Below are 127,570 nucleotides of genomic sequence, written 5' to 3' on the forward strand. Positions count from 1 at the left end.
TATAAATATAGTTTTGGATTTATTTGGTATAACATTCCTTGTTTTTTCCCCTTGATCTATTAAAGTATTATGATTGAGAAAGTGACTAGAAGCATGATGGGTACAACTTTCAGATGCGCAATGTATAACCAATCAAAATTTCCATATATGTATAAAGATATGAAAATTCTCGTTGAGTGGGGCCCGAAAGTCCAAATTAATCCGCTTGTCATTGAAACCGATCGCCAGGGGCAAGTAAATATTATTTGAAACATTCTAAATGATTTATTAAAAATTATGTTAGATTGATATCTCGTGCTATGCTGACGCTTTTCCTGCGCCTCTCATAAAATGGTATTTTGACCTTTCCCAAACATCTGCAACAGATGAATTAGTTTATGAATCGACTGGTTTATATAAAATATTCTATATTATAAACACAAAAGGCGATATTGTCAAGTTATTTTGGACACAATTTTCTGTTTAAAAAAAGACTTTTGAAACCATTTTTAAAATAAATAAATTTAAATTGCGTTATTTTATTAATGATAAAACAATCATTTTATATTAGGATTATATTTGAACATAACCACTAACGATTTGGAGAATTGCAGATTCCACAATCGGAATCTAACATGTTCAGCCAGTAATACACTAAAAAACTTAGCAAAGCCTGGCAGCCTCCCTGAAAGAACGGATAAAAGAATACTATCCATTAATATACAGGTTCCTTAAATTGTTATTATATCAATTTATAGGCAAAATTCTCCTTCCTCTCCCTCCCTCACATATTTAAACGTTGATATCGGAACTAAGAATTATTTTTAAAAAAATATATTTTAAAAAAAATTTATAGTAAAAATTCTCCTAACTCCCCCCCCCCTTCCATATATAAACGCTGTATATAAATTTTAGAAAAAACTATGCAGCAACCTGTTTACAAACATTACCATTTCCTATTTTCTCATTTTTTTTACAAATTCAAATTTCGTGCCTCATGACGAATTAAAAGAAAACATATTTTTGATAAGATAGCAAAAGATTTGAAAAGATTTTTGTACTAAATATTTAGAGATTTTATTTGTTCTTTGTGGTCCAGACACGTTGGATATAATGGAATTATATTTATATGCCTGATGGATCAGCCATTGAAGGAATGACAATCTAAACTATGTCTTCCCTTCATGTCTAAGGATATTTACAATCTGAGCACATGTGGGGTAGGTGATAGAGCAGTTAAGACAAATACCGATGGTCTGGGTAAATTCTTTGGAAAATTAAAGTTGTAGATTAACAGAAGGAATGGCTTTGAGAAACTCATACCCAATAAGGATAATAGGGTGGTCAGTAGATTGCAGGCTAGATATGGGCAAGGAAGCGAGATACTACAGATGCATCCCAATCCTTCTTCCTGTTGGGTGTGGGAGGATGAGAATCAGCTATCATACGTGTTCCCGCGAATTATGGTCTCTATTAATGAAGATTCATTTTAGATGCATATGGGCATTGGTTATTTGCTTTGAAAAGCTGCTAGGTATATAAAATCTTAATGCTATGTCGAAAAAATCTTATGCCAAATAAATCAAAATTGGGAAGGTTCATTAAATCGGAAATTAACTATTTTCAGTTAAGTCCTTTATTCCATCTTTATATATCTTGAGTGGAAAAGGATGTTTGAAAATCCGAGGGCATGGAAATACTAGGAATAAAAAAATATTTTTTTAAAGATTTATGCGATGAAAAAAGAGAGAAGTTGTCTTCCAATTTAAGGATGATGTCATGGGTGAAATGAAGGAAGTTGCATTTAACTTATATCTTCCTAAAGGGGATATAGGGGTGTTCGTTTATTTTGAGCCGTGAATTTGATATAGGGTGGTAGGAGCATTTGAATTTAATTAGATAAATATGGATTTGATAGGGTTAAGCGAGAATTTAATGGAAGGGTTCATTTCGCGAATTACGTTAACTACTTTGTAGGTTTCAAAGCTAGAACCCCTCAAGATTCCGTCATCATAGATTTTATTATGTCGTTAATCCCAAGACTAAAGAGTAAAGATCCGAGGTGGTCACCCTGTTGTATGCTTTCAATTAAAAGTATTTTTTTAGAGTTGAATTGTAGGATTGAAGGAAATTAATAGTCAGCAAAAGGGAATTTAGTATGTGCTGGGAAAATGTTACGCGGAATGTAAGAAAGTATTGTGAGAAAGAGTGTTGTATTTGTATGTATAAGAGAATTCAATTTTCATTAGAGTTTTATTTGGTGATTTTTTTCAAGATGAATTTTTGAAAGGTGTACTGATGCTTCACAACCACCAGGCACTCATACAACTAATTGATAAGGGCTGATGTTGTGTATTCATATTTGATTCTTGATAAATTAATTTTTCTACCAATTGGATATGTAGAACCAATGGTGATTGGCCGAATGTCCTTATTAAGTTTTTGTAGTGGGATGAGCCTAGCACCAAAGAGTAGGGAGATAACAAAACTGGGCACTTCTCTATTTAAGATTTTATTGCATAAATTGGTAATTTTAATGAGGATAAAAGTATGTATATTTATCAAAAAAGAGGTTATATCTTATTGGTCAGGTCCCATCAAGTCCGTGAGCTGAGTCGCGATCTTTCCTTACTTCTTCCTGTTTGAAATCTGAATCACAATGCGTTTAAGATTGAGGAGTTATAGGAGTTAGGGTAGAAGTAGGTAGTGTGGTTAAACGGCTCGCTTTGAGCCGGTTTTTAAAAAGGATAACTCGATATTTTCGCCAGAAAAATATTGCCTAAGCCTCGAAATTTTGCTAATAGATGTCCGAACCTTTGTTCTTCTACAAACAAAATATTAGGCTTGGGTTATATTATTCTGAAGTAATGAGTTAGTCGTTTTTAGAAATCGGCTCAAAACAAGCCGTTTAACAACATTAGAAGTAGGGTATTTGAGTTCATATATTGTGACCATTATTATAATGTCATGACATGAATAAAGCATAAAGCAAAGGCTAAATATGAAGGATATGAAATAGAGAATAAGGCAATAAATATAAATTGTGAAAAGGTGCGATAATGAGTGAATCGAAGACTGATGCAAAAAAATATCCATACCCCGTGAATGATTAACAAATAATCAATTTTTCGTGAATGAATTAAGCAAAATTTATGAATCACTAATCCAATAGGCAAAATAGAATAAAAAATAAATAAAATCACGCTATAATTAACTATGAAGGAATAATGAAATCGATTTAATAGTATGCGAATGAGCCAAGCAGAAATCATGATTAAGGTAAATGAACTACAAATGCAATTCGGCGCGATAGAATTGGTTCCGTATCTGGGTTCAGTCTTTGCAACTTCGATTTGATTCAAGCCAATATTAACATTTACATTTTCTTTTTATAATTATCGAATTAAATATATAACAATTTAATCATTTACAATTTCTACCTAGATAGTTGTGAACAATTATTTTCCAAAGCAGAGGCAACTTAATTTTGTAACAAGAAAAATAAATATTATCAAAAATAATTCATTACAAACTATCATGTGTACGTATATTAGTTTATTTTTTGGCTAAGTCTCGAAAATATCTTATAGAAATTTTCACTCTAATCGTAATCTAGATTATTTTGTTATTCTATTAATATATATATAATAAATACATATACTATATTTATTGTTTCTTGTATTAATTATCTTATATTATCTCGACATTATCTAATAAAAAAAAATTTTTCATTTTTAAAATAATAATGATAATTTGTTTTATATAGGTAAACAAAAGCGAAATAAAAAACTGTCCTGACTTCTGTCCGGTCCAATTTTTATAGTAAGGTTCGATTTGATAAAAATCGGCTACAAACTGAACCGGTGTCATTCATTATTCGCAACATATTTATATGCAAATGTAAAAAATAATTTAAAGGTCATTCATTTTACACTGGTGTTCTAATATAATGTACATTAAGAGTCTAAAATTAAAATTTTCGGGCTAGAGTTGACCCTAAAAAAATTTCTACTTGTTACTATACCCGGCCTGTATAGATAAAGAATGTACATTAATATAAAACGATTTTGAAAAAATTTAAATATTCTAGTTAGTGTACTAATTAAAGCATGGTTTTGTTTCTTGAACCATATAGATGGCAAGCAGATAGATATTATGAATATTTTTCAATGATATTCTTTCTCTATATTGAGCAAAATTACCGTGTAATACACCCCCTCCCCCTTCTATGTAATATATAAAAGGAAATGGAACAATTTAAAAGGAAATGTTTAGAGAGTAGAAAGAAGGGAAGAAAAGGAAAAAATTAAATATAAAAAATCATTTTAAAAAAATAGGCAAAAAAATAAGAATAGTTTAATGAAAAAAGATATTTATAAAACACAATGATTAAAGAATGCATTTATTTCAGTCTTTTTAATAATGTTAGCCAAATTATTCATTTCTATTTTAAAATAAAAAAAATAATATAGGTAAGATAGAATATAATTCGGAATTTAAACTGAAATTTTTACTTTTCTATAGGAATTCTTTTTTATAAGGGAACCTTAAATACATACAAAATGTATGTATACCCGACCCGATTTCAAACAATTTTTTTTTCATTTGTCCCCAAAAGCCCGACCAATGAGATAAAAATTATGTTTCCGCCCGGGCAGGCCCTAATTTATTTAAATATAATTGAACATAATGTTCATTTGGGCTGACCCTAATTTCGCATATCTCTAATGTATCTTAGAGATTATCATGCACCATCCATAGGCCCAGGTCGGATATGGGCCTAATATCATATTTTCTAACTGGCCTGGGTTTAAAAAGATTCTTTAATAGGTTTGAGCTGGGTTTGGGCCCAAAATTATTAAATTTATATTTAGCCTATTTAAAACAGTTGATAAATTTAAATATTGCCATTTTTTTCTTCTGATGACAAGTGGGCCGGGCTTGGGAAATTTTTTTGAAACTTATTATGGGTTTGGGAATTTTTTTAATATAAGATATGGGCTGGGCCTGGATAATTATTCAAAAATAAAAATAATTATTTGTAATTTTTAAATTAAAAATTTTTTTTACTGCGGGCCAGGGCCGAGATTAGTTAAAAAATTATGGCCCATGAATCTCTGATGTATATACAATCCACTAAATTTTATTGACAAGTTTTATTTAAACTTATTAATACAAATATAACCTTATTTTACAGGGTTGCGAGAACATTCTATATGTTGTAACAAAACAAGAAAATGATAAACCGATTCCCTGGTTCATATTATTATTAATATTGATAGTGCTCTTAATCATATTGATTTTATTGCTTTCCTGTTTACTATATGCGAAGAGGAATAAGAGGAATCGATATCTACCACAAGAAAGCACATCAACTGTAATTAATTTAAAATGTTTTTTTTTAATTTATTCATTTATTTTAAAGGACCCAAATGTTAAAGACAAACCGAAAAAGGGTAAATTTAAAAATATATATAATTCTTTAGCTTATGTCATCGCCTACATTTAAATTGCTCAAATAAAAGAAATTTTAATATCTGTGAAAACATAGCCTTATACCATAATATATTCTTAAGTTAAGTAAAATAATTTTTAAAACAATCATTAACACATTACATTTTTTTATTTTTTGCTTAGACCTTTTAATATTATTTTATTATCTAAAAATGATATAGGAGGGGCAACATTTCTTGGCTCAAAAGATCTATCATCTGCTACAGCTAAAATTATTCCCCCAAAAAATGTGAGTAGCATGACTCTTGATAGTGTTTCTATGGGAGAAACTGCCCGTAGAAAGGATTCAAAAGATTTAAAGGGTCAAATGAAAGATAATTTAAAAGATGACAAAAATAAATCTAAAAAAGAGACCAAAGACGGCAAATATTCTCCTCCCAACTCTTCCTCTGATGACACCGCCAGTGGAAGCGAAAGATCCAATAAACATCCGGTTCCTAAACAGGCGGCTCGATCCTCTCTCTTGGGTGTGCTATTATTTAAATAATTCTACCCGGTTTTACCATTAATTTTTTGGCGGGGAATAGAGGAAATTTATTTGGGGAAAGGAATTTAGTTTTATTGGTTAAAATTATCTCCATATAGAAACTCTTAAGACTAATAGTATTCGTCTGATGGATCAATTTTTAAATGTATTAGATAAATTAAAATTTTAGTTTGCATTTAAAGCAACTTAGAAAAATTTTATTTATGGGAGTTTTCTATCTTTTTTTCTTCCTTGAAAGATTTCTTTCTAATTTTATTAATTATAATTACGTATCTTCTCAACCTCTAGATTCTGAATTAATAATAACATGAAGCATACTTAAACACAGGAGGTGTACAGACACCCTTAATAACCCCCTCCCCCGCTCAGGTTCCTTGCAGATACCATTGCAGTAAGAGGCCTCTAAGAGGAGGAACACATTTAGTTTTTTTGAGGACCAAGATTTTTGTGGTACCTCTAACTATCTAAAATTTATCTTTATTTATGTTGCCACTCATCACAAATCTAGGTATGTTAGGTCTTGCTGGACACAAAGTGCCTCTCCGACCTAAGATAGACCAAACTGAACCAACTTTTATGCCAGTTCAAATGGATGCGCCACGAGTACATAATATATCTTCCGACACGCGACGTGGCCCCAAAACATCTCTTCGTAGATCGAGTTCACCATTCGGTAGAGTTATAACAGGTGTGTTTAGGGAAAATATCTTTTATTATTTGTGTGGATTTTTTTAATTAATGGTTAGGTAATTGATTTATAATATGTTAGAAAATTTTTATTTATGCTAATTCAAAAATTATACGTATATTGATTCGATTCGAATACATGTACAAATAATCATTTATGGGCATTATTTTTATTGTCAAAAAATTATTTTAGGCAATATTTATAAAATTTTGGGTTTTAAATTAATCAAAATATGCAATATTTTTATTACCAAAAATTAATGTTTAGGGCAGTATTTACAAAATAGTGAGCAAGTAAAAATATGGTTAGTTAATTAAAATTTTCCAACCAGTTTTTATTAAAAATTATATACGAAAAAAAAATCAATCTCAAATAATCAAAAACTAAAAAGTTCTTCATTTGAAATTTTTTATAGATATTTAATTTCTTTTTTATAAATAGATAAAAATAAAATCGAAGGTTAATAAGTTACTTAGAAACGCGAATCCATAAAAAATTTGAACGGCAAATTTTTAAACTTATGTTCTGATGTAGACGTTTTTAAGGATCGCCAGTGAGTTGGTTAATTTTTCTTCCTATCCTATTCAGAAAATAAACTGTCTGTTGTCGAAGTTTTCAAGAGTTGATATAACGACAGGAATGAATTTCATGTTATTAACTGTGAATATTTGTTTATGTTGATTTCAGGAGCCAAAAGATAGTTTTCGTGGGTGTTGGATTTTGCAAATATGTCTAAGTGTAATCCCAAGCAATATAAATCAAGGTTAAATTATCATTTCTCTTACTACCTGAAGTGGGACCTGGGGGCTCTAGAGACTTGGATGTTGGCTCTTCTTAAGGCTTTGAGTAATATATTGTTAACTGCGCAATGTCTAGGATGACTGCCGTAAAAAATCGGCAGTGTAATGGATGATGTCTATTTTCGTCCACTCTGATGTTTCAATGAGAACAGGTGAACGGGGAAACTATATTGCAAACAGTGCAAAGTCCAATCAATAATTTTTCGGAATATAGATTAAGACTGAGGTTTTGGCTAGGAATAGTTTCAATCCATTTATTATCACTGTCAAGTTGTCAAATCTAAATAATTAAACTATCTTTGTGAAATTGCAAATAAAACTTCAAATGCTGTAGGTATTATTTACATACGCTATTAATTAAGTTCAGATATCCCTTTTTATAATATAGCAAGTCTTTATAAATAAATTACTGGTTATATTTAATAATAAAACAATATAATCAATAATTATATTTCATTATACTAATAAGAGATTATTTACAACATTTAATATTATTATATTCAACAAATTAAAATAGGTAATTATAACATTTTATAACTTAATCTACAAGATGGCAGTGCTGATTACTTCTTCTTTCTATAGTCTATCAATATTAAATATACCTAAAACGATTTATTCGTTAATCGATATATAATCCGTATTTTAGTAATAATCGAATCGAATATAAATAGGAAAAAATATTTCAAATAATTTTTTATATCTAATTATTCGTACATTAAATTTTTCGTATTATTCGAAATATTTGAAACTACGTAAATATTGTAATTTATTCATGAATATTTTAAATTATTTGTAAGTATTTAACATGTTTCTTAGGGAATATTTTATTTTTTTTATCTTTATTTCCACATTTATGAATCACACATTTATAAATCCATTTAAAATTTTAATAATCTAATTTTTCGAGAGTTTGAAAAAATCTTTGAATTATTTTTGAAAAAGAAAGATTTTTGATTAAATTTTACTTAAAATTCCATATCTGTTTAGTAAAAAAAAATTTCATAAGCAAATCTTTTGTAATATTTTATTTATGCATAATAAATTATTCAAGATGAAATCACAATTTCATTTTACAAAAATGTTTAAAGATTTATTCGAAAAAGTTTTGAGGATTTTTTCACACTCTGATATTTTCATTTTTGAAAAATATTTTAATGAATTTAAATCTCAAATCGAATATTCGATTAATCAAATAATGTTTTCTATTATTCGTACGATTTGTAAGAATACGAATAATATAATTATTCAATTCGAAAATACGAATCGAATACAAATAGTGCAAATATTGTTCTATTTATATTTTAACACATTTTTTATTGCTAAAATAAGGTTTCAAGCATTTTTATATAAATTTCTAATAAGCAGATTATCAGTTTAAATTTTTTGATCAAGCAAAATATGGCCACTTTAAATAGTTGAATGAAAATTTTAATTATATATCCTAACTAAATTTACAATGGTATGAAAGTTGAGGATTTTATTTTACAATACAAGTAATATGAAATATTTAATCAAAAATTTATTGAGATCTTTACCACTCTTGTGACAAATTTTCTTTCAAAACTTTACTCCATTTAGATTTATTTAATTTTTTCCTATTTTTTATTTTATAAAATTTGTGGTGAGCAAGTAGACTAATAGGAATATATCTCTTTAACTATAAACCAACATTACAGACATTGTTTTATTATATATATATAGATGATCCAACTTCGATGATTCAGATTAAAAAAGCAAAAATCACGCCACCTAATGATATGAAACTTGGTTAAATAATGTGATTAGTATGTAAATAATTTCATAAAATGTAAATATCTTATGTACCTATCATTTTTATTAGTCATTCATTATGCTTACTTATATATAATAAAATTGAAAATTAATAAATTCATTTAAAATCAAATGCTTTATTTTATAAATATAATTTCTTATTTTACCATGTTTATAATATAATAAATACTTATTATTATTGTCTACTCTTGCTTTTATAATATTTAGTATAAATGATGAATATAAATTTTGGTCTTATATAGCGTAACAACTTTGTTAATATAGCTCGCTACCTTTTCTGAGTAAAAGAAAGGTAACTTTCGCTTTTTGGGAATGTATATAAATAGTTGCGTCTAATTTTTATTTTATTTTATTATAGCTTAAAAAAAATGTATTACAATTTAATTTATGTAATTTTTAAAAAAATACTTTTATTTTAGAATTAAATTTATCGGTCAAACGTCTTCTATTGTTTGTAGATTAAATTACCGGACAATTTAAAAATAATATTAGAGAATAGATTATTGCAAAATAAAATATCCGTGTCAAAATTATATTTATAATAAAATATATCCTTTCATATTATGATTTCTATATAGGGAGTATAACAAATTTAGTTTTTAGTAACTTTAAAATTTATAGTATGTCTTTTTATAATTTGATATTCAAGAGTAGTTACTCTATATATGTTGGAAACTATTCTGGAAAAATCATGCCTTTAAATTAAAGAAATGCGCGATACAGTAGATTTAAGTTTAATGTGCTCAAACTCATGTCTATGAAGAAGAGCTCTTTTGCTAATCTTAACGACATATACAATAAATAATATTGTTTTTCTTCTTAAAGTTGCTTTTGCTTAATGTATTAACACTGGCGTAGATGTAACCTTCATACAAAAACATGAATAAGTAAAATTTTGTGTTTTCTTTATTGAAATCTACACGAAAATTTACTTTTATTTCTTTTAAATTGATACAATAGCATCCTTAATTTTTTTATTCCTATATCATCTTAGAAATTTTTTTTTCTATACGAATGTATTAATCAATTGTAATAATATTTATGTTTGTATTTAATTATCTTAGTATTTTAATTCTATTACTCTTTTATGTTCTGATTTAATTTTATATATCATAAAATTTTAATAAACATAAATATTTCACAACAGATGAGTATAAATATCATTTTTACAACTTGGTTGCTCACATTGAGATAAACCATAGTCATACCATCTGGTATTTTCAATTTTGTCAGGTATACAAAATAATAATTATGTTTATCATTTTTTTAAAAAATAACTTAAATTAATAAGGATTTATAAGAAAAACAAATTTCCTAAAAAATATTTAAATAAATTACAAAATTAAGTTTCATTAATATTGAATGGCATTTATATATAAAGAAATAATATTTTTTGTTTCTTAATGGATGGATATGCCCTCATATTAAATTATTTGATAAATAATTTTAAGGCCAAGTAAGATATATGTAGTAATGTGGAAATTATATGTATGATTACATGTATGATTACATTATAATACATGTATAGTTATTATAGATATAATGGAAATATATGTATGAATATATGGTATTATATCATTATATATTATGAATTAGTATATTCGTTAATTAGATATGTTTTATAATGATTATACATGTATGTATAATGTCGGGTGGTATTTAACTGCCTAAGATTATTATTAGAATGTAGAAACTTCTATTATAACCTTATATACGATTGATAGCTGAACTTAGGTCGCTTGATAGACGCGATGGTGCCCTTTGGACGACAATCCATAGACTCCTTAGGAGGGACAGAAGGATATACATAGCAAAGAAAGCTTTCGAGATTGACAGAGACATGAGAGAAAATAGAACTTTTGATGCCTATAAGAAGCTCAAGCTTTTCTGTAGTGCAAGAGTTTTCAAGCCTCTCCCATCAATCAGACTGGACAATAATAAATTGATTACCGACCCGGACAAACAGATGGCTCTATGGTTGGACTATTACATGGAAACCTTTGATTCAAGGAGACCAGTCGTATGTCCATCCTCTAGCCGTAGCGCAGTATCATCTGATGCTAACTTTTCTGTGGTGGAAATATCTAAGGCCATTAAAAAACTTAGGAAGAATAAATCTCCAGGTCCAGATAACATCTTAGGAGAACATCTGAAAGCTGCCCCCGGTTTCTCAGCTCTTGCTGGGGTTGTTCAATAGGATTTGGGTTATGGGAAGATGCCAGCTGACTGGAATATGACAATTTTTTATAACTTCCCCAAAACCCCAAATCCTGTTAAATTTAAGGATTACAGATCTATTGCTCTCACATCCATCGTGTCTAAGGTTTTCATGATTCTTTTAAAAAACCGCATTCTTTCGACCACGCCTAATCTTCTGTCCAAATACATCTGTGCCTACCGCCCAAACAGGAATATTAATGAACCTATATTGGCATTAAAGATACTAATACAGAAGTGTGACAAATATAAATTACCATTCTAGTTTCGTCGATTTTAAGCGAGCGTTTGACAGTGTTATTCATGATTCTTTGTGGGCAATCCTAGAAGGATGTGGCATTGACGGAAACATCATTAGGATTCTAAAGACACATTACAGTAATCTCTTCGCCTCGCTTAAAATTATTAATAAAGTTTCTCCCCCCTTTAGAACTAAAAAAGAAGTAAAACAAGGGTGTGTCGTCTCCCCGCTGTTGTTTAATATAGTTATGAATAAAATAATTATTGATACGCTGGGAGCTGCAAATCTTCTGGAACTTGGACTTAAGGAGCCATGGTTTTTGGAAAATAGGGTGATTTGCTATGCAGATGACTTAGTTATGATCGCCAAGAGCTTGGAGGAGGCCCACAATTTAGTCTTGATACTTAATTCTTTCAGCTTAGAGGTTGGATTGGATATAAACTTCGATAAGACGGTGATTATGCCTTCATCTCATGCGCCCCCATTGATTGATTGGATGGTTGGGGGAAAGTTGGTCAAGGTGGTGTCCTCCTATAAATATCTTGGGGTGAACATGGATAATAGAGGTAGCTGTCACGAAGAACTAAAAATAAGAATTCATAACGCAAGGGTTGCTTTTTACAAATATTTCAAACTGTGGAAATCCAGGGAGATATCGGTTCACACTAGGTTACGTATTTTCAATTCCACCATCATCCCAATTCTCCTTTACGGCGGTGATATATGGGAGATTACGAAAACAGAGATAAGGAGGTTACAGGTGTTCGTCAACAAATGTCTTAGGATAATAAACGGCATTTTTTACCCTAACATTATCTCTAATGTTAACCTTTGGCGGAGGTCACGTCACACTCTAGTGCAAGTGGCTTTGAAAAAGAAACGTCTGACCTTTTTTGCTCACATTCTGTGGAATCACACAAATAGTAGCCTGGTCCTGGAGGCGATCCATTGGTTATACTCATTCAACGGCAAAGTCTATGGGAATTATAAAACTTTATGGTTTTATAGGGCAGTGAAGGATATTTTGGATTTACCTCAACGCGAATCAGTTTTTAAGGTTGAATAAGGATAAGAAATCAATAAATAAACTGTTGAAGATCAAATCAAATTATATGAACCTCTCATAAACTGCTCCCTGACACAGGTTATTTTTATTTTTGTTTTATCTTCTTTATTTTACTTTTGCTCCCTTTTCTCTCTCCTTATTCTGTATTAAACTTTTCCTTTCATCTATTATTTGCTATCATTTTTCTCATCTTAAAGTCAGGTCCCCCTTTGCCTTTAAAATCTATTATGTATATAAGCATCTTATGGGTGTGGGCTGTGCTTATTTTGTCATTTCCACATCAGCCCATAGACGTTTAAGTAATAGTCCTTGGACTATTACGCGTACAAGTACGTGCGGCTTGCCCACAAACGTGTGAAGGGCTCCTCATTTTTATCCCCTTTTAATTTGCCCAGTCAGATGGATTATGAGGAAAACCTAACGTAGCTCTGTTGTATCCACAACTAGAGGGCGTAAACGTTCTATATCACGTATCACGTATTAATGATTGTTGCATATTTGTAAATAAATGACTTGAATGAAAATACTAAATTGATGAAAAACAACAATAAACCAATGGAATAAATAATAATTTTTTTTCTATATATAATTCTAATTGATCATAGCCAGCGTCTACATGGCAGTATATTCATTGGATGCAAACCCCCCTCAAAAAAATATATCTACCCCCCTAAAAATACTAAAATGTTATCCATAGATAATTTAAAGATGTAATGGAAAATTTTCTAGATTATTATAGCCTACCCCCCCCCCCAAATGCCTACCCCCTACCCCTTTATAGATATTGGGATGCAAATTGTTCCTACCCCCCCCCCCGCTCATGTAGACACTGATCATAGCAAAAAAGTATAAGAATCATCTCATCTTTTTAGATATAAAAACTTGAATAAAATAAATATATTACATATTAAATAGGGCTAGAAGTCAGTATCAATTATTTTTACAAGATAAAATATTACTATAATGATTATTTCATGGATAACAAAGAATGGGGGGGGGGGAGCATTAATTCAGCATTATAAGCATTGTTGCAGTAAACGATCAATTCATCTTTTCCTCCATACCATAATATTTTGGGTCATCTTCTATAAAACAAGATTAAGATTTGTAAAAAATATTAGGGCAGACCTGATTTTGTCAGGATTCTCCTTGTGATTTGTTGAGTCATAGTTACTGCACCTTTCATTAATTTTAAAATTGATGATTAAATTATTTAATATAGTGAATATAAAATATATGTTTTATTATGATGGAAGAAAAATGCCAAAGTAACTAATAAAATTATAGACTATTATTACCTAAAGAAACAATTACTAACTTCTAGAAATCTATATTATCTTGTTGGGATCACAAAGTTTTGACATTATTTGTAAAATATTTTTATCACACTCAATATTCTCATGAATGATGTTTGTTGGAAACATCAACTCATTCTAAAAGATATTAAAATATGTAGATTAAAAGAGTATACCATGAAATTTGATTTATTTTAAGAAATAGTATGATTATCCTAATTTCGAAGATATACGGGCTCATTTCTTGATTGAATAAAGATTTATATAATTCAAATTTCTTCCAAATTTTTAAAGGAATAATACAGATTTCCTTTCATTTCCAAAATTTTAGCTTATATTTTAAAATATAAATAATTATTACCTATGCTTGAATTAAGCCTGAAGATTACCAATTGTTTTTAATATATCTGATGATAATTGCAAAATAGTTTATGTTACATATATGTAACATTTCAATTTAAAGCTTTTATTTATTATAGTCTAAGTGTTTTTATATATTTCCCATTTAAATGATTACTATTTAAGGCATTATGTTATATTTGGACTTGTTATTATATTATAAATAACATTTTATTTCATTTTATAATAATGTTTATTTTATAAATCATGGTTAAAGGTTTTACTTTAATTGGGTATGTTATAATGAAATTCGTATATCTATATTATAATATTCTGATGTCCTCACTACGTCATCGCTACGTCATGTCATCGATACGTATTTTTTTTTATTTGTTGATTTTATTTATTTATTTTATACAAACAGATGAATGGAATTTTGAGAATTGATGGTGTACACATACCTAACATGGATTGAGAGATTTGAAAAATCGTCTTTGAATTGATAAAAATATTCCCTTATCTTTGTAAATATGAATGAAACTTTTTATTTCACTTAATCCTTTCTTTATACTTTAGATTACCTTATCAATTTTCATCTCATATTATCAATTACACATTAATGCAGTGGCCCCTACACTTTTTGAGCGAATGAAGCAGAATACCCCCATGAAAAGTACCCCCTTGAAAAGTATCCCCTCCCTTCGAAAAAATTATAATTATGAAACCCATAAATTTCAAAAATAATTTTTATTGCATCAATTTTTAATATATAATATAAATAAAATGCAAAAAATATAACTTTATAAATATTATTTTTTTAAATTAATAATTTAGATAAATTAGGGGAAGAGAAAGCGAAAGAATTTATAATTTCATCAGTATTTAATTGTTTAAATAAAAAATTTTTCATTGATAATATGGTTAAATTATTGAGAAAAGAATCTTTCATGGTACTGCGCAGTCTTGTTTTAATTAATTTAATTTTACTCATGACTCTTTCGGCAGTACATGAGGTTGTGGGGATGGTTAATAAATATTTATATAAAATTCTTAAATTAGGGAAAGCAGAAAAATTTAAAAGTAAACGATAAGGTAAAATAAATGAATAGTTTTTTTTTTCCAATGTAAATCGTAAGTCTCTGAATTATCATCATCATCAGAAGAAGCTAAATAATGTATTGGTAAATATTTTAATTAAATAAATTTACAATTCTCAGAATCTGACAAATCTTTAGATTCTTGAACCTCTAAGTCATGAGTAGTAATTACATTCCCCATTTTGGCCATCTTATAAATATTTCTAAACTTCAACATTTCTTCGAAAATTTGACTTGAATTTAAATTGTAAAATTCACAGATATCCTCGATATCTTCTTTAATAATTGATTTTTCTGCCATTCCCTTTGGCGTAAAAAATGTTGTTTGATGTAAAAATTTCATGGAATCATCATTAAATCTTTCGTTAAACTGCATAATAATTAAATAGAGTGCAGCATAAAACACACCTATTTTAAAGCTAAAAACAAATTATATTTAATGATGAAAGTATATATCATATACCTCTCCTTTTTGGTTTGTAATGTTTGAAGTCTAGAACTTTCAAAATCAAAATGTAGAATTCTCTCCTTCATAAAATCTTGCGCCTTTGAAAAAACATCCAAAAATTCAATGTTATTATCTATAAGATTTAAAAATAATTTAGACAATAATTTATATTATACTTCTCAAATTAATCAAGCAATCTTTTGTCAATTGAATTTGATTTATTGCATACCCTATATCCTTCGAAATTGCAATTTTGTACAAGCCAAACTTGTTATCAACAATATTTTATCCAAAACACAAAGTGATAAGATAAAATCAAATTTTTCTATTTTAAGATTATAGCACTAGCCATAGTGGAAGTGGCAGGATCTTCAGAATCCTTCTGCCCTCAAGGCATCATAAAGTAGAAAAAAATTTACAATAGCTTTATATGAGGATAACCAGCTTCTAAATAAAAAAACATTTTAAATCTAAATAAATAAGGTACTATTACCGAGTGGTATTATTGATGCGTAGAAATCGTTCGATTTTTTCAGATCATTACACTGAAATTTTTTGAGTACCTCATATCTTTTTACACCATTAAAATAGACATAAATCTCATCTAGTATTCCTAGAACATTTCGAAGTTCTTTAATTGATTGGCATAATTGAACAACGATTAAATTTAATCGATGACAATAACACCAAATAAAATCTGCCTTTGGCGCCTCTGCTCAATAAAGGCTTGCACACCATTGATTCTTCAACTCATGTTTGAGGCGCCATCATAACTTTGCCCAACTAGATATTCAAGGGGTAAATTCATCGAGCCAAGTTTGGATATTATATTATGCTTTATATCGAGACCTGTGGTATTTCCCGTACAATATATGTCAATCAGTCTTTAAACAGGCTTCGGCGTCTCACTATTTTCAACATATCTTACTATCATAGCTATTGCTTCTGATTTCGAAACATCGTATGTGCCATCAACTATGATTGAAAAGCACCTGTTAAATGTAATCTCATTTTGAATTTTTTTTATAACCATATTTTTCATGGTTCAATGAGAATGTTTATGTTATTATATGATAATAGGTATGAATATAATTTCGTTTTTAATCCCTTATTTTTTTTATCCTTTTTTCTTTCTTTATTTTGCTGTGTATACATTTTTAGTATAGGTTCATAATCTGCAATAAGCTTAATAAGGGCAATCATATTGCCTTCTTGTTGCCTGTTCCCCCACAAGGCTTGGTTACGAGATATTAAATAATCTAAACATCTTATTATAATTCTTATAATAGAACGGTTATTATCTACACATTCTTTCTGAGGTGTTATAAATTTTAATATCGAATTTTTATTATGAGAAAGCCTTCCATAATCGGCCATCATATGTGCCTGTGAAGATTCATGCAGAATAATATCACGATTAATAATTTGCCATTTATCTAGACCTTCACATGTCCATTTTGAATTTGCGTGTGGACCACTAAATAAGAGACATGTTAAGCAAAAAACTTTATACATTTTAATACTATAAGTAATCCAATTTCTAGGAATTTTGCTATTGTCAATATTGGTTAATATTTTAGACATATTTTAAAATTGGAAAAATAATTTATGACAAGAAATTTCGGATAACAAATTTACTAAACATCGACCAAAATTTCCGTCAATATATTAAATTAAATATTAAGTGGGGGGGGGGGGTCTTATTGTTACATTTATAAACCAGAAATCACATGATCATGATGGATGTTAAAAAAAAAGTACCCTCACTCAAATTTACTGAAGCAGTTGCTTCGGACCCCCCCCCCACCCCTTTCCTTGTAGGGGCCCCTGCATTAATAAAATCTCTACAAGATACTCAACTTGTATATTTATTTTGAACATACTCACAATTTTTGTCAGTACTTACATTACAATTTTTTATACTCACATTTTTCTTTCATAACAAATAATTAAGAAGATAACCAAGTATATTTAAATATTTTATCCTAACCTATTTATAATCTCCAATCCTTATAAATAACTCTTTCTTTATTTTTTTCCTCTCCCTTAATGAATTTATTTATCACTAAATTTTATTATCTCATTCTTTTCTTTCTATCTCTATTATCTATTAACCACTATTTCTCAAAACCTTATCAATTCTTTAATTTAATTTTTATAATAATATTTTATACCTTCTATTTCCCCCCTTTTTTTAATCTTTCGCATCAGGCCTATTATCTTATTACTACTTTTTTTATATACGAAAAATGTATTTCTGTTACAGGTCATTATCATTGGCATTCTTATTTTTTCCCGATCATTCAAGAGCACAGAATAAAAATAAAATCAATAATGGAGTATATTATTAATCTATGAATTGGTCAGAACTGGATAATTACTTTCTAAGTTCCAACCATGTCTGGAACATAAGCTTATATTCACCATTAACGCTGGTAATCATTCCATTTTTATCTAATTCCATATAAACAGATCTTATTTTTAAATTAATTAACTACCTAGCTGACCTCTAAATATAACAGATGGTACGAATTATCAAACGACTACTATAAAAGATTGGGATGTAGCTATTGTGTCATGCTTTATTGAGTATTCGAGCATATACCCTCGGTAGCTTACCAACCTCTATTCTCACAAGCAGATTAATTCTCTTCAGACGGGTAACGAATACAGATTCACACAAAACTAAAGGGAATGTCTCACTTTTACAGTTAGTTAAGGATGCGGGGACCCATTCCACTTTTAATGAGTTCAAATATATAAGGCATAAAGTTAATAAAATTACTCACCACAACTAGAACTGCGAGATTTGTTAATTATAATAGCTCGCACCGAAAGATATACCCTCATTTCATATGATAATGGTAGGCATATTTACTAGTATTTTATTTGTTTTAACATTTTCACATCCACTCATAGAAATTATGATCCACTTGATATTGTTGAGAGATAGAAAGCCAAAAAATATTCTCATATATTTATAAAATCAAACCACACATCTTACTCTTTCAAAAAGATACTAATTGATTCTCTAAACTTATTAGTCAAAGGGCCAAACTTTGAAATCTCTGAGAATTAAAAAATAAATTTTCAAATTCTTTTAATTTGTAATTATTCAAAGATACCTAACCATAGCCAATAGATGATGATTTTGTATATAACGGAAAAAATATATTTCATTTTTATAAATTAGAGATTTCACACGGATATATATTAATAAAATTGTGTCTATAAAAAATAAAATTTAATATATAATAAAATACTTTGGAAATTACTTAAATAAGGATAATCTTTTAATTTTGACGCCACAAAACCTAAAATTTTTATTTCCATTAAAATTTTTGTTGGACATATGCAATATTATATAAAAAAAAATTTAAGTGAATAGTAGAAAAAATATATTTTGAATTTAAATATAAAAAATTGAGTGTAAAAGTTTAAGTAAGAATATAAAAAAAAATAAAGGATATAAAAATAAAACTGTAAGGTAAAAAATAAAATGAGATATATATATGAAAAATATATAAGCTAAGAAATATAAGGATCGTAACAATGAAACACTTTTTTAAATTCAATATTTAATTGATACTAATATTATTAAAGGCTAAGCCGAGTCAACTTAGCACAAACTCGAGGTTTTTTTCAAAATATCTACTATATGAGCCGACTCGTTGATCTTGAGTTGGCTCACTATCTTAGATTCATGAGTAGACTTATTTTAATAGTATTATTTAATCTTAAGAATAAATACAATTTAAAGGAGTTTCATGATTAATGAACAAAAAAAGATATTTATTATATGATTATGAAACTATTACATCAATAATCTTTAAGGCAAATATAAAAAATTTTATTTTACTTTTGTGATTCTATTTTAGTTCATTTATATTTTGCCTAAGAAATCGAAGAGTTTGCCAAAAAAAATTTAACTTATAGTCTCAATAAAAAACATCACTTGCTGTTAGGAATTTTTTAGCAATTCAAACATCTGTCCCATGTGAATATACATTAAAAATACGAATCAAATATTTGCATTAATCGTATTTTCACTAATAATTATATTATTCCTATTAATAGGAATTAAATAATTCTTTATTCTTACGAACTATAAAAACATTATTCCATTTGATTCATCGAGTATTCGATTCGAAAATTAGATTCTTAGATTATTAAAATATATATTTGCCTTATTTGTATTTGATTCGAAGAATTTTTTTATTCGTATTAGTAAAATACTAATCGAATAATTCATTTAGGTATACCCAGGAATTCAGACAGAACTTGAACCGTTAAACTGATATTGAATGTTTTTATTTACCAAACCTAAGCCAGCCGTAAAAGAATTAGTCATTCGACCAAAAACGCCTGTGAACCTTTTGACATTTTAACTTCTTTAAAGATGATTAATAATTTATTTATGGTGCTAGCTATTAAATCGATTAAAGTTTAAAAAACGATAATGAATTTTATTTGTAATTCTTTTGGTATATATACATTTATATAATTATCCATTTTAATAATATGCAATTTGATTAACCTCGATAATATAATATTACATGTCGGAAAGTTATAATAATATACAAATAACGTCCTTTTAAAATATATAACGTGACCATTTAAAATATATCTTAACCTTTACAATAATAAATATTCAGATGTAACATATCTTCTTTCCCACACCTGAAATTTTACATCCACTACCATTAGAGTAATATAGTTTGTCAATATTCACGATACCATTATCATTATATTGTTGATCATGTTAATTTCTACATATGTTAGTAACGATGGCAAATTATATAATCCCTGGAAATCCAAATAGGCTGTGTCAAATTCTATAATCCCCGGAGATCCAAATAGGCTGTATCATCATTTTGATAGTGCCCTTTATCATTATCATAAATTCTATAATCCATGGAATCTAAATAGGCTGCATCTATCCTTTTGATAGTGCCCTTTATCATTATCATAAATTCTATAATTTTGTTTAAGTTTTAACGGTTGGCCTTCGTCTTTAGTAACTGGGTAGTAAACATAGTTCTTCGGCGATTAATTGATCGCGAATTCTTAGTTCTTTATTATGGATTCAGTAGGGCCGCGACTTAATCTAATGATATTCCTCCTCTAAATCGTCAATAAAAAATTTTGAGGATTTTTTATGTGTCTATAGTCGTCAATAGCCCATTTATCTCATTCATCTTTTATCCATAATTGCTAAATCAATTTATTTATTTTAAACAAAAAAAAATTATAATTCTATATAACATTTAACTTGACCGAAAACCGCGCGATTTTTACCTCGTCGCCAAATATTAAATCGATTAAAGTTTAAAAAACGATAATGAATTTTATTTGTAATTCTTTTGGTATATATACATTTATATAATTATCCAATTTAAATTCTAATAATATGCAATTTGATTAACCTCGATAATATAATATTACATGTCGGAAAGTTATATACAAATAACGTCCTTTTAAAATATATAACGTGACCTTTTAAAATATATCTTAACCTTTACAATAATAAATATTCAGATGTAACACTAGCTACCCAAGTTGGCATATGGAATTGATCCCAGCCCTAAAATTTACTTTTCCACCATATAGATATAATTTGACAGAAGAGCATTTGAAAATAAAATTTTAAACATAAATCTAATACGCTTGTATGTTAAATCTCTAAATCGGTTTTTAAGGCTCAAACTAAACCGAATCTGAACCATAAACTCTTATTTTTATCTGAATCTATACCCAAACCGATATTCATTACGGTTTTGATCCATTGGCGAACAAATATTTTCTAAAGCAAGGATTCTTGTCATAAAAAAAGGCACAGTCTTTTAAACAAAACAAATTTAATGTGTACAGGTTCTTGGTTCAATAATGAAATAGGAAAAGGGAATGGGCTTTCAAACAAAACAAATTTGATGAGTAGAGGCTCTTGGTTAAAAAATGAAAAAGATCTACCACCACCCTTAAATCCAACTTCTAATTCCTTCTAGTTCAGTTCAACAAACAAAGACATTAGCATTTATTTAAATTATTTATTAAATTATTCAAATTTGTTTGATTTCTTTAACAAAATATTTTTTAAAAAAATAAGAATTAATTAGGTAAAAAATTAAGATCAGCCCTGGACCAGTTTTTTTATTATATAGGATCATGGTCCAAGCTAGACTTTATGAGGACCATGGTTTTGGATCAAAGAGACCTTCACTATTATGTAATATAAATCAGAGACAGACCTTCAGAAATCAAAATCTTAGGCATGGTGTGGATTTAAAATTTTTCATTTTAATTTATTATTATTTTTTAGTTCCAAATTTTTAATAAATAATTTCGAATTTTGGCTGCACTTTGCAAATTATTTCAATTGGGAAATGAAAATATAAGTAGTAAATGCATTTTACTTGCTTTATTTATGATTTTTCATCTGATATAATTTAAATTAATTTTTTTAAAAGAAAACTTATCTAAATTTTTAAGCCTGAGTTAGCAGAGATTTTTAATTTTTTAAAAATCTTTAGACCTATCCCAGATTTTTAAGATCATATAATTTTTTGGCCCCTACTGCAGTCCTAGGAAGTACCATGCTAAGCAGAGGTGTATCCAGACTCTTGCTAGAAAGGGGGGGGGAAGCACTATTAAATGTTATCCCCAATAAATTTTATTGAAGGCCTTTGGGTTCACTTATTGATAACCTTTGGCTATATTATATTTTTATAAAAATTTTCTTGGGGTTTTACTTTTTTTATTATTATAAAAATGTGTTTATTCTAAATATTTTAAATTTTAATTATTATTTTGAAAATAAGTTATTATTTTTTGCTTTCTTTCAAAGTCTTACGTAATATATGGTAGTGGGTAGTGATCTGCATTGGGCCTAATTTTTAAGCCCAGCCCTAAATTTTTTTAAAAAAGTTGCCTGCCTGGCTCTTACCTAAATTTTTTTTTAAAAAATTTATTAGCCCGGCCTGAATTTATTTAAATATAGAAATTAATTTTAATTACTCAAAATAAAAGACATGTTATATGTCGCTTAGTTTCAATAAATAAAATCAAATATTTTTATTTTACATAAAAAATTCAATATAAAATTGATAAATTTAGATATATTTAAAAAAAATTCCAAGGTCCGACCCAACCCGGCCAGAATTTTTTTAAAAAATATTAGGCCTGGCCCGTACCCAATTATTTTAAATAAAATTAGGCCCAAGCCCAGCCTGAATGGACTCGGGCTGGGTATGGGCCTGGCCTAACTTTGCAGATCTCTAATATATGGTATACAATTTTTGCTAAGAGAGGGGTGTGCAGGGGGGAAATTTTTATTATTCTAAGATATTTATTGCAATGAAAGGGATTTCTCCTTCTCGGTTACATGCTTGTAGAATATTATGCACACTTTCACCTCTACTATATAAGTTATTACAACACAAAAATTATTTATCATTGCAACAATAATAAACAAAACAAGTACCTAAATTCAAATTTACAAATGGCTATATATAATAAATTAATGTATCTAAAAATTATTATGCTTTATTAACTATCATACTATTTAAATATTCTTTTTTATATAATAAGAAGTTATGATATGTTTAAAAATCTTGATAAAGGTGAATCACATGAATCATAACTAGAATTAAAAAAGCTTGATATATTATTTTTTAATATTTTTTGTAATGCTTTAGATTTTTTATTCTTATTATTGCTTAAATTTAGGTTACGAAGTTTTTTCATTGAAGATCTAGTAATATTCTTTGGTGTAGAAAACAAAGGGGGATTCTGGATATTATGATCAATATTTATAGCATTGTTAATTTTTTTGACACTATCTGATAATTTAAGCTTATCATCCAATATTGATTGATTTTTTCCTAAAATACAAATTTTAACCAACATATATTAATAAGTTACTCTTTATATTATGTAGTTCTTTATTTTGTTTTGCATATTTCTGGAAATTAGGTTTGGCATAATATAAAACAGATTTATTTAGACATTGAGCACATGAATAAATCTATTAAGAATGTATAAAAATAATGTTAAAAATTATTCTACCAATTGGTTGCAAAATTTTTGTTGCATTTTTATATCATGTTTATCTTTTGAATTTAGAAAATCTTTATTTTTAAATTGTTCACTTAATTTAGACAATTTTAAAGAATTTGAACATTTCTTTATACGTACTTTGGGTTCTTTTAAGGAACCACACCATGAGCATAAAAATCTTATATTATCCTGCTTGCCTAACTAAATTTAAAATTAATACAAAAATAAATCCTACTATTTTGGATTAATTCTTCAAAAATACGATTCCTCCTAAAATCCATAATCATATAAGTTGAATAAATTTATAATTACATATATGTACGCGAAAGTGGTGGACATATCTCATTATATATATTAGATATCTCTAACTGAAAACTTTTTGAAACTCTAATATCATTGGTAACCATATTGAAATATACCTAATTACGAAAAACTGATTGAACCTACCTGACACCCCACTTTTTGATAGTAAATATTTAGTTTTTTTTTAATCCATTCTTAATCAATATATTCTATGACCCATGGATTATACTAAAGATTATGTTTAGTTGATTACAATTTCCCATTTTCCAAAAGAGATTTTTAAATTCTTTAACAGTAGGATATTTGATAAGACAGCTGTAAATAGTATTTCCATCATTTATATTTCTATTCTAAGTATAACTATTTTATGAACACCAATCCACTCATCTCCTCAACCATGATACCTCCGTCACCTTTTGTAATATTTTAAAAGCTTCAAATATAAACCAATAATTCTAAATATAGCCATTACCACCTATGAATTCGCCTGGCTCACACTATGTGCCCGGAATTCCATTGCCAGGTTTCATTCAATCTCCATCAATGCTATTAAATCATCCAGGTGTTCCACGTAAACCAATATTATATCTTTAATATCTTATTACATTGATTTAGAATCGAATACATTGCCTCAATTGCCTTCCTTATCGGCAGATAATACTCCTTACTTTAAAATGGGATTTCAGTCATCAAGCCCAGGTTTTATGTTTATAATTAGAAATATCCTTATCGATACTTATTAAGATCAAATAGTTTTAGTAAAATATGTAAACATAATTGGAATACTATTAGCTATATTTGTATGAATTTTATGGTATTTTAATATATTAAGTGGTATTACCTAATTTTATTTCAAATATTTTTAAATTAAATATTTTAAAATTTGTTTAATCTTTATGAATATATTAACTAGAGATCTGCAAAGTTAGACCAGGCCTGAGCCTGACCCATATTTAAAATATTCGAACCGGACCTAATATTTTTAAAAAAAATCGGGCTGAGTTGGGTCGGACCTTGGAAATTTTTTTAAATATATCTAAATTTATCAATTTTATATTGAATTTTTTATGTAAAATAAAAAAATTTATTTGAAACGAAACACCATATAACATATGTCTTTTATTTTGAGTAATTATAAAAATTTATTTCTATATTTAAAAAAAAATTGGGGTTCGGGCTGGGCCGGCAAATCTTTTTATAAAAATATTGGGTTAAAAAAGTTTTGCCGGGCAGGGCTTGAAAAATTAGGCCCAATGCAGATCACTAATATAAACATCTTTTTTCTTGATTAAGCTTTGCCACCTTCACATGCAAATTTGATGATGCCACCACCTATGATGCTACCTCCTCCTTCTTTTATACCTAGTGGGATAATTCAAACACAATCATCTGAAAATAATGTATAATCTCTTTACTAAATTATATACCTTCATTAATCTATAAATCTATACATTTCTAATTTTGAGCAAAGTTAATGAATGCTTTAAGAAAATTTTCTTATATTCACCAAAATATTTATTTTCGGGTCATTTCATTAAGAATTTAAATAAAAAACAAACAATCATTGATATTCTTGAGCTTCTGTAATTCCTAATTTTCTCTTACCTAATATTGATAAAATTTAGACAATCGAGATAGTAGGATAAAAATATTCAATGATTTAAAGTATTTGGAAGAATTTCAGATGGTATCAATAAGATTATTTTAAAGATATCTAAAGGATTTAAGATTTTCAATTGGGGTTGTGCATGCTTGAAACTTAAAATGTCAAAAACAATCTTTTATAATCAGGTAGATAAAGGAAAGTCAAATACTGCCTGGACTAAACATAAAGCCCCAGATGGTCGGACATATTATTACAATCCCACCACCAAGGAATCTCGGTGGGACAAGCCTGTAGAATTAATGACACCTATTGAAGTAAATTATTAATTTAAACTAATTTTTTTTATTTCATTTTTTTTATCTCTCCATTTTTGCATGAAAATAATTATTTTAGCCATTTTATTTCATAATTACAGTGTATTCTTTTTTCTTCACCTATATAATTTCTTTATCAAATTAACAAACTTTAGAGACCAATATGATCAAATCTGATATTAATTTGATTTTAATAAAAACATGGTTATATCAATAAAATAAATATTGTTAATAAATCAAATGAGTAATTTCAATTTAAAAAAAAAAGAATAATTATATCATATTTAAAAAATTTTCTATTGATATAATATGAATGAGACAAGTGGATTTATGTTTATAAACAAAAATTGAATGAATAAAATTATTTGGGGATTAAATTTAATGATCACTAAGTTTTTGCTAATTAATTTGCCAACAATATAAACTAATTATTTGCAAAATTTTTAATAAAGATTTGATACCATTTAAATTTTATCCAAAATTTTTTATCAAATTTAGGTATAACTTATTTGGAGTAAATTAAAATAGATTTTATTTTAAAAAGAAAGGTTGAATATGAAATCAGACATTATTATGGTTAATATAAAATATACACATTTAACAACTTGTGTTATGCAAACAATGAATAAAGAATAGGAATATACTTGGAGTCGACAGCAGAACAATAATTCAATGATGAATTACAGTCGATAGCAGAACAATATCGTGTATCCCATTGTACCTAAGGTGATAAATTCGAATTATAGAAACAATTTACATGGCCCAAAAAATTAAGAATATTATTTCCATGAAGTTAGAGCCACTGTAATTAATCTGTAGAAGTCAGTGGATGATGAATCTTTCACCAATATTCGTGTGTTCCTGATCCCGGGAATGGGGACACATTAAATTGGCGTACAATCAAAAGGAGGCAAAGTTATGGGAAAAAATAAGAACATAAGCATGAAACCAAAGAATCGGCCTTAATAGCAACTATGCAGGACTAGTTTTTTTAGAATTACCATCATTTAAAGAAACATAACCTAGGGGAATGGAGAAAAGTAAACACAGCATTTAGATAACACTGAAACAGTACTGCTATCAAAATTGATTGATTTAGTGAAGAAGCAGCATTATTCCAATCCAACACTAAATTAGATTTGGCAATAGTTTGTTTAGTAGATGTATGGAGGAAGCTATTTTATTTTAATTTATAGTGTATTTAAATTATGCTAATTTTATTTATAATTAGTGTTACAAATAAATTATTTTTTATATAGTTTGTTTTGTTAATAATATCAACATTCTTATTTTGAATTAACATCACGTGGCTCAATGGAGAGGTTACATGGGGTATTTTTGTGAATAGTAGCATATAAATTGAACATTTGCGTTTTATCGTACTTAAAAAATAACATAAAGCATTGCTTGTTTAAATTGAGGTTGCCTTTTTATTAATATCTTCAATTCAAAATTTTAACAAAGGCCTCATTTATAGTAAACGCACTATTTTCAAGCTTTGCATTATTTAACATTTCGAAATAATAGTTAATTCCGCATGGCTATAATTTAATATATAACCCAAAAATTGGGAATTATTTTACGTAATATTTTAAAAATATCATATTATTTATCAAATTCGCTATTATTTATATAATCTTATCACATATTCTTTATATCGTAACAATTATTTCAATTTATTTTTTAAACTAATATCCAAAACATAGTTGTGTTCCTAAAATGGTACAATAGTTAAATTAAAAAATTTTTTTTACCTAAGGAATAAGAAATTCCTAGGTTCAAGTGTTTATTTTTAATGAGCTAAATTTTTTAAGAGAACAAACGTGATAGGTAGTGTAGTAAACGAAACGGCTCATTTTGAGCCGATTTTTAAAAATAGCTAACTCAATATTTTAATAGGTAAAATATTATGCAAGCCTTAAAATTTTGCTCATATGTGGAACAAAGGATTGAACATCTATTAACGAAATCTCGAGGCTTATACAATATTTTTTTGGCTAAAATATTGAGTTGGCCGTTTTTAAAAATTGCTTAAATCGAGCCGTTTAACAACACTAGTGACAGGTGCAAACAGTCCATTTGTGGAAATTGCTATAATAATAAATTATAATAATCTTTATCTAAAAATTATTTGTATATATTTTATCATCTTTTAGTATAAACAGGAAGAAATTTGCAAAATGATTTTTATATTTTATTTGGCTATCTAAATTTTAATGCAAGATGAACCCTAAAAGGCGTTTTATAATATAAAACAATATTATAAATTTACCAGATAAAAAATTTTGGCTAATAGACTAATATTGGAAACCCTTTTGGAGTACTTTTAAATTGAGTGTCAATTTTATTTACTCCATAAATGAAAAAGATAATTTTTTAAAAAAGATTTTATTTGCACTTGATAAAAAGCTTTGGATAGTACAACTCTTTTACAAAACTTTGGGAAGTAATTTTTAAAAATGGAGAACATTTTTTGGTTATACAGTATTTGTTAATCAGGCTATCTTTATTATAAGTATTATTTAATCAGAGGACATATCGAATTATTTTCAAAATTTCGCTTAATGATAAATGTCTATTTAAACGAGATTCTTTAGAATATTTAATAATAATATAATGATTTCATCTTCATCCCATAACTCAATTTTGGTCAAAAGATTAGAGGCTAATTAGTAAAACAAACCGTAAATATTTTTATTTATAGGCAGCCCTTACCAAATGTCCCTGGAAAGAATACAAATCAGACGCCGGAAAGATATATTACCACAATAGCGAAACAAAAGAATCCACATGGAAAATTCCGAAGATCCTTGAGGATCTGAAGGGAGCTATGCAAAACGAAAGAATTGGGTCGCATGACACTTTATCTGTTGTTACTAACGAGGCTAGCACTGAAGGAGCTAAGAAATCCTCTGATTCTTCTAACATGTAAATTTTATTATTTTTTAAAATGATGATTAGATAAATCATAACTTTGGGAATTTCGCGCTGAAGTATTGCAAATTACATTATCGATTTCTATAAAATCTTTGCGATGTATAAATTTTTATTTAATTATTCCTTTAAATAAATAAAACTCATAATTCCAGATTTACTAAAAAAAAGTTCAAATTCTTAAAATTTCATAAGTATAATGTTTATACTAATAACAAATGAGGTATAAATATCGTGAGTGTTATTATTTCTTTAAATGTGCAAATAGAAAGCTCTTTTCTTTTTATAGTTAACTCAAATTCTAATGACTTTCATTTTGACATATATCTGTATTGTTGAATGGCTCGATTTAAGCCCATTTTTACATATGGTTAACTCAATATTTTAGCCAGAAAAGATTGTCTAAACCTCGAGATTTGACCAATAGATGTCCAAACATTTCATATAAGGGAAATCTTCAGGCTTGCGTAATATTTTATGGATATAATATTGAGTTCGCCGTTTTTAAAAATCGTTCAAATCGAGCCGTTTAACAACGCTACATTCAGGGTTGTTAAAACGACCCTATTAAGATTTTAGTAAAAATAATATTATGTTAGCCTCGAGATTTAGTAAATAGAAGTCCAACCCTTTCTGCCATCCGTGGGCATAATCTACATATTATTTTGGCTAAAATCTCAATCAGGTCGTTTTTTAAAATTTACCCGAATCTTGTTTTTGACAACCCTAACTACATCTATTACCGAATTTTATTTTTATATTTATTTCTCATTAACGGAAAATTTATATATATTTAACTCTTATATGGTGAGGTTGAAAGAAATAACACGAGTGGTTGGGCGGGACATTGCTCATCCTCATTTAAAATATCATTCAAATTGTTATTAATTGATATTTTTTTATTAAATTAACTTTTAATTAATTATTAATATAAAAATTTTGATGATTGATTACTAAAAAATTTTTAATAATAATTTATAAAAAGAGTGTCGTAAATAAAGTAAAATTATCTTAAATACTATACATAATTTTTCTATATGATATTTTTTTAAATATTATAGTTTAAATGTGTGTATTTAACTCCAAAAACGTTATATCTTTAAAGTTTTTCAATAAAAATGCATGATAATTTGCAGAAGAAAAGGCTACTGAAAAATATCTGGCCATTATATTGACAGGTTTTTTGTAGTAACAATTTTAAATTCTCTGGGGTGTGCTCTACAAGAGTTTACTACATAAAGGTTGCATTTATTTCTATTTATTACTTATTTTTTATATAGAACCTATAATCTCAATGTCGCAAATTTGGAAGAGGCGAAAGAGTTGTTCAAACAAATGTTAAGGGATAAAGTGAGATACCAATAATAGATATTTTTAAGACATACTATCAAAAAAAAATTATCGGTGTGGCCTATTATTTTTTCCATGAAGAAAGGAACAATATTGAGTTTTTTAGTAATTTATTTTTAAAATTCCTCTCGGAACTACTTAGTCCTATCAACTTACTTATATTATATTAATGTGAAGGGATAAACAACGTAAAATTTTGATAATAGAATGTAAAAAGAAGGGTATAATTTAAGGTTTCAACGGCAACCTATTTATTACCGTATTATTTTCAAAATTCATTCAGTAATAACTCCAAAGCATTACTCCGATTCTTCAAAACTCCCTTTTTTACATCATTTATAATATTTATTCTTTGAATTTAATCCAAAATTATAACACTATAATCACAGTTTAGAACCAGAACCTAGAATATTCGGAATCACGCCAAATTTAAGAACCGGAACTAGAACCTACTTTTCAAAAACTTTTAGGCTAAAGCACCACTTTAAAAAACATTTACAACCGGAAATCAGAACCCCCCCCCCCATGTTTAATTTAGTATTCCAATTCTGACAATAATAAGTAATGCCCTATATTATATAAACTTAAACTTGCAAGAATATACCTACTAATCTAACCTGGGATCAAGCTATGAAAATTATAGTCAGCGATCCTCGTTACACTGTGCTCAAACAAATGAATGAGAAGAAGCAAGTTTTTAATGCTTACAAGACCCAAAGGGGAAAGGAAGAAAAGGTAATTGTTTGCCTATTTCTTTTTCTGAAAATTATTTATTTATTTTGCACTTTTGTATAAATTTTTGATATATAACCACCTTTTTATATAAATATTTCAGGACGAAAAAAGATTGAAAATTAAGAAAGCTAAAGAAGATTTGCAAATTTATCTGGAGAATCACGAGAAAATGAGTTCTACCATTAAATACAAGTAATTCTTCATATAAAATTAGATTTATAAACCTTTTTTTATATGATATTCGTCCTTGTTTCATTTTAATTTTATGCGGAAAGAGATTTGAAAGAAAGAAACATTACATATTGACATTTTTGGATTAATAAATTTAGTGATTTCTTACTTCATTTGTTTGAATGTATTGATCTGGAGCATTTTTTTATTAAGAAATGGAAAGGTATTGATTTTTGTATCCTATTATAAGATTATAACCCCCACGCCCCCGCCTCATCATAACCAGATGCCCAAAGATGAAATAATATTATTAAATCAAATTATTACTACGATTACTCTATAAATGTATTGTTTTTTAGGAGAGCCGAATTTTTGTTTGGACAAGAAGAAATATGGAGCTGCGTAGAAGAGAGAGACAGGAAGGAAATATATGAGGATGTTATTTATAATGTGACCAAGAAGGAGAAAGTAATGTACATGTTATATAAATTGACATTAATGGGAATAAAAATTTAAATTCGTCCTTTTTTTTCTCCTATTTTTTCTTTTCACACTTTACACTTTTTTATTCCTGTTCATTATTTTTTGGAAGAGTCACCATATTTTATGACACTGATATTCCAATCCAAAAACTTATTTTAATTGAAATATAATTGATGAAAACGAGATTGAAATGGAGTCGAAAGCTTCTATCTTTTCGGAGACTACAATATGCTGTTTTCATTTCTATAAATTTATATGAAAACGATAGTGTAATTTTTTTAAAATGGGTAGAATAAAATTCTTACTGATTTTGAAATGAAATATTGACTTTTCTTTTCTTATTGAACCAAATTTTTATAAAAATTTATCTACAATTTTAAATATTATTCTATTTTTTCCCCGAGTTTTATATTATTCGATCACACCCTTCGTGATAAATTTAATAAGTCAAATTAAGTATTGATTGAAATCCTAAATAAACTATTTAAATATTATTTATTAATGAGGATAAAAAAACAAATTTATATTATTAAAGAATCTCCCACACTGATTTTTTTTAAAGTTATCTATGGTGCTTTGCTTAAACTAGAAATTTAGGTATTTCTGAAACGAAATCTTAGATATATATTAATTATAATTGTTTATTTATAATATATAGTATTTTTGTTTATTTATTAGTAATTACTATATAAACAATAAATTTATAATTTTATTAAATAAATAGATAAATTATCAATAAAAATACTTTTTAAACTTTTACATTGATGTATATAACTAAATAAATAAACCAAAAATGATAGATTAATTGAAATTTAATTGTAGGATAGGATTTTAAATGATATTTATGGTATGGTAATAACATAAATGGTATTCTATAAAAAATAGACGGGCAATTGAAAATATTAAATATGTATATAACGAACACATAAAGTTATTGATAATTGGCAAATATCAATCAGAGCAGCTTCATAAAAAGGATATCGGGTATAGCTGGTGATGTAGGTATAAGGTAAATATAAGGGAAAATGATCTATTTCCCCTGGGAATATTTTCCATTTAGTTTAATATATGGCAATTTCTTTTTATTTTTCTTGCCGTTTTTTATTTGTTATCATTTTTATCTTTAGCCATATTTAAAATAACTTATTCCTAATTGAATAACATCTGGTTGTCTCTCATTATCAACTTATTACTTACCAACTTACTGCTTCTATATTATTTTCTCTGTTATATAACTTGTAAAATAATGTATTTATCGGTTTTTGCAATCTCCTTCCCTATAAGTTGTCCATAATAAAAAATATGAGATGATACTTTTAGCCATTACAATTTGGAATGAGTGAATACCCTTTTACTTATAATTCTGAGGTATATGTTTGTAGATTATATATTTTTTAAATCATATTATAATTATCTTCCTCTGACATGTGCATAATGTAAGTCTCTGATGTACCAGAAATATTTACAGAAATAAAACATAATTTACAACTTTACTTAAATACAATACCCAATATAACTAAAGCTTATATTAAACAAAGGAAAAAATTTTGACTAACTTTTAATTTCACAGCAAATCTTTTGGACCCACGCCTTGTCTACCCATGAACTTCCAACTGCTTTTACCAAGCTAAATAGATGAAGCAATCGTTTAAAATTTAGACATCGTAATGGCAAATCTAGCTAAATATTGGTGAAAAGAAGGTTTTTGCAAACGTCCTGGGTTTTGAAATATTTCGCCATTAATCTGGTGGATAGGGATTTGTACATATCAAACACTGTATATTAGCAGCCAAAATATTCTCAATCTCTCCATCTAGTTCAACCTCAGAAAGAATATGATCTGCTTTTGGAAAAACAACGAAAAGAAATTGACTACAACTAGAAAGAGTGTGAAAATCTGGTTCAATCAATTATGATCAACAATTACATGATTAGATTCTAACATAATCCAATAAAATTGAAAAATGAGATTAATCTTCTAAATATGTTTCAGATTCTGGGGAATCATTTTATCTTATATTACTCATAATCATAAAAATTCATTTCAATTTGAACTTATGTTTATATTAATTGTGGTATACATATATGAATAAAATATTTTAAGTGCTTAACTTTTTATTTTTATTTTTATTTCCTGTGAATTTCTGCAAGACTTAATTTTCCGGGGAATTTCACATTACTAGATATAGCCATACAAATTAATTTTTTTCTCCCTGAAACCAGCCCGGCTCGAAATTCTTATTATATTTAATTCTGCCTGAATTTTTTATATTTATTTTGGCCCAGCAATGAAGTAAAAATTGTCAATTGCCGATGTTCTAATATTATTTTGTTCAAGAAGACCTCATTTTCTATATTATTATTCGGGCTCGACCCTTTGCCTGTTTGTGGAGCTCTAGTATAGCTTAAGTTAGGCGATCAATGTAAATGACACATATCTATCTTATTTAACTCTACGTGAAAATGAGCAGATCAGCCTATTGCTAATGGTACATAATTCAAAATCTCTTTCGAAAAATCAGCATGGGGGATTTTAATATTATTAATTATTTTATGATTGAAAAGATTGACGATTTCTCTTGATTTTTATAATATCGCAAGGATACATTATTTATATAATTAGAATAGATTATGAACGATATTATCTCACTATTCTATAAACTTTTAAATATAATTACAAATTTTTTGGATATAATATATTTTACATTCACGAATTCTAAAATTTTATATTGTTTAATTTTTAAAAATAATATTTTTGTTTAGGAAGAAAATAAACTTCTTCGGAAAAGAAATATTAAGGCCCTTAAAAATATTCTAGAAAATATGGCGGATTTAGATGACGTCACCACTTGGGCCCAGTGCCAACAGATGCTTATGAATCACACCGGTTTCCAGAAAGATTTAGAACTTCAACGTATGTTATTTACCTTTTTCTTTTTTTCAATTAGCTATTTGTCTCTCGCTAATGCTCTGTTTACACTTTATAGTAATTTTATTTTTTAAACTTTACCAATGTAAAAAATTACGAATTGGCTTTGAAAGCAAGATTTGTCAATTTTGGATTAATACAATAATAGCACTTTATTTAAAATCGACGATATTATTATTTTTATAAAAAGAAATTTTGAAAAATTATAAAATATTAAAATACTTTATTTTAATTTACATTATAGAAATGGATAAAGAAGATGCTCTTTTATGCTTTCAAGAACACATTAGACAGCTGGAGAAGGAATGGGAGGAAGAAAAGGAACTGGAGAAAAAAGCTACCAAGAGATTGCATCGGAAGAAACGAGAAGCAATGATTGTAAACTAATATGATCAGAACTATATCTTTATTACCTTGCCTTTTTTTTGACTTTAATTCCGATTAATTAACTTATAGAGTAGAAGTATAGTATATGATGGCATATGAGAATCATTCTGTTTCATATAATCGGAGAATAGTTTACCTTTCTAATATTCTTGCATTTCGGTCGATTTATAATATTTGTCGACACATAAAAATTTCAGCGATAGGATTACAGTTGCATTAATGATAGCCTACTTATCTTTAATAACTTGATTATTGTAATCTAAAATACATTTTTACGAGGAATTTATTTTATTTATTCTTAAATTTTGGCGAGGGGTGGGGGATTTTATATTTGGCGGACTGGTAAACCTTTTTAAAACAACCGGCAGGTGAATAATTTTAAAAATTTTATGAGTGAAATAAGCAGTCCTGGTTTCCATTTATTAAATTAATTTTTAATACCAGAATATTACATATTTAATAAGTTTAAGTAAAAATATTTTTAATATAAAATGAGGAGCCAACAAACCAACCAATCAAATATTGTTAAACATGGAAAGGGTGAAACAAAAAAATTGTTATATAAATGAGCCAGCAGGTTTAAAAAATAGGGCGGAAGAGTTAAAAATGAGCAGCAGGCTTATAATAAGAAGAACATTAAATTTGCTAAATTTATTATTGATAAATTCGCTAAATTATTACTTTCCTGGTTATAACTAAGTTTACCAAGCAAGAATTGGGTAAAAACTAAGCAAAACTCAGGAAGGTTGACAGATTATTGGGGAATAATTTTATAACATCAGAATAATTGCAAACAGGACACAATAAAAAAATGATACCTTTTATTGAATATTGAAATTATGTATGTGGACTGTAAAACAAATAAATAAATGAAAAAAGTTATAATATTAAGTCAATATTTCTTTATGTTATCCAAACTCGTCCAGGACCCGAACTCTTTTTTAAAATTTTCTGAAATCAGACCTTTTTTTGTAAAAGGGTTCACATCCCTGTTAACAAACACGCTGCATTTTGACTCTAAATAATTTATAATTAATAAGTATTAATGCCTACATTTTCTTGCCCTATAAATGTTTGGATTTGGGTAGTGTTTTCTTAATTGTTAAAATTCGCAATAATAAAATACCGATATTTTTTTAGTGAATCATTTTATTTTTGCGACTTTTTATTTTCAGGTTTTGATGGACGAATTGCATGAAAAGGGAAAATTGAATTCTATGTCTCAGTGGGTCGATCTTTATCCCATTATTAGCGCTGATCCTAGATATTCTGAAATGCTATTGCAACCTGGTACAATAATTTTAATATTTTACTCTTATATCCATACAGCGCCAGCTTGACATTTAAGTGCTTTATTTGGCATTTTCAGTTTTTGTTGCATAGCAATAAAATCATTATTTTATGTTCTATTATTGAGTTTAAGAATCATTTAATATACATTATTTAATATAATTTTTTTAAATGGATTTAGTTATAAATGTCTTATTTGGGATTTCGCTTAAAAGTTCACCATGTTTTTTCTTCGAATAAACGCGTTTATTTACATTAGATTTTTAAAATTTAATATTCGCCCTGCGCTTATTAAATGATTTGGAATTGAAATATTTTTCGAATGCAATATTGAAATTTTTCTTATCGAGAACAAAATTTATCGCCCAACGACATTGAAATAATGTCCTCCTTTTAGTGGAAATATTCATTAAATACGAGTTAGACACTACTGTCTTTAGTATTTATATGCACTTATATTAATCATAATGGTGCATATAAATGTTTAAAAAACACCTATTTTTTGCTATAATTAGAAAACGTTAATCTCGCACTGCTATTCTGCTAACAAAAAATTTAAAAATATACATAAATTACTTAATTCCTATATAAAACAGGTTCAACTCCATTAGACCTATTTAAGTTTTACGTAGAAGACCTGAAAGCTCGATTTTTTGAGGAGAAAAAGCTTATCAAGGATATATTGAAGGTAATTTTTATGCTAAGGAAAGAAATAAAAAATCTTTATCGTAATGTATAAAAATTAAAATAAAATTTAACGCATTATAACATTATTTTATGCAAGGACCACAAATTCACAATGGAACCGGAAACTACATACGACCAATTTTGCGCCATATTACTCCAGGACGAAAGACACATCACGCTCGACATTGGAAATATTAAACTAGCATATGATAATGTTAATATAAAAATGAATATTCTAATAATAATATACATTTTTAATTTTAAAATAACAAAGAGCTATCATTAATTTCATAAAAATATATTAATGAATATATACAATCCTATCATTTTTTATTAAAAAATGAATATTTTCTTAACTTTTATTAATTTAGAGAATTCGAAAATTTATTTTAAATCATATTCTTTTTGAAAAATCTATAGATGGCGGCAAAAGCTCGTACACGTAAACGTGAAAGTGCTAAAATGGAGAGCAGGTTGGCAAAGCGAGCCGAGGGCGCTTTCTTGACTGCCATGAGCCACATTGCATCAGATGATGCCGACGTTGAGCTTGAACTGGAAGAAGCCGCGTTGGATGTAAGTGAACCTGAAACGGTATGGCGTACACGCATCAGACCTCTCCTCTTGGAAAATCAAAAGGCCGCTCTGGAGGGTGTACCCCTCGAATCCGAACGCTATCGTCTATTCCTCCGATACCTCCATGAGACCCGGGTTAACTATTTATTATCCCCTTGTTTATTTCTCTCTTTTTAACTTTAAAACAATGGAACAAATAATCTTAAAAGATCATGCTGTAAGATCTTTTTAAGTTTTTTTTTCGAATAGAGTGGGCTGAAGTCCACGTTCTCAAATAAGAATTCCCTCTCTCCTATAGAAATTGGTCGTGTTTTAAAAAATTAATATAATTTTGGTATAAATTAATTTTTTTTTAAAAAATCTTACGAATAAATGAAAACATTGTAATTGTATTATTTTATAATTATATATATCTCGTGATATCATTATTTATCATAAAGGATACTTGCGGACACCGTCATTCCTCCAAAAAAAATCGCAAGAAATCTTCTAAACATCACAAAAAAGATAAGGTAGACTCTTCCCCCAACGTTCCATCAAACGAATCGGTATGTCAAATGTCATATACTTATTTTTATATTTATTTACTATTTTAAGGCATGATTGGGTTAAGGGTGAGATTAAAATTATATAATTTAGGAATGTTATCCTTCAACTAATTTTTTTATAATAAATTCTTGGGCAAATATAAATCGAATTATATGTCCAAAATTTTTAATTATAGGATAACAATTTGTGATAAGTATTTATAAATTTGTAAGAATATAATTAATCAAGTTACTATCGTAATATTATTTTTCTGTTAAAATTATTGTTTAATTTATATAATTTTATTAAAAATCAGTTGAGCGTTTTCTAGGTAACAAAATAAGAATCAGCTTACGTATAGGGGGAGGGGGGCAAATCGGTTTGAGTAATCTTGAGGATTTTTATAATTTTTTTAAAAACGGTTGTCACAGCAAGCATATTTAGATATTCCAATTTTTTGGATTATAGGTAAAAAGAAAGATTCTGTATAAATGAGAGGAATGGGTTATTAATAAAATTGAAATACGCCTAAATTTTTCCAACTTTTTTGAGCTATAAGAAAAATGAAGAGCATGATTTGGATATAGATGATAGTAGGGTTACTAGGAAACACTATAATACACATATCAAAATGACTTATAATTAATACTATCTAGTGCGTTTCAATTTTAAATAAAATATTATTTATATTTTAGTCTGAACAAGATAGCAGCTCTTCTCCACTGCAAACCGGAGTAACTGAACCTGTTATCACTGAACTGGGGTCAGATGAAACATCCCCGCTTAAAATAGAAGCCAAACCTAGTATATATTTTTTTAATTTTATAATTGGAACATATTATCGCTCTTAGAATTGTAGTGAACTAGGCCCTAACTACTGAATTGGGCCATTATCCTTAAAATGATATCTTGTCCCTAAACGGAGTCATTTACAACAATTTATTTAACAAAATTATATAATATGCTAAATATTATGACTATCTAAAAACAAGTTGAATAGTACATTATCAATTCGTTCGAATAAGATTAAACAATTATTCTAATCCAATAATTGGTTTTTAAATATCAATAAAAATAAGTTTTGAACTATTTGTATAAATTTTTCACACCTTTTCTGAATTTTATCGCAAATTATTTTTAACTCTAAATTAATTTCAACGTATAACAATAAATAATATCACACTATTCATATTTTTTATTAAATTTTTTGTGATAAATTTTAAAAAAAAACAACTTAGCATTTCTTAAAAATAATTTATACAAAATACCGAGTATATTTATACATTTTTTAGATAAATGTATTAACTAATTAATTAAAATTTGAATAAATATGCAAGTAAAAAAGTTAACTGAAAAAAGGTCAATAAAATCATTTGAATATATCGATTACGAATTATCTTATGCAAAATGTTCCTTCTTCACCAATGAAAATTTATGGTTATAGCATTATATTTGTAGAAAGAATGATTATTTTTATGTGTAAATTGTTATACTTAGGGATTAATTATAAAGGAAATTTTATGTTTTATTATGAATCTTAACACATGCTTATAAAATTGTTATTTATACATTGAAAGAATTGTTTGATAAAGTTTATTTGTCTTTGCATACCCTTTTTTAAACATTTTTATAGTCAGTTATAGTTTTTTCAGATATTTTATTTCATAACAATTTTTTCACTTTCAAAAAAAGATTAATAACAATATTTGCATTTCTTTTCGTTTATATTTTGTTTAGTTGCGCGTTCTCTGCCTCTTTTAATATCAGCTATTTCTTATTTTCCAGCATTTTTTAAACCAAATATTTTTTCGGAATTCCCTAATATTTGTTGAAAATATTCTTGTTACCCGTCGCAAAAACAGATTTGGATCAATTTTAATTTACTGTAAAAAAATATTTTTTTAGATGTCGTGTTTATAAAGAAGAACAAGAAAGGTCGTTACAGAGGTCTTGACAATCAAAATCAACCTATGGATGATAACAAATGCCAAGCAAATGAACGTGGAGATAAAAATTTTGTAACAATATATTCACAAATTAGATATATTTTGTTACCCTTTCCTGCTTTTGCATTTTTTTATTCTCCTTATCTTTCTTAAATTAATGCCTAACTTATATCGCCTTTGACTTTTTATTTAATACTTACCCAGAATAGAGAATCTTTAGAAGAGGGCGAAATGATGGATGAAGAAAGTCCTCACAGTTTAGAGATTCTAACCATCAAAAATTTAGGCAATCAGGTTATGATTTATTCCAAATAAATATTTTTTCGCATTTTTAAGTTATTCTGAGATAACAAACAATTAGGAAAAGTATTCTAATTTTTAAATAATACATACTCCAAATAAGATATATTGAAAATGTTAGATTTCTAACCCACTGATGTCTACTCTCTTTTTTTTTACAGAATAAGAAATAATTGTGAAAAATTTGAAATAATATATTTTAATAAGTCAAATAATGGAGAAAATGTCATAGAAGCACGAGATTCCCAATCGCCTCCCAACTTTATTCGCAATGCAAAACAAAGCTCTAAGGATAAAGTTAATATTGTATTTGTTTTTTTAATATAAGGCATTTCCTTTGAATAAAATAATAATTTTTTTAAATTCTAACACCAAAACATTAAAAACGTTCGAAAATTTTTAATGAAAATAAATAAGGTATTTTAAATAAATTAAATGCATGTATAAAATACTAAAAAATTTAGCATACAATTTCGTTAAATTTTGAGCTTTCGAATTTTTTAAAATGATTTTGGACACATCCAATAAGAGGTTTTATCTTAATAATCGCTAACCTTATTTTATCAAAAATTTAAATTGCATTTAACTGATTCCTTTTTTAAATTATTTAGTACCGATAATTTTAATATATTTGAATGTTTTTTGTTATAAACTTAAAGGTTACTCCAGTAGAAAATTTCAATTCTGACGGGGAATTAAGCTCAGGTGATTCCTAGCTTCCTTTTTTCGTAAAATAATGACCATTTTTTTATATAAATATTTTTTAAATATTCTATCTTAATTTGGCAATAATATATACAATATATATATAATAAATGTAAATACGAGTATATTTAACAATACTGCTCTCGCTATTTTTTTAAATTAGAAATAATCATTTTTGAAAGTATATTTCTAGTGATAATAACAATACTGCTCTAGCTATTTTTTTAAATTAGAAATAATCATTTTTGAGAGTATATTTCTAGTGATAAATCATCTTTCATTAGTAATTTACAACTAACCCATCATAATTGCTAATATTTTATAAATAACCTTTAACAATAAATACCCTTTAAAACTATAGTAAAATAATTAAGGTCTATCTAGCTACGATAATATTCTATAAACATTATCTTTATAGGAATATAATATGAAAAGATGTTGTTGCTGAGTGTGTGATAAAGGTTGAGAACTTTTTTCGTTAATGTTGCTACCAATACCACAATTTTTCAGCTTATCTAAATGTTCCGTTATTTTGAGCAAATATTTACGATATTTAGGGTGTTTTTCGTAAACTGCGCACATATTTTCCGATGCTGAAATTTCTGAAATAAAATTGTGTGAACTAAAATCATAATATGCGCAAACCGTCTTAAGAACAATTCCAGGTAATTCTAAAGCCAACACTTTGATAAAGTTATGATGGGCTGAATTATGATCAAACAAAGACAATATATTTGTGTTGGTTGAAGAAATATTATGTGTCGACCGTTCTATGTTATTTGTGTTTGAATTATTAGGATTATTCGCAAAGTCAACAGATGTTAATGGGCTTCCAAGAGGAATGACAGTCGATAGTAATCGAGGAAGGGGTGAACTGTTGTACAATTTAGCTATAATTTGACTTTCGTGTTTGCGTTTTGCGAAAGCGCTTAACTTTTCACCGTCAGTCATGAAAGTGATGTTGATGAGGGAAGAAAAGGTTGACATAGACAAATAACGCGATTGAAGGATTGGGGGTTCACTGATGCTCATAGGTATAGGTGGAGGACCAGATGATTGGTTAACAGTGTTAGCATCCCCAGGGTGTTGAGTGAACGACCGTCTGTGCTGATGGCAAAAACTATCGAACCCAGAAAGCGTCATATGATGTTCTTCTCTTAGATTGGATGAAGGTGGTTTGAGAATGGTGGTCAACAAAATGACAGAGGGAGATTGTTGAGACTCGATGTTTTCATCCAAAAATTTATCGAGGCCATTGTTATTCTGAACTTTGGGTGATAAGGCGTTTTTGGTTTTAATGAGCGTTGTAAGAGTAGAATCAGAAAAATCGCAAGATAATATAAGAAGATAATTAACATCAGTAGATATATTTTGGAAGAGATTGTCAGCTTCGTCCATATTCTAGAAGGTTATAAAAAAAGAATTTTAAGAAGACATCTTAAACATAAAAGCAATAATAAATGTATCTTATGGGTTGGCGATATACGTTAAATGTTAAGATAGAAGGTTACTTGATACATAATTTTTGAAAAAAAATGATTAAAGTTTATAAATTTTAATATTGTTGCAAATCATGAATATCTAATATGATAAAAAACTAACTTTTTTTAAATTAACATTTGACTTTACATATAACAAGATGATTTCGATCAAATAATTTATAACTGTTTTTACCCTTATTTCGTCGTATAAGTAATTTGATCTGTATCCATGTTCCCATATGCTTTTAAAGATCTTAGCTAAGCTAGGGAATATTAATTCATCTTCAATCAATTTATTCAAGGACGCTAATGTTATGCCTAAAGGGGATTCTGCTTGATCTCTAAGTTTTTGTTGACCCGGTGAGTTTCTATTAGCTTGTCGAGTTCGTCTCTTAGTCTTATGCCTCCATTTATTTTTATCGATAGCTTCAGTTTCATTCTTTTATGTTTAATCAAATGTAAGTAATTAGAATTGTTAAGGTAACCTTAACCTGTAACTAGTTACATTTTGGGGAATATAACTATAAGTATAACTATTTACATTTAAATTTTTTATTCCATTATATCTAAAATAATAAGTTTTTGATTAATTTTTTATTTTTTTTAAATAAATCGTGTTTGTAATTCTTTCCTCCAATCATATATTAAAAAAATGTGTTTGAATTAAATTACCCATACAATTTTAATAAAATATTATAGTGAATAAAATAGATACTAATTATATACTGTAATAAAATCTCCTTGACAAATTTTTTTATATGATAAATAATTTCGTTGTGCTCATGGAAGGTATTGAACCAAAATTTTTACTATATATAAGATGCCCTTCCTGACATCAGTCTCATGTTGGTTTCTATAACTCGCCTAGGAGATGGTGATTCTATTCCATTATACAATAAATAATATGATTATTATTTTCTTACAACTGCTTTTGTTAATATATTAAATGTCATGTGATAACATCTTTTAAAAAAATAGGGTCTAGCTACTTTTGAAAATTAACGTTAGCGACATAAAATTAAGGTTTTTTAAAAAATGAAATATATGGCTTTTAAAACGAAAAATTGATTCTATTCACTGAAAATTATAATAAGGAAAAACTATGAAGGAACATAAAATCTTCTATATTACTGTCTACACTAAAATAAAATAATTACAAGGTGATCATTGCTCCCAAAAACTTGAAAAAACCGTTCGAGTAATTCAGGATTTCTCATTATGACCACCAAAAAGTCCAAATAACAACCGGTCGATTTATTTCCTTTTTGAAAATTTGATAAGCCAATTTTGTTGCGATCTTCCTCGCATTTTTCGTTATTGTCGAATATTTGTTTCTTGAGTTTTATCAGCTTATCGAAATTAAGACTAAATCCCACACCATGGGGACATTTTTCGAATCGCAAAATCTCTTCAGTGTCCTCTAGATTGTAAGCTAAAATGGCAGTAGAGGGAAGTTTCGAGGGTTTGGTCTCTGTGCTATTTGGAGTATTTGTGGTATGGAATGATGTGGATTTGCGTTTGTGGGTGAACATTTCATTCGTCAGACATTGTTGGTGAAATTGGAAGGCTCTGATTAACAAGTCGTATCTACCGCCTTTTAAATATATATGTAAATTAACATTGTTCAAATGAATATAATGATCTCAAACTCATTTTAAAAGAATTAATCTAAAATATATAAACCTGTAGCTAAGACGTCAAGTGACCTTGGAAACATCACTTTTTTGTTATTCCCTGCTCCTCCAGCGGCAACCTTTGTTTTTAACGTTTTATCGCCATATGATTTAGATTTCTTAATTACTCCAACAACAAAAACTAAGCCCGAATAAGGTAAGCATTCATCCCCTTCTTTCATTTGATCTTCGACTGAAGATGAAAGTTAATAATAATAAAAATCCTATTTCAAAGTAATAAATTAAAACAAACGAATATTTAATCAAATTAAAAAGGATCAATGTGACTAAATTAATAAAGAAAAAGAAGTTTTAAAGATAAAAAGCCAACATAACGAAATTATAAGCTTTTCCGTCATTAAACTATGTTGAATAAAAAAATTGTTAAAATATTTTATTATAATAAACTGTTATGGTCGATCATAAGAAAAAATGATGACAGCAAAATTACCTTTGAAGGAAGAGGCATTACGCGATATGTAAGAATCCGGAAGAGAAAATACATAGGACATGGAGGGCAAGTTTCCAGTTGCCGTCATGGCCTGTAGTAAACGTAACGTGCCTTTTAAATCGCAGAGTGCAGTATTGAGTAAGGTATCAACAAGCGTTCCCTTCTTAGTTTTGATTTTGGAAGCTTTTGTAAGTTAAAGAGTCAAAAATCGAAATAAATTTTATTATTAAAAATAATTAAATTTAAAAAAACTTTTTAGAAACGATTTTTCTATATAGTTAAACAAAATTACTGTTATAGAAATATCTCAAAAATATATATTTATATATTACTATATAAAAAAAAATGTATTATCATTAAAACAATTTTAACCCTATAAAGCTCGACTTTTTAAAATAAAACTAAAAAATTTTTTTATAAAAAATCTTCATTAATAACATCAAGGATGTAAAAATTTTATTTCGACTTTTATTTCATAGTATACAGGTAAAAAAAAAATCATGATACAATTTGGCATCATTGAGCGAAATGGATGTATATAAAAAAATATTTATTTATATATTATGAAAAAATTTTAAAAATTTATTTCCTAGTTATAGCATAAATTTTTTCACACATAGTCCTTAAATATGCGATAACACATAATTTACACCTTTTTCGAGTCTTAGAAACTTCTGGCCAATGCCCTAAATTATCATATCTAACCTCAGTTATTATCTGAGGTAACTTAGATCCTTTTTGTATTTTAGGATTTTCATTTGATGGTCTCCCTATTTTTCTTTTACTAATTTTACATTAACAAGGCAGGAACTATTTGAGATTTAAATGTTATAAGTTTTATAAAAGATTTTTCATTTTTTTGAAGTAATGTCTTCGATACAATAACCATGCTTTCACAATGTAGGTATCTCAAATGAAATATTATTCAAAGTGATATGGTGTTGGAATATTATTTGGGGGATATTTTTTTAGAAAATGTTGTATCAAATGATTCAATATTTTTTAATACCCAATTACTACTGAGACTAGAAAAACTAGGACATTCATGAACATTATCAAGTTCTATGTGGAGTGCATTTATGGGCGAATCTATATCTATATTGTCAATAGGATGATTAAAATTATCCTCACTATTATCAATATCTGTTTCCGAAATATCACCTTCAATTATAATTATTTTATTTGACATCTATAAAAAATAAAATGTATTCAATGTTAATAAAATAACTTATTAAATTCCCAATGAGTTAACTTGGCATCATAACTTTAAAATTATATTTATAAAAATAATTTAAAATCTAAAAAAATATAAATTCATGATAACATATTTGAATATTTTGTCTTCTTTATAAAATAAATAGTTTTCAAAATTTTTCAATTAAAATATATTTAAATAATATGTAAAATCAAGTAATTCAGAAAAAATCGAAACGGAAATATAGTCAAAATTTACATGATAATAAAATAAAAACAAAAGCATATTTTTTTTATTATTGATAAAATACGATTGAATACATTTGTATATTTATTTAAAAATGTTAAATTAAATCGTTGAGTGGTTTTAAACGTTAAAAAATAACATTCAATAAGATGATGTCAAATTAGCTCACAGGACTTTAACGGGTTAATAGTTACTATTCTAAGATCTTTAGAAGCGTGATTTCTTAAATTATAAAAGGTGGTGTTATTCTTCCAATATTATTTTAGGTTATGTTATTTTCAATAATGACTATAGTTGTAAAGAGAGTAAATACGTAAATTTATGAGTTTAAAACATTATAGTAATGGTAAAATAATGTGATATCCGACAGAAAGAAGTGTATCTTGGAAAAAATGACATTAAAAGTAAAAATATATAAAATAGAATTTTTATTTGAAGAAATGATAATTGGTGCTCAAATGGTTTCAAAAATCTATCTACTCATTTAGAAAACTTATAGAAGGTTGTTGATAACTTTGGTTAAATAAATTAAAAAATCAATGGTGAAAAGAGAATAAGAAAAATTGAAATTGGAAGTGAACAGATCATTTTAAAAAAATAATGAAAGCTAATTAGAATATTTTAAAAAATCAGATTTAATAAGTTCCTTATTTCGAGAAAAGGTAAATGTATAAATAATCATCAAACTCAATTCTGTCTCAAGCTCCTCCAGATTATCAAACTGAGAGTCCAAGAGTTGTGTTAGTCCTTCAAATTTCTTCATATCTGCCTCCTCACTTTCTCCTTTCATAATCTTGTGATTTATGACTTGATTTTGATTGATGTTGTGGGTACTTATTAATTCGCGAAATTTGCAAAATAATACTCGATATAAATGAACCTTTTAAATAGGGAAAATAGGTTGCATATAAAAGTTTCATTAATTTTAGAAATAATAAACCATAATTAAGTATTTTCTATTTTAATATTAAACTTACATTCTATACAAAATATTAAACTGTATATAATGGCCAAAAAAATTATATATTTATAATCCTAAATATCTATAAAGAAACATTTTTTTATAGTGCTAACAACGCAACATTTTATAAAAATATTTATTTCAATATGTTTGTTTTTAAATTTAGAATATTTTTGAAAGATGTTAACGAAAGTTTTATAAGGATAGGGAAAGATGAAGATAGTATAATAAACTTGATTGGCTGAATTATCGCTAGCTAATCGTCTACGAATAGTTGTTAAGAGTTCACGAACTGGAGCTCGGCGAGATTCAGGAACATCAAAATGAGCCATGAGTGCCCGGACGAAAGATGTGTGGCTCAGATAGATTTTGTAATTTTTACACTATTAAATATGTTGAAATTAGAATCTGGAATAAAATCAAGAATGTAGTAAATTTTTAATAAAAAAATTATATATATATAAATAAAATATAGGGTTGAATATACCAGCGAAATTTGCGTGATTATACAATCGAGAATATTTAATATTTGCTCCCGATTTTATGTTTTATTGAACAATTTAGATTTCGAAAAATTAGGAATATAAAAGAGAACGATATTAATTTCAAATTTGACCAAACACGGGCGATTTGCATTAATAAATAAACCAAGATTCAGTTTGGTTATCGATTCAAGCCTTAGATTAACTCAAACAGAAAAATGAGTTTAATACTTTAATTGAAAAATGTACGAAACATTTGTTATCACCAGTCCCACCAGTTTATTTGAGATCAAATTTATAAATTATTATGATACTTTTATCTCCGGAAATTTTCCCATAAGCTCTTTACATACGAATAAACATTCCGCTTGTGCAAGGAGCCCAAATTTAACGGCAGGCGTTACGATATCGAAATTGATCTCTCTGACACCTGGTGTATGAATTGTGGATTAATTATTTTTTAAATTCCTTGTTTAAAGAAATTTAAATAAAAATAATTTTGTCAAATTTATTTTACATTAATTTAATATTCCTTACCTATATTACAATCTTATATAGTAAACAGACCGATATAACATTTTTTAATAAAATATGGTCGCAAAAAGAAGTGTGGTAGCTATATAAGGAAGATTACAATTTATAAAAACTTATATAAGCTGTCTCTTATAATTTTCTTACATTAATGGTGTTCAATTGGTTATTAAAATCAACCTTGTGGATGAGTGTAGGCCAAAAGCAGGCGATTGTTCTCGACGGCGTGAACAGTGTCCACATGATATCGTTTTAAACAAGTAATCTCGTTATAGGCTACGTGACGAGCAAACGCGGAACGCGAATCAGGGAATAGCGATATCAATCCTCCTGATCGGTCTAAAAGTATTACTGCACGGGAAGAAAAGGTGGTGTCGCAAAATAAAGCTTGACTCCTTTTTATTATTTTATTTCATAATATGTTGACTTACAATGTCATGGACATTATAGTATATATAATGTTAGATTGGAGAAGTGAAATTTAATTTATCAATGTTAATTAATATTTATAGAAGGTTAAACGCCCATCAATGGGACCGGATACAGTTTTTAAAAATTAGCAGATTTCGGTAAAGCATCTGACACGTCTCATTTTCAAGAAAGACCAAAGAGAGGGATTTTACCATTTAGAAAATGAATTTCTTAAAAAATAAGATTATTATTACTCAACAATTACCTTAAATATCGAATAAAAAATGGTTTTAAATTAGAATATGAAAATTAAAATGAACAATATTTAATTTTAAAGATATGAAAATTTTATTTATTTTTTCTTATTTTATAAAAATTTTTTAAATATTGTACAATCTATTCATATTATATTGATATATTACGTCTAATGTTTGAATTCCTATTTTAGAAAGTTTCTTAAAAAATAAGATTACTCAACAATTACCATAAATTATTGAATAAAAAATGGTTTTAAATTAGAATATGAAAATTAAAATGAACAATATTTAATTTTAAAGATATGAAAATTTTATTTATTTTTTCTTATTTTATAAATTTTTTTTAAATATTGTACAATCTATTCATATTATATTGATATATTACGTCTAATGTTTGAATTCCTATTTTAGAAAGTTTCTTAAAAAATAAGATTACTTAACAATTACCATAAATTATTGAATAAAAAATGGTTTTAAATTAGAATATGAAAATTGAAATGAACAATATTTAATTTTAGGATGAAAATAAACAAAATATTTAAATTGTAATAATAAAGAGTTTATTTTTTTTCTAGTTTTATATTTTTAAAAAATATTGTACGATCTAATAGCGCGTTATTTTTAAGCTTAGCGTTAGATGCTACTTTTGAAAGTGACGTTTAACACTGCATTTAAGGATAATTTAAAATATATTTTTAACGGTGGTATAAGCAAGGACACTGCGAGCGATACTGCTCCGTATTTCTCGAATATTCCTCGCAGGCTCCTTAAAACATTATCGACCACGTGAGTGTGCTTAAGATCTTGAAAATAAGATTCCAGTTGTTTGCTATTGAAATCGTTAAAAATATTATCAAGCCCGGTAGAGACTATGTTTGAACTATTCCTATCATTCGCACTGTTGTTAGCTCTACCCACTGGAGCCGATCTTGATCTAAAAGATTCTGAACTACAATCGTAAGCAAAATCAGCTGCAAAACCAGGAAATCGATAGGGATCAAATAACCCAACAAGTATTTTGCGTAAAGCGAGGGAAGAAGAAAATGATTTGTGGTTCGCTAGAGCTCGACGGAGCAGCAAATCCATTTGTAATTCTTCGAGTTCGAGCGGTGGTAATCTGCCGGACATGAGTAGTTGTTTTGAAGTCGGGCGCTTTAGCGGGTCATGGCATAAGAGCCAGCGAATTATGTCCGACTTTTCGAGAAATGAGTGAATAATATATAAATTTACATAATAAAAATATGTTGTAAATGTCCTAGTTTTGTATTAATATTTGTTCAATTATAGAAATATTTTTTTATGAAAATGTCAATCACGAATTTTAAAAAAAAATTAATTTAAAAAAAAAAAGAACATAAAATGAAATGTGAATTATCAGGCTATTCTTTTCTTTTTTGATATGAATTTTATATTTCTTTTAATTTATGAAATAAATGATTTTGATATAATAAAAATAAAGACAGAATGATTGAGTTCATCTGTTTTGATATATATATAATTTTAATTTCTTTTTAGTAAACTAATTCATAGCTTTCATAAACTTATGTATGAAAATCCTTTTAAAAAGAAAAACATAAGGTATTATTTTGTATGTTTATAATTTCACGGTAAAAGATATAGCATATTAATTTGAGTTTTCCGCTTTTAGGTTTTGAGTTTTGGTGAGAAACCTTTTAAATATAATTGCTTGAAAATTGGAATGACTTTAAAATACTATTAATAATTGAAGGTTCTTTTATAGGTGAAAATATATCGATGTTCATGCTTCGATTTTTAAAAAAAACCTTGTTGATCAAAATAGTCTAAGCTAAAAACAATAAAAAATTGTTACTGTACCCAGTTTAAAAAATATACATGCGCCCAATAAATATTTTTGCAAATCAGCTGATTATATAATATATATTTCAATTATTAGGCCAGATAGCTCGTTTTAGAAAATATGGCGTGAGTTAGGAATAAACTTGAATAACGAATTCGTGTTCAAACCCAGGTGGAAATTTAATTTCCTGCTGGCGAAGCCCGTTGAGGACTTTGATCCTTTCCATGCTGGTACCAAAATGGGGACCCCATATCTCGAAGCACACGAGTCCAAGAGAATATATATCTACCTTTTGATCGTATTTGAAAGCGACGGCCAAAGAATCCTTGCGGCCCCCATGGAGAGAGTGGGTAATTTCAGGGGCCATGTAAAGAGCTGTACCTATGATGCATTTTAAAAAATTAAAAACTAGAGTGTTTTAAATATTTTAATATAATTAGAGATTACTTTTTTTTAGCTTCAATAAAAAAAATATACTTTCTGAAAAAATATTCTCCATTCAAAATTGTTTATTAAAAGCTAAGAACTGGCTCATAAACCGTTTTTCAAACTCGGTCCCATCCGGACCTTAGTCTGACCCATTGACCTTAATTAGGAAAATAATGCTAAACGCTCACCTACTACTTTGCTTCCGCTACTAGCATGACCATTGACAACACATTCATCAACTCTTTTATCGAATGTTAAACTGTTTTGAGTACCTTTGTATATTTCAATTGATTTTCACAAATATATTTAAAAATTGAGAATAATAATCAAATGAAGTAGTTAATATCAGGCAAAAAAAATTAAATACTTAAGAAATCAATATAAAACTTAGTTAAGGTTGTGTCCTAAATGTTTTGAAAAAAACCTCCAAATTTATAAATTTTCTAAAATTAATAAAATTATAAAACATGTTCCGAAATCTTCCATTATTTTTTTACAAACAAAAAAAAATAACCCAAAAACCAAAAACGAGAATAAAATATGAAAAATAACATATTTTAATATTATTTACTAGTTTTTCATAAAATATACCCCCAAAAATTTATTAATTTCTATTATTTTTAAAATAAATGTAAATGACAAAAATGATTTAGAACACTGTTTTATTTTACATTAAAAAAAGCTTTTCGATGAATTTATTTATATTTTTTTAGATTTAGGACACAGCCTAAAATAAAACTACTCATATAAATTTGTCTAGTTCAACAAAAAAGATTAATTTTATTTACTATCTAAAAGTTTTTCTTGTATATATATTTGTTGACCAATAGCTAGACCAAAATCACCAATTTTGATCCTATCCTTGGAATCGAGAAATATATTGACTGGCTTTAAATCTCGGTGAACAATGCCTTGTTCATGCAAATATACCAACCCTTGAAGAGGAGATATAAATTATAAACAATATAAAATTTTTTTAATTAAAACATAAATATTTTTTAATGATGATCTAATCCATGGGTGTATTTTAATTGCATTAATTTGCAAAACAAAATCTAGGAATAAATCCAAACCTTCAACTGTTTCCCTAAAGTATCTCCAAGCCCTTTGAGGTTGCTCATACAATTTATTGCGATCTATGGCGTTACGCAGGGTACTTTTTTCGCAGTATTCCATCTGAATGCATATAAACCTCTGAAACAGCGGAACCTCTCTAAAAGTGTCACAGCTCGCAAGGTTATCCTGTGCTGACTTATCGCAACTATCATTGTGAACATCATTGTCACTCAAATTGGTTTTGGATTTAGTGTTAATATCGTCAAACTTTAGTCCTTCAATGGAACTGATAGACGAGGTATTTTCATCATCTTCACTCTGAGAGGAAAAATAGTTGAAAAAGGAAGACAAAGCTAGCGAGCTGGTCACATCTTCATAAGAAAAATCATTTTGTTTCTGCGTTTCGATATTTGTGATGTGCTGGAACCCATTATAATTTACGTCTAAAAAAGGTACAGAAAATTTTTGAAATTGCATCCTTTCAACTTCTAGTGATAGGCTATCCCTGTCAATCTTGATAGAATCATGTGAATGTGGAGCCTTGTAAAAAAAAAATTACATTCGATTAAAATGTAATACATGCTTTTATATATAGGGTTTACTAGAAAGTTTGCAAAGAGTAAAATATAAAAAAAACAATGGGTTGATAAAAAATATTTTTAAACATGAGCAGGTTTAAAATATTGGATGGGCAGGGGCAATTGCCATAGTAAAATTTATTTCAAAATATTGTATATTATTAATAAATTAAAGCCCTGTATTTGGTCGAAGCCTGGCCCATACCCGAGGACCAATAATCTAAAGATATTTAGGACAGATCGTGCCAAAAATTTTAAAAATCGAGATTGCTTGAAAAATGTTGCAATTTTTTTTAAAATAACATAAATATTTTATCTTGTTTATTCAAAATAAAATTGTAATTAAAATTTATCCGTAATAAGGACAAAGCAATTAATAAAAATTAAAATTCGGACTGGCTACTTGAAGTTATTTGTAAATATTTATTTATATTCGGAGATAAGTAAAAATAAAAAGTAATTATTCAAATTTCTCTTCCTATTTTATTTTATTTTATTCCTTCTGCATGATATTTATAGTTTGGTTTTGTTAACTAATATAAAGAAGATTAAAAATATATTTGAATATATTTAAAATTAAATAAATTTATAAAAGCTTAGCTTACCGATATTTCTCAATTCCAGATCCAGATTATATTCGCTGGTAAAGAAAATAAAAACAATTTAAGAAATAGCTGAATGACAAATCAATTAATATAATATATATGGTGAATTCCATATCAAATCAACAAAAAAAAGTCGATTTTCAACCCGACCCCCTTCAATTTTTCTTAAATTTTGTATACTGGTAGTATATACTATAACTAAAAAAAAATGAATTATTACCTTCCCAAACTGTTTACCCGCTAAGATATGGCCGTTTAAAGCGCGGAAAAATGGTACATTTTTGACAAAATGCACCTCATTTATTTCCAAATATCGCGAGATAATTAAGTTAGAAAAATAATTTAAATTTTATTTTGTAGCTTAATAAAAGTTCTTTAAAATGATATAAAAATAAATATGATGGACATTTTATTAATATCGAAAACCGAATGTGTAAAACCGGAAATGGCCATAAAAAAAGGTATTTTTTCAAAAAAATTTTCTGTAGATAGATATCACACTGCTTTATATTTGTACAAAATCCTAGACTGGGATGAACATGGCTTTAGGAGTTATCACCCTTTATATGGCTAAAATTGAACAAATTTAACATTAATATCATCATATTTTAATTTAATGAATAGTTATGAAATAATGTTAATTTAAAAATTATGTCTAAATGATAGGCCCTTATTTTTTTTTTTCTTTACAAAAAAAATTTGAGAGGTGGCTGGGATAATGAGCTATTTAAAACTTTAGTTAAATTTTATCTCGAAATTAAAATTACATGACAAAATAATTTTAAATATTTTATTTAGCATAAAATAATCTACCAAAATTGAAATTCAACAATAAATTTTCCCCCATATATTCAAAATTAAAAGAAAGGCTTAATTTTGACGAGAATTCTATAGATTATAAAACATTCAAACAATGGATAGCAGTTAATCGAACTACCCTCGAAACACTGACAAAATCCGCTGACGAAATTGTAGATTATTTAATTGAGTAATTAAACAATTTAATTCCTCATTTGTTTATAGCTTCACGATAATCATAAATTCGAAACTTTTTAAAATTCAATTTAAATGTTGGCGAATTCTTAGTTATTGCAGACTTTTCAGAAAACTATGCATTTGTAGTGCAGAACCATACACAAGGATTTAATCAGAATAATAATCAAGCTACTATCAACTCTTTTATAATTTATTATCGTGAGAACAACATAATAAAACATGTAAATTTAGTGGTTATATCAGATTGTTTAAAGCACAACGCATGTGCATTTTATTTATTTTAAAAATTGATCGTATTCTTGAAGGATAGATTTAAGAGAGTGGCTAAAATTTATTATTTTTCTGATGGAGCAGTAACCAATATAAAAATAAAAGGTTTCATTAATCTCTACAATCATGAAAATGATTTTGGGATAAAGGCTGAGTGACATTTTTTGAAATCGCACAAGGTAAACGTCCATGTGACATTTTGGGGGCCGTTAATAAACGGTTAGGAACTCGAGCAAGCTTGCAACGTCAATATGAACATCACATATTGATAAAAATAGATTTATTTAACTATACAAGAAATAATATCTATGGGGTAAATTATATATTTGTGAGCAATTGAATGTATGAACATAGAAAGTCATCTTGGAAGCAGATTTTTGAGAGCAAAGAAAATTTCTGGAACACAAAGTTCCAAGCTTTTATTCCCCTAGACGAAAACAAAGGTCATAATTTATTAAAATTCCTTGGATGATTATAATATATGATATATTGATTGTATTATATGTAATGCAATTTGAGGCAAATAAAGTTATAAATATGTTTAGAATTTTTTTTTCAAGTAACTTCAAGACAAAATTTAACTAAGTGTTAAACAAAGCTAATTATTCCAGCCACTTCTCAAAAATTTTGATAAAGATAAAAAAAAGTAAGGGCCTGTCATTTAGACATAATTTTTAAATTAATAATTATTCATTAAATTAAAATATGATGATATTAATGTTAAATTTGTTCAATTTTAGCCATATAAAAAGTGATAACTCCTAAACCCATGTTCATCCCAGTCTAGGATTTTGTAAAATATAAAACAATGTGATATCTATCTACAGAAAAAAATACCTTTTTTTCTGTGGCCATTTCCGGTTTTACACATCCGATTTTCGATATTAATCAAATGTCTATTATATTAATTTTTATGTCATTTTAAAGAACTTTTATTAAGCTACAAAATAAAATTTAAATTATTTTTCTAACTTAATTATTTCTCGAGATATTTGAAAATAAATGAGGTGCATTTGTCAAAAATGTACCATTTTTCCGCGCTTTAAACGACCATATCTTAGCGGGTAAATAGTGCTGGAAAATAAAATTTCATTTTTTTCTTAGTTATAGTATATACTACCAGTATACAAAATTTAAGAAAAATTGAAGGGGCTCTGGTTGAAACCTTGGTTGATTTGATATGGAATGTAATATTATAAAAATTAAATTAATTAAATAATTATAAACAATTCAATATGTTTTATTTTACTCCATTCTTTTTACTCTTCTTTATATTAGTTACCAAAACCAAATTATAAATATCATGCAGTAGATGAAATAAAGTTAAAAATAAAATATTCATCCACTAGGAAAGAAAATTTGTTTAATTACTTTTAATTTTACTTACGATACTAACGAAAAAATAATATATTTACAAAAAATTCCGAATACAAAAGATTATTAACACATAATTTCGAATAATATTAATAATTTCGAATGGTACGATTAATTTCAAATAATACGAATAATAAAAAACGTATTATTTGATAAATATTTTTCCCATTATTATTATTCTATTCGAATAATTGTGCTATTTGAAAAAACAAATCGAATAACAAATATTTCGTTTTAGGCCGACAGGCAATTTTTTCAAAATATGGACAGATGGAAGGGTTAGAATTTAAAACAATGAGTGGGTGTGCTTATGGACTTAAACATGCCTATCGCATATATCTAGGATTAACTATATAAAATAAATAATAAATATTTATTAGATCATAATGACAAAATAAAACACAGACCTGCAGTTCAGGCCCACATTTGATTTTGCCAGGTTTGGTACGAATGTGTTCAAAAATATTTATTGTAAGGTGGCATATTATTTTGTAAACATTGTTTTTATTCGAAATATCTTTCGGCTCGATTCCATACCCCGTTTTATAGGCCCAGCCTAGGTTTTCATCTCTAGTTTATGCTTGTTCCAAATGTACTTCTCAGACCAGGGGAGGTAATGTCTCAAGCTTACCGACTCAAGCCAAGACTGCGGACCACTGTTTATTACTATAAACATTAACAAATATGGATAAAAACTTGAAATCTTAATTTCCTAAAAATAAAAATTATTCCATAGACCTTTGGCCTGCCCAAGTTGGCTAACTTTATCCCTTACCCAGATGGAATAGGAACAAGTTTTAAAAATTTTTTTTTAATGTATGATGATGGAAATTTTTTTTAGATAAAAGTAAGTGGATAGTTAAAACAATGCACCAAAAAATCATATTTACTAAAACTTAAAAATACGTATCAGGTCTGGGAAAAGACAACCCAGAACTGATAAATATATATAAATGATTTTAAAAAAAGGTTATTTTTATGGTTAAATAATTTAACCCTATATAAAAAAATAAGAAAACTTTATACATTAAAAAACAGAATTTTAAAAAAATCTTAAAAAAATTTTTGAGCAAATATTTTTGAAGATTTTTTTAAAATTATTTGTTAAATATGGATTTATATATATAATTATTTTATTTATAATAGGTGTTGTTTAGCATAAATTGTTAATTGATTCATTCATTATTAAATTTTTAACACAACCATTATATTAACATTTATTCTTTCACGTGAAATATTGATAATTTTATTCACTAAATTGTATTTGAAAAAGTATTTATAGAGATAATCTTTTAGTTAGAAAGTTGCAATCATTATGAAATAAATAAAATAAAATTATTAATATTAGAAAATTTCTTTTGTGTTTCTTTTTGATATTGATGATGGACGAAAGTACCTCAAACTTAGTAAATTTCATGGCTTACTTCATTATTGATTTCTATGTTGAAAGATTTTTTTATGTATGAAAATTACAAAAGATTATATTTATAAGAGAATTTGCCATTTACAGTAAAAATTGATCAAAAAATTCCTCTTTAAAAAGGAAAAATTTTTTGAAGATTTTTTTTCAAACTTTGATTAAAAATCCCAATTGAATTAGCAGTTTAAAGATTTTAAAATAGTTATAAATTAATTATGTAACAATAAAATATTTTTTGTTCTTATCGAAACTTTTCCTGTTTTTTCGATTTTTTTTAAATTATCGCTTGATGTTTTAAAATCTAAATATATTTCGAATATTTTATTCGACATATTAAAGAGTTATTTATGTGAAAATTATTTTATAAAATTTTACTTTATTTTCATCTTTGGTCTTTTCATTATTAGTACTTGTGACCGATGTATCATAACTTGAAGTTTTAGGGCACTCAAATGTCTCAAACCAAGAGTTATAATATCTAATTTATTTTTAAATTAAAATTAATTATAAATTGCATACCATTTGTTTCAGTGGTTATAAATGTAAAGTTAAAAGGTCAAAAGGTTTTTAAAAGAACTTTATTTATAAGATCCTATTTTATTTTAAAAAACTCAATAGCTTTTATAATTTACATTAGTGAATGAAAAAGGCATTATGACTATGACTTTTATATGCCTTAAAAAGCTAGAATAATTCAAAAATCATTATAAAAAATGAAGAGAATTTCAATCGATTTCATTGATTCATTCCATTCTTCTTTTTTTTAAATATAATGAATCAATTATCAGTCCATTTTAAATAAGCCATTTTTTAGCATTATTTTAGCTAATAACTTATTTTTAAAATATTTACATGAAGAAGTTTCAAATGATAATTTACAAAGTTAAGAAAATGACCATTATTCACCTAACGATATTCTCGTGGTTCAGGCTTGACAAAAGTTTGATTTCTCGTGCAATTTTCCTATCAAATCCACGTCCTCCTCCACGAGGCACGAGTATGCGCTTGACAGCGTAAACACGTCCATCCATCAAATTTCGAGCTTTGACTACGTCACCAAACCCGCCTCGTCCCAGCCGTTCCACTTCCTCAAAATCTTGCCTTAATCGAGAGTCAGGCCCTGTAGGCAGAAGGGGTAAAAGTGAACCCTTTTGATCACCTTTGACATTATTCCATTTTTAATTTAATTTGTATTTTTTGAGACCTAGAAGAGAACTGCAATGGATGGGTTTTTAGCCTTTTTACAATGTGCGGGCAATGGGTGGATGAATTTTAAATATTTTTTGGGCGATATGAGCAGAAGAGACTCTAATTAAAATCTTTTTTTTTATAAGTTTAATTAAAAATACATAAAATCATATAAACAAGAAACCAAACAACCCATTAAAACATTTTTAAACAATGGGCGGATGGTCGGGTTAAACAAAATTTTTAAACAAGCGGGTGGGTAAACTTAAAAAACCATGGATGAAACGGGAGGCAAGGTTAACAAAAATTAAACACGAGTGGGCTGGCTAGTAGGGTAAAACCCGACAATTGCAGACCTCTTACCTTAAGTCCCCAATCCATATGGGTTACCAATAAGATATCGTTACCAACTATAAACATGGCCGAATTAATAAAAAAATTTATGCACAAGGTTGATTTGATAAAAAAAATCAGGGTTGTGCATTTGACCGGTCAAATACAATTCGGTCAATTGACCGATATTTGACCGGTCAAATATGGTCAAATACGGTCAAATATGGCCAAATTCAAATAAATGTTTTTTACACCAATATTAACTTTATTTTGCATTTATATAATATTATAATAAATCTATGTATAATAATAAATATCATAATATTTTTTAATTCATTCTATAGTCAATGTTTCACCCTCCGTGGCAGAGTCTTGTTCCGATTCATATTCAATATCATTATTTTCTTTAATATTTTTAATCAATCTTACCCTAACCCTAACCCTAACCCTAACCCTAATGATACACTCTTACTAATTTTCCTGCTGTAGAAGCCTTTAATCTATTTCTGTTTTTCGTGTGAATATTGCCCCAAACCGACCAATTTCTTTCAGAAGAAGAAGTCGAACTTGGAAATGTTAGTAAAATATTAGCGACTTCTCTTAATGGGCAAGGTGGGCAAAATGCATTCCACCAACTTGAGGCCGAAATTTGATTGTTTCTTATGGAAGTTACAACTTTCCACATATTATGGCTATTAAATATACCGCTTTTGCTTCTGAAATTTACTATATTACTCAAAATATTTTGATTATCACCACCTTGTAAAATACCCAATTCTTGTATTATATTACATGCTTCATCAAATTCAGTATTAGTAAGATGCTCCCCTTGATATTGGGGGTCCAATAAATAGCAGCATTGTGAGCACATGTATTTATATCAGTTTTTCTCTTTTCAAACATAACCTTAATTTTTTTTTCTTGAGATGGAGAAAATATAGAATCATGGCATGATTGTATTATGTGTTTTTCCAAATTAAGCATCTCGTTTTTTACTTGGGCCAAAGTACATTTATCCCCTTGCACTTTCAACAATGAGGTAGCTAAAGGTTGGAGTATAGCTAAAAATTTTAAATTTTTCGTCCAAAATTCTTCGTTTAATATATTATTGGTAATTTCTATGGGACAATTATCACAAACAGCTTCTTCAACAACTGATGCTTTTAGAGCTTTCTTGCATATTTGAATTTGCTCCATACATTTTATTGACGATGCCCATCTTGTTTGGCTAATTGTACTTAATGTAGATGGTATGCCATAAAGATTCTTATTACGGGAAAATACTGCAGCTGGTATGTGTTTATTCTTGAAAAATTTAACAATTTTTTTAATTATTGAAATATGGTCACTGAAGGCGTCCAATCGTTCAAAATCGTGAAAGAATAACTGCAATGTATGCGCTGCACAACCATAACATTGTATATGATTATAAATAGATTCAGATTTTAGAATTCTCCAGGCTGCTTTTATGTTAGCGGCATTATCAGTAACTAAAGAATATACTTTTACCGGATTCAATTCATGAATTACATTTTTAAATTCCTGGGCAATATAATCTGCCGTATGGCGATTTTCCTCAGTATTTAGAAATTTGTAGAACACTGGAACAGGCGTCATCACCATTAAATTAATAATACTCTCGTTTCTAATGTTGCTCTAGCCATCTGATACAATTGATAAGTAAGGAGCTTTATCTATTATATCTGCAACTCTCACCTCCATATCACCTGACGCTTTGTCTAGAAGATATCCAGCCAGCTGCCTTCTCCTGGGTAATGTGTAAATAGGACGTATTTTTTTAAAAAATTCTTGGATGTAGGGATTTTCAGTGATGTGGAAAGGTAAATTGCTCGCATATACAGCCTTTGCAAACAATTGATCCAGCTCATTTTTTTCTTTGGGATTAATTCTATCTATGAAACCGGTTATACAAGATTGAGATTTATATTTAATCGCCTTGCTTGTAGATTGATTAGAAATAAGGGAATCAAATTCTCCTGAGTCACAAGACAAAATATTGTTCATTTGATAATCATTCTCACTTATTTCACCCAATTCTTCATTAGAGTTAGACTTAGAAGTATTACAAATTACATTTGTGATATTTTTTGTAGAAGTTGATATTTTGGAATTTGAATAAAATTTTTCCTTAATTATAACAGGGCACATAGTACAGCTGCTTAATAAATGTTTGACCATTCTATCAACGTGGGTGATATAGGACATCTTGCAAAACTTGCACACCGCTTTAACTGATTTACCATCGCGTACTTCTTGAAAATGTTTCCAAACATGATGCTTTGGTTTGACCATAATCCCTAATATATTAAAATTTAACAAAAAATGATTTTGATTATTGTAAAGTTAATCAATCTTAACTATTTTATAATTATCGACCAATTATTCCAATAATTTCTTAATATTATAAATATAATATAATAAACTTTTTACCAGAATTGAATAATATTCCTTAAATCTGACCAGAACAATTAAAATGAAAATTAATTTTAAAAACCAAATATAGCAAGTGTAAGTAAAACAAATGAGAATTAATATAATTTATACTCGGCTAAATATTAAATAAAATTTAAATTTATTAAAAAATAAGAATGAAAAAATTATATTATGATTATAATAAATCGGGTATTTTTATTTTTTTTAAGAAAAATGAATTGAAAAAAATAAAGAAGGCGAGAAACGGCAATGATTAGGCAAAAAAATAACTAAAAATATTACTATATTTAGAAAAATTACATATTTATATTTTAATAAAAAAATAATAAGATTGATAAACATGCTTTTAATGCATACTAGTTAATTATATCAAAATATTTATTCGCCATTAATATTTTAGAGTATTTGACCGTATTTGACCAGTCAAATACTCCTCCGGTCAATTGACCATTTGACCGGTCAATTGACCGACATGCCAACCCTGAAAAAAATTAAATATTCATATTTTTTTCTACAATTTCTTCCTTGTATGAATTTAGGCTTGTCTCCAGCTTGATTGCCTAATTATGAAGCAATATATTATAGTAGTTAGCTAAGATCATCTTTATTTAAAAAAATATTGTTTAGGGAAGAAAAATTAGAATTCATGGTATATTAAATTTATTCTGGATCAACATTCTCTTTAAAACGTTTTAAATAAATCATAACAATTTTTGTTAATAAAACCATCTCTATAAAATATTCACTTGGCGCTCTTTCGTACTGAATATTGGGATCCAATACTAAATATTGAGCTTCAGTATGCTCTATGCAAAAAAACTTGTTCTTATTTCAATAAATAAAAATATGTATAAAATATTACATTTATATACTTTTGTATTTTTACACTTATTTTTTAATATTCTTTTGGTCATTAAATATGAAATTTAAACAAGGTAACTTCTACATGGGTGTATAATTACTTTTTTTAAGGAATTTATCAAGTCAAACTTGTGCACCGACGAAGCTATCGGCGGCCGGCGCGAGTTTTCAAAATCTAAGGCGGCAGGCGGCGCACCGCTTTTTAGCCGCCGTCAACATAGGCGGCATAAATCAGCGCACCGACATAAATTTTTTAAAATACTAATTGAAAGTGTGGCACCTGCTAGTTATCGAATGTTTATTTGCTAACCTTGTCAAATATTTTGTATCTGATATTTTCTCTTAGTTTTCAATCTCTATATACATTAATCTAAAACATAGTCTATAAGTTTAATGTTTAATAATAAATTCCGACTAGGTGCAATTTTGCTCTATTAGATATTTTGTCAAAAAATAAAAGCCAACAACTGGATAATTTTTGAAATAAAAATGTTTTTTTTTATCTGCGCCAGAATATTAGCTTAAAAATTTGCAAATCAAATTTTTTTTATCAATTCATGGTCCTATGCAGTTTTCATAAATAAAAAAATTAATTTAATTTTAATATCTCATATTTTTTTATATGGTTATTAAATTTTATTTAAGATAGTTTTTATAGTTTTGTATGTAAATTTTTTTAATATTTTAATCAGTAAAGTTTACCTATCATTAGAATAAGAAAAAAAATTATATGCCGCTGGGCGTGATTTTCCCAGGCATTTTCGACTGGAAGGCCAGTGTACAGGTCTAAGTATACTATATCTAATGTATTATAAATAACAAACGAATAATTTTATATTTTTAAATTAGTACTTTATGGTGGGTTTGTTTGTTTGAATATTTTTTTTATTATAAACACCCAGAAAGTTTATTTTTTATTTCATAATAAAGTAGTCAATAAATTTTGGAAACTTTGATCTTTTGTGATTGACTGACTTTTTAAACAATATTTTATTGAATTAAATTTTAATTACAATAGAGTTTAGTTATGAGCACATACCAAATTGTCAAATTATTTCGATACTCTATTTAGAAAATAGATCTATAAAATATATTTTTCTAAAAGTATTTAGATACTGTATTATCTCGATATATAAATGTTCTACCCATGTTTAGATAGATACATTCTTATAAAAATATCGGCATCACGATATGTTAGAAAAGTATTTATTAACTCTGGGACATACAGAAAATTAATTCAACTTGAAGCCAGTGGTAAATCGAGATCTGCCATATCTCTAATTTATTATATCAAGCAAAATTGTATTACTTAATAAATTAAATCCATTATCTTCATCAATTGATGGATTGCCTTGATAGGAAGTACTCAATGATTCCTCATCAAAAACATGACCATTTGTTAGTTCAGTATAAGCCAACTTTTGAGTGTGATGATTGTCTAAGCATTTAAGACAAGGATATATTGTAAAAAATTATTTTGTTAAATATAAATATTCACCTGGATTGATAGGAGGTAAGCCATTAACATTTGGATTATTAATATTTTCATGTAAAATTGAACTATTTTTTATTTATAATACTAAAGTTATAAACATTATAAAAAATATATATTTACTGTTTATATGAATCAATGAGATGGGTGTCAAGATGTTTCTCAATTTTATTAATGCTAATTTGAAAGGATCTACGATAGTGATGATCTATCTGTAACTCTGCATTGGTATCATTTATATTTTTTGTAAAATCTTTATCCAAAAAACTTGCAAAACATAATAATAAAATTTAGGTTGAGGTTATATCAATATTGAATAAATAAATTTTTAAAAAAATCTTAAAAGGTGATCACCTTTTTATCTTCACCGATTGCTCAGATGAAGTACTCTCTAAATAAGTAGCCAAAACCTGAAATTGAGTCAAATCTAATAGCCATAATCAGAAAGATAAAATATTTAGTAACCAGAATCAGATCCGCTCTTTAGAAATATTAACAATGGTGGTTTCAAAATTTAAATTAAATAGTATTACTAAATGACGAACTTAATATATAGGCCAAAACCTTAATTGCCTATGTAAAAATTACAATAAAAGACCAACTTTTAAAAAAATATAGAAAAAATCAGAAATGAGTCCATATATTGTGATATATTTAGTCAATCATGAGTAGTTGTGAGAATGACTAGGGAAGACCGGGGTTATATTGTCTATAAAAAATTGTGCTATAAAGATTAGATGAAGCAATTTTTCCAAAATTTTTAAACGTAGTTTTATTCTTTATATTGTGGTAGAAATTAAAAAATCTTTTAGTTTTTAATTAATATGAAATTTTAAAAAAATGAAAATTTAAGAAATATGAAAAACACCCGTGGTACTTATTATCCTTTCGCGTTGCGTGTCATAGCGCTTCTTTATTTATAGATTTTCAAAATTTTTTATATAAAAATGTTAATTCTAAGTAAAAAAATAAAAATAAATTGTCAAATGTGTTAAATTTATTAGGTTAATCTATATTATTTAAATATATGGAATTTGGTCATTAAACTGTAATATAATTTACAAAAGATCATCTTCATATTGTGGCCCTAGACAAACTAGTGGCTTCCAGTGTTTATAAAAATTTAGTTGGATTTTTTTTATTCGAAATAATTCCTGTGATAATAGGTACCCCGCCAAAACTTGCCCCAGGTCTTGACATTAATTAAAATTTAATTTTGTATGATAAAACGGAGATTTTTTTTTTCATTTAGAAATATTAAGTCAATAACTTTTATAGAAAAAAGTTATTAGCGAAAATTTAAAATTTTAAAAAGTTACTTTAAACTTTTCATGAGCAATTTTGTCCGAAACATTTATAGACCTACTTAAGCACCTTATTAAAATACATATTTGGCTTAAATTTTAAATCTCAAAGTTTATTAGTTGTTAAGTTATTTGATAAAGTACCTGCCCCGGGAACACACTATCCCCAGTTTAACCTACTCACTTTTTATTGAATAATCAAAATGGTATGAAATTTTATTTTATTTCTATTTACAAACTGTTTATTTTATTTTTTTTGAAGTATCTAGATATAAAAATGTGGTATCTGTTTCTAGATAGATTTTTGATTAAGATATCGGTATCTAGATATTATTTTAGACGATGTATCTGTATCTAGATCCATTTAAAAAGTATCTTTTAACAACTCTGTTAACAAGGCATAATTGCTGCAATCATATTTTATCTGACATTTTATTTTCGCCAAATGAAGTATTTTTAACTTATCTTATTTTAATTTTTATAGTTTGTTATCAATACTGTTCAAGTAACTATTAAAAATAGTGCGTTAAGCAGGGATCGGTAGTGAGACACTACTTTGATAGATGCTAAAATTAGCTGATTTTAAAAAAAAATTTTATTAATACTTTAAAATGACGAAAAATTTTTTATTAACTTTTGAATATTAAATTGGATTTATTTTAAAAAATTATATTTGTTTCTTTTAATCTCCTACAATAATTCATTTATTTGAAATTTGAAATCCACAAATTGATTTCTTCATATCAAATATTCATGAATGGTTTAGAGATTTAAATGCCATGAACAAATATCAATATTCCGACTATAGGATGATTAGCTATTATTGTAGTAAAAAATATGGGAAACTTAATCAGCCAACTTAGTGAAACAAAATCTCAGAATTTACTTATTCCAGAGATAAATGGCGATTCAATCAAAAGTTGCAGGGTGTTTAGTTTTGTAAATATAAATGAGACTAAATAAGTGGTAGTGTTGAGTTTTAAGATAATGAAAACGAACTAAGTCCTTGCAAATAAAAATGCCTCTTTAAAAAATGAATGGATAACAGCTGAAACTGCAGAAAAAACAGTCGTAGGGAAGGCTGGATTCTTGTCTAACCCTAAAAAGCAAACCTTACTTTTGCTCCACTTTATTAGTTTTATGGTAGGTTTAAATTGTAAAAATACATCAAAATTTTATTTTTTAGGGGAAAGAGTGAACTATATCTGGGGATGAACGAACTTTTGCTCAGGGCTATAAAAAGCTCTGCTTAATTTTTCACATAAAATTTATACATCTTAAAAGACATATTTAATGATTTAAAGCATAAAAGTAATATATAAAAATATTTATAAACAAATAAATGAACATTATACAAAATCTTGTAAATAAAAATAAAATTGCAACAGCTTCCATGTGTGTGACTAATAATTACATTTAAGACATTGTAACCAGTCTTGATTATTATGATGCTTGTTAAAAAATTTTGGTATACTAAACAATTGTTTTTCTCAATAACGTTTTTCTATTTTATTTCTTTTATTAGCTCTCTCCATGGTTTTTTTTTTATATATGACAAAGATTAAAATAGCAGAATATTGTTAATTTTTGCTTCCATGCTTTTTATAAAATATTGGACATTGGAGAATTGATTCTGGATCAAAATATTTAGAGGTTGTTGGCTTATTTGCATAAGAATGCAAATGCATTCAAAATAAACGTTTGACAAAGTTCGTTTTTTTTAAAAAAAGATGAATTGTGTTCCTGTTATTTATTTTTGACATAGAGATTTTTAAAACCTGGCCCAGCATAACTGGCTTAAAGTCAAGCGTATTTTTTTTTAAATCCTTGGGCTGAGTTGGGCTAGTTATTTTTTTAAAAATTTGAAGTGAACCAAGAGAGGTTTGAATTTTTAAATATAATATAATTGATTTTGTGAAATAAATTAATATATTTATAAATTTTTGCAAAAAACATTATTTGTAGATTTTTTTTACAATTTTTTCTATATTTAAATTAATTGGAGTAGGAAGGGTGGAAATATTAATTTAATTTTTATTTCATAAGGCTTTTGGTGACAAATAAAAAAAATTTCTTCATGATGGGGCTAGGAAAATTTAAACAAGGCCTGGATTAAAACATTAGACCTGATATAGATCACTTGTATTATTGTAGTAATATGTAATTTAAACTTTCAAAAAAAAGACTAGTTAATAAAAATAAAATTTCATGCTATTATAGTTAACAAGTAAAAATTGGAAATTCTTTCATTTCAAACGTAACCAAAATTAAAACTCATTATTACCTAATGTTATTGGGTAATTTTATATCCAATTCTTGTTTTTTCTTTATTTCCTTTTCAATTTCTATCATATTTTGAAAACGAATTTTCTGTAATCTCTCAAATTTTTCCATTTTCAATTTCTCTAATTCATTAGCTTTATTTTTCTGATTTATAAGCATTTCTTCATAAAATGATCCATAGTGAGATGAAACTTTGATCATATTTGAGTTTACACTAGAGAATGTGGATGATTTTTGCAATCTATTCTGTTCGGTAGGTTGATTATTAAATTGTAAATTATTTTGAATACTATAAAATAAAAATTAAAATTTTACAACAAATGCTAATCTCACCTATATAATAATTTTTGTGCATTAAGAATAATTTCTAATAACATTTGTTTTCCTTTTAAAGAATTTGCAAACAAAATAATGGATTTTTTTAATTCCATTAATTGAATCTTTTCCAATCCATTTGATTCCATGATATTAATTTTTGGCACTCTAAACATGATATATACATTTTTTGATTATAAAGTTTGCCTTCTTTTTACTTATGTGGATAATCAAAGCCACAAATAAACTTTAATGTTATACCAATATCTGCTAAGTGTGGATTTCTATCATTAAGTCTCACTGTAATTATTGGAGGGACATGGCACTAAATAAATTTTAAATCTGGGATTTAAATATTATATACTATATTATCTGGAGATCTAAAGTCCGAGAAATCCTCTCTAAATATCTCAGATATAAGTTTTACTTCATTTTCATTACTCTCCCAATCATCTTCCATGCATTTGAAAGAATCTACTAGAGTTTTGAATCAGAAGACTGACACTTATGCCTTCAACTGATCAGTCAGAATTGACAATTATGACATTTGTCAAATATTAATATTACAGAAAGTTAAATATGGTTACATTTAGATTGAGCAGAATAAACTATGACCACTCTTTACTTTATAGATTCTTTGATGTATTATCCAACATTATCTTAACTGACAGAGTTAGTTAGGAAGTAACATGAATATTTGTATTTGTATTTTCTTGAATATTTTATAAAATATAATATTTGTATTTAAATATTAAAAAATAAAGTATTTTGTATTTAAATATTAAAAAATAAAGTATTTTGTATTTATTACGATTTCACGATTTTCAGATGATAATAAATATATATACTTTTTTTATGTTTTGTTATAAAATGTAAATCCCCATTTAATTATTTGAATATTGAAATGACGCGAGTTAACGAAAATTAACATCTTCCTCATTTATCTTGTTTTATTTTTAGTACCAAAAAGAAGAAATACAATTTTTTTTTTTTGAAGATGAGATGGATATAGTATAAATAATTGAAAACTGTCATGTTATTAAGATATTTTTATAGGAATTCTATGACAAAGACAATATACTCTAAATGAAAGATTTATTCAAAATATAATAAAAAATCAAAAATGATGAAATTAAATTTAATATCTGCTCAATTAAAAATAAAATCATAGTTTGAGAGATTTCAATTTTCAGCGTTATTAATTATATTTACAATTAATACATAATTTATATATGATATGCTACTGCAACAATAAATGTATTATTTATAATGTTTACATATAACTGCAGATATTCGATAATTTTAGAAAATGGTTAATAATAAAAATTTTATTTAATTTAAAATATTTTTGGTACTAAAAAATTGACATGGAAAAAGCATCAAAGTATTTATCGCAAAAAGTTAAATATTTGTATTTAAATACTTTTTTAGAAAACCAGTATTTTGTATTTATATGTAAGATAATTACTCTTTTTTAAATGTATTTGTATTTATATTAGAATAAATTATCTTGAAAATAGCTAATCCTGTTACTTGGTCTTGATGTTAATAATTACAAAGTTTTAAAAAATATAGCATTTAATAAATTAATACTTTTCTGAGATCTACTTGTACTAACGAAATTATATTTGTTGAATCCTGAGAAATATAAGATTAACAATAAGTATATAAAATAAATATTAATTTTCTTTTATATTGTTTTCAATTGAATTCATATGAAAAATAAAAATATCCACTAGTATTTAAAATTCATAAAAATTTTATGGGTAATAAAATATAATGTAAATTTATACATATATATGAGATGTAGATCACTTTAGAAGCCAAATCAAAGCTTACAAAAAATTTTCAAAAATCCTAAAATTATTATATAAATATTACACAAATTAATAATTTTTCGAGGAGTGTCGAGAAAGAAGAAGATAGTGATAATCTAAAATTTAGTATTATTGTGCACGATAATTTCTTTAACTGATTTAATGATTTATTTTAGAAAATTTTATTATGAACAGTTATTTAATTGCCTATTTTTATATGTAAAAACATTTATGTGAAGTGGTTATGATTTTAATTTCTTTTATAAAATAAATACAGTTTGAAATAATAATAAATAGAATCAAATAATAAAATATTTGGCAAGAATAAAATTGAAAACACTATATAAAAAATTGCGGCATTATTGAAATTTTTCATGTCTTCTAATTTTAAAAAACCGCGTGTATAGAACAGAAAATTCTTTTATTTTAGGAGATAATTACATGCAGAAATGGAATTGCCAACATAAATAAATTATTTAAATGATGATATTTTTTAAACAAAGTAGGCCTTAGATATTAATATCAAATATGGAAAATGGACATATTTTTTATATGGTTAGCTAAAAAAAAAATAGCAACAAATATTGATTATCATTTTGATTTATTGTATTTGTATATATATAAGTGATGTTAATTTGCTTAGTCGAAAAATCTACCACTCAATTTTGTACTCAGTCAGGCCTTAGTGTTGTTAAACGGCTCGATTTGACCAGATTTTTAAAAACGGCTAACTCAATACTTTAGCCAGAAAAATATTTCCTAAGCCTCGAGACTTCTTTATGCTACCTATAACCAAAATCTTCAGTCTTGCATAAACTTTTAAAATATTGAGTTCGCCGTTTTTAAAAATAGGCTCAAATTGAGCCGTTTAACAACACTATTAGGCCTGCTCTGAGCACCAACCCTGAACACAGACCCGGGGTACAGACTTCGGAAAAATAAAATACATAAATATTCCCTAAGATATGCTTAGAATAAATTATTATTTTTTTTTTTTAGTAAAATAATTTATTTTATTTTTGAAGATCATTTTTGAAAAATAATTTATTTTTTTAAGTATATTAAAAGATGGTTTTTTTAAATATTTATATTGAAATTTTTTATGTTATTTTATATGATCTTTTTAAGGATAATATTTAAATGTGACAATTGTCATATTCGTTATTTTTTAAAATTTCTGAAATTTGACATCAAAGGATAAAAATATTTATATTGTAAAGATGTTGAATATAAATTCAATCAAGTTGTTCCTTGGAAAAATGACAATTATCGTAATCGATATTTTTAAACATATTATTCTGACGCTAATGGGCAAAAATATGTATTTTTAACATTACAAATTAAAATTTCAATTAAGATGTACCATATAAAAGTGACAAATGTCATAATCGTTATTTTTAGTTTTTTGGATTTTTTGATACAAATGTGCAAAAATAAGTATAGCTAACATGTTAAATTAAAAAATTTAATGAAGATGTACCATAGATAAGTGGGAATTTACATAATCGTTATTTATTAAGTTTTTTAAATTTTTTTGACGTTAATGGGCTTAGATAAGTATTGTTAACATGTTTAAATAAAACTTCAGTGAAGATGTACCCTAGATAAGTGACAATTGTCATAATAGTTATTTTAAAAGTGATTTGAATATTTTTGACGCAAATGGGTAAAAATATAGATTGTAAACATGTTAAATTGAAATTACATGATGTAATAGAAAGATGACAATTGTCCGTTATTTTTAAAGTATTTTGAATATTGACGTTGGGCAAAAATATAGTTTTTAAACATGTTATTTTTACAGTTTTTTGAAAATTTTTGACGCAAATGCTAAAATAAGTCTAACTTGTTAAATTAAAAATATTGTGAAGTTATACCATATATAAGTGACAATTATCATAATCGTTATTTTTAAAGTTTTTAGAATTTTTTTGACGTGAATGGTCAAAAATATAGATTACTAACACGTTAAAACAAAATTTCAGTGAAGATGTACAATAGATAAGTGGTAATTGTCATAATCATAATTTTTAAAGTTATTTGAATTTTTTTGACGCAAATGGTTAAAAATATAGATTGTAAAAATTTTTTTTCATGTTAAACTAATATGAAGATATATAGAAAATTACAATTGTTATAATCGTTATTTTTAAAGTTTTTGAAATTTTTTGGCGTAATTTTCCCACTTATTGGGTACATCTTCAATGATGTTTTGTTTTAACATGTTAACAAAACTTATTTTAGCCCATTTACGTCAAATAACTTTAAAAATAACGATTATGACAATTGTCACTTTTATATGGTATATTTTAATTTAACGTTAAAAATACATATTTTTGCCCATGTGCGTCAAAAATCTAATATGTATACCGATTATGATAATTGTCATTTTTCTAAGGAACATCTTCATTGAATTTATAATTTAACATCTTTATGATGGAAATATTATTTTCCCCCTATTTGTCAAAAAAATTTGAAAAATGTTAAAAAATAACGAATATGTCATTTGTTACATTAAAATATTATCCTTAAAAAGATTATATAAAATTAAAAAAGTTCAATATAAATATTTTTAAAAAAACTATTTAGAAATAACCACCTCTTTTAATATACATAAAAAAATAGATAATTTTACAAAAATGATCTTAAAAAAAACTATAAAAGATCACAAGTAATTTTCGCAAAAAAATTTAATTACAAATAAGATTTTAAAATCATATCAAATCAAAATATTTTCAAAAATCTTTTTAAACTTCAAAAAAAATTTTTTGCTTATAGTTTTGGGCGTAAAAATCACTAATAAATTTTTTATTAAAAAAACATCAAATCAATAAATCCATTTTCATAATATAATATAATCATATTTCATTTCATAATATAATATAAATAAAATAAAAATATTAAATCATATCATGTTTTTTTGTTGATATCTTACTAAAAATAAATAATTAATAATTAATGCTAGGCATATCTTACGGATAATTTATGTATTTTATTTTCCCGGTGGACCCCGGGTCTAGACCCAGGGTCTATGCTCAGGGTTCGTGCTCAGAGCTGGTTTAATCGTTTTTAGACCCAAACTCCGGGTCTGGTGTTTAACCAATTAACCACACTATATATATATAATATTTTACTTTTATAAATTTACAAATGACTGTTTATATTTTTATTTCTCATGCTTTTAAGTTTACCATATATATATTAAAATAAAATCGTTTTACAATTACTATTTTAAGCATGACAACCCAATACGTCAAATCGAAATACTGGATTAACTATCCGTTTCCTACCCGATTCGCTTAGCTCTATATTTTTATAATTATATATTTGTTTTCTTCTGTTCGTAATTTTATATTGATTAGGCACCCAATTTAAAATGTGAATGCGCAACGATTCTGTTGTAAAAGGATGGTTAGGATAAAGTATTCTAGGTACATCTATGTCCATATTTAAAGTTTCTGATTCTACTTCAACCCATTCATAAACTTTTGTTGTATCAAAGATCTTTATATTCGATTAGAAAATTAACATAGTACACATATACGCTAAACATGATATGGTAAGATTGTAAATTATTATTATACCATTTCTTGGTTCATATTGTCTTTAATTCGATACCATTTATTAGATCCACTTCTAAAAGTAATGCGGTAATTTGTTACAAGTCTTTTGCAAAACAAACAATCACCTTTATAAGATATATAATAATTTCTAATGATAAAAACTAAATACCATCCATTCCTCCTTTGGAAATAAATGCCCTTACTAGAATAGGTTTAGGGAAATCTATTTGAATGACAAATTGAAAATATGATTCTCTAAATAATTGGTAGGTTTGAAACCATGGCAAATGGTATCCATACGCGTGATTAATTCTTCAATGTTTTTAATATATTATAATTATATAAAAAGTCAGTTTCAAAAACTTTACCGTATATTACTGACTTGTTCGCTTAGTACAGATAAAGGAGGTTTGTTCATATAAATTGGGTATTTCACAGATTCGGATTGCAAAACGTATTGTTCAGCTTCTATTCGATTTAAACCTTGCGATATTTTTTCTGCAATATCACTTTCTAATTGATTTTTTATGAGAGGTTCTTTCAAAATATTATTTATCGCATCATCATTATCATTCATACTAGGATTGTTAATGTTTACATGGTTATTGTAGCCTTCGGGAAAATATAAAAGTAACTTAAAACTTTGCTGAGGAACCCATTCTAACAAACTGCTATTATCAGCACTTCTGCATTCGAATACTTCTGGGTTATGTGAATATCCTGAAAAATTAATTATTAAGTTATTTTATAAAATACTATATAATTCCCTTAGATTATTTACAACACTTTAAATAGAATTAAGAAATATAAGCTTAAATTTATAGTAATGGATCATTCAAAGGTAGATATTGTTTAAAAGATGTTGTAGTCAATATTATCTTTTGTGAGAAGAATAAATAGAGGCAACACGTCGATAATCCCATAATTCCCCATCCATGGCAAATTATTTCTACCCGCTGTTCATATATACTAAAAACTAGATATGGGGAACAATAAAGGTAGTTTTAATTTATGTCGTTAATAAATTTTTATTGAGACTAAAAAAACTTTTAAGTCCAGCTAAATCAAATTATTAATAAGAAATCTGACTCTAAAACTAATTAGAAATATAATAATAAAATATTAGTTGTAGGAAGGCGGTGGAGAGGGGGGGGTTATGCTGGTTTAGGCTGCATTCATAGTGGAGACGGATCCGATTTTTCCGTTCCGTCAAAAGTCAATCTCATTAAAAATGATATATATGTTCATAGTGCGTCCGTTCCGATACCTTCCGTCTTAAAAACGGATCCGGCAAATTTTTAAGTCAAAACATTTTGACTTTTTGATACGGCAAATCTTATAGAGCGTTATAAAGTTACTTACAATTTTTTTATAGTCTATGAACATTATATCATTTTTAATGAGTTTGACTTTTGACGGAACGGATGTAAAAACGGATCCGTCTCCACTATGAATGCAGCCTTAAGAAACTTGGACTATATATCAAAAAGTATTATATAGAATAGAGTGGATTTAAACTTTTCTCACAATTGCGACCATAAGTGTGGGATTCACAAATACATTGATAACCGGGAGATTTATTTATACATCGTGCCGAATTTTTGCATAGACCTAAATCGCACTCATCTATGTCATCCGAACAAAATAAACCTTTCCACCCTGTATAACATTCACAAACAAACATGGCTCCTGAGTTGGCCTCAGAGTTATTTCCGGGATTTAGATCTAAGCAATTTCCGTTCGGGCCACAAAAGTCAACGCCAACTAAATAGGGATTGCATTCATCCCTTTCTTTTTAATTATTACATATATAGCAATATATTTATATAATTAAAAAAGCTTAATTAAAAAAGCTTAATTTAACTCGCTTCTTAAATCTATTTGCAAATGGGTTAAATATTTCGTATATTTAATAAAAAATATGAACATATATATTTATTTATTAATTCCAAATTAAAAATTTAGCACTAATTCAATTAACAAAATTTTTTTTAACTAACTTTTAGATTTACTCTTATTAATTTAATGCCAAGCAATAAAGTTTTTATATAATAATTTATAACAAATTAAATATTTTCAATAAACTTTCGTCTATCCTTGGCCGAGGTAAGCGATGATACAGGACATATTTGAAAGCTACAGCATTTCGACTTAATAAATATATAACATAATATTTATAGCAAGGGGCTTTAATTATATTATAGAAACAGAACTTGGAATAAACTTATAAAACATTTATTCCACAATAATTAAGACATCTATAAATGAATAAGTTATATTCTCGTCTTATTTATATTTTATCAACAAACACTCATGATTTATGTATATTTATAATCTCAAAGAATATCAAGAAATCGATGTGAGTATTGAAAATTTAAAGGATCTTAGGCAAGTCCAAAAAGGATTATGTAAGAACAAAATAAATTATAGATTTGACTGAATAGAAAATCTCCATATTTTATATATAATAGAATAGAGTTATTGGGTGCGAAAGGGAAAAGAAAGAGAGTGGGACTACTGATGAAATATGGAATTTGCTTGCGATAATTCAGACTCGAACTGGACACAACATTAAATGGAATGAATGAAGTCGTAAATAAGTTTATGGGCATCTTTAAATGACAAAATTAGGATAAAAAATATTTAAAATATTACACCCAAGTTTTATAAATGTCTATCTTTTATATTTACGGGCAGGATAAAATTGGGAGGCAATATTGATTTCTACAATCATTTAGGTGAAATAAATGGATGATAAAATTAAAATTATGTTTTATATCTGTAAAATTTTTTTAGCAGATTATTTAACTAAACCGAACACAAATTTGATATGTACAATTAGCTCATAGCATATTATAGTGTTGTTAGAATTAATTTTTAAATTTTATGAAGTGGAACGGCAAATTTTACTTAATTATCATCCAGACCAAAATATTTGTTTGCTCGATCCACGCAGATCTGACTTCGAGCTGCGCTAACTTGCACTGTGAATTATGGATTTGTGTTAATTACTTTGTTATTTATGTTTTATAATGAAATAATAAAAATTAACTAATTTTATTTAAATTTTGTTTTGTTTTTTCATTTTTAAGTTTTTAGAATATTTTTGTTTTATTAGTTTTTTTTAAATATTATTACACAGCTTTTATATCTAAGTTATTCAAATATTTCTATCAGTTTATAACGGGTCAATTAATTTAAATACTCAATATATATATATAACCGTAAAAAATCTAACAGAAACGATGTGAATTTTTAAATTGAAATGACCGATACATTTGTTTGAAAATATTGGAAATGGAACTAAACCATTTTAAAATAAACACAGAAATCGGGTTGACACTCTGGTATAAATAATTGTGATTTAATATTTTTTTAAATATTCCTAACTAAAGCTTATAGGTACTAAAAAAATATTGCAAAAATATATATTCATTTTATTTTATTTTATTTTTTTTTAACTTGAACTATTATATTAAAATGCTGTAAAAATTATCAATGGAGAAAATAAAAATTTAAATTCTAAATCGTTATAATAAATTTAATATATTTAAAAATGTTTGAAAAATATATAATAATACTATTAAAAAAAAGAACGGAGATGGTGTGATGCAGGGAAACAAAAATGAAAAAGGGACGTAAGCGTTGTCTATGATAGATCTTTGGCTAGAAGGCTACCATAGAAACTGATATAATTAGCTTTGTGAATCGCTATGGATAATCGTTGACGAAGAAAAAAACCCTCTCGGGGTTCTTCTGAGAGTTTGCTGATTTGTGATCCTAATTTTTTGAAAAATGCTAAGGCGAGTTTGCCGAAGGTGCCAAGAGTGGTTGATATGATTGGGATGAAGCAATGATCGTTTATTATTTCTGTGTATTTAGAAATTTTAAGTTGTTCCTTCTGGTCAAGGATGTTGATGGCGTGGTTGGATGGGGCACAGGGGTCAATACAGGAATAGTCCCATACCAAAAGTTGGCCTCTCCTTCATGGGATTTGAGAGATCCCATCAGGACGTTTACCGTCAGATCTAAAAAGACCCTGTGGTTCTAACGTGGAAGGAATTTGGGCGGATTTCAGAGCATGTTGGATGATTGTATTACATTGCTTGTGTCTGATGAATCGTCCATTGCAGGATCGACAATGTAAACTATGTCTACCCTTCGAGTCAACTGGCGAGTTGCACCCTGAGCAGATGTGGGGGTGAGTGATGGAACAATTTAGACGAATGCCGATGGCATGGGTAAATTCATTGTTGGATAGTTGAAGCTGAAGATTGGTAGATGGGATGGCCTCAAGAAACTCATGTCCCGTACCATTGAGCAAGGAAGAGAATAGGGTGCGGTCGGTAGATTGCATGCTAGATAAGAGAGTTTCAACGCAGCGAGCAACCACTGGTGCATCCCAGTCTTTCTGTTTATGGGTTGTGGGGGGATGAGAATCAGCATTGATCCTTATTTTCCAAATATCCATAGCCACGATTAAGGAAAGGTCTTCTTTAGAATTATGGGCGGAGGTTATTGGCTTTGTCAAGAGACTACTCGATATGAAAGTAGTTGTTGCTAAGTCAAGTGGAGATCTGATGCCGAGACCACCAAATTTGGTTGGAAGAGTTGCTTGGGCCCAAGCAGTTTCGTTGAATCTGATATTTACTATTTTTTCGGTTAAGTCCTTTATTCCTTTTTCGTAAGTTTGGAGAGGAGTAGGATATTTAAAAATTGGAGTTGACCGAAGTGCGTAAAGAATCCTTGGTATAAAAAAGAAATTTTTTAGCAAAAAAAAGGACTTGTGTGATGGAAGAAGTGTAAAGATGTCCTCCAGTTTAAGGAGTATGTCAAGTGAGGAATGAAGAAAGGTGCTTATTGCCTCGTGTCCTCCAACAGGCGATCCTAGATGTGTTAATTCAACGCTTGATGTGAATTTGAAATCTTGAGTGTTGGGAGCATTAGAATTTAAAAGTGAGAATTCAGATTTGCTCTGGTTAAGCGAAAGTCCAATGGCTGTGCCCATTTCTTTAATTATGGTGACTACTTTGGCAATTTCACTACTGGGACCACTCAAGATTCCATCATCAATATACCAAGCGTGGAGCGATAGAGTACATGAAGAGTTTATTGATTTTATCATGTCATTGATTCCAAGACTAAAGAGAAGGGATCCGTGAGGGTCACCTTGTTGGATACCCTCAACAGAAAGTATCTTTTCTTTGGGTAATTGTAAGATTGTTGGTGATTGGTAGCAAGAGAAAAGAAATTTGGTATAAGCTGGGAAATGGAAGCAAGTTGAATGTAGGAACGTGTTGCGCGAAAGAGTGTTGTAGGCGTTAGAGAAGTCAATTTTTACTAGGGATTCGTTTTTTGGGTTATTTTCAAGGTGAATTCTTGTTAAGTGCACAGCAGCTTCACACCCACCAGGTATCCCTACACCAAGTTGATAGGGGCTTAGAATGTGTGCGGCATCGTGTTTGATTCTAGATGCGATTAATTTAGCGACCAATCTACGGTAAGTTGAACCAATGGCGATGGGCCGAATGTCCTTGTTTGGTTTTTGGAGTGCGATGAGTCTGGCACCGAATAGTAAGAAGGTAATAAAGCTGGGTACGTCTCCATTTAGGATTTTGTTGACTAAGTTTGTGATTTTAGTGAGAATTGAAACCTGTGTACAGATCACAGGAGAGGTAATGTCCTGTAAAAAAATTGGTCTAATCCCATCTAAACCATGAGCAGAATCCCGATGAAAAGATAGGATTGCTTTCCTTACTTCTTCCTGTGTGAAATCTGCTGCACAATGGGAGAAGGGTTGGGGCAATATTGGCATAAATGTTGTTGTGGGATGCTTTGATCGAAGCTTAATTAAGGTTTCTAAATTGGATTCCGCCAGAGTGTCATTGGTTGAAATGAGTTTGAGGGCCCCATTGATATTAAGACTGTCAATTTTCTTCGAAATCAATGAGGCTTTTTGTTGAAGTGGGGTTATTTTTTTTTTGTTTATGGGATGTCTGAAGATTTGGGACTCATGAAGATGAGTGTTGATGTTTAAACAGGCATCTTTTATTTGTTGAGTTAATGATTTTTGGATGATATGTCAGGTATTTTGAAAGTATTGTACCCAAAGTTTAAAAATTTTAACCATTCTTCTTCTTTGTTAAAATTTTGCAAAAGAGAAGATATGCAGTTGCTGAGAGATTTAGCTACTTGTATTCTCGCTCCTTTGGGTATTCTCGTTATGATACTTGGTTTTGTGGAGTTAAGAAAAATATCTGAGAATGAGGCACCAATTACTTGGTTTAAGGGAGAATCTATGAGAGGGGGGGGAAGCGAGTAAGTGATCTGAGAAAGAGGCGTGTGTTTTGAATGCGGACACCTGTTAGAGATTGGTCCATGAACAAATATGACAAATAGAGATCTGTAAAGTTAGGTCCGGCCCGTACCCGGCCCCGAACTCGGGTCTAATTCTATTTAAAATAATCGGGTTCTGGCCGGGCTGGACTTAATATTTTTTAAAAAAATTCGGGCCGGATCGGGTCAAACCTAGGAAATTTTTTTAAATATATCTAAATTTATCAATTTTATATTAAATTTTTTATGTAAAATAAAAATATTTGATTTTATTTATTGAAACTAAACGACATATAACATATGTCTTTTATTTTGAGTAATTATAAAAATTAATTTCTTTATTTAAATAAATTCGGGCCGGGCCGGGATTTTTTTAAAAAATCGGGTTCGGTCCGGCAAAACTTTTTTTAAAAAAATTTCGGGCTGGGCTTGAAAAAGTAGGCCCGATGCAGATCACTAATGACAAATATATATTTTTTCCAAGGCATTAACATGCACTTTTGGAATTTGTATCGGTATCTGTTTCTATCAATACGTTTTAAAATGGTTAACAACATTGGATTTAAAAGATGATGAAACCATCATTAATCAATCTTTATAATTAGTGTTGTTAATTTTTCGAGTTCTTCTGACCATGACTAAATGGTGTATCAAAAACTCGAAGCGACCAAATTAGTCGAATAATTTGGTAGACTAATTTAATCGACTAGCGCTAATATTTTTTATTTTTTGGCAATTTTTTTTAACAATTCAAAAAATATTAAATTTTATTTATTTATAAGAATCTAAGCGCCAATTATTTATAAACAAATCTATGCTACCTTTAAGTATCGACTAAATTAGTCAATATCGACTAATTCGCTCGGAGATGGAGTCGATTTTTCAAAAAATAAACTTGAGTCGTGTTTTAGTTGATTACATTTGGTCGTTTAAATGATTTATAATAGAGATCTGCAAAGTTGAGACCGGCCCGTATCCGGCCCGGCCCGCTCGGGCCTAATTTTATTTAAAATAATCGGGTTTGGGCCGAGTCGGGTTTAATATTTTTAAAAAAATTCTGGCCGGGTCGGGTCGGACCTTAATTTTTTTAAATATATCTTAATTTATCAATTTTATATTGAATTTTTTATGTAAAATATAATTTTTGGATTTTATTTATTGAAACTAAACGCCATATAACATATGTCTTTTATTTTGAGTAATTGTAAAAATTAATTTATATATTTAAATAAATTCGGGCAGGGCCGAGAAAAAAATTCGAGTTCGGGCCGGGCCGGGCTTGAAAAATTAGGCTTGATGCAGATCACTAATTTGTAATAATAATAGTAATATCCCAGCAGAAGAACTCGGATGTAAACTATTCTCATGAGTTTTTGTGCTTTTTATATAGCACATGTATATCAGTACTGCAGATGCGCATATGATAGGGACGATGTTTCTTTTATTATTATTTATTCTTTTATATTTTAAGATGTTTTATTTATTGTTATTAAATTGAGTAACCTTGTAATGAATCCAAAAACATTTAGATTAAATTATCCATGAAAGGCTATCCACACCTTTATTGAAGTTAGTTCTCCTTCACTATACCGTTAGTGGCTTAAGTTTTTCTATCTGGACAAGAAAATTTTAGTTTTCAAATGAAATAGAGAAAATAAATGCTTCCCATATTTTTGTAATTTGGTTTGTTAGATCGGAAAAGCTAAAATGTCACTGCTGCAACACCTCAATATCATGTTTGCCTTGTGTGGAAATATGCCACATGTAATAATATTCTCTGCCTTACAAAAAAATAAATGTATATCATATCAAGTCATATTGGTAAAATATCTGCACTACTTTTTTTGAAAGATCTTATTTATAAAAAATTATTAACATTTTTGGAAAATTCTAGGACTTTAAGGCATTATGAAATTTGCATGAGAGTGAATATTATATTACTAATGAAAAAGTGACTACTGCATAAATTTATAAATACAATCAACTGTTAAATCGAATCATCATGCTTACTATAAATTTACCCTTCTGTTAATCGTTAATTTTAAATTACTATTTATGGATAACACGTGTTTGTTAATAAAATTGAAATAAATTTGGTCTTTCCTATATAAAATCGGAACATAACGGAAGACTTTTTGGCTGGAGTTGAAGCGGAAGAGGAAAGCAGAAAATTCACTCAAGGTCTCTGATTTATAGATAAAACAATTAAAATATTTATTTAAATACCCAGTGTAATAATCCCGAAATAGAGCTCTGATGCGATTCTTTGTGCCGAAATCGGCCGTGTTCCACTCCATTTCCAAATTGGTAGTAGGGTCTGAATTTATTTGCGGAAAATTTGGGTCAAAATTATCTGGCGGCGTTTTTAAAGGTATATCTCTTAGCATCATAGGGACATCGGGATACGTGTAGCGAAATAATATGTAAAGTAGAATGCATGTCCATAAGTTTATCATTAAGCAAAAGTTGCCGTGTCAATCACGCTCCATTTTACTATATAAAATAAATTTGTATCATTTATGACAAATGATTCAATCAAAAATAAGCGTTAATTTTAACTAAAATTGAACAATCATCCTTAAATGAATTTTAAATTTTATAATTAAATTTTTACTCTAAACAATTAAAAATATTAATAAGCAACAAAAAATGGCATATCATTATTATAGTAAATTTTTTAAAATATTTTATATAAACGAAATGTTAAAAATATTATGTATGAACCAAACCTGATTTGAGAAACATAATAAATTAGGATGTGGGGGTCAAATATCTAATAACAAATTTTGAATATTATGACTATCATTCAATGTCTCCCAATAGATTGTTATAGAATATTAAAGAAATGTCTCTAATATTCTTTTCATAATCAATATTGGTTTCCTCTTTTCTCAGGCTTTTATAGAGGAGAGAAAAGTGTATAATAGTTTGGGTTTTACTTTCCAAGTCGAAACCATAAAATATTGAATTTTTTCTTAAAAAGATGAAAATCAACATTCAAGATATAAAATTCATTAGTGAAGGATAGGAAAATCTTAAAAACGTTATATTTTTGCCTTGTCTACTTTTAAGTAAAACTTGGCTCATCAAAGATATTTTCCATGTAGATTTTTATGTTAGAACTTATTGCTTATTACTTAAATTAACACTTTATATCACCTTGATCAGCGTTTGTACCTGAAAATAACCCCGATGATATTCATAATGGTAAAACGTGTATACAACTGTTCTTAATATTTTATTTAACATTATATAAAAATATTTATTCTTTTTATTATTAAAGAAGCTGATGGATTAATCTTTGTATTTTGCACATAATTCAAAAAAAATATGAAATGATAAAATTTCGATTTCGCTCATAATTTTTTTTTAATTGCTCAATTAAAATATATAGAAAGCTTAAAATCATAAAAATTTGTTCGCTCTTAAAAGAAATACTAAATTTTCAAAAATTGTTTGTTATTTACTTTCTTTCCTTATGCGTGTTTTTAATTTAAGTGCCTATTTTTTATTTGTTTACTTTAAATTATTTTTTTGGTGGGCCAATTTAGACCGTAAATTCAGGGTTGTTAAAAAAAATTTTATAACATAAAAGCTCAATGTGGGTATTAAATGAAAGTAAATTACCTAATTAATCAGTAATCTTCTGAGCAAGGATTTAAAAAAAACGAGGAGGGGGTGGGGATATTATATTTGAAAACGTTTTATAATATAATATCTCGACATAGGTATTAATATGAATGAAGGCTAATTAAAAAAATATTGTTTGTTGAGTATCGATCATGAGAGATGGGGTGGGAGAATTAAAACATTTTATCAAAAATGTATCTTGGAGTCAATTTTTTACACTTTTTCAGATAAAATATTTGTAGATATGTAAATGATAGCTAATAAGAGTATATTTTGATTAGATTATTAATAATTGCTGTGTATAAGGCGAGCTTAAATCTACTTTTTAAAAAGCAAATTTTAAAATATTTTAATTTAAGAGCAATTTTATTTACATCATAACAAAAATTATACAAATACCCTTTTAAAAGATGAGTTTTTGGTAAAAGAAAATTAAAAAGCATAGATGAAGATTATGACAATTGTCACTTTTTGAATTAAATTAAGGCTAAAATTATATCAAAACGTGCTTTAGATATCTATTTTTTAATAAAATTGTAACTGACGCGGAGATGAGAGGGTTGTATTTTATTTAATAAATTTTAATTGCGGAAATTTATTAAAAATATTTAAAGAATGGTCTTTATTTTCAAAAAACTAGGATCATCTTTACAAAAATCTTCATTCAGATCCTCATCAATTTTCTTTATCTTTATCAGAATTCAATTTTTACCTTCCTATATTTTTTTAGATTTGAGCTGCTGGTCATGGAGGTTGATAAATTTTAATTAGGGTACAATAGAAAATATTTCATACTGGGACCCAAGGCATAGCGAAATTAACTTCATCTGAAGAAATAAGTATTATTGAGATATATTCTTTATAAAATAAATTATAATATTAGAGAATATAAATATACCTTGATTGATCCAGTATTAATTATATTAACAATCTTAAATGTATATTATCTCTTTTACTAGCTCATTAGTGTCTATTTTTAATCGCAAAAGTCGATACATTTCAAAAATTTTAAATATATTCCGTTATTGACATTCTTCGCAAACAACAATTTCACGACTTCAAGACAGATTCAATATATTCGTTGAATAAATTTTAAATATTGAATTATTACTAAGACTTCATATGCCACACCGACCATTTATGGAGTGACACAGCAAATCATGGGAGGTCAACATACTTTCAAACACTCCATTCCCATCAATTAACATGAACCTTTTTGCAGCCCTAACACTATTTACCTTTAAACTGTATCCAACTTCTCCAATAGTATAGTAACACAGATTTGGTGGTCATGAATAATCAGAAAGCAATCCCCATCGTAACTTTGGTAATCTCTAATCAGATAATTGAGTCGCCACCGGTTTACGCAGGAATCGTTTAACACTTGTGTTTAATTTAATACTCCAATAGATTCAGGCAGATATAACCTGATTTTTTTATATAGGTAAGGGAGGCATCAATGACACATTGTAATAAATTTTGTCATCAATAAATAATTAACAGCCGCTCACATATCTAACTATCCTGAGCTAGTGTGGTTAAACGGCTCGTTTTGAGCCGATTTTTAAAAACTGCTAACTCAATATTTCATCTTGAATAATATTACGCAAGCCTGAAGATTTTGTTTGTAGAAGGAATAAAGGTCTGAACAGCTATTAGCGAAATCTAGAGGCTTAGGCAATATTTTTTTGGTTACAATATCGAGTTAGCCGTTTTTTAAAATCGGCTCAAAATGAGCCGTTTAACAACACTATCTTGAGCCCACATATCTATTTCCCGAGAGGGATTATGAACTAATGAATGGCAATTCCTTGAGCTCTCAGTAAATCTTTAATATCGGATTTTACTTGTGTCTCACCATTTCCTTGTAGCTATAGTTTGGTAATGGTTAACGGCTAATTCGGCTCAATCTACAAAGGCATATAAAATCTGCTAACTTTAAGGCTTTTTAAATCATAAGTTCAAATATGAACTGCTATATTTTTAAGAAAAACCTTAAGACCAAAGTTGTTGAGGCTTAAAATATTAGTTACCCAACTGTACTTTAACGCAAACATGAAATTATTGACCCAAGCCAAATTAAAAAATACAAAATTCTCTGCCATTCTTAGGCCTCAAAATCAGGCGTTTCACTTGAGACTAGGGAATTTCCTTTTATCTGATAAAAAATTTACTTAAAATATTTCAACCTTTTGAGAATAGTCGATACTTTTAATTAATTATAATATATATATTCTTATAATAATTTTATGTAAATAAAAATTGATTATTTTTTTAAAAAAATAGTAATAGGGAAAAATTTAAAAATAAAAATGTAATAAAGTCAAATGAAAAACTTTGGTGGATGATCTTAATGAAAAACTCGGCTTAAATTATTTATAAAATCTAAAAAAATATAATATTTTCTCCCTATATTTTAAGGAAATTTTTTAAGTAAAGTGCAAAATTTTGTGTTAATATTAAAAACAAAAAACTTTCCCCTCAAAATATTAAAGCACTATAAATACTACTTTTGAAATAATATAGTTAGTTATCTTATAAATGATCAATTAATGAGGATAGTAAGACATCTTTTATGTTATCTAATTTAAAAAAATTAACATATAGAGTACATATTGTTAATGCATATATAGAATTGCTTATCAGACATTACTGATAAATTTGTGATTTTTGTTTTTCAATTCTTCACAAGTGTTTTTTTTTAAATTTGCCTCCCAATTGTGAATTTTGTTATAACAACCAAATAAAACACTTTTTATTTTTAAATTATTTAAAATAAAATGTAAATTTTTTATGATATAAAAATCTTTAAATTAAATTATTTAGTATATTTATTTAATGAGCTGATTGAAAGGGCAACATCTTTCTAAATTATGTTTAAATAAATAATATTTCATTGTATCTGTATAACAACATAAGTGTTAAATATGAATAATAAAGGTATTTTATTTGATTTAGGTTAAAACTTGATAATGCTTTTCTAGTTATTTATTTAGTATACAAATATGATATAAATAAATATATGCCATATATGAATCATATTAATTTGTGTTATAAATAATTTAGCTAATAGGATTAAGTAATCTTTCAAATTTTCGATTTATTATAACTTCAATTTGACATTGTTTAATTCTATATAATATATATGTGAAGAATGATAGCAATATCATGCAACACTCGAAAGTCCAAAATTGTTTTGTTTCTTGATACTTTGGACTAAGACATCTTGTAAATATTTATCATTTAAGGAAATAACAAAGGATATATAATTTACTTTTTATAATGGTAGCTAGTGTTATTACAATATATTTTTTGAAAATATTCCATATGACCACATAATGGTGCAATAGACTGTTAATAATTAAATAATTAGATATTTATTTTAAAGAAAATTTACATCATTCTGATAAAGTTTACACTCCAAACATGGAAAGTCTTTTTGAAGCAAAAATTGATCACATTGTGTTTGATTTAAATAATTTTGGTCTAAAAAAATGTAATTTAATGAAGAAACAAAAAAAGTTACTTAAAGTATATGGTATATTCCTGTTTTTAAACCATTTTAAGGTGTAATCAATAAAACTATTTTCAATAAAAAATAATGCAATCGCTAATCTATATTATTTTGAAGAATTAATATTAATTAAAAATAAATTACGTTAATATAATTAAAAATCCAATTATGATTAAGCGACGTATTGGAAAGCATTCTTTCATTTCATCTTAAAATTGTGAAATTGAAAAAAAAAATTAATTAAATTTCGCCGCCGTACATAAAATAAACAGGATAACATGATCGACAGATAGATCAAATATGATAGCTGCTATATTTAAAAACAAAAAATTGGTTAATGATGCTTGGTACCTTAAGATACCATCTATCAAATTTGAATTTTGTTAATTATTCATTTGGATAGGCACTACCAAATATATTTATAATATATATTTGAAAAATCGTGATTTTTGGAAAGCCTCTATGGCCTAGTAGGCAAGAGCTTGGCTTACTTATCCTATTCTTCTGGGTTATCATGTTTTTTTTCTTATTCTAACTTGGTGGTTCCATCCTTGGAGGGATGATATATAGAAGGCCGGACTCGACCACGTGATTCCGTATTAATATATTAAATCCTTATTACATTTTAATAAATTTTGGTCGGTATTTAGCAAATTAGATTGGTATTTAAAATATTTCCATACATTCACTTGGTAGTAAGCATCATTTACCTAAAAAATTCCCCCATCCACCGGAAATATTTAATTTTAATTTACAATTTTTTTAATGCTGATAATTTATATTTATATTTTAAAATAGCATATTAAAATTTATATTAAAATAAAATTTAAAAAAATTATTAAGTAAACAATTTAAAAAAGACAAAATAAGTTTTTTATAGTAATATTGATTCTTATTATAATAATATTTATTCAATAATTGTTATAGTAATTATAAGTTGTTAAATGATCTGATTTTGTTGTTATACCTTATAATATGATTTTGTTTGTTATACCTTTCGGTGAAAATTTTATATTAACATTTTTTTATATCAATTTGTATTTCACATAATTGGTTATTTTTTTTATTGTCAAAAAAAAAGATATAAAAGGAGTTTTTTTTGGTTTAAAAAGGGATAATAATAATTTATAAAAAATAAAAGAAAAGAAATTATGACTTATTCTAATAATATATAATAGAAAATTCTGTCTAAATACATCATGGTAATAATATATAATAGAGGATTCTATCTAAATTCTTCACATATTAATTTTATTATTGTAATATTTTTGATATAAAATTTATCTATGATTTCTTCTCCTGATTTCAAAAAAATTAGAGCAATTTGTATAAAGCGTGTCCCATATTTAATCTTATGATTTATTTCTAAATGTTAATATGTTAAAATTTTTATTTTTAGTTAATTTTCTATATCATCTGACTTTAACATTTTAATTTTGGTTTTGTTTTCTTATTTCTTAATAGTTAAAATATATCTTTTCCATTAATTTTTCATCTGTGATATTATTAATTTTTTTTATCTTATTAAAATACAATTTTCTTATACCGTAAATGAATTCCAAAAAATAGAAACTGTAGATCTTCAATGAATTATGAATTATAAACTTAAAACCATCTTTTAATCTTGTTGTTTTCTACATTTGTAGTTTCCTTTATATTAGTGTCAAATCTACAGCCCGTATGCATATTTTTCTAAAATTTTATAAATAGAATAATTAAATTTTATGATCATATTTTATCCTTTTTTTTTATAATAAAAAATGTATCTATATATATATACATTTTAAATAATTTTATTTTCAATAAAGATCTAATTTTATAAATTAATTATAAATAATAAATTTTGAAAAAAATGATAATATATTAATTCCAAGTTATACATTTAAAAAATTTATATAAAATATTTTTAAAAAAATATATGGTAATAACGAAATAGGAATTAATAAATCAATATATAATATAAATTAAATAAGTAATATTTCATTATTAGTAAAATAATTAATAAAATAACATAGATTAATTATAAATTAATATAAATTTAGCGCTAACATTATAATAATATGCAACAAAATGGCCAAAGTCTATACTATGCATATAGGATGTTCAATTACGGCGTTTCGGATATTGAAAAAATAAAGCTGAGGTATTTGTATTTTACTATGTTTATGGCTAATCGTAGGCGTAGGTAGAATCCCTCATTGGGATCCTCGGTCCTAGCAGAGATCCGTTTTCCTAGCTCTTTAAAGAAGTCTAGGGCATGAGAGCCGAACGACGTTAAGGTTGTGGCGATTAATGGTAGGAATGTATAATTGGCGGGTAGAGTTGGTGAATATTTAGCTAATTTATTCGCCTCGGCATCTAGTATGGCATCTCTATTTATATTGGAAGGGGCAAGAGGATCGATGCATGAGAAATCCCAAGTTAGGAATTCCCCCCTCTTCCAAGGGATCATAGTCGAACCATCGGGCCGCTTACTATCTGAATTGTAAAGGCCAGTAGGTTCGAGGGTTGATGGTATGCCAGCGGATTTTAAGGCCCTGGCAATGGTATCGTTGCATTTTGAATGCCTAATGAATCTGCCTTTACAGCGCTTGCAGTGTAGAGAGTGACGGCCTTTGGAGTTGACCGACGTTTGACAGAGGATACAGTTATAAGGTATTACCATATCGCAATTCAGTCTAAGACCTATGGCGTGACGTAACTCATCATTGCTTAGGAGCTGGTCAAGGTTTGGGATGGGAAGGCTTCAAGAAATTCGTATCCACTACCTTCGGAAATGGAGAAGAGTAGAGAATGGTCCTCTGGTTGGCTCCTCGATTTAAGGAATGCAACGGAGTTGCCAACTAGGGGTTTATCCCAATCCTTCTGTAATGCCGACGATGGAGGATCGACTAATGAGAGGGACTTCCATAGATCAATTGCCTGTTGGAGTAAGGGGTCAGGATGTTTTGTTAGCGTTTGAATGATGGGCTCGCAGGACAAGTGAGAGGTTATGAACGCACTAACAGAAAGTAGGGAAGGTGACCTTATACCAATACCGCCGGATTTGGTTGGTAAGGTAGCCTGTAGCCATGATAACTCCCCAAATTTAAGATTGGGTATATCTTCTGTTAGGCGTTTAATCTCCAGTTCATGTGAAGCGAGGTTGACGTCATATTGAAAAATCCGAGACGCTCGAAGTGTATATAAAATTCTTGGAATTAAAAGGTAGTTCTTTAATAAGAAGAAAGCTTGGTGAGCTGGGAGGCGAAATAGTGTATCTCGCATAAGGGATATCTCTCGTAGGATATAGGCAAAGAACTTGGTAAAGGACTCGTCTTTACCTGCTGGAGATCCGAGATGTGTTAAAACGTTCAATGGTGTATGATTGAACATAGTATCGTGGTTAAGGTCAATGATTCCAAGAGGACAATATTCGCTTTTGTCTTCACGCCTTAGAGAGTTAAAGACGTTCGAGAAGTCTATTTTGACTAGGATATCGTTGGTGGGATCCGTTTGTAGGTACATCCGGGTCATGTGAAGGGATACCTCACATCCACATTTTACGTTGACTCCTAATTGATTCGGGCAAAGGTGATTGGATATTGTGAACAATAATCTGCTAATTACAAGTTTGGCAGTTAATCGGCGCCAAGTGGTTCCAATAGCGATTGGGCGAATATCTTTATTGGGTTTATGGAGAGCGATGAGTTTAGCTCCGTATAGCAGTGGAATAATGGCGGGTGGTAAGCCTCCAGTAACCATACGGTTGACTAATTGGGTAATTCTTTCTAGAACGTCACATTGTTGTGTTATGTAAGGTGCGGTTAGGTCTTGTAAGAATATTGGGCGAAACCCATCGAACCCAGGTGAGGAATCGCGTTTGAAATAGAGAATAGCCTTTCTAACGTGGCTTGCGGTATAAGTGGCCGCAATTAGAGGAGTTTCAGGGTAAGTCGGTATTTCGTTTTTAAAATCGTGTGATTGGTGTTTTAGGAGAAGGGGCTGATAAGTTACTAAGTCATAGGGAGCCAGTTTATTGTCGGAGGTTGCCAGACGTATGGCGGATTTAACATTCAGGTTATCCAATTTTTTAAATATTAGCCTGGTCTTGGTGAGCAGGTCATTTTTGTGATTTCTATTTTTATCTGTGTCGTCACTCGTAAAAGATGTGGTAAGGTGATTGATGGGTAAGGGGTAGATAGTAGCATCCTTAATTTGTTGGGTCAGGGATTTTTTGCTGGTAGGATCAGGAACTTGTAAGGTAGTAAAGGCAAATGACAGGGTGTCTAGCCAGTGTCTTACAGAAGAATAATTATTTAACAAGGAAGTCAAGTTTTTTGACAGGTGTCTCGCAACTTGAAGCCTTTCTCCTTTAGGTATTCGTGAAATTACAAATGGTTTTGGTGTAGTTAGAAATATTTCTACATTTGAGTAGGCTGGGTCGAACGTCGAAGCATTTGTGACAGTGAAGGTAGGGATTATTGGGTAAGTGAGCACATCAGTCAATGATGTGGGAATGGTGACTATGGGTTGTTTAGTTGTGAGGGCAAGGGCAGAGAAGGCGTTAAGAGTTCTAGGAATTGCTGGTGATAAGATGGGTAGCCCAGATTGAGGACACTTTATTTTATGGTTACTATGAGATGGCAATAGCCCCAATTTGGTTACCTTAATAAGTTTATTGCATAATGGGCAGTTGCATTTGGTAGGTGCTGTGCCGAGGTCTGGTAGGCTCATGGATTAGGAATTTTTTTCATATTTAAGATGAAGGTGAATATCATTATTGTTAAAAATCACAGATGTGTTTATGGATAAATTTGAGAATGACTTAATCCACATACACACCAATTATATACCTTACCCTGTTGAAAAGTAAATTTAATTGGTTTTGAATCGTATACATGGCCTTTTGGAGTATCTGGTATTATTTCAGTAACAACATCTACGAATCTTGATTTATATCTAATTACAAAAGCATTTCTAAGGGAAATAATTTTAAAAAATACCTTTCCACCATAATGGATGAGCAATTTTATTTTGTAAAGTTTATTGATATTATATTATATTACATTACATTATATTATTTTTATCCAAATATGAAGTACATATAAATATTAAAAAATATAAATTAGAATAGTAAAATAAAAATTTATCACATAATATAAATTGTACTAACAATCGGAAAGTCATCTAATCTGAATCATAGGATTAGCCAGGATTTTCCTAAAGTGGGGGGGGGGGGTATTAAAAAATTACTGGGGGGGGGGCAGACCACATTTTGGATATAGTAACAAAATATTTTTACAAGATAGGAGGTTAATTTTAATAAAAAAAATAAGCCTGGAACAAATATGAAATATATATTTATTAGTTTATATAAAATATAATAAATAACTTGTATATACATTAATATAAAAGCATGGTAATAATTTATTCTAAACAAGGGTGAGAAATTTATTTATAAAAAGTATGTAGACATATAGTTGATATTCCTCTATTATATAGTATTAGTTACAAAATACTATGTAAAATTCCAATTTTACAGATATATTTGACAGTTAGAGAATATATTACAGTTAATTTATTAACAAATTTTACTAATCAATGCTCTTGATAATAAATCAATTTGCATTCAAATATTTAACGCCATCTATCTAAAATGATATTAAAATTAATCTTAATATTATTAATCCCACAATGTCTTTAAACGATATTTTCTGATGTCCTTATCAATATTTTATAGTTTTCAGTAAAATATATAATTCGTTATATTGGTAAAAATTATTTGATTGTCATATGATAATTGATAAAATTAGATATACTGTAAATCTACGACATATAATATACCACTGTTTGTATTGTGCTTTAATTTTTTTTATTTAATTTATGATTTAACTTTATCAATAGTTTTATAATTATATTTTACTTTTATTAAGATAAATAAATTAAAATTACTCAGTTTATAAAAAATTATATTTGATATATTATATTATTTAGTAATTTTATGAATCAATTATTAATAATTATAATACATTTCACTTTTGCCTTAAGACTTAACTTTGGCTTTTATTCCATTTGTTAAAAAACATTTTTGGTTCACTTATATAAAGGTTTTTTTTTAAAAAATGTATAATATGATGAATAGTTATAAAAAAATATCAACTTTTACGTTCTTTCTTTCAAATTATTGTTTAAGATTATGCATACATTTTTGGTGGTCAAGGAGTGGGGAGAGGATTAAGGGGGAAATTTTTTATTGGACAAATGATATTCACAAAAAGTGATAAATTTCTGAAGGGGGGGGGGTTCCCTTGCCTTCCCTGGCTACGCCTATGATCTGAATATAGAGAATCAGTTAATTATAAATAAACAATGAATATATTAAATCATATCTTAAAATGGTGTAAAACAATTCCTAAATTTAATTAAAATATGATGCTTTATTAAATAAATCAATATTTCTGACATCATAACAGATTTTTATATTGTTTACTATAATATTAGATAGCGTTGTAACAGGTACGTATCCAGTTACGGTGGGGGGGGGGGGGTATTTTTTTCCCAATGAAATAATTTTTTTGGAGCATTAAAAATTTATTAAAACTAATTATCATATAAAATTTATTAGAACCAATTGAAAATATGATAATTTCGAATACAAATAATAAAATATTGGACAAATATTAAAAGCGAATATACAGTTAAAAATATTTTATAACCATATAAACCTGTAGTAAATCAAAATATAAAATTAAACATTTTATAATAATACATAAAGTTAGACAAAATAACGTTCATAAATGAACATTTAATATTGCGATTGTGCCAATTTAATTTGTGTGTTGGGGATTAGATCTCGATGAGTAAATAGTCTATTATTCAATTAATTTTATAATTTCATTCTTTTGATGTAGGTTTTTATTCTTTATAATGAAGAAAAGGTCCTATCATTTAGCTTGTACTAATTGATCATTGCCAAAATTTACAGTAATTTTAATATATTTGGGAAAGCAATGCTTCCACTGTATTTATTGGAGGATTATCTGCAAAAATGAATCTTTGTTACCATTTAAATTCTGAAATTAATTGGATTTCAAGATACATTTATATACTCTGAATTTTTTCTAAATATTTAATTTTCAATATTAAAATTTAAAATATCCAGATCAGAGGGAGTTATATATAATATTTTTGAATAGAGTCATTTGATAAAACACAAATCATTCATTGATTTGAGTCAAAATTAAATCCAAACATGGAATAATGGACATTTTTATAATCTGAGACCACTTTAATATTGGAAAGAGTTGTTTAATAATAAAGTCGAGGCTTGTGAATCTCAAATTTATATCCTTTCGCTTTCACTTCAACAATCACAAATCTTTATATGGTAAATATTTTATAACTTCAGTCATCCATTTTTTTGAATATTGTTTGTAATATATAATTTATTAATAAATTTCAATGAAAAAAATTAGCAGTAAATCTAATAAAGTTTCATCTTCATATAAAATTTGTGTTTCAGGTTATTCTTATTTTTCTCCAAGGGCATGCATAATAGGCTCTTCTAAATCCAAAAAAGGTTATCTTGATGTCAAAGGCTCCATCTTGTTATGCAGGCGTTTTGCAGTTTCTTTTTCCTTGCAGCACAAGAAGTCTCAGAAATAATTATATTAAGCAAATTCTGTCTATTTGTATATCACAACATTTTATACACTTTAGAAATTTTCTAATTATATCTATTAGTAGAGATAAATGAAATATAATTTATTTTTTGGTTGATAAAATTTTATTATATCCATCAGTGTTTAAATTTTCATGAGATAAAATATTAATATGTAAAAAATAAATATTTAAATTAATTTTAACTTTTTTAGAATTGAATATAACCTATTTTAAATAGTATACTTTGCAATTCGCAATTCAACCCTTTTATATTTTTAAAAATTTTTTCTTTATTGGGCGTGGGATTCCCCTTCCCCCCACACTCTCGTTGACTACGCGCCTAAGCTTCTTTATATTTTTTCAAAATAATTTGCTACGTTAATATCATTTATCAATATATTACTTTTATAAAATAGAAAAAGTTGTAATTTAAACAACTTAGTTCCAATATCATTATGGAACAACAAATATAGATACAATTTTGTAATTAGATCAGTGTATTAAAAATTGGAGTCGAAATGCCTGCGTTTTACTTTCTAACTCCACCCTATACTGGAGGTCTTAATTAGAGATGGGCGCTGTCCTAATTTTTTTTTACAGGTATACCTAAAAAAATATTCGTTATCTAATATTCTATTCGATATTACTCGATTTGATTTGTATTTCAGTCATGGCCGTATTTTACGAATACAAATAACAAAATATTCAAAACGAATAAGAAATATATATTCTTCGTTTAATAATTTTTATCCGTTGTTCGATCGAATTATTCAAAATTATTCGTATAATTTAATTTTTTCATTTAAAATTTAAAGTATATATTCGACATTATTCATTAATATTAGAAGCTATTAGTAAATATTAAAGCTTATTCCATATATATTTAAAATTATATCACTTTTTAAATCCTAATAATTTAATTTTCCAAAGTTTAAAAAAAATCTTTTAAGCAAAAATCTTTGAAAATTTTTTGGGATATGTTTTACACGTATTTATAGATAAATAAACCAAAAATGAACATTTTCCACATAATATGACTACCAAATTTGATCGATCGAATATTTAGTAAGTGATCGGTTTTAAGCTCGCCATTCGGTCATATCATAATATTTTCAAAAAATTAATTAGGATAATACTTAACACGTTGTTTTTCACGTATAAACCAAAAATAAAGAATTTTCCATGGATAACGCCAGCAATGCAGTATTTAGTCATTGGACCGGTTTCAAATCGTTTATCTGTCAAATCACGATATTTTTAAAATATTTTTTGAGATAATGATTTACACGTATTTATAGATAAATAAACCAAAAATGATCATTTTCCAAATAATATTAATACTAAATTTGGTCGATAGAATATTTAGTAAGTGGTCGGTTTTGAGCTCGGCATTCGGTTAAATCATAATATTTTCAAAATATTTTTTAGGATAATGTTTAACACCTAAATATACATGTATAAACCAAAAATAAAGAGATATTGATCAATAACGCCAACAATATGTTTCTTACAAATTTTCTACTATTTTTCGATTCTAAACCTACTCATTAATTAAATGTCAAAGAAACCTATATTTTATAAAAAAAATTAGGTTTTTCACATGTATTTACACCCAAATACAAAAAAAGCACTATCCAATAATTATTCTGGTTTCCTAAGAATATATTTTTATATTTAGGCATTTTACGCCCTCTTATGGATATATATTTGTTAAATTTTGTAATTGAAAAATAAAATTTAAGTTGTAATAAATAAGCTAGTAAATATATTTATTTTTCCAATAATATTAAGTAAAAATAGAATTTTAAATTATTTGTAATTTAATATCAATTTTTTACTTAATTAAAAATTGATTTATGTAAAATAAAAAAAATGTTTTTGAAAAAATTTTTATAAAAAATATTATATAATTAAATTTTGATTGATTAGGATTAATTAATTTTTAGCAATGCATTTTAGCAATACTGTATTTAGTCATACCCATAAAATATCTCTTATAAGTAAACCTTTTATTTTTCATATACAAAAAATCTTTCAAGATGAAATTACAAATTTTAAAAAAAAATATTCAAAGATTCATCTTAAAAAATTATTAAGATTTTTTCCTTTTTTAAAATATATAATTTTCGAATCGAATATTCTGCGAATCGGAAGGAATAATGTTGTTCGATTTGTACGAATACTAATAATATAGATATTTGATTTGTATTATAATAGGTTTATTCACGGCTTGCCCGCTTACAGTGACAATTAAAATTCACGACGCTTGCTTCTAAAAGTTTTTTTAACCCCACCCGTCCACTCACGAAATAAAATTTTTGATTATGCTGGTCACGTCCCACAAGAAATCACGGTGTTTATATTTTTTTTATTAATTTCTTATACCTTTATTGCTTTTACGCTTTTTTGAATTTTTTCTACCATAGTTTTTTATTTCTTTAATTTTATATAATAACAAACAAAATAATAACCATTTATAATTCATTATTATTTTGAAAGTTTAATTGTGTCCGTCTTTCCTCTAATAAGCGTTTGATTATAAAAAAATTAATCTTTCATTGGGAAGCCGAACTTGCAGGGCTGAAAATTTTATTAGCAAATTTCCTCAGAAAAAGAAATGAATTTTCATTTCAAAATGTTTTCATTGTTATTTGTTTTATGAGCCATGAATATTTTAAGTTTATCTTCAAAGCTTCATCGGTAGATGTTGTCGCCCTAACCAAATAATCTAGAAATTCTTTAAATGTTTTATATGTGTAGGATAAACTAGAAAGTTAAAAATGACAGTTGGCATTATCTTATGCATATCGCAGAATTTAAATTTACCATTACTAAAGTTGTTATATATATATATATGCCTTTGTCTGTTAAAAATTTAAGACTTTTGAAATTTGGATTTCGAGCCCACCTCATAGAGGTTTGTATAATAATTCTTTCCTTTTAAAAAGTTGTTGTCCTGTTTTCTAGGGTTTTGATTATTACTGCACTTCTGAAATTTGATAAAATTTAATTAATTTTTTCATAAATAAACATCATTTATAGTGGGATTAGTAACTATACTTAGAATATCTGAGCATTCTTTCAATATTGATAAAAAATTATCAAAATGGCTTATGATATTTATATCAATGTTCACTATCTATTTAATTCTTATTTGTTGAGCAGGTAAATTTTTATTTCATCATATGATTTTAAGTAATTTTGTATCATGATATATACATAGTTCCATCTCGTTATTATATCTGCTTAATGGAATGTTTTATCTTGCTGTTTGCTGCAGATTAATTAAAAATTGGACTATCTTTTTTACACCATTTATACTTAATATTTTAGGTAAGCAATTATTAAAGATATAATGCAGCTATATATTAAATATATAGCTTGAACACGGTATCCTTTCATCAAAACAGCATATATAAGACGATTGCATCAATTATTTTTTAATTTATAGGTAAATATCAGAAAATATAAGCAATAAGTTATTAAGAGTTTAATTTTTATTGATTATAATTTGAGTGATGATTAATATATAGTATAAATATACGAATATTAAATATATTTAAATTAAATTTAACCAAATTTCTATTGCTGAACGAGAGTTGAGAGACTTTATTTCATATTCAATTGAAATTTTATAAGGCAGGGAAATAGAAGTTGTTTATAAAATGCGTAATTTTTTTATTTTCAAAAATTTTTGTTTTTTTAAAAATAATTAAATTTAATTGGCAAATTAAATTATTATAAAATTGCAAATTTATATTCATAAAAAAACAATTTTAAAAAATAAAATTTCTGTGGTTCAGGGTATATGTTCACGCCTAATCACGTCCGGTAAAAATTTTGGGAAGGCCTGTCAAGCCTTATAATTTAAAATTTATTCATACCAAGCTGTGACCCACCATGTCACGCGTAATATTACAGCCGCGCCCACCTCTATACCAATAAGGAGCTTTGGCTAACAAAGACCATTATTAGATATTTCCTTAGCATCTCCCCCCCCCCCGAGTTACCCCTATTATTTTTTATATAAATCAGTCTAATTTGGGACTTGATAATTGCAACTCCCTAATTTTAACAAATTTTTGACTCTTAATTAAATTTTTATTAACTACTATTAGAAAATGCCTTGATGAACACCTATCTTTTGAAAAGCAGATTTTCAATTTTTTATCCATTTGCATAAGACATAGGCGTAGACAGGGGGGGGGGGAAGGACAAGGAGAAATCCCCCCTTTAGAAATTTATCACCTTTTGTGAATATCATTTTAAGCTAATAAAAAATATCCCCCTTTTTGAAAGAAAGAAAGAATGTAAAAGTTGATATTTTTTATAAAACTATTCATCATAATTTATACATTTTTGAAAAAAACCATTTTTATATATAAAAAGTGAACCAAAAATTTTTTTTAAGAAATGGAATATAAGCGAAAGATAAGTCTTAAGACAAAAGTGAAATGTATTATCTATATTATAATTTTCCGATGTCCTCATTACGTCATTGTGACGTCATGTCATCGCTACGTCATGTCATCGCTACGTATTTATTTATTTTTATTAATTAATTTATTTTTTATGAAAGCAAGACTCAAATAAAAAGCAACTATTATATTCTGGTAAATAATATTTATAATTTATAAAAAATTTTATTTATTTACTTTTTTTATAGGTGAAATATTTTGAGAAGAAAATCCAAGAGAACAAGACTCAAATAAAAAGCAACTATAAACTATAATCCTGGTAAATAATATTTTTAATTTATGATATCAAAAATTAAATATCATTCAAATATTAATTCAACCCATATTCATTTTGAGAAGAAAGGGTAAACAATATTTTTTATTTATAAAAATGAGTTTTTACAAATCAAAATCAAACAATCATACACCCTTATTTTCCAAAAAATGAGTTTTTACAAGGGCTTATATCAAAAAATAAATATCATTCAATTCTTTCAAGTAAATTAAATTATAAATGCTTATATTTTTTTTACACTTAGAATACATCAATTTTAGCTTCTGATTATATTCCCACTCTTTCTAGAGAGTTGAACCTAATATTGATTCCTCTTCAGGTTTAATATATAAATATTTTTAAAATTATTCTTATGTTTTTATTTTAGATAACAAGCCCTGTCTTAACCTCTCTTAATGATTGTACAGATGCTGATTAAGCAACTATTATCCTGGTAAATTATTATTTTTTATTTATTAAAATGAGTTTTTACAAGGGTTGATATCAAAAAATAAATCATTCAATTATTAATTCAGCCCATATTTATTTTGAGAAGAAAAGCAAAATAAGGGTAAATAATATTTTTAATTTATAAAAATGAGTTTTTACAAATCAAACAATTATCATACACCCTTAGTTTACAAAAAGTATAACATCAATAATTTAAACTTTCCCATTCCAGCTACACATATTCAAAATTATTATAAATATTTATGAAAATAGTTTCAAAACACAAAAGATTAACCCTACCTTTTTTTAAAACAAAAATGTGGTATAAAACAAGGATGTGCCACCCCCCATTTTCAATCTACTAATTAGTGACATCACAAATACCAGTAACCTACAAAATGTAGACTAGTATGCTACGCCGACAACATATATATCATTATTGAAGATGTCACTAACATTAATTATTTTAACAATAGTCTCAAATAATATGTGAAAACTAAGCCTGATAAAAAATTTAAAAAAACTATTCTATTTTCCTTCCCTTTTAATTTCTTTTATTATCTTCACCTTTCTCAAACTTTTTAATTTCCTATTTCTTTCTCTTTAGCTTCCTTTCCCTTTTAATTTCCCTATTTTCTTTCCATTTACAATACTTAATATGATATTTTTTATCATTTAAATAAATTTATATATCTATTTTAAGCATCCTACGTATTTTTAAAGCTATTCATTTTGTCGGGCTGCACAATATGCCCTTTTATCGATGAATATTTTGTCTAACTAACAGAAAAATATCCAAAGTACATTATTTTTAGTATTTAACTAAATTAATATATCAATTTTTAAGGATCCTACTTTTTTAAAAGCTTGCCTTTTGTCAGATCCACAATTGCTCTATTCTCCATGCTAATTATTTTGTATAACTCACCAAAAAATAAGTACATTATTTTTATTATAAATAATTTTATATAGGATTTTATATCTATCCAAATAATCTATATATATATATTACAATATTTTTTTTATTCAATTAAAATTATATATTTATTCTTAAGGATCCTACCTTTTTAACAATACTCCTTTTTATTCTTACTAATTTTTTTGTATAACTCAATAAAAAAGACAAAACGGGGTTTTCTATTTTTAGGATTTTACATTTATTCCAAAACAAAATACATACTACGGTATTTAAATTATTCTATATCTATTCACAAGGTTCCTATTTTTTTTAATTTGCCAATTGGACTCTCCGAATGGTATTTTATTTTAATCCCACCTTATAAAATTAACTTGAGAATTGTTTTGTTTTTACTTTAGTTAACTATCCATATCTTATTTCCTCTTTATAATTGTAATATTGATATATCAGTCATTAATAATGAACAAATGCAAAATAAACCTTTAGAAGAACATGATAGGCTTGATAAATCCCCCAAAATTATTATTTTTTTATTATAGCCCCCCAACTACTAGAAATATACTTCTAATATTGACTCCTCTACAAGTTTACAGTATATTAATGTTTGTTTAATTTCAACAATAGTTTATTTATATTTGTGGCTGATTTTTTTATTTGTCTAGGCTAACCCAATCTTAATCCCTCACACTGTTACAAAACATGATGAATCTATTATTAAAGATAAGCAAAGAAAAAAATGCGATTCAACAAACGCCTACCCGTTCTAGAGTTACTGGTGGCCAAGATAATAAGGAACTGTGAACTCCTCTGGAGGTTTATTTTGTTTTTTATCTAATGTTTTATATCTATATGTTTATTTTATATTCACCCAGTTGCCTCCAAATGATATTTCTATCATCACTAGGCTATTGTTACTTGCAACTATTGTTGCATTTAAAAAATTATAAAAAAAGTAAAATTTTCATTTTTTAAAGAACGCATGTTGTTTTTTTTTACCATTAACAATATTTATTTATTTTAAAATAATTTTTTTTTTTTTTATAAATAAATATATTTTTTTTCATAAATAAAAATTATTTTATTAAAAATTAGCTCTCCATTTTTTTTTATAATTAATTAAAGTCTATATTTTTTTATTAAATTTTCTTTTTTAAGCTATAATTTTGAATAATAGATAACAGCAGAAGAATTCCATGAAAATGACCAAAAAAACAACTCAAAACTTATCTTAATTCTTTTTATACTATAGGCATTACAATAAACTGGATAAATTGAGACTCTTCATAAGCAAATATTTTTATTAAGCTATAAATTATAAATATGTTTTTTTCCTAATTAATTAAATTTTTCATGTTTAATCTAATTTCCACAATATATATTTAGTCTACACTAAAAATAGATAATAGCAGAAGAATTCCATGAAAATGACCAAAAAAACAACTCAAAACTTAGATAAATAGATTATATCTTAATTCTTTTTATACTATAAGCATTACAATAAACTGGATAAATTGAGACTCTTTTTAAGCAAATATTTATTTCTTTTTCATAACATTTGTATTTTAAATATGATTACACTATTTAAATATATTATTATAATAAAAATAGATACAATTATAATAATTTTGAATGCAATTTGTGAAATGACAAGGTTTTAGGTAATTGTAATTGATCCTGTATGGGTAGTTCTATATTCTCTTTGGATAATTGTAGATTTTCTTTGGGTAGTTCTAGATTCTCTTTGGATAATTGTAGATTTTCTTGATTCATGATATCCTGCATTATAGAAAGATCGATTTCATTATCTATTTCTTTATTTAAAGCTTTTTTTTTGTTAAAAATAGTGTACTGCATTTTTTTCTTTTTTCTATTTATTTTTTCAGGCATTTTTAAATTTTTAACTAATTCTAAGGAATTAGGAGATGATGGTAAACTATTAATATTCTCTTTGTTTTCCAATGTATTTATTCTTTTTTTGCTTTTAAGATATTCTAGGTTACATACCTTTTCACATGTTTCTTTTAATTCCTGAACGCATATAATCATCAGGTCATTTTTATTTAGCCATTCTTTTAAAATGAAGAATGACGAATATCTAACATTTACTACAAAAGGTGTGTAATAATAATAAATAATATTTTTTGCCTGCAAGAGTTGTATCTATCTCATAATTTCCAGTAGGGCTTGATTCGATCATAGGAGAGACTAATACCGTAAAAAAATATTTGGCTTAAAAAAATATATTTTTTACCTGCAATAGTATCTATTTCACAATTTCCAGTAGGGTTTAATTCGATCATATTTGACTTCAATTAATTATAAAAAAAAATGGATAGCTAATTTTTAATAAAATAATTTTTATTTAAAAAATATTTTTATTTATAAATAAAAAAAAAATTATTTTGAAATAAAAAAAAACAACAGGCGTTCTTTAAAAAATGAAAATTTTACTTTTTTTTAATTTTTTAAATGCAACAATAGTTGCAAGTAACAATAGCCTCATCACTACCACAATCCCTATGCCACCTCTGCCTAATTTTTAACAAATATAAGCATTTAATTCCACTATCATTCACCTCACTAAGAGTTAATATAAATAATACTTTATCCGATTCCCTGAGGAACTTTCATGAATATTTAGAGGGATGTTTAAGTGAATGTGGTGCGGCCAATTTCATTAACATTATTAATGGGAAAATATGCGCTAGTTTTGCTATGGCCTTAATAACAATACTTACGACCGTTTTATGGTTGAGTTGACAATGTCGTTCATGATTCTCTTTTAAAGGGGGATGCCAAAACTGACACTTTGGAGGAAATATCATTTTGCAATCTTCTTTTACCAGAAGCCCAAGGCCTCAGCTTTATCAGGACGCAATGGGTGTTGTACACTGCTTTGGTAAACGGTCATTATTCATTACTTTCACCTACAACCCTAAATAAGATGATATTATACATTAATTATTTCCTCTGCAGACGACTGCCCAGATTTATTTTGTCGCTTTTTCCATCAAAAATTAAAATGTCATAAAGGATTTGCTCTTACTTTTATCAGACACACAAAATAATAATTAATCCTCATCATTTTTTTAAAAAATTACCTAAATTTATATGGCAAAAACAAATTTCTTAAAAAAAATATATATAAATTGCATATAAGTTTCATTAGTATTGAATGACATTTTTGTAATTTAAATATATATCATTTTTTTGTACTTAACTTAAAGATATAGATAGCCCTTATCAAATTTTTTGATAAAAGGAGTTAACCCACTAATTGGTAAATCCGAGATTTCCCCTTCATGTGATGATAAATTATTTAGAAATTTAACTATATCAGGGTTTGGGAAAAAGTTTTGAAAATTAATATGGGTTGGACTGGGCTTGGAAAATATTCCTCAAGATTAATATTTGCTTGCACCTGACTTGGGAATATCTTTAACAAATTATTATGGACCGGGCTAGGAAAAAATTTTCAAAATTATTATAGGTTGAGCTAGGCTTGAGAATTTTTTTTTTAAATTATAAGGTCTTGGACGCTTGGAAATTTTTTCCAAATATTATGAGCTTGGACCTGGCTTGAAATTTTTTAGTTAGTCTTATGTAATCAGTAATATATTTACAAATAATTTTCACTCTTAGTCCTATTGGGTTGGACTCAATGACATTGGTTGGACTTGACCTAAATGGGGAGGTGGGGGGGGGTTAAAAATAATATAAATTGGATATGATTTTTAAATAAAAGGTAACATCTTTCTTAAAAAAACGAATAAAATTCTCATTCTCCGTCATTTTTGTCGGGCTATCTACTAGTAATTATTAATAATAGCTCCATATAATTACTAAATAATATAATATATCAAATATATTTTTTTATAAAGTGAGTAATTTTAATTTATTTATCTTAATAAAATTAAAATATATTTATAAAACTATTGATAAAATTAAATCAAAAAATTAAAGAACAATACAAACAGTGGAATATTATATGTCTTAGATTTACAGTATATCTAATTTTATCAATTATCATATGACAATCAAGTATTTATTACCAATATGCGAATTATATGTTTTACAGAAACTATAAAATATTGATAAGGACATCAGAATATATCTTTTAAAGACATTGTGAAATAAATAATATGAAGATTAATTTTTTATCTCACTTTTTATTTAAAATAAATAGATGGCGTTAAATAATTGAATACAAATTGTTGCGATATTTATTATCAAGAGCATTGACTAGTAAAATTTGTTAAAATATTAACTGTAATATATTCTCTAACTGTCAAATATGTCTGTAAAAATGGAATTTTACCTAGTATTTTATAACTAATTCTATACAATAGAGGAATATTAACTATATGTCTACTTACTTTTAATAAATAAATTTCTTATACTTGTTTGGAATAAATTACTACCATGCTTTTATATTAATGTATATACAAGTAATTTATTTTTATATAACTAATAAAAATATATTTCATATTTGTTCCAGTCTTATTTTTTTAATTAAAATTAACCTCCCAAATGGGGTCTGGGAGCGAAGCCCCCATATATTTTTTTAATTTTCCTTCCCCCTAGGAAAACCCTGGCTACGCCTATGGCATAAGATTTATATAAAGTGGTTATTTACTGCTTGTTCCATTCATTCATTATATTATAAAATTTTAACATCTTTTTAAAACTACCCAAAAGAATTGATAAAGAAAACAAATATATCATCGAGTTGTTGTTAATTAAAAAAAATTAGGCTATAATTTTCGAAATCATCATACTCAAAGAGAAGGTGCTAAAACATTTAAAATTTATAAAGGAATTGTACCCAATATTTATAAATCCATTTTTAAATAATTTTATATATAAATCATTGTATTTTCTCATCATTTTGTTGAATTAATAAAAATTTGATTTTGCTAAACTAAGAATAAACCAGATGTAAAATGTTTTTTTCAAATAAAATAAGTAAAAAGTCTTGATAAATTGGGCATTTTCGTAAGTTTGGCAAAAATTTTGATCTCAACGGTGCCGAAATTGAACAAGTTTTCACGTATATGTCCTTTTTTCTTGTTCAATATTTTTTATTCATTTTTTAGTTATTTTTTCCATTCCACATACATTTTTATATTATTTTATTCTTCATTTTTATTAGATATATAATTAATTCACAAAAAATATTTCACCAGTAAATGTATAGACAACATAGCGTCTTATACATAATCAACCTAACCTTGCCCAAAAAAATTGGGTTTGCTTTGCTTGCAGCTGTTAGTGATTGATATGATATGTCATTGTCTTGTGGTACCCCGTGACTATTCAATTTCAACTCTTTATGAAGAACTCTTTCTATTTATTTGTTAGATAATGAAACATATTAAGAATATTATCCATTATATACTGACAACTAAGCTTATAAAAAATAATGGCCTTTGTTCTAAATCGATGTGCACTTTATTCAATTTAGCCTGGATATTAAGGATGCATGGTCCAGTTATTCTAATTTTCACAGCTTTATTTTTAAGCTTCACTGTTGAAATAGAAATTACATCTAATGACAATATCTTATAAAAATAATGTAAGGCACATGTATATAGAATGTATGTATTAATGATTATTTATTTTGAATCACATAAAACACATCTTATTTTATTATAATACTCCATTTTTTTATTAGAATAAATATAATAGTCTTACTCTTATTTTATTACTTACATAGTATTTATCAATGTAAGGCACATGTATATAGAATGTATGTATTGAATGATTATTTATTTTGAATCACAGAAAACACATCTTATTTTAATAATACTCCATTTTTTTATTAGAATAAATATAATAGTCTTACTCTTATTTTATTACTTACATAGTATTTATCAAAGGAATACATTATTGTGCATAATTGAATTTTTATTGGTAGGATGGGAATAATTATTATGTAGTTTTTATTTAACAACTAATCTCAAATAATGAAAATAATATTTAATTAATTTAATAATATGTAAATATAACTAATTTACCACTACCAATATAATTTTTAGAATTAAATATATGAGAAAGTAGGTAGTCAAGCAAGATAAAATTAAAGTATTTTGTCACAGACTGCTATAAAATACTTTCAAAAATATTTAAATTTAATATAATCAAATTTCAAAGTACATAAATTTAGTTATGTATCTTAAGAAGTCAAATTATTGTTAATATATCTAAATTTATGTTTAAAAATTCAATAATATATTGAAGATTTGTTTATATCAAAATTTTTATAAAATAATATGTCTATAAATTGTAAATAATTCCTATAAGATTTAGGAGAATTTAGTATATTTAAATTGATATAAAATTTATTTTTATCAGATATATCAATATCACTTTTTTTACTGATGCCATTCAAATATTTTTTATGAAAGATAATCCAAAAAAATCTAAAGTTTAAATTTACATTCTCACTCTTTATTTCCACAAAATATTTTTGATTATCATAAAATGTCATATTAACAAAATTTGTAGTCAATCTTTATTGTATATTTATTAATCATAATAAAACTGATTCCACAACAGAATTATAAAAGTAAGAAGAAATAAGATAAAAAATTAACAACACTTCTTTTTTCAGTATAGAAATTTATAGTCAATTTTTTCTTGTCAATTTATGACTTATATGAGCCAATTTAAAAAAAAATTTATCAGGTTAAATTATTATCTTTGGGTAATGGATCCTAACTTATTAGGTAATTCCATGACAAATTGGCCAGCAATTCGGCCAACCATCTCAAAAATGAATGAAACTTGGCATCTTAGTTATTTATGTTGTAAATGTTAATAAAATCAAATTTTAGAGTGCTAGCTCAACCAGATCCAAAGATATAAGCCTTAAAAGTCGAAAATCACGAAGTGCGTGATTTCATTAAATCTTGTTATTTTAAAAAATACTTAAGATAGAGTTATAAATTATATATCATTTTATAGCCCATAAAATTTTACGTTGGAAAATATAAAAAAAATTAAAAAATTTTGAGTGTTTTCTTATTTCCGGTAAAAATAAAAAATAACATTGTTAGGAAGGGATTTTTTTTGGGTGTTAATATTCACTAAAAATGTTTACTACCTTTATATTAAACGATTTAATAAAAAATCTCGATAGCCATTTTTGTTTTTTTAATTTTATTTGAATTTTTATTATCTTTATAAATAAAAAAAATGTAATATAGATGGCATATTAATTTTTTTTTATAATATATAATTTTTAATAAAAATATGAATAGTATTGTGATTAAAATTAAAAAATCAATTGAGCGTCCTGGGGCGATATGTAAGCTGGCAGCCCATACAGATATGATTTTATTAAGACGCTATATTGTAAAATAAACATATTTTTAAATTTTATATTCAAACGCTTATTAATAGAAATTTCTAAGGCCATAATTTAGAGATATATCCTTTCATTGTTGTGGATCTACTATCGTTATAATCTGAAAATAACGATTTTATCAGCTCATTTTATTTTTTTATTCCTATCATCGCTACTAGTGCTGTATCGAACGGGTTCACGTTTAAGTTCATGTTCATAAAACCGTTCAAGATTTTATAAATTTTTTTAAAATTTAATTTAATATAAATAAACTTATATTTTTTAATACAATATATTTTAGCCATGTTAAAAAATAATATAGTTTTATTTTGATATTATAATTATAAATAAAATATAATAATATAGCGAATAAAAAGATATTTTTATTTATAAAAAATTTTTCTTATTAAAGTTTAATTACAATTGTTTTCAAAATATTTATCTGATAGACAGGAACACTTGGCAGTTAATACGGCATTACCTAAAAACACGCTCTACAGGGGCAGATGAGGGGATTGCGATATTATGCTTAATAAACAGCTCTTTTAACGTGGAGAATTAATTAAAAACATTGTTTTGTTTTTTGCAAAAAATTGAGATAAGTTATCCTGTAATCCATTCTCTACTCTCGACAAAAAAAAGGATATTTCGAAATTAACAGTTCTCTAGGGTTTTCAAAGCATTTTTTCAATAACGCTATAAGTTATTTTTAATAGGTTCATTCTGTGGAAGTTTTATCGATGGCCATTGAAGTTTGAATGCTGGATGTATAATTGCAGAAAGAACATATTGATCCTTATACACATGTTCAAATCTTTAAAAAAATAAAATATATGTAATAATTGAGAGTGATAGGTTTAATACCTTTTATTAATCCCATTTAATATGGCGTCTATCAATGGTTGACCATATTTGAGGCCACTAAGTTTTTTAATTTAAAATAAATATCGCTATTGTTGGGGTCAAATATCCCAAATGCATTATTTCTTCAAATTTAATGATTTAACTTAGTTATATCATATAAAATCAAATAATTAATATTAAAATCAAATGTCGTTTTAAATTGGAACCTGAAGATTTTGACAATACAATACTTTTTGGCCACATTTTACACTTGGTAAGCATTGGATTAGTTACTTCAATATAAGATGTTAATGTAAAACATTTATCATATTTGCCATAGTAATGATAATTCATCTGATTTTGGATTTTCAGAATCAGATGATGAGGATTAAATAATAATATCCATGCTTGCTAATCTATTAAATTAAAATATAAACAATAATATTCAAATTAATAAACTATGTGTTAAAAAAATTAAAATGTGAAAAGGAAATACACAGCCGATTAAAAAATATAAATAATACATTTTTTTAAAAAATTCGGAAATATTAAATTTTTCAAATAAATAAAAATATTTTTAAATTGAACGAACGCTAAATTCGAACGCGTTCGTCATAAAAAAAGGAACGCGTTCACTTTCAAAGTTCGTCAAAAATAAAAGAAACGCCGTTCATCATTTTTTTTCAAAAAAATGAACTTCGTTCACGAACGCGATCATTTTGAACGCGTTCGTTTACAACACTAATCGCTACCAATCAATCATCATATATTTCAAAACTTAAACATTTTTTTACAATAAAATGAATTTATGATAATTTGTGTATCAGAGTCACTTCAACATAATGTTATTGCATTACATTTATACCAGATTAAAATGATAAAATTTTTGATCAATCAATTCAGCAAAAAGCCAAAGAAAATATATTAATGCTCTGACGGATCAGCTGCGCAATATAAAAACAGAAAATTTTTTATAAATCTGTGTTATCATGAATCAGATTTTGGTGTAGCAGCTGAATGGCATTTTTCAGATACATCTCATGGAAAAAATTCATGTGACGGCCTTGGCGGAACATTAAAAAGATTAGCAGCATGTTCAAGCTTTCAAGCCTTCAGCGGATCAGTTCAGGGCACATTTTACACCAGTTAATTTGTATCAATTTGCAAAACAAAACATGCCATCAGTAAATTTTACTTATATAACCAACGAACAATATAATTTACAAGAGATTAAACTACAAGACAGATTCATTTTAGCTCGTCCCATGAAATACATGTTGTATTTCCTTTGAGTTTAAGTAAACTTAAATCAAAAATATATTCAAATGCAGAGGACTTCCAAATTAGCAATATCTCAAATGCCGATAATTTGTCTTTTGCAATTTGTCTTTTGCCGATATAAAAGGATTCGTAACATGTGTTTATGACGATTTTTGGTGGTTAGCCACAGTACTAAAAAAGAATGATTACTAAGGAGATATATATTTCCTTTTTACATCCCCATGGACCATCACCATCCTTCTTTTACCCCACAATTGCGGAAAAGATATGGTTACCCATTAATAAAATAATAGCAATAGTAGATCCTATTACAGTGACAGGACGTGCCTACAAATTATCGTCTCAAGAAATCTATTAATAAGCACAAAATGGGATAAGATTAAAACAAGAGGTATTTCTTTTTATATTGTTTGTGTATAAAATTTTAAAATATGTTTATTTTACAATATAGCGTCTTAATAAAATCATATCTGTATGGGCTGCCTGCTTACATATCGCCCCAGGACATCCTTCTTGGTTATAATCAATTGATTTTTTAATTTTAATCACAATACTATTCATATTTTTATTAAAAATTATATATTATAAAAAAAAATTAATATAACGCCATCTATATTACATTTTTTTATTTATAAAGATAATAAAAATTCAAATAAAATTTAAAAAACAAAAATGGCTATCGAGATTTTTTATTAAATCGTTTAATATAAAGTTAATAAACATTTTTAGTGAATATTAACACCCAAAAAAATCCCTTCCTAACAATGTTAATTTTTTATTTTTTACCGGAAATAAGAAAACACTCAAAATTTTTTAATTTTTTTTTATATTTTCCAACGTAAAATTTTAAGGGCTATAAAATGATATATAATCTATAACTCTCTCTTAAGTGTTTTTAAAAATAACAAGATTTAATGAAATCACGCACTTCGCGATTTTCGACTTTTAAGGCTTATATCTTTGGATCTGGTTGAGCTAGTACTCTAAAATTTGATTTTATTAACATTTACAACATAAATAACTAACATGCCAATTTTCATTTATTTTTGAGATGTTCGCCGAAAATCTCGTTTTTTTGGTCGATTTGACGTGGAATCATAAAAGTAGGATAGTTGTTAAAGTATCATGATTTTGAGTTTAATCATAATAAATTATTTGGACCTCCATTTTAAAAATTAATGAATGAGGTGCTTTCGGTAGTGAATGTTGATATTTTTTAAAAATTTATTTAACTTTTACTTCAGAATAACATAAAAAAATCTATCTTTATCATAACATATAGTATTAACCAGAATTTATTATAAATTTACTGATTTAACTTTTTATATTTTTAGTATCAAGCAATTGAGGTGGGTTTACAGTTGGATAGAACAGAAATGAAATTTAAAAGCCAGCTTTTATTTACCTAAGTCAGAAATAGCCCACTTTTACCTCTTTCAAAATTAAAATAATAAAACGAAGCCAATTAGAATACTTAATTTAATCATAACTATGGTAATGATTCATAATTTTCTAAAAACATATTTCAAATTTTGTTACACTGGTCATCTTCAATTCCCAAAATTAGGCCTTTGGAAAAAAAACTGCGGAAATATAAAAACTTAAATAAAAAAAATATGTGGAAATCTTTATTAAACACTATTTAAATGATAAATGTATTATATATTAATATAGATTCATTTATTCAGTTATCAATTTATTCATTCATTCATTTTTAAAATATATTATATCATGCATAATATTTATAGACAATAAGTATATCTGTAAACAAATTTTCATCAGTATTTAATGTTCTAAAAGAAAAAGGGACTAAATAGGTTTTTTTTCCTTAAGATTTTTTCCCTCCTTCTTTTTACCTTAAGATTTTTTTTCGTCAAGTTTTTTCTCTGCAGTTTTTTCAGTCAAATTATTTTTTTCGATTGCCGCATCTTATATACATAAAATTTAAACTTAATATTAAAAAAAAGACTTTCAATTTAAAAAAATTACCTAATAAAACATTCAACTTATTTTTTTCACAGATTGTGGCATTAATTCTGTCTTTCCATATTGTAGTATACAAATTTGATAATTCAATTTTATGACTCCTTGCTCATATAAATCATTTTATACGTTTTGGTAAATTTAATCTTAATCTTTATTGTAAATTAGATATTTACAGGGTTTAACTAAAGTCTTCAAATGAACATTTAAAAAATTTTTTAGACCAAAATTTTGAGCAAAATTTTGACCACCCTCAAAGAAGATTTTTGAGCAAAATGAAAAATGTTCTTTATAAAAAAATCTTCTTTAAACATGCTCAGAATTTTTTTTACAAAAATATTAAAAAAAACAAAAAAACAAAGGGAAAATCAAAGAAGATTTTTAATAAACGTTTTCCATTTCAAAATTTTTTTTACAAAAAAAACCTTCACTTTTTTTGATCTTCAAAAGAACAAAGATTTTTGAAGATTCTTGAATTTTAAGCAAATGTTAAACCCTATTTTACTTCAGTAAAAAGAAGTAGTCTCCTTATAATTGCAAAAAATGAATAGTTTAATATTTGAAAAGTTCATATTAATTTGATAATTTTTACTCAGTATGATTAAATACTACATTACTAAACTGCATTGATAAAAAATAATTAATAAAAATTTTATTATATAGTCCTTTGTTTTAAATAATTTTCGTAAACATTTTTTAAGTGTATTGTAATAAATAAAAAATTAGAGATTAAATATCTTAATATATAAATCTACTTTATATTATTTGGAAAAATATATTTACTAGCTTATTACAACTCAAATTTTATTTTCTATTTTGATTAATAAGTATATCCTTTAAAGAGGGCGTTAAATACATGAATATGATAATATATTAGGAAAACTGAATGATTATTGGTTAGTTCTTTTTTAAATTTGGGTGTAGCCGATAATCTGGTAAACCTAAATATTAAAAAAATGTTGGTTTCTTCTATATTTAATTTATGAGTAAGTTTAGAATAGAAAAATAATCGCAAACTGGTAAGGAATATATTGCTAGCGTTAATGATCAAAATCACTTTATTTTTGTTTTCAATGCTTATTTTACGTGTAAAACATTATCCTAAAAAATATTTTTAAAATAATGTGATATGACATGACCTATTGCCGACTCGAAACCGGCCAATGACTAAATACAGAATTGTTTATATAACCATTGATAAATGTTCATTTTTGTTATATGTCGCTATATTTACCTGTAATTATCCCAAAAAATATTTTAATTTGACCGATAACCGAAAGACTAAATACTGCAATGCTGGCATTATTCATGAAAAAATCTACATTCTTAGCATATATCTACATGTTAAGCATTATTTCAAAAAATATTTTAAAGTGAGACAGATTGCCGAATTCAAAACCGATTAGTAAATATTCGAATCCAAATTTGCTAGTAATATCAATTGAAAAATGTGTATTTTTATTTTATTATCTCTATAATCACGTGTAATACATCCCCAAAAATATTGTAATTTGACGAATAAACAACCCATAACCGACTCATATACTAATGGGCGTCATCCATGGAAATTTCTTCATTTTTGTTTTTACGCGTATATCTAAGTGATATTATTCCAAAAAATATTGTGATTTGACCGATTGCCGAACTCAATGATGATGGTATTTTTGGAAGAAAAAAGGAAAACTACTTAATGTCATACTTTTAACCTCCTTAAGTAAAATAATTTGATTATATTATTTTAAATCTTATAAGACAAAATTATCCCATTAAAAATGAATATTGAGTATTCTTTTCTCACACACAACTTTCTTTTTATTCAGTAAGTTTCTTGATATTTCTATTAACAATTTATTTTCATTTTTATAAGTACGGTGAAAATAGCGTTAATAATTTATTCTTTCTATTATGTTCATATTTAATGGGGATAAATTTGAAAAAATGTTGGTTTACATATTATGTGTTCTCGAAAAATAAACGGGAAATCTTTGTAAATAAAACTTATTGGTTGATAAAATATTAAAGTATTGAAAATGACAGGAGGTTTAAAAAAAATAAAAGATATTTATATTTTTTCGATTGTTGTCATTCAAAATATAGTCACGTTGATTAAGGAAAATAATTATTTGAAAAATTGACATTTTTTTGGTATATAGGTAAAAAAATTGTTCTCATCAAATATATAATGATGCTGAATAATCGAATATGCTTAAAATTAATATATTTAATGCTATTGAAGTATATGCCATTATTTATAATATTGCATTTAATAAACCCTTTATTGTAATAAGTCCTTTAGGGGTTAGTCTCCAATCTCAATGCCAGTGTTTATATTCTCAGCCAGTCTTTGGTAACATGTGTGGATTATTAAATTTGGAAGAATGTGAGAACGGAGTGGCTTTAAATTGTTCAAATTGCTGTCATGTATGTGCTAAAGTAATGTGCTTAATTTCTAATATATAAATGATATGACAGATATACATTACCTGAACTATATACATTCTTAAAATCTACGATAAGCTATAATTTATAGAAACACGTAAATATTAATTTCATTTTAAAACGAGTCAATCGAAATTATCATTTATCTCAACAAATTTTTACAATATTTACTATAGAGTATTCCAATGGAATATTCACAATATGGGTAGGCTTGGTCTTTTGAGTCATTTAAGAATTATATAGGGTTATATGTTGTAGATTAAGATGAATTGTGCCAATCATAACAAGTGACATATAATACAATTTATAATAGCTATTCATTATTTTAATATGTTCCAATAAAATCAGTTAGATACACGCCATTTTTGCTTCAAGTGTAGATAATTTATATTGAAATTCAATAAAAACTTTAAAAAAAAACCAGTTTTATTTAAACACAAGAATTCTTATATGGTAAGTAAAAATAGCGTATTACCATTTTTGAACTTTCAGCGTCCATATCTCAACCTCTAGGCAAGTTTAGATTTTTAATTATTTGTATTTTTCTTAGTTATTATAAATTTTATTAGCTTAACATCGATGCCCAAAATATAAAAGAATCTGAGAGGGTTTGACAGATATTTTTTTAATTAATTTGTTTTGTAATTTATCATATTTATAGATACAATTATTTAAAATAAGATAGAATTTAGGAGATTGGTGTGGTCCTGTTTTATCTGATAGATTTTTACCGTATTGCGGGTTAAATCTAGAATGTAAAGTCTATGAAGGTATAAAAGATGTTCCAGGAAAATGCGTAATATCTGAACTAAGGGTATAAATATTATTACCTATATATTATATCTTATTATTAGATTAAACATCAAATAAATTAAATGGCTATTTATTTATAGTCTCCAGCGTCTACATGACAGGATTTTCACTGGATGCAAAGCCCCTTCAAAAACCTGTTACCCCCCTTAAAATTCCAGCCGTCTTCGGCTGCGGTGTCTCTCTATTATTATTTTCACCTTTTTAATTTATTGATACACTTTTCAGAGAATTATAAATTAATCTATCTCTACTACCAACTATCGATATTTTGTGAATATAAAGAATTTATTTTTTAGATAATAAATTCAATTAAAACCTCCAATATTTACAATGAATTAATTATTATGCCATTATGAGCTTGCTAAAATATCTAAACCTTTTAAATTACATTACAAAAGATAGCAGAAAGTTTTATTTGGAAAACAATGTGTATGATTGTTTGCAATATATAGATTTGGTCGATGAATTGTATTATAATAATTCTATAAAAAAGTATTAATTTTTACAACAATAAATTTTGTCCTATTTGATCTCAAAATTTAATAGATAAACCCCCAAAAAATTTATCATATCCGCATTAAAGCAGCCTACCCCTTCAAAAAAATAGGATGCAAACTGTTCCTACCCCTCCCGCTCATGTAGACGCTGATAGTCTCTTTGTGGTGCTGATTATTATTACAGTTATTGATTGAAATAATAAGCGATTATATTTAAGTGTTCCCTGTTTTATTGTAATAATATTTTATTTTTATAGGGCTTAGGGCATGATTGTCATGAAACATATGGTAAAAATTTGGCATTACTTAGAGTTGAAAACATATTTTCTTGCCAAGAGGGCTTAATTTGTATGCCTCATTTTTACAAATGGTGGTTACCTGCAGGAACATGCGTCAAGATAATCACAAAATAAAAACTATAGCTAGGTCGACAATAATATATCATGTCAGGGCACGACAAATGTCTTAAAATAATTTCATAATCATAAAAATAAATGACATATTATCAATAATAAATAATAATAAAGTTATTATATTTGTATGACAAATGCGATTAAAATAGCTTTTTCATAATCATAAATATAGAAAATCTTTAAAAAAATTTTCATTGATAAAAAATACAATTTGAAATAAATTATGGCCTGCTTGTGATTTATCTGTTACCAATAGAATATTAAAGGAAATCTAGAAAATATGTTATACTTTTCTTATTAAGACACAATAACATTTCTAATAATTACTTAGACTGACGATCCATTCCTTTAAAAGCAGAAAAAGGATCAAATGCATATTTGCGTCTGTAATGTAATAATATTATATTATTGTTTAGTGTTAACAGTGGCGTCGCTGGGGGAGGGGGGCGCCGGGGCTCGAGATCCCTAGAAAATTTTAATAGCCCCCTGAAGCAAAAAAAATTTTTTTTTTAATGGAATCTTAACCCCTTGAACTAAAAATAATTTTTTTTGATTGCCTACTGAAAGATTTCTTTTATAATTCTATTAAGTAAAATATAGATTTAATTTTATTATTTAAAAATTAATAAGACTATCTAAATATTCATTAAATGAATACTATTTTAAATATTAGATTAAATTAATACATATAAATTATGTTTTCACTATGTCAGTTAGCAATCAAATTTTGTGTTAAAAATAGAATATCAATATCACTCACTAAATATTAATTTAGCATTAACAGTTGAAGCTTAATTGACTATTATTATTTAAATTATTTTATAACCCTAATTAAATAAATATAATCATTTATTAATTGAAAATTAAATATTGTAATTAGCAGAGTTCAAAATGACTAATCAACTGTATATTTATTTTTAAATTTTATTATCATACCTATTCCTTAAAATATTTTCAAGGTCTAAATAAGTATAATAAAAACTAAAAAGTAATTAAGTAGATATAGTTTATAATCCTCTATTATATACAGTTTATAAAATATTAGACAAAATGCCACTTTTATAGACGTATTTGACAGTTATAATATATTACAGCTAATATTATAATGAATTTTACTAATAAATGCTTTTAATAATAAATATAGTAACAATATGCTTTCAAGTATTTAACGCCATTTATTATAAATAATTTTAAAAATACACATTTTATTATTCATCCTACAATAGATGTAATAAATTTGATAAATTTTCTTTTCTTTTTAGGAAAGCTATTTTTTTTCTTTTCTTTTTAGGAAATCTATTTTTTTCTTTTTCAAAAAACAGTTTTGAGTTAAATTTTTAATACAAGTATATTTTTGATATTTTTACAAACTACTATTATTTTAAGATATAATATACCAACTAGAGGTGGTGCGACAATATAAAAAATCTTAATTGTTTTATCATATCATTCTGGTCCTTATTTTATAGTTCCAAAATGTTTCATTTCTAATATGGCATCCTTGCCGTGTAAATAACTCAAGGCTTCAATATATTTGCACAATTATTTCTTCCAAAGATTTTTAGTGTTTTTTATTTTATTAATTTATCCAACATAATAAATTCTGATACTATTTTACATCGTGAGTGTCATGACTATTACTCTAAATTAACCAGCATCTATTATTTGTGTTGCTATGTGATAGGCGTAGCCAAGATTTTCCTAAGGGTAGGGGGGGGGGTGGGTTAAAAAATTTCTTGGGGCTTTGCCCCCAACCCCATTTTGGGCGGGCAAAATATTTTTTTCAAGATAGGGGGTTAATTTTAATAAAAAAAATAAGCCTGGAACAAATATGAAATATTTTTTTTTAGTTTAGATAAAATATAATAAATTACTTGTATATACATTAATATAAAAGCATGGTAATAATTTATTCCAAACAAGTATAAGAAATTTATTTATAAAAAGTAAGTAGACATTAGTTGATATTCCTCTATTATATACAAAATACTAGGTAAAATTCCACTTTCACAGACATATTTGACAGTTAGAGAATATATTAGAGTTAATATTTTAACAAATTTTGCTATTCAATGCTCTTGATAATAAAGATGCAAAAATTTGCATTCAATTATTTAACGCCATCTAATTATTTTGAAATAAAAATGATATTAAAAATTAATCTTCATATTATTCATCCCACAATGTATTTAAAAGATATTTTCTGATGTCCTTATCAATATTTTATAGTTTTCTGTAAAATATATAATTCGCTAAAATGGTAAAAATTACTTGATTGTCATATGATAATTGATAAAATTAAATATACTGTAAATCTACAACATATAATATTTCACTGTTTGTATTGTGCTTTAGTTTTTTTATTTAATTTATGATTTAATTCTATCAATAGTTTTATAATTATATTTCACTTTTATTAAGATAAATAAATTAAAATACTCACTTTATAAAAAATTATATTTGATATATTATATTATTTAGTATTTTTATGGATCTATAAAATTATAATACATTTCACTTTTGTTTAAGACTTATCTTTGGCATATATTCCATTTCTTAAAAAACATTTTTGGTTCACTTTTTTTTATATATAAATGCTTTTTTCCAAAAACGCATAAACTATGATGAATAGTTTTATAAAAAAATATCAACTTTTACATTCTTTCTTTCAAATTATTTTTAAGATATATACATACATTTTTGGGGGTCTGGGAGTGGGGGGAGAACTAAGGGGAGTGTCTACATGAGCGGGGGGGTGGGTAGGAACAGTTTGCATCCTAATATCTATAAAGGGGTAGGGGGTAGGAATGTTGGTAGGCTATAATAATCTAGAAAAATTTCCATTACATTTTTAAATTATCTTTGGATAACATTTTGGTATTTTTAGGGGGGGGGGTAGATATATATTTTTGAGGGGGGTTTGCATCCAGTAAATATACTGTCATGTAGACGCTGAATAAGGGGGATATTTTTTATTAGCTTAAAATAATATTCACAAAAATTGATAAATTTCTGAAGGGGGGGATTTCCCCTTGCCCCCTGGCTACGCCTATGTGCTATGTAATTTAAGAGTATTACTAAAACAGCTGAGAACATATGATTGCATATTTTAGATAAACAATAATGGTACTGTGAAGACGTTTATATATTATATATCATTTAAAATGGATGATAATCTTTTAGAAATTTAATATCTCGCAATAATTTTCTTGATAACTTATCTAGCTACCATCATGTCATCTAAAAGAAAGCTCTAACCAATTAATAGTTTTATGATTTAGATTGGTCGTTTATACTCTCTTCTTCGATAATTGTTGATTTTGGTTTAGGTCTATAAATTTTTCCTTATTAGTCCATTCTATAAACTAATAGAAAGCCCGTCAAAAATGACGGGGAAGATTTTTATTCATTTTTTACGATAGGCGCCATGCCAGGTTCAAGCTCACAATATTAGGAAGCACAAGATCTTATCATTTTAAAAAAGTTTATCAAGCCCAGCTCAACCCCTAATAATTTGTAAAAGATATTTCCAAGTCAGGTGCAAGCTAATATTAATTTTGATGTTATAAGCCCAGTCCTACCCATTATAATTTTGAAATTTTTTTCCCGCCTTGTAGATAGTTAAATTTTTAATATCATCACATGAACGGGAAATATCGGATTTACCAATTAATCTAATATAGAAAAAAACATGTAAATTCCGTATTAAGGGAAACTGGGAAAGCCTGGGCAACCACTTATTAGAGACATGACAAATAAAATTAAAATAACCGACTTTTATACTTTTTTGTAATATGATCAATTAAAATTATATCTAAAAAATATGTTGTTTATTATATAGGGTTATTGTTGTTTTTCAGATAAATTTAATGTGTGTCTTGCATTTCTGAAATTATTTGTCAATGAATTTGATAAGGGATATATATTATTTATGTTAAGTAAAAATAAAATGCTGTCTAATAAAATTAAAAAAATGCCATTAAACACTAATGAAACTTATATGCAAATTATTTATATATTTTTTAAGATATTTTTTTTTATTGACATATAAATTTAGGATAATTTTTTTAAAAAATAATGAGGATTATTATTATGTATTTGATAAAATTAAGAGCAAATCCTTGTTGATATTTTAATTTTTGATGGAAAAAGCGACAAAATAAATCTGGGCGGTCGTCTGGATAGGAAATAATTAATGTATAATTTTATATCATTTAGGGTTGTAGATAAAAGTGATGACGGATTAATAAAGCAGTGTACAAAAAACATTACGTCCTGATAAAGATGATATGCCTATGCCTTGGGATACTGGTAAAAGAAAAACGTAAAACGATATTTCTGTCAATGTCAGCATTGGTATCCCCCTCTAAAATAGAATCATAAACGACAATGTTAACTCAACCATAAAACGGTCGTAAGTATTGTTATAAAGGCCACGACAGAACTACTGCATATATTTCCATTAATAAAGTTGATGAAATTGGCCGTACTGTACATTCAAGTTTGAACACGCAAAACGATATTTCTGTCAATGTCAGCATTGGTATCCCCTTCTAAAATAGAATCATGAACGACAATGCAACCATAAAACGGTCGTAAGTATTGTTTTAAAGGCCACGACATAACTACTGCATATTTTTCCATTAATAAAGTTGATGAAATTAGCCGTACTGTACATTCAAGTTTGAACATTCCTCTAAATATTCATGAAAGTTTCTCAGAGAATCGGATAAAGTAATATTTATATTAACTCCTAGTGAAGTGGATGATAGTACAGAAATAAATGTTTATATTTGTTAAAAAATAGGCGGAGGCATAGGGATTGTGGTAGTGGTGATAGTATAATTTGGAGAACTGGGTGAAAATAAAATAAACATAGATATAAAACATAAGATAAAAAAAAAATAAACCTCCAGATGAGTTCATTTCAGGTGTAGTTCTTTATTATTTTGTCTACCAGTAACTCTAGAACGGGTAAGGCGTTTGTTTAATGGTAATTATTTTTTTTACTTATCTTTAATAATAGATTCATGTTTTGTAGCAATGTGAGGGATTAAGGTTAGCCTAAACAAATAAAGAAATCAGGTAAAAATATCTATTGTTGAAATTAAACAAACTTTAAAATAATGTAAAACTGGTAGATGGATCAATATTAGATGCATATTTCTAGTAGTTGGAGGGCTATAATCAAAAATAATTTTTGGGGGACTTATCAATCCTATTATGATATTCTAAAAATTAAAAAATAACATGATGAATGTAATGTTATTAAGATTAAGGTTAATTAATTGTAAGGTAATTAAAAAATAAGATTAAAAAAGAGGGGAAAACGAAGGTATAAATTATTATATTATAAAAATTAAATTAAAGGAATTGATAAGGTTTGGCTATCATCAAAAAAATTTTTTGGGGGACTTATCAAGCCTATTATGATATTCTAAAAGTTAAAAAATAACATGATGAATGTAATGTTACTAAGATTAAGGTTAATTATTTGTAAGGTAATTAAAAAATAAGATTAAAAAAGAGGGGAAAAAAGAAGGTAAAAATTACTATTATTATATTATAAAAATAATAAAAATTAAATTAAAGGAATTGATAAGGTTTTGAGAAATAGTGGTTAATAGATAATAGAGATAGAAAGAAAAGAATTAGATAATAAAATTTAATGATAAATAAATTAATTAAGGGAGGGGAAAAAAATAAAGAAAGAGTTATTTATAAGGATTGGAGATTATAAATACGTTAGGATAAGAATATTTAAATATTTGAATATACTTGGTTATCTTAATTATTGGTTATGAAAGAAAAATATGAGTATAAAAAATTGTAATGTAAGTACTGACAAAAATTGTGAGTTTGTTTAAAATAAATATAAAAGTTGAGTATCTTGTAGAGATTTCATTAATGTGTAAATGATAATATGAGATGAAAATTGATAAGGTAATTTAAAAAATAAAGAAAGGATTAAGTGAAATAAAAAGTTTCATTCATATTTACAAAGTTGAGGGAATATTGTTTTTATCAATTCAAAGACCATTTTTCAAATCTCTCAATCCATGTTAGGTATGTGTACACCATCAATTCTCGAAATTCCATTCATCTGTTTGTATAAAATAAATAAATAAAATCAACAAATAAAAAAAATAAAAATAAATACGTATCGATGACATGGACGTATCGATGACATGGACGTATCGATGACATGACGTAGCGATGACATGACGTAGCGATGACATGACGTCACGATGACGTAGTGAGGACAACGGAAAATTATAATATAGATGTGTAAAATGGTAACAGAGAGTTATATTAGTTTGATAACCTTTTGTCAATGTAAGTTGCTAAGAATTATATTATTGCATTATATGGTTTTAAAAACTATTATCAATTGGTTTTATAATTGACATTATGAATTATAATGATTATTTAGGATATTTATATAAATATTTTTTTCGGGTCGGGTCAGATAGCTTTTACAACCCGACCCGAACCCGAAAAATATTTAGGTCGGGCTACGGACATCCCGTGCAGTCAGCGTATGAGCGGGAGGGGTAGGAACAGTTTGCATCCTATTTTTTTTGAGGGGGTAGGAGGTAAGCTGCACTAATGGGGGTGGGATAAATTATTTGGGGGGTTATCTATTAAATTTTGAGATGAAATAGGACAAAATTTATTGCTGTAAAAATTAATACTTTTATTATAGTATTATTATAATACAATTCATCGACCAAATCTATATATTGCAAACAATCATACACATTGTTTTCCAAATAAACTATCCTTTTAAATGTAATTTAAAGGGTTTAGATATTTTAGCAAGCTCATAATGCCATATTAATTAATTCATTGTAAATAATGGAGGTTTTAATTGAATTTATTATCTAAAAAATAAATTCTTTATATTCACAAAATATCGATAGTTGGTAGTAGAGATAAATTAATTTAAGTTATCCTTTATAAATTCTCTGAAAAGAGTATTAATAAATAAATAGATGAAAATAATGATAAAGAGACAGGCGGCGATTTTTTTAGGGGGTAGGCAAAGGTTTTTGAAGGGGGTTTGCATCCAGTGAAAATCCTGTCATGTAGACGCTGTATCATTTAAAATGGATGATAATCTTTTAGAAGTTAAATATCTCACAATAATTTTCTCGATAACTTATCTAGCTACCACATAGGCGTAGCCAGGATTTTCATAAGGGGGGGAAATCAAAAAAGTACTGGGGGCTTTGCCCCCAGACCACCTTTTGGGCGGGCCTTCGGCGCGCTTTTCCCGGCCTTCGGCCGGGTTACTTTAACCTATATATAGTCATAAAATATTTTTACAAATTTTAATAAAAAAAATAAGCCTGGAACAAATATGAAATATATTTTTATTAGTTTATATAAAATAAAAATATAATAAATTACTTGTATTGTATATACCTTAATATAAAAGCATGGTAATAATTTATTTCAAACAATTATAAGAAATTTATTTATAATAAGTAAGTAGACATATAGTTGATTTTACCCTATTATATAGAATTAGTTATAAAATACTAGGTAAAATTCCAATTTTACAGACATATTTGACAGTTAGAGAATATATTACAGTTAATAATCTGACAAAATTTACTAATCAATGCTCTTAATATTAAATATAGCAACAATATGCATACAATTATTTAACGCCATCTATTTTATTTAAGTATATATAAATTTAATCTTCATATTATTCATCCCACAATGTCTTTAAAAGATATTTTCTGATGTCCTTATCAATATTTTATAGTTTTCTGTAAAATATATAATTCGCTATATTGGTAAAAATACTTGATTGTCATTTGATAATTAGATATATTGTAAATCGACGACATATAATATTCCACTGTTTATATTGTGCTTTAATATTTTTTTAATTTATGATTTAATTTTATCAATAGTTTTATAATTATATTTTACTTTTATTGAGATAAATAAATTAAAATTACTCACTTTATAAAAAATTATATTTGATATATTATATTATTTAGTAATTTTATAGATCTATTATTAATAATTATAATACATTTCACTTCTGTCTTAAGACTTATCCTTGGCCTATATTCCATTTATTAAAAAACATTTTTGGTTCATTTTATATATTTATAAATTATTTTTTTTTTCAAAAATCTATAAATTATGATGAATAATTTTATAAAAAATATCAACTTTTACATTCTTTCTTTTAAATTATTATTTAAGATATATGCATACATATATGAGGGTCAGGGAGTGGGGAGAGGACTAAGGGGGATATTTTTTATTAGCTATAAATGATATTTACAAAAAGTGATAAATTTCTGAAGGGGGGGGAAATTTCCTATTGCCCCCCCCCTGGCTACGCCTATGAGCTACCATCATGTCATCTAAAAGAAAGCTCTAACCAATTAATAGTTTTATGTTTTAGATTGGTCGATTATACTCTCTTCTTTGAGAATTGTTGATTTGGTTTAGGCCTATAAATTTTTCTTTATTAGTCCATTCTATAAATGTGTAAAATGGTAATAGAGAGTTATATTAGTTTGATAACCTTTTGTCAATGTAAGTTGCTAAGAATTATATTATTGCATTATATGGTTTTTAAAAACTATTATCAAATGAGGCATATGTATGAATTAATTAATATTTTTTATCACTTGTAATTCTGACGCAAATTTTTTTTATATCAGCAATCGAAAATATTTTATACTGTAATAAATAGATTTTGTATTAAAAAATTTTATTTTTAGAATTGTCTTGTATTGTTTTAATTATTTATATGCCAATTTATTTTGTATGCATTGCATGATATAATAAATGAGAAAATTAAAATTCATAATAATTGTTCAGAGTTAACAAGCTAATTTTTAAGAGCGGGGTAATATTTTTTTTAAAAACACCTGTAGTACCTCTCTATTAAGAATCGGGAGTCGCAGATAACTACTTTGGGAAAGGAGTGGAGGGACGCCGCTTCATCACTTTTTCAATTTAATGTAAAAATTAAATTATTTTTTAATTATTAAATTCTATTTGTTTTGTTAATTAAAATTCAATAAAAATTAAAGATATTATTAGTATAATGAATCTATGATTTTGCTAGATAAAATATTAAGTTAAAAATAGAGAGATCTTAACGAATGTGATGACATTGGGCATATACGTTTTAACTCTCAGAAACGTTAATTTTAAAAAGTATAGCGAAGTAAATATTAATATAAAAGTTATATTATTGAAATAAATAAATTTCAGGTTATGGAGTCTAAAATAAAAAATTTCTAAGGTCACATGGATATGGGCTTTTTAACTCCAACTATTTCTAGCTTACTTTAAAATCAAATGACTTTGCAGATTTGAAGTTTTGCAACCTCCTGTAGAGTTTCCTATAAACGGTATTAATAACAGGTTTCTAATATAATAATAAATTATTATTTAAATTATTTTAACGAAAGTAGAACCATAATTTACATTTATTTATTTCTATAACTCATTTACAATAGGTATCAGTTTTCATTGACATTTTATTCAGTATAATTAAACATAAGGTGAAACTTAATTACAAATGGCGATATATAATTACACGTTAATAGATTGATGTGTACATGATACATTAGGAAGTTAAACAACACCTATTATATTAATCATAATTATATATATATATATAATCATATCTAACTGGCAAATATAATATATAATATGATAAAATATTACAATAGATTACTTCTTTACTACATTTCCCCCTACGTTAATTGAGAGATGTCTATATCTCTTCAATCATTCGTTTCGGGGGCTTATGTGTCCGCCCTCGCCTTGGGGTCTACACTCTCTCTGATCGCTGTCAGCGATCACGCGCTCCGTCGTATCTGATATCAAACGGTCCCTTAGCTGGTCAGCATGTTTCCGTATTACACGATCTGGGGTCTTGACTACATAGGAATATAATCCCTTTCTATCCTAAATCACCCCTTCTCTCCAACCCTTAGAGGTTTCATTCCTTACCTACACATGTTGACCAACGTCAAATTCCCTAAAATTGGAATGTGTATCACCATCTTGATTTTGTTTATCATTGGCTTTATCAATCTTCTTTCCCACCTCTGGTCTAGCCCAGTCTAAGTTCTTATTTGACGACCGAACATAATCTTCCGAACTATGTTTTCCCAGCCTATACGATGCTACCGTTTGAGTTATCGCCTCTTGCGGGTCATCAATTGATTCTCGACTGGCATAATACCTCCATTTTAAGGTTCGAATGGTTCGTTTCGCCTGCCCATTTGTCTTCGGGTGGGCGTTGAGCGAATGTGGCAAATGTTGTTTTCTTCACAAAATCGCTTAAATTCTATTGAAATGAATTGAGGTCCATTATCCGTTACAATGCTTTTAGGTACCCCAAAGGTAGCAAACCACTTCTTTAATCTCGTTATCATCTCCTTCGCCGATGTGTTTCTTATCAGGTCTACCTCAGCCCATTTTGAATATAAATCTACTCCCACTAGCCAATATAGAGAGTCAACCGGTCCCGCGAAATCTAGATGTATACGTTCCCACGGCTCTTTGGTACAATTCCATGAGTATAGTGGTAACTCCATTACGTTCGGTCGATTTTTCTGACATCCAATACACAGATTTATATACCGTTCTATGTCCTCTTCGCATTTCGGTCAACAACAATACAACCGAAAAATAGATTTCATCGCGTTCATTCCCGGCTGTCCCCGATGTAGTGTTTCCAACACTAAATTCCTAAGCTTCGTAGGGATTAATAATCTACCATTTCGTTCAACTATTCCCCTGTCTACTGTTAATTCCTCTCGTTGAGTGTGAAAGATTACTAGCTCCGGTTCTTCTTTCCGATTAAAGCCTCTCCACCCTTGCTAAATATGTTGTGCCACTCGCTTTAGTATTGGATCTTTAATTGAATTCTTGCGCAGGTTTCCCTCTGAGACCTGCATATCCTCTAAGTTTACGTTCCGAATCGCCAATGCATGCTTGGTATCCCGATTAGGTATGATATCGTGGAGCGGTAGCCAAGATAAGGCGTCTGCTATAACATTTTCCCTACCAGATCTATATTCCACGCTAAAGTAGGAGGCGGCCATCTTCCAGGCCCAACGTGTCAGACGATTGTTCGATATCTTTGGCAGATCCCTTTTTCCCCCGAACAACCGTTCCAAGGGTTTATGGTCTGTCCGAAGTATAAATTTTCGACTGTATATAAAGTTGTGGAATTTTTCTATATCAAATAACAATGCCTTCGCTTCTTTATCGATAGGCGCATAATGTTTCTCCGAACTGTAACAACGTCCGAGACGCTAATGCTATGGGGTTTTTCCCGTTTTGTGAAACCTTATGAAGTAAAACAGCCGCCAGTCCTGTATCTGACGCGTCACACTCCATAATCAACGGTTATTTAGCATTATACGTTGTTAAGGTTTCTTCTGTTGATAACAATGTTTTAACTTTATCGAAAGCCTCCTGCTCTACATTAGTCCAGCACCATGGTACTTTTACACTCAATCGATGTAACACAGCTGCTTCACTATGAAGATTGGGAATGAACCGTTCATGATACATGACAAACCCAAGAAATGAACGTAACTGATGAACATTTTTGGGGTTAGGT

The 127,570-nt window shown here is 26.9% G+C and overlaps 4 protein-coding genes and 3 long non-coding RNA genes across 11 annotated transcripts in view; 4 read left to right on the plus strand and 3 right to left on the minus strand.

Annotated features, from left to right (window-relative positions):
- The window catches only part of LOC135926980 (uncharacterized), a 4,973-nt gene extending 4,259 nt beyond the window's left edge, over positions 1 to 714 (plus strand). Inside the window, exons 4-6 of the mRNA XM_065462913.1 lie at positions 66 to 234; positions 284 to 389; positions 551 to 714. Coding sequence (XP_065318985.1) covers positions 66 to 234; positions 284 to 389; positions 551 to 714 — 439 coding nt within the window. The remainder of the gene's footprint in view (positions 1 to 65; positions 235 to 283; positions 390 to 550) is intronic.
- Positions 715 to 5,287: 4,573 nt separating this feature from the next.
- On the plus strand, positions 5,288 to 5,734 carry LOC135926260 (uncharacterized). Its single transcript, XR_010571818.1, has 3 exons — positions 5,288 to 5,356; positions 5,405 to 5,435; positions 5,655 to 5,734. It is a non-coding gene; the product is annotated as an uncharacterized LOC135926260 (long non-coding RNA).
- Positions 5,735 to 5,846: 112 nt separating this feature from the next.
- LOC135925780 (uncharacterized) lies at positions 5,847 to 9,214 on the plus strand. The gene is made up of 3 exons (XR_010571726.1): positions 5,847 to 5,960; positions 6,489 to 6,668; positions 9,170 to 9,214. It is a non-coding gene; the product is annotated as an uncharacterized LOC135925780 (long non-coding RNA).
- Positions 9,215 to 23,528: 14,314 nt separating this feature from the next.
- LOC135927136 (uncharacterized) lies at positions 23,529 to 24,432 on the minus strand. 4 transcript variants are annotated; one of them, XR_010571959.1, is made up of 6 exons: positions 24,330 to 24,432; positions 24,253 to 24,287; positions 24,156 to 24,214; positions 24,027 to 24,108; positions 23,883 to 23,985; positions 23,529 to 23,842 (listed from the first exon to the last, which is right to left on the minus strand). XR_010571959.1 is itself a non-coding variant. In XM_065463081.1 (5 exons), the coding sequence occupies exons 1-5, from the start codon at positions 24,422 to 24,424 to the stop codon at positions 23,553 to 23,555; spliced, it is 582 nt and encodes a 193-aa protein (XP_065319153.1). In that variant the 5' UTR covers positions 24,425 to 24,426; the 3' UTR covers positions 23,529 to 23,552. The 4 variants fall into 4 exon arrangements, 2 of the variants coding, with proteins under 2 accessions (XP_065319153.1, XP_065319152.1); XM_065463081.1 differs by lacking the exon at positions 24,027 to 24,108 and having other exon boundaries at positions 24,330 to 24,426; XM_065463080.1 differs by having other exon boundaries at positions 24,027 to 24,214; positions 24,340 to 24,416.
- Positions 24,433 to 24,661: 229 nt separating this feature from the next.
- LOC135927660 (pre-mRNA-processing factor 40 homolog B-like) lies at positions 24,662 to 41,375 on the plus strand. The gene is made up of 22 exons (XM_065463803.1): positions 24,662 to 24,738; positions 24,786 to 24,891; positions 24,936 to 25,019; positions 25,614 to 25,720; positions 26,112 to 26,240; positions 28,945 to 29,168; positions 30,455 to 30,524; positions 31,122 to 31,259; positions 31,360 to 31,451; positions 31,790 to 31,898; positions 34,677 to 34,827; positions 35,087 to 35,220; positions 36,405 to 36,519; positions 37,116 to 37,207; positions 37,304 to 37,420; positions 37,627 to 37,914; positions 38,220 to 38,327; positions 39,003 to 39,111; positions 40,213 to 40,325; positions 40,458 to 40,547; positions 40,761 to 40,850; positions 41,213 to 41,375. Exons 1-22 carry the CDS (start codon positions 24,688 to 24,690, stop codon positions 41,267 to 41,269), a joined length of 2,574 nt encoding a protein of 857 aa, XP_065319875.1. The 5' UTR covers positions 24,662 to 24,687; the 3' UTR covers positions 41,270 to 41,375.
- A 200-nt stretch (positions 41,376 to 41,575) lies between these two features.
- LOC135925652 (uncharacterized) lies at positions 41,576 to 68,205 on the minus strand. Of its 2 annotated transcripts, XM_065461058.1 has the most exons (23): positions 68,088 to 68,205; positions 67,942 to 68,048; positions 67,742 to 67,891; positions 67,410 to 67,697; positions 63,945 to 64,088; positions 63,828 to 63,889; positions 63,639 to 63,767; positions 58,400 to 58,652; positions 57,869 to 57,971; positions 52,268 to 52,790; positions 51,983 to 52,129; positions 51,383 to 51,466; positions 50,908 to 51,146; positions 49,647 to 50,140; positions 48,459 to 48,673; positions 48,062 to 48,177; positions 47,499 to 47,648; positions 46,992 to 47,184; positions 44,864 to 45,046; positions 44,423 to 44,605; positions 43,897 to 44,333; positions 42,933 to 43,178; positions 41,576 to 42,659 (listed from the first exon to the last, which is right to left on the minus strand). In XM_065461058.1, exons 1-23 carry the CDS (start codon positions 68,181 to 68,183, stop codon positions 41,643 to 41,645), a joined length of 5,559 nt encoding a protein of 1,852 aa, XP_065317130.1. In that variant the 5' UTR covers positions 68,184 to 68,205; the 3' UTR covers positions 41,576 to 41,642. The 2 variants fall into 2 exon arrangements, with proteins under 2 accessions (XP_065317130.1, XP_065317131.1); XM_065461059.1 differs by lacking the exons at positions 63,639 to 63,767; positions 63,828 to 63,889; positions 63,945 to 64,088; ... (1 more) ...; positions 67,942 to 68,048; positions 68,088 to 68,205 and having other exon boundaries at positions 41,578 to 42,659; positions 67,410 to 67,516.
- Positions 68,206 to 86,099: 17,894 nt separating this feature from the next.
- Positions 86,100 to 86,834, minus strand: LOC135927285 (uncharacterized). The gene is made up of 5 exons (XR_010572029.1): positions 86,728 to 86,834; positions 86,596 to 86,684; positions 86,467 to 86,555; positions 86,344 to 86,420; positions 86,100 to 86,294 (listed from the first exon to the last, which is right to left on the minus strand). It is a non-coding gene; the product is annotated as an uncharacterized LOC135927285 (long non-coding RNA).
- Positions 86,835 to 127,570: the final 40,736 nt, after the last annotated feature.

This window comes from Gordionus sp. m RMFG-2023, chromosome 3 (genome assembly GCF_954871325.1).
Source record: "Gordionus sp. m RMFG-2023 chromosome 3, tfGorSpeb1-WG-v2, whole genome shotgun sequence".
NCBI lineage: Eukaryota > Metazoa > Nematomorpha > Gordioida > Chordodea > Parachordodidae > Gordionus > Gordionus sp. m RMFG-2023.

What these genes read in the sequence shown, in the direction of transcription:
- LOC135927136 (XM_065463080.1), bottom strand. An exon ending in TGAAGAATTAATCCAAAATA is followed by an intron (nt 24,215 to 24,252) that starts GTAGGATTTATT and finishes AAATTTAGTTAG; the next exon opens with GCAAGCAGGATAATATAAGA. An exon ending in AAAAATTTTGCAACCAATTG is followed by an intron (nt 23,986 to 24,026) that starts GTAGAATAATTT and finishes CATTCTTAATAG; the next exon opens with ATTTATTCATGTGCTCAATG.
- LOC135927660 (XM_065463803.1), top strand. Translation starts at nt 24,688, where the DNA reads ATGAACACCAATCCACTCATCTCCTCAACCATGATACCTCCGTCACCT. An exon ending in AAAGGGGAAAGGAAGAAAAG is followed by an intron (nt 31,260 to 31,359) that starts GTAATTGTTTGC and finishes TAAATATTTCAG; the next exon opens with GACGAAAAAAGATTGAAAAT. An exon ending in TCAAAAATTTAGGCAATCAG is followed by an intron (nt 40,548 to 40,760) that starts GTTATGATTTAT and finishes TATTTTAATAAG; the next exon opens with TCAAATAATGGAGAAAATGT.
- LOC135925652 (XM_065461058.1), bottom strand. Translation starts at nt 68,183, where the DNA reads ATGGAAGATGATTGGGAGAGTAATGAAAATGAAGTAAAACTTATATCT. An exon ending in AACCACGAGAATATCGTTAG is followed by an intron (nt 57,972 to 58,399) that starts GTGAATAATGGT and finishes AAAATAAATTAG; the next exon opens with ATATTATAACTCTTGGTTTG. An exon ending in ACAAGAAAAACTTTTAGATA is followed by an intron (nt 51,467 to 51,982) that starts GTAAATAAAATT and finishes AAATATACAAAG; the next exon opens with GTACTCAAAACAGTTTAACA.